The sequence below is a fragment of the Periplaneta americana genome, chromosome 8, assembly GCF_040183065.1.
Source record: "Periplaneta americana isolate PAMFEO1 chromosome 8, P.americana_PAMFEO1_priV1, whole genome shotgun sequence".
NCBI classification, from domain to species: Eukaryota; Metazoa; Arthropoda; class Insecta; order Blattodea; family Blattidae; genus Periplaneta; species Periplaneta americana.
The window spans coordinates 166,007,344-166,151,522 of NC_091124.1; the positions used below are offsets into that span (position 1 = coordinate 166,007,344).

The 144,179-nt window shown below is 35.7% G+C and overlaps 2 protein-coding genes and 1 long non-coding RNA gene across 3 annotated transcripts; all 3 read right to left on the reverse strand.

Moving 5' to 3' along the window:
* Positions 1-6,078: 6,078 nt before the first annotated feature.
* Positions 6,079-8,095, reverse strand: LOC138705219 (uncharacterized). The gene is made up of 2 exons (XR_011333665.1): positions 7,495-8,095; positions 6,079-7,329 (listed from the first exon to the last, which is right to left on the reverse strand). It is a non-coding gene; the product is annotated as an uncharacterized lncRNA (long non-coding RNA).
* Positions 8,096-8,108: 13 nt separating this feature from the next.
* On the reverse strand, positions 8,109-65,839 carry LOC138705217 (platelet binding protein GspB-like). Its single transcript, XM_069834025.1, has 5 exons — positions 65,765-65,839; positions 41,138-49,576; positions 32,850-32,998; positions 22,144-22,233; positions 8,109-8,177 (listed from the first exon to the last, which is right to left on the reverse strand). Exons 2-3 carry the CDS (start codon positions 49,571-49,573, stop codon positions 32,885-32,887), a joined length of 8,550 nt encoding a protein of 2,849 aa, XP_069690126.1. The 5' UTR covers positions 49,574-49,576; positions 65,765-65,839; the 3' UTR covers positions 8,109-8,177; positions 22,144-22,233; positions 32,850-32,884.
* Positions 65,831-116,648, reverse strand: DNaseII (deoxyribonuclease II). Its single transcript, XM_069834026.1, has 7 exons — positions 116,470-116,648; positions 110,855-111,047; positions 102,510-102,756; positions 89,484-89,681; positions 87,366-87,471; positions 85,462-85,603; positions 65,831-66,209 (listed from the first exon to the last, which is right to left on the reverse strand). The coding sequence occupies exons 1-7, from the start codon at positions 116,559-116,561 to the stop codon at positions 66,093-66,095; spliced, it is 1,095 nt and encodes a 364-aa protein (XP_069690127.1). The 5' UTR covers positions 116,562-116,648; the 3' UTR covers positions 65,831-66,092.
* Between the last annotated feature and the right edge of the window lie 27,531 nt (positions 116,649-144,179).

Genomic DNA, 144,179 nt, shown 5'->3' on the forward strand with positions numbered 1-144,179 from the left:
GAGGGAAGAATTGTGAGGGTGTCGTGTATAGTTCCTGGGATCGATACCCGGCCCCAGAACAATATTTCCCTTGAAATTCTTCAAGCCTGCTTCACAGGAAGCTTCTACCTGGAAGCCAGATTTGCATAGCTATTGTTAGGTTTCAGAGAATCGAAAATTTTATTAATATACATTACTTTTAAATCACAAGACTAAATATATGCACCTTGATTACACAAGTTCTTATTAATATCAAATTCTTAAATGAAATAAATATGTGATAATCAGTATAGGCCTGTTGTTAATTTCTAGAGAATCGAAAATTACATTACCAGGACTTTTATACCTCAGGACATAAGTAATGTGGCAAAATATAACGCCCAAAGGTAGCCAAATTACATTGTTTTTATAATTCATTCTTCAACTAATGTAGGGAATGCTATCAATAATTGATAATTTTGACTGTCATTATAAAAAGTACGGTACTAGTACCTAATACACTGCAAATAATAGGTAACATGAAGACATAAAAAGTAAACATAAGCACCTTATTCAAAATAAAATAACATACTTTTTTATGAATGGACTTTTTACATACTGTATTGTTTTAAATACATATATTATTATTATTATTATTATTATTATTATTATTATTATTATTGGAGAAAAAATGGGAGTATAAGGGTACAGTATATCAGTTATTCGTGGATTTCAAAAAGGCATATGACTCTTAAGAATGTTGTATACCATAGAAAACCAGCTACACTGGCAGCACTTCGGAAAGAAATTGAAATGGCAAGTGCTGCAATCGCTGAGGACACTTTTGCAAACATTGCTTGAAAAGTAGTTCAACGTACTCAGAAGTGTGTCGACACCCATGGTGGGCATTTTGAACAACTGTTGTAACTGTAAAAGTCTAAGATGATTAGTGCTCATTTTCTGTTTGTGTGAATTCAGTTTGTTATGTTAACATAGTTTTTTCTTTGCTTGAAGTGTGTATACATTTTTTTGGCACCCTCTGTGTATGTGTGTATATCAGTGGCTGCTCGTGAACTTGTGGATTGGGGGAGCTGCAGTAGATTTTGGTACATACAAATTTCGCTTCTTGATATCATTACTAATAAGTATAGGACAAAAATAAATGGATTACATATCGAAAAACCAAAACTGCCTGACTTAGTTGGGAGATGTCTGTGGCATCATTTGCCATAATCGCTAAAAAAAAAAAAAAACTAATACCATCGATTTCAGTCTGGATTTCAGATCGGCAGACACTCAACAAGCAATCTACCAGTTCATTCTGAATTGTTTTAGAATTACCTTTAAACAGTGGCATGTTCCAAATGATTTTGGAGAGGCTGGTTTAGATTACTCACGAACTATAGCAACACCAGGGTTCTTCGAATCGTTTTTTCATCATGTTCCCTAAGGGGAAGTTCATATTGGCCAAAAATTTGATAAATCAATACTTTTAAAAATAATTTCACGATTTTTTCTCACTTCTTGATTATGTCTGAGAATGTTTGTTCTGTTCGCTTCACATAATTGCGCAGAAATATTAGTTTTGCCTAACATAGCCAACGAAACAACATTTTTCAGGTGAGACTGTCACACCATTCCTAGTCTATGCAGTATCACCACCGAAGAGAAGGCAAGGAAAACAAAATACTGAATTTTTTTGTTCATATCCACGTAACCACAAATGCTTAGCGTAAATTTCATTGTTATTCTTCCTTACATAAATGCACTATTTCAGCTGGATAAAGCTTGAGTAAGATTTAAGTCGGGTAACAGACGACCCTTTAATTTCATTTCATTACATCAGTCTTCTCTGCAAAGGAAAGTTGAGAAAAATAAAATTAATATTCTGTAATTCACACACACTCATGCTTGCACATTTGCACTGATTAAGTTACGATACCAAGTTGTCACACCAAAGCAACACTCAGATATACTGATGGTCAACAATATTCTAAAACTGGAAAAGAAGTCTCTTTCATATTTTACGTGCTATATCAAAAGGATTCTACTCGTGCAATCATTTTGAGTTAAGGCAAATATTAGGTTCTGCTGGAGGCTGGATATATACATAATAATAAGGCAAAAGAGAATATTAATTTCATTATATTAACTCGATAAGATTCTACAAGAATAAGTATGTGAAGGGAAAATAAAAATGTTGTCATTAAGTTTCAAGCGAATAGAGAATCCATTTCATGCAGCATTACAATAGCGGTGTGGGAGGGGAGGAAAGATCTTCCCTTGTCACCCAGCTCTGCAAGCCACTGCAGCGAAATACAGGTTTTAAACAGCGGCCGTTTCCCTCTGCTTCCCTTCACCTCTCTACCTCCTGACCAAGCAAGACACACTCTCTATGAGCTGTCTCACCCTTCAGATCCCAGGACGACTTTGAATGCAGTGTCAATTCCAGTACAGTCTACGCGCAAAAAGATTATGCATAAGGTAATAGTACATTTTCCCGGCCAGATGAAATATAAAGCAATTTACCAATAAAGCTGTAACAATTCTTCTACAAGTTAAAATACATATTATTTTTATTTTCCTGTTAAAACAGGGAGTGCTGCAGCTCCGCAGCTCTTATGGACGAGCTGCCCCTGGTGTATAAGATACTATTTCCAAAATTAAATCCTTTGAATAAAATCCTGCCAAAAATGGTATACCACACAAAGCAAGATTAGAAATACATAAACAAGTTGAAGTTAAAGATATTTGAAAGGATAAATTACCTACCTGTATGTAGGTGTGTGTGTGTGTGTGTGTGTGTATATATATAATTCTATTTCGTTCTAATAAATATATTGTAATATTTTTCAAAATCCGTATAATTTTAGTGCATTAAAAAACTAACCTAAAAGCATAATGCCTTATCTGTAATTATTATACTTCCTTGGCAATCTCCAGTTGCATTGAGTGCAGAGAATTTGCAGGACTGAAGGAAGTCCTACTTGTTAAACACAATGTGACCTAACCTAAAAGCATAATGCCTTATCTGAAATTATACTTACATGGAAATCTCCAGTTGCATAAGATTTGAGTGCAGATAGATTTTACAGAATTGGAGGAAAAGGAAGGCCTCATTGTGCATAAACGGCAAATTAGCTTCAGTAACAGTATTCTTTGAGAATCTGTACCATTTAAAAGATTGGCCATCATAACATTCAAGTGGATTTTTCATGTCCCTTAAATATCTTCCTGGAAGCTATTTTTCACGTTCAATTTTTCCATCTCCTTCAATAAAGTCGAGAAACTCAATCAAATCGTTGTGCAGGAATGCGGCCATTATGAACGTAAATAGAATAAGGAGGCGAGAAGACACCTATCAGCCTTCCTCCTTTGGTCCTCTTTCTTGTCTTGTCACTGCTTCAAGGTTTTAACTCTGCACACGAAATTTCTGCGAAATGCTAAGGATACTTCAACTTTCCCTAAAGGCTACAACTGTACATATGGGCCTTAATATTGCAGTCAATCCATAATCACCAAAAGTAGGCAGTAGCAAATGGCTAAATGTCTATGCATTGCGTTATTAAACAAAATCTTCAAGAATTGTCACGAATTAGTAGTCTTCTCAACAGCTAGAACGAGTTCGTAAAGTTTGAGACAGAAGTACCCTGCAACGGTTAATTGAAATAGAATTATCTTGCAACAGGACAACGTGCCGTACGTCAGTGACTTGAGATAACAAAGCAAACAATATCTCGTTACCGCTCAAACAACCATGGAAATCCAGAAATTGGAATGGAATTGCTATCACACCCAGCATATAGCCCTGATCTTGCACCTTCTGATTACCATCTGTTTCGATCTTTGGCCCACTTCATGTGTTGTGCCATGGTATGAGTTATTATAGGACCGATTGCATTGCTTTTGAAGAAAATAGTTCTAAAGGATACATCCTCGACCCTACCATTAGATTTCAACATCACAAAGATCAGCCTGAGGAAGTGAACGACAAGAAGAGAAGCATTTATGAGCCTACATTGAACTACTATAAAGCAAAATACAAGCTAAGTGAGATACAGATGTTTAGATTGATGGTGGGAGCATGTGGCACTATACCATACTATTTTGTGGAAATTTGAAAAGTCTTGGACTACCCATTAACAAAATTAAAGGCATTGTTATAATTGTAATTACAGAGCCCTTGCATATATTACAAAATCATTTATATAATAATTTTTATATGTAACATTAGATGTTATTTTTTATCTCTTACTTCATTTTAATTTAGTATATTTTTCTTCGTTTATTATATATAAACTTACATCATAAGTCCTATTTTTGTTTACCTTGTCTTTTTTGGCAATCTGTAAATTCAGGTTGTTCTATAATAAACTATATATATGTAATGTGTCAATGTCATTGTGAATCCTGGGGAAATATACTGGGTGTTCATTTCAAAGTGTGTCATGACGTCACTGTTGTGAATCAGGGATTTGAAGCAAGTTTCAGCTTTTATGTCAGAGAAGTTGCCTATTAATCAAGGTGTTCAATCTGAACTTCAGAACGTGTATGGTATAAACTTGAACGTCGTAGTAACAGATGGCTGTCTGTAAAGTCTGTGTGCTACCATAACCTCTTTCGAACTGTGTTTTGCGCGGGCAAGTCGTACGCAGGGTATTTGTTATCATCGGTTGCGTACGGCAACATTCCGCAGTATAAATCAAATGCTCCGTGTCCATGTTGACTGTCGTAGTTAATGTCAACAAATACGTAAGTAATCGTCTTAACCCTCTACCCATATTCCGACAGTAAGAAAAACTCGCCTCACTACGTGTTTACAAACAGTTCACATTCCTGCCATTACCGGCATTACCGTATATATCGGTAAGTACTCTTCAGAATGAATGCCGTACTTGCTAGGCAACTTCTCTGCTAGGCTAGGTAGTACACCACTGCGGAAGTGTAGGAAGATTGAATTCTCTAGGCTCATCGACTAGCCACATGATGGCATACAGCGAGCCATGACACACTTTGAACTGAACACGCAGTAGATTAATTTCATAGTATATGTAATGCATTTAGAGAAACCACTAATCATAACTGATGACAATCATCACTCTAGTTTAGTTCTACTGATAGTGAGAGGCAGATGATACCTATATAATGTCTGTAGTCTCACCATGACAATAGTGAATAACGGTAATGCATTTGGCCATCGAAAGTGATTACACTCCAACTGGAAACTGATGGTAGCAGTTACAATCCCCTTCACGTTAGCTGTCGCAAATTATTATATTCCAACTGACAGTCCCAGCTTTCAACAACTCTTCTGTCCTCCACCACACCGAACCCTCAAGGGAAATCATTTCTGCATATTCCTACTTACATCCTGACACCCTATTTCCCTTAAGCTTACGCCATGAAGCAGTATTTCAACAAACTAATATTAAACCAATGCAGCTACCTAGCCACAAGCATAGCTCAGACAGTTGTGAATTGGACTCAAGATCTGAGGCTATGCTCATGTGGGATGGATGGAGTCATCTCAAATTCTGAAATTCTACTAGATTATCCAGGTTTAAGACATATCTGGCATCAATATCTTGGGAAAAGAAATTCAGCACCATGAAGCTGGTCACCCACTGCAGTCTCCTGGATGGATTTCTAGTCTATGGAGCACATTATGGGCTATTTGTGCCTAAATGCTCTAGTAGTTGTCTACACCCTTAATGAAGATGGGAGATGCTCTCATGTGGGTTCAAATCTGCTTGGATGTCTGATTTTTTAAATAGGTTTTACCCAACTGTAACGAGAATGTCAGGTAATCCCATGGCCAGTCCTCTGGCTCATGGTAAGGGAGCCAAGTCTCATCGCCAGTCACGAGTTTGGACATGAAGCCTTCTGGATCCTGGCTGTGGCATAGGAGATCACGACTCATGTCTTTGCGCTATTGTCAGTGTGCTGCAGTCAGGAACTTGGAGACCAGAGTGCTGCATTGGAGTTAAACGGTCGAGTGTCGCACTCTCGAGTGAGATACGATCGGTTGTGATACGCTCGTAATAAATAGAAGCACAGTAACAAGGTCATCTCACCGACGTCTTATCTTGTATGGAAGGCGACAGATAAAATACACATATGTTTTGCTCACACGGTAAAAATAAGGCTTTATTTTCTGCGTTTATGACAAACGTTTAATGGAACAGTCAATGGAATATACCAAAACTGGAACATGAATTTATAAATAAAATAGTATGAAAAACTTCGATATACAGTTATTATTGCTAATTAATAATTATTCAATATTTTATTTACCACATATATAATGATAAGTCCATACATAGTGTTCCGCCTATATACTGCGACAATGTAGAAACGTTTTACAAAATATTACTGATATAGCAGTAGATTAATAACAATATTAGTACAGAGATAACGTCACAGAAAATATAATAAAACGAATAATCATGCTCCACAACTGTTACAGACGCAAAGATTGATACACTAATTATTAGAGATTATTATTATTATTATTACTAGAAAACTTGCATTATCGTGATTGTGTTCTCCATTTATAATAATTACATTTACATCCAATAACATCTATCAGATGTGGCAAAAACAAAATCACTCCTGTGTGGGGGAAAAAAAAAAAACATTTACCTACAACATTTATATTACATTTTAAAGCAAGTTTTGTAGTTGTACTATGGAGAGGTTAGTTAAACACTGTAAAGTTTTGAAATGATAAACATCTATGATGTTACTACACAGTTCATCACTGTAACAAGAACGAATGTCTAACGCTCGGCTTATACCGTTCGAGGATTTATCGCTCGTGACAGTTTTACCCATCATGCATGTGCGCTACCTATCGGATTATGCTATGAACTACTTGGTGCTTGAGCGAAAACATCCAATGCAGACTTCTGTTGGAGACCCATCTGGCAAACACCTTCCTCATCTTAAGGTCATGGATAAATATATATTTATTTATATATTTATCCATGTTAAGGTGTTCATCCACTATGCAGTGCAGAGTGATTCTGGCAAGTCCTGTGGCCGCCTCCAGTTCCGAGAATGTAATGCACCTGTTCTCCAGAATATGCCGCTCCACTCTGAGATGTTGACTGACGTTGTCACAGTCACTTTCCTTCCAGAACTGGTTCCCTTCTCCGTTGATGTGCGGCCACATTTCCAGCCATACATTCAGTTGTACACAGTTTTTCGTGACAGTGCATGCTCAGCATACACTGCCACCAATCGCCTATGAATATGTGCAGTGTTTACACCCTCTTTCCACAGAAACCATGTCGTCCAGTGCTGTCCTTGATGATCACTCTCCATGCTGTCCACTCACGCAAACAGCAAACAATCATTTCCCCTCATCACCTTAGAGGGACACATGGCAGCCATGACTTGTTATGTTTGTATACATTGGTATATAAATTTACTATTTGCACAAAAAAAAAAAAAAAAAAAAAACCTACTGAAAATTGCAACTAAAATTTGAAGGTAATTTCAACTTGTATCACAGACAAACAACCTTGTTCATACCTTGGTAACAATGACTTCGTCCATCAGGAATCAACTCTGGCTGAACTCATTCCAGCAGAAGAAAGGTTGCTCAAAAACAAAGACGAAATGTTATGCCAACTAACAGGATAATAGAGGAATCTGTATGTGCATTTGTGAGGTAATATTTTAAATAATAACGAATTAAAAAAAACTAGTTGCAACATATTAATGCCCTCAATAGTGACATCTAATTTTATTGTAATCAAATTCTCTCTATTGAGAATATCACTTAGAATTTAATAATTTAGTGTACAACTTATAACATACAAACTAGAATCAATAAGTAACTACATCTGTATAGCAAAATTGTAGACACATTCATGCAACAGTCTGCCAAGTTTATATGACAAATGAAATAGCATTTGTACTATTTCACTGCATATAAAAGTAATAGCACTAGAAAATGAACAACGCAATTTTCTTCATAATAAAGCCATTATTTTCCATTTAAAACGTATTACAAATGTTTCGTGTAGACATCCCATGAGAAAAGAAAATTAATAAGATTTAAGTTGCAATGTGGGCATATATACAACTAACATACAGCTATAATTTTCAAAAATTATATTTCATAATTTTTAGCTAGTGGCAGGCTTCTTCTTAGGCTTCAAACTGAAGTATAAAATCAACAAACCAATGGAAGCGTATGTTGCTTTTGCCACCTAAAACAAAACAAAAAATGCCATTAGTTACAGGACACAAGAATTAAAAGAAATCATACTTAATCTGTACTGAATTAAATTCTTTACACATGCCCCTGGAATTCTCTCCCCCTTCACTAGTATTCCACTTCTGTTGGCTGCAGAATTAATGCATGTTAAGACAGGTTAGCATTGATTGGTGGACCAAATAAATGTAGCTGACGCGTAATATTAGCTCATCTCATAAGAGAAGTCGGTTTTTTAAGTTTGGTGTTTTGTAAGATTTTAATGACATTCTTTAGTTGAGCAATGCAATTTACAGGATGCTGCTATGGTTATTACTAAGCTGTGGATTTATGCCTATATGCCTATTTTAAGCCTTAATCTCAAGGCACAAGCTTTTAGGTAACATATCCATTTTAAGACATTGTGAGAATTATATGCGAATTCTATAGTGCCTGTAACTGCCTATTTCACTAGTAAATGCCTTACTTACTTACTGGCTTTTAAGGAACCCGGAGGTTCATTGCCGCCCTCACATAAGCCCCCCCATTGGTCTCTATCCTGAGCAAGATTAATCCAGTCTCTACTATCATATCCCACCTCCCTCAAATCCATTTTAATATTATCTTCCCACCTACGTCTCGGCCTCCCCAAAGGTCTTTTTCCCTCCGGCCTCCCAACTAACACTCTATATGCATTTCTGGATTCTCCCATACGTGCTACATGTCCTGCCCATCTCAAACGTCTGGATTTTATGTTCCTAATTATGTCAGGTGAAGAATACAATGCATGCAGCTCTCCGTTGTGTAACTTTCTCCATTCTCCTGTAACTTCATCCCTCTTAGCCCCAAATATTTTCCTAAGAACCTTATTCTCAAACACCCTTAATCTCTGTTCCTCTCTCAAAGTGAGAGTTCAAGTTTCACAACCATACAGAATGCCTATTTGGTTATAAATCCCTAAAAGTTGCCTAAATATCCGTATTTTATATTATACTTGAATTTATTGACCTTTCTATCGATATTTCTTGAATCTGTAATTTGTTTCTTTTTTATTCAGCAGAGGGCAGTGATATAGAACTATAGATAATTCTGTGTGTTACGTTTTACTGCTACCAGAGCGCAGAGAAACCAAATAATTTAAAATCAACCAATAAGAAAAAATGCATTTCGAAAGCCACGTGAATCATTTATCTATTTATTACTTTGCAAATGGCGTATACATGACCAATGGAGTCATTGATTACAAACAAACAAACAACAACAAAAAACTATAATAGGAAAGTTGTAGCTAACTAAAATACGGCATCTTCATCCTTTCTTCCCAGTAACGGTCAACTTCGGAGGAGGAGTGAAGGGTTGGACAGTTTCTCAGTTGATGACAATCCATCTCTTCATTAAGATTGCAGAGCATACAGTTCGGGGATTGCATTATTCCAATGCCGCGTGAATTATTGGTGGTAAATGGTGGTAGTTAACTGGGGTAGTTGTTTTAAACTGTGCATCCGGTTTGTGAGTTTGTTAGTTGTGTATGGAGTTAAGTTTTCTGCTGTAATACGTGAAATATACCGTGGAGATATGCCAAAGCAAAAGTCATCAGAAGCACTGATTGGAAAAGACATTCACATTACTGCGTTCCCACTGGTTTGGTCCCCAGCTGAGATTGGATCCCTGAAGTATTGCCCTATCACTTCATGTGAAGTGGAGAGGATTACTCAATTTAAGAACATTCTTAGACACCAGTTCTCATTACAAAATTTGGAAGAATATTTAGTTATTCACTGCCATAATGACATTCCTATAGAAACTAGTGTATGATGGTACACTTTGGTCGTGTTAGCCATTAAGAATTAGACATTTTTAGTGCCTTTTTAAAAGCCTATTTTAGAATTTTGAATGCCTATTTTGCCTGCCTATTTCAACTGTTTTTAGTGCCTAAAAATCCGCAGCTTGGTTATTACATATTGTGAGCACGTGACAGTCGTCAATTTATTAATACAAAGAAAATAAAATAGAGGTGTAATGTAAGATTAAAGTCCTTCTAAAGCACTAATGGAAACGAGATTATAGAAGTGCTGCCATGGCTCAAAGTCTCGAGGATGGAGAGGTCATTAGTGAGTGTGTAGCACAATAGTTTCAGCATTCCAATAATCGAAAAGGAGACATTAAAGTTTTACAACGTTCTGCAAGACCTGAGATATGGAATATGAGAATACACACAAAGTTAAAATCCACAAAAGAGTAGCTGTAGGTTGTCCAAAGAATTTGGTGCTTCAAAAGATACAATACAACACCATATTAAGATACTTAGAAAATCATAAAGTCATAGATCTATACCTCACGAACTGACACCTTAACAGGCTCAACACAGAATGGATATGTCTTCAGCCTACTATTGCTAGTACCATGGATGACATTTATCATGAGAATTGTCACATCTGATGAAAAATGGATATATTACCGCAACTCTGAGACCTCGAAACAGTGGCTGGATCTCCATCAGCCTGCCAAAGTCGTCATTTAACAAAATCAATTCAGCCCCAAAGTAATGTGTGTCTGGTGAAATTTTGAAGGTGTGCATCACTGGAAATTTGTTCCTAACAGATGTGCAGTCGATGAGGATCTTTATTCTCAACAGCTAAAACGAGTTCATAAGTTTTGGGACAGAAGTACCTGGCATTGGTTAATTGAAATAGAACTATCTTGCAACAGGACAATGTGAGGTCCCATACAGTTCAAACAACCATGAATCGAACTGCTATCACACCTGGCATATAGCCCTGATCTTGCACCTTCTGACTGCTATCTGTTTCAATCTATGGCCCACTTCCTGCATGGAAGAAATTTCCAAAATTTAGAAGCTGTTGAAATAGGTAACACTGAATTCTTTGCATCAAAACCCAAAAACTGATATCGTCACATGATAACAAATGTGATGAAAGGTAACTATAGAATTTCGTAGCCTTTATTTTGAAGATAAGATTAATTTCTACCCTAACACACCCCAACTAAAATTTTTTTCCAAAACATTACTTATGAGGCTATTGTGAAAAAGAAGTATTATCTTCAACAGCGAACATTTATGTGTGAAATATTCATCAAGCAATCTTAGTCAAGGGAAGAGTTCCTGAACAAACAACATTATTTATAAATGAGTGGCGAAATTTCATCTGAAGATGTCTGTGTTAGATAAAAAAAGGGGGGCGGGGAAGAGAATGACATGTTGTAACTCTGGATAATTCAGACGAAACTGGTGCTTAATTACAGAATAGTTCTTGAAAATCATGTGCTTTCCGGCAGAACAGGTGGAAATGTAAAGAAGTTAATCATATCAGCCTTGTATCAAAAATAAATTCTTAACCTTTCATGTACAGACCTACAGATGCCTCAAACTAGGAAGCTGCCTGGAAAGGGGAAGTAGTAGAGCTAACGGAGGGGACCCACCTAGGCTCCGATACCCAGGTATAGTCATATTATCTGAAAAGTTGACCTCTTGACAATGTATTCAAGATGTACCCTCCCTATGCAGCCTTCTCAACTGTTATTAGAACTGAGCTGTACCGTTCTAGTCCACAGTGCACAGCAGTAGGCGGACAGTGGTAGGGGAGAAGTGCTCTATGCGCGAACGAGACAGCTTGCTAGTTTGAGGTATCTGTACAATGGGGTTTGAGAAAATATGTTGCAGAGTTTCTCTCATTCAGTTCCTGCATCAAGTTGACTATGGTCGTGCAATTGCTAGTTATCTCCAGTTATTTTACTTAAATTTAGAGCTTGAGAGTAGAGTTATAAGTGTAACTTACTATTTTATTTATTGTTATGATATAAGTTTCACTTACGGGGAGAGGACACAATATTTTTTAAACTTTTTTCCTATTTGGTGTAAAAAATTATTTTTTTGTATGTAGAGAGCTCATTGTCATAGCAACTCAACCAAATACAAATATTTTGAAAATATTATTTGGGGGCCCAGATTTGAAAAATAAATGTACTCAATGCAGGATTTTGCTAAAACCGATATATCTAAACTACTATATTTTTAAAGATAAATTTAAACAGTTTTTTATATTTTACTTATAAAAATATGCTCAACAAACTGTCTGTAACAGAATTTTTATATTATTCTCCACATTTTTGTAAAATAAACAATTGAAGTTTAAAACAGACAGGCATATTTTTAAAATGAAATTAATCAGAAAAATTCTGTTACAGAGAAAAGATTCCTAATAGTCTAGAGAATGTGTGTTCTGAATTTCATGCGTGTATCTTTAATAGTTCAGAAATTATATCCATTTTTGTCTGACAATGTAGCAAAAAAATGAAGTTACCGAAAACAAAAATCAAAGTGGGCATGTGATTTAAAAACCCAGAGCGTAGGAACTTTAAAAATGGTGTCTCCACATCCGATAAGGGCACAAATACCCACAAACTGTTGTGCACACAGTATTTTAAAGAATTTTTTTTTTAATTCACTCAATTTTTATCATAAAATACCGTCCTCTCCCCTTAAGAATTTAGTTACAGTAACAACTTCCAGGTGTTAAAATAACTTAATTTCTAAGTGATACAAAGTGTTTTTTATATTATTCTCTACATTTTTGTAAAATAAACAATTAAAGTTTAAAACAGACAGGCATATTTTTAAAATGAAATTAATCAGAAAAATTCTGTTACAGAGAAAAGATTCCTAATAGTCTAGAGAATGTGTGTTCTGAATTTCATGCGTGTATCTTTAATAGTTCAGAAATTATATCCATTTTTGTCTGACAATGTAGCAAAAAAATGAAGTTACCGGAAACAAAAATCAAAGTGGGCATGTGATTTAAAAACCCAGAGCGTAGGAACTTTAAAAATGGTGTCTCCACATCCGATAAGGGCACAAATACCCACAAACTGTTGTGCACACAGTATTTTAAAGAATTTTTTTTTAATTCACTCAATTTTTATCATAAAATACCGTCCTCTCCCCTTAAGAATTTAGTTACAGTAACAACTTCCAGGTGTTAAAATAACTTAATTTCTAAGTGATACAAAGTGTTAAAAAAGTATGGAATCAAGATTTTTAAGTTTCGTTGCAGTGTTTGTGTGTAAATTAGTAGGCCCTATATTAACTTATAGTGTGCCTAAACATGTCACCTCTATTAAGAAAAATAAGTTACTCACTGCAAAGGGCGTGAATTAATAGCAAAAATAATAGAAATGTATGATGAAGAGGTAAAGAACAAGTGCCTTACATATAATTACTTAAGCCACTAAGCGAGCAGCATATTACACTGGTGTACAATGAAGCAGATAAGAGAAGATAAAATACAAGTAGAAAGAAATCGCCCTGATGGTGTGCTCTCAACTATTAGAAAACACGAACTCAGCAAACATCATACAGTTGTTTTTGTTGATGACTTCGATAAGAGTTATTAAAAACGTCAGCCATGATTTCTACATCTGTGAAAATAGTCACAACAGTGGGTAAACTTTTACCTGTTATCAGGAATAAAATTAATTTTCTGTGATGTGAATACATTGTTCAAAAGGATGGATTATATAAATCGGTGAAGTGCCAGTCTAAGAGGAAAGTGCTTGTTGATGTTACCTGCTGCCATCAATTTAACTTTTAAAAATATGCTGACCTGCAGATGAAGAGTTCGGCTTACACACAAATCACAGTGCAAGAAATAGGCTTATTGTCCTACACACAGGCAACAGAAATGGTACTTTCAGCAACATACAACTCATGTTCAGCGAGTGGAGATTCCATAGACAAATGAATCAAGTTAATTTTGAGAAATAGGTTAATGAGTAACTATTTCTAATCGTCCTCCTAGGTCAGACGTAATAATGGACAATGCACTCTATCACTCCATTCAAATGACAATTCTCCACATAAATATGTGCTGAATAAAGACATGAAAGAATGGCTCAGGAAAAAGATGGCTGAATTTAGTGAAAAACTCCACAAATTTTATCTTTATGCTTTAATCAAGAAGCACTAGCCTCAAAAAAAACTTTTAGGGTTCACAACAGACTGTCAGAGTTTGGAACACTGTGTTGAGACTGCCTACTTACATGTGTGATCTATAGGGACCGGATTTTTATGTAATATCAAGGTGTGAAATATGTACATATTTATGTAAGAAAAATAAGCTAAATATGTACCAAAATATGTAAAATCATGAAAATATTTAATATCAATATCTGGCAGCTATAGGATAGGTAAGATTCTCCAGTTGTGATTTCATAGAACACCCGACTTTTTTTTATTGCACACTTGACACATTACTATTTTTCCATCTTTAGTGAAAGCTTCGTCCATCACAATCCATGATTTTGTTTTTGTTACTAGGGTTGAAGATAAAGGGGCCATTTTAGTTAGTTAAAAGCAGTAGATAAACTCACTTGCACTTTATACTGTAAGTACTGAAACTAGAGAACTGAATCAAATGAATGATACAGCAGAACTGCAAGCACTGTTTCACTTTACTCGATTAGGAGAAAATAAGAGGAGATGTGGCACACATGCATTTTAGCTGCTCCCTGTAAGAAACAAAGTACCTACTAAAACCTCAAACTATAGGTATTTACAAACTGTTGTTTGAAAAGTGACATTCCTGTCTCATTCAAAAGGATAGGATTATTCCAACCGAGAACCATACTTTCTAATTGCTCGGAAAATCCCATTTCCATATAGGTCTACTAAATTTAAAGTAAACAGGTCAAGCAATAACCTGAAAAGCCATTTATTTTAATCTTTCAACATCTTTCCAGTTTGTTCCTTTACTCCAGGTTCTTTTCAAAAGTCGGCTACTTTATTGAGACTCATGTCAGACTTGACACGGGTTTTCCCTGGAAGGATTAGGAAGAGGGTGGATAAGGTTGCAAATTGCATGGGAACGTCTTGTTAAGATGTGTGCAGAACAATTATAGTTCGAGACAAATCATGTCATCCTTGTCCCACTCCACTGCATGAAGGCAACACTACTTTCTGAGTGATTTTTACAAAACAAGGTAGTTTTATGAGAAAGGTTGCCTTTTGTTCACTCATATTTACAGTGGATGGTATGGGGTGAGTGCCTCTACTACTTCCTGAAACTAAGGACGTTATGTTTCGTCCCGAAATATATATGCTTTCTTGGGTAGGTAAAAAGGCTTTTTCAATCTGTGTATTTCAAATTGTAAACTTCCCCAGCAGAAGTTTTTTTTTCTTTCCTTTTAGAGAAGTAAAAATGAATAAAACCTCTAAATATGTAGATTTATGTAATACCAAGCCATAATATGTAATGTGGGGTAAATATGTACAAATATGTAGTATCAAATTTTAATATATTAATGGTAATTACGAGATTCGCAAAGATTTGTTATTTATATATAATTAGGTTGAAAGGAATATAATATGTAATTAGATAAAAATCCGGTCCCTGGTGATCTATGTCCAATCGAATTGGCACGGTGGAAGAAAAAACAAAAAACCACAGTGAGCGAAAATAATGTGACAGAAGACTCGTCTTTGAAAAGATTCTCTCCTTTAATAATAATAATAATAATAATAATAATAATAATAATAATAATAATAATTTATTTATTTAATCTGGCAGAGCTAAGGCCAGTAGGCCTACTCTTCCACCCAGCCAGACTCTTTATAATGTGGCATGAAGTAGGTGAGTCAATGTTTTTATAATGTATGCTAGGTTTTACTTCTATCTTACTGATGAGCTGTGTGAATAACAATACTTTACTGTTGCTATTGTCTTTGTCTTCTTAGTACTGTAGACTACATAAATTTGCCTATCATCATGCTTAATACTGAATACAGTAAAACAGTAAAAAATCTTGGAATCTTTATGGATAATGATCTTAACTGGAACACTCAACATACAAGAAAATATTGTTGCTGCTCCACCCTTTGAAGCATGTAAAATACTTTCTACCACTTACATTAAAAAAGAATCTTATACAGATACTCGTGATGCCCCATCTCAATTGCTGTGATTCCTTGTTAACAAACTTAAATGATAGATTGCAACGTGTTCATAATGTATGTATAAGATTTGTCTATAATATTCGGAAATTTGACCATGTAACACCATCTCTTGAGCTGCTCCTGTGAGCTCGTCTAAAGGAACAAAGAATCATACACGCTCTTTCACTTCTATACAAAATTTTACATAACTCTTCTCCAAATGACTTGTCTTCACGTTTTCAGTTCCTAACTACTTCACGAAATCAGCATCAATCTTTCCTTTATATTCCTCATAACAGAACTTCCCTATACTCATCCTTCTATACTATATCACTGCCTCACCTCTGGAATATGTTACCTAGTGATGGTAGGGATTGCCGGCAGGGCCGCCGACAGAATTTATGGGTCCCTATGCAATACTGTACTTGGACCCCCATTGAAAAAAGTAACAATTACAAGTTACCAGTTATTCTAACCATAATAATTATTTGTAAAATAAATAAAAGATAACCTCATAAACAGATGCGAGCTTAAAAATATACACTTCCATTACGTTGAAAACTTTTAGCAAAACTTCACATTAGCACAATATATTATATTCATAAAACATTATTCTTAAACACCTGTATTTTCTAACTTGCAGTCCAACATCAAGAAACAACTCTACTTGACTTCAATGATACAAAATCATCAATTATGTCATCAAAATGTAAAGACTTAGCAAGTTCGCTCTCCAGATTAAGGAGCCAAGGTTACTCAGTCGTTCTTGACACACTGTTTATCTGAATACATTTTTTATTTCCTTCATTTTGCTGAAGGATTTTTCAGCATCAGCAACTGTCACAGGAATTGTATAGAATATTCTAATGGCTATACAAATATTTGAAAATAAAATATCCAGTTTTAATTCCCTCAGACTATTTAGGAGATTCATAGGTTTCAGTGAGGTTGGCCCTAAATTAGAGGCATGAGTTGATTTTACATATTTCGGCTCATCATTGCTCTCTTTGTTAATGTCTTCATAATATTTTTCACGCAGTCTATCACCCATATTAATATCTTACAATTTTTTCTGTCTCTCCTTGTGCTTCTCAGCCCCCGACTTATGCCTGTACTTGTCCATTGTGCAGTTAAACTATAACCAATAACACTAATGAACAGAATTTACTAGACAAACGACAACGAAAAGACGAAAGTTTTGACGTGAAACATACAATATACTAAAAAAGAAATGTATCCTGTGACTTCGGTTTGAGAGAGTCCACTAGCATATTGTGGTGGACCAGCAGGAGTTTGGTAGTTAAAAAGGTAAAGCCAATAAATAATCGAACGTGTTCAGTACAAGCGACAGGAACATAGATCAGGCAAATGCCGGGGCCCTCAATTGTTGTGTCGGTGAACGTTAATGCTGGAAACCGATATTCTATTATATAAAAGTCAAATATTTGCATATGAAGTGGTAATTTGTATTAATTCTACTATTGTTAAGTTAATATGTCAAATTTATGTAACGAATATTCTTACACAATTTTATAGTACCCACATGTATCTACAAATAATTATTCATGATAATAAAAAGTAATCAGACTCACTTAATCTGACGGGCCCTTATTGCTCATGGGCCCATATGCACTCGCCCTATTTGTCCCCCCTTCTCAGCAGCCCTGCCAGACACTGTCACAGTTTAAAAGTACTTAAATTATAAAAGTATGTTTTATCTCACGAAATCTGTTTCTGAGAAGTTGCTAGATTTATGCCGAAGTTTTTATCTTTAGTATTTTGGACATAACTTCCTTTTGTTAGATTAACCTTTTCTTTTGTCTTTGTGCCAGGATACTAGAACAACTTATTGTCCCTTAGTTAATAACAATGATGCTGAGTGTCTGTTATTTTGTGTCTGTATTTGTTGTATATGTTTTCACTTTTTGTTTGTTCTTTTTTTTTTTTTTGCATCATTTAATATCTTAGACGAATTGTTATTGTTTTCAATTTATATTTGTATGTTCAGTTGATATTTTTATGTCATATTCATTCTTCCACTCATTATTACTGTAGATTAATTGCATTTATGTATAATTTTTCTTGCAGTTATATTGTATTTCTGGTGGTGTGGAAGAGAAGGCCTGATTGCCTTAACTCCACCAGAGAAAATAAATAAATAAATAAATATTACGATTTGTAAATTGATTCATTATACTTGCGTCCAAAAAGTCATGGTGGGATTTCAGAGGCTTATATTTTTTTAATGAATAAAGTTAGAAATCTAATACTGGGTGTTCAGTTCAAAATGTGTCATGGCTCGCTGTATGCCGTCATGTGGCTAGCCGATGAGCCTAGAGAATTCAATCTTCCTACACTTCTGCAGAGGTGTATAACCTAAGAGGCAGAAAAGTTGCCTAACAAGTACGGCGTTCATTCTGAAGAGTAGTACCGATATGTATGGTAACGCCGGTAGTGGCAGGAATGTGAACTGTTTGGAAATATGTACTGTCGGGAAAAGGGGGAGAGGGTTAAGACGATTACTTACGTATTTGTTGACATTAACTTCGACGGTCAACATGGACACGGAGCATTTGATTTGTGTTGTGGAATGTTACCGTACGCAACCGATGATAACAAATACCCTGCGTACGATTTGCCGGCATAAAACACAGTTCGAAAGAGGTTATGGTAGCACACAGACCGTACAGACCGCCATCTGTTGCTACGACGTTCAAGTTATACCGTACACGTTCTCAAGTTCAGATTGAAGAACGCCTTAAATAATAGGCAACTTCTCTAACATATAAGCTGAAACTCGCTTCAAATCGTTGACCCAACAACAGTGACGTCATGACACACTTTGAAATGAACACCCAGTATTGGTGTCACATGAAAGTAAAACCCTAAGTTTTTCGTCTGTAAGTTTTAGGAACTGAAGGATACAAAAGACGGTAACAATCGAACAAATGCAATAATTTTCAATGTTACAATTAATTACATAAGATGAATGTCTAAAGAAAAATGCAAAAAGCAATATCCCGGTTTAATGGCAATGTGATCTTTCAGCAAGATTATGTTTCTCCACATCATGTCAACATTGTAATGGATGTTCTTAATGAAAGATATCCACACCTTTGTTTTTTTTTTACTCTGAACAAATGCTCTTTGGATGGCTTCTATCATTTTATCATAATATGTCGATGGTCTTCCAGTCTCAACTCTCTATCCCAACGACGAATGTTCTCGTGTAGTGGTTCTTCATTAAATGTGACGAAATTTACAGATTCAAATTTTGTCAGTCACAAAACACATTGCACTTTTCTTTGGGCATTCATCTTGTATAATTAATTGTAACAATGAAAATTATTGCATTTGTTCGATTGTTACCATCTTGTTTCCTTCGGTGCCTCAAACTTAGAGTTTTATTTTCATCTGGCACCAATATTACGTTTCTACTTCTATTCATTCAAAATATATCAGTGAAACCCAATCATAACTTTTGAGACATAGTATATTTACTAACAATTTCCGCAACCAAAAACCCCAGTTTCCCATGCGAGAGTGAAAGTTACTTATGTCCCAGGAACTTGATAAAATACCTTAAAAATGCTTTGGATTTATAGTATTGATTAGTAGAAATTGATGTGATCACTGGAGAGCTATAAGCCAACTCAACCCACCCTAAGGTCGTGTCTCAAAGTTCAAGTCCGTACTACACACTAGTGACTAGCAACTAGGTGACTTGTAAACTACACAATAGGGTGCTTTGGAAATGTATGCTTGAAACATGGCCTTCTTCATAGACTATTTTTCTAAAAACCATGACATCACGGTGCAGCACTGAATTAAGAAAGCAGTGTCCTAATGCAGTTTCATTACGAATTATGTGGAAAAGATAAGGGCTTAATATATTACAGTACCTAATGTTTAAAACATTGTGCAGAAGGTACTAACAATGTCAGTGTTCAAAGTTAACGTGTTATTCTACATTATATTTACATTATTTCACTTCCAAAGCATTTTCATAACCCCAATTGCTGATAAGGTATCCATGTTTGTTTAGTGAACACGTCAGCAATCAAGCAAGCATTTTCGTTTACTAGCTACTACGGACTTGATTGCTATGCACTATGTAGCTTTGGATCATAACTTCTGACGTCACATCCGGCTATTTAGTCAACAATCTAGTTCACTTCAGCTGAAAATGTAGCTTTGAGACACGGCCTAAATACGTACCTTACTTATATACGAAAATCGTCATGCGTGAATGAAGAATATGGCCATATTTCGTTGATGTAACAGTGGGTTTCAGTGTCGCCAACATAGTAATAATACTACACACCTAATCTAATCTAACCTAACCTGACCTCCCTCATAATGGTACACACCTAATCAAACCAAACCTAACCTAACCTGTCACATAATACTACACACCTGTAGTAACATTCCTCACATTTAGTATCATTTCGTTTGCATGTATTGCTGATCCTGCTACTCGTGTTGGTAGCTATCTAGTCGAAGTGGATCGTAATTCCAAGAAGAAAATATGGCAACTTTCATAATAATTACATTTAGTTCGTTCAATGTATGTTTTGTGATATATTAAATGTGTTAATGTAGTGATAATTTCACACACAGAGATATATATATATATATATATTGGCAACCGTATTGGAAAGTTCTCGCTGCCTCGAGAGTCGAGCACGCGTCCGGCAGAAGGGAGGGCGCGCGGTAAGGAAGGAGGCGCGAGAGACGAGGGGAGCTCCGTGGGGTGTGGAGGGGAAAAGGAAGAAACTATGAGTGCAAGTTGGCAGGCGCTGGGCTGTGGGAGGTGAAGGGGGGGGGGGAAAGAAGCAGCGAGAAACAGAAATCTCCAGAGGCGCAATCCTCGCTATATCCGTAGAAACTTCGAGGATCGAAGAGACGAGTAATGTAGTAATAAAAGCGCGAGCAGTTCAGAACACCAGTCAGTCAGTTTTTGTGAAGCAGCCATGAGCAAGCAAGGAAACCAGCCTTCGAGACCGGGGTTCGACGTGAAGCCAGTTTAGTTTGGACAGCGTGTTCAGTTTGTGAATCAGCAGTGCCCAGACGGAAGCAACGCGTCCAGGAGTCTTGGGTTCGACACGCGAGTGAACTTGAGTAACTCTAGCAGTGCCCAGGCAGAAGCAACGCTTCCAGGAGTCTTGAGTTCAACACACGAGTGAACTTGAGCAGCATCCAGGCGGAAGCAACGCGTCCGGGAGTTTTGGGTTCGGCGTGCAGTGAACTTTATCTGAGAGTCTTGAGTTCGAAGTTCAGTGGACTGTCTCTGGAAGTCTTGGGTTCGATATACTGTGAACTTGAGAATGAGCTAGGAGAACTAGCCAAGGCAAATGCACTGTGGACTGAGAACTGACAGTTTTGTTTTGTAAACAGTGCTTTATGAACATTAGTTGAGATTAGGAGTACATTGTTGTTCTGAATAATCCACGTGAATTGTCATTGTCGTCTATGGAGTGCAGTAACGAATACTATGTTGCTGTGTGGAGTGAAATACCCATTGTTGATAGGAGTGTTTAAATTCAGAAATAGAAAGCCATTATTGTTGTGAATAAAAGTAACATTATTGTTGAATTAAGTCACAATATATATATATATATATATATTAGTACAATAAGAATTTAAATGTGTTGTGGCTGTCATACAAGTATTGAAAATTGGTTTATAGTGCCACATTGGTAGTGATAAAAGTGTGCAATATTCGTTCAGTGGCCGGTGGCTACTCTACCTTGTCCAATATGGTTTCATGCGTCGATATCGCAATGTACACTACTCCCATATCCTGCCATCGCAAAGTAAAAGCTGTTGAATAATAAATTACAAGAATGTACATTTTTCATTTTAAATTTGAACTAGTGACACTACTGATAGCCTATGGGTCACGTATTCCCCAGTTATTTAGATCATTAATACCCAATATCCTATAAACAATAATTATTTCGGTTCTTTAAATAAAACCAGGCTTAGGCTATTTATCATGTTTTATGATCTACAAACATAGCCTAAGACTCACATTTGCTCGACCAGCAGTTGTACTTCCATTAAAATATTTAGAAAGACCCTTAAACTGGGATTCATCCACATGAGCATCTCCAGCCATGACCTAAAATGAAAACATATCGTCAACTTTTGTTCACTTAGACCTAATTTATTTATGACTAGGCAATTACAAATTTAATGGACTTGTGTGACAACACAGTAGTCTACCTATATTCTTCACTACAAACCTCCATGAATACACATATTCTACAAAATACAGTAAAACTTCAACATTGAAAGAGGTCCATTCTTTCTAATATTTTAAACTTTATCCAAATATATATTGTTCTCGCCAAACTCAGACGACCTCACTCACACCACTCTGCTGTCTGAGTTGGGGTCGTCTAAGTTTGGCGAGTGCAATATGTCCCTAATGTTACAATTTGGCCTACATAACTTAAATGTATGTTTTCGTAAGACTGTATGTAAATCATGTGCAAAACGTACGTATAAAACGAAAGCGAAAATTGATTTGAGGAATATTTCTCCCCTATGTTAATATTACCACACTCCTATATTAATATCATGAAAGTTATTCATTCGCCGGTTTTAACTTCCTTATAGTAGCATTTTTTCCATTGCAGTAGGATAACAAAATATTACATAAAAGACCAACTGTAAATGTTTATAATAATTAAGAAGTTTAATAATTTATTTAGAACTTATTCGAAATTAGGCAGACTTATAATTTCACAATTAGTAGATGAACACAGTATGCACTACAGTACAAATTTCTCAGCACTGTTCTCATTTATGCCGCTACCAATGAACTTGGTAACCTATTTTACGATATAATACGATACAATACAACTACAGAGTATACTCCATTAGATTGTTAATTAACATTCAACTGGGTTACCCTAAAAAATATAAAGAAATACATTAACCTTGGTACTGTAGACTACAGCTGCACCGAGCAGAAAACCTTGAACAGGAAGTTACGTCACCTTCCGTTTTGAAATACCGACAGTTGAAAATCGATATTTAAAAAAATCTTGGACGTAAATCTCGTTCTTCGCTCACACTTTTCAAGTGACTTGAGTTGATTTGTTTTACTTGGTTATTTAACCAACGACGCTGTATCAACTACAAGGTTATTTAGCGTCGATGGAATTGGTGATAGCGAGATGAGCCCGAGGATTCGCCATAGATTACCTGACATTTGTCTTACGGTTGGGGAAAACCTCGGAAAAAACCCAATCAGGTAATCAGCCCAAGCGGGAATCGAACCCGCGCCCGAGCGCAACTCCGTATCGGCAGGCAAGCGCCTTAACCGACCGAGCTATGCCGGTGGCACTTGTGTTGAAGTTACTTGAAAAGTATGTACGAGGCCCTATAAAAAAAATTAATGGGAGACATGTGGCTAGATTTATTTAACAAATGCATAAGCATAGAAATGATTCAAAACCTTGGAGAACATCAATATTGAAAATTCTATTTAAAGGGTAAGCAGTGGCGGCTCGTGGGTATTGAATTAAGGGGGGCTGCATATAAAAATAAATCAAGCAATTTATTTTAGTTAAAGATTAGTTCCATGCGCCTTGTCTTGTAGGTTGCAAACTTTTGAATCATCTTCTTATTAAAATCCGGTATGTCTTTAACATAATCTTTACAATGGAAAACATAACTAATGCGGTCACTTTTCTCATTGTATTTCTAAGATAGGATTTTACTCTCTTCAAACACGAAAAGCAATGTTCTGGTTCGGAAGTTGTCATTGGTATGGTGATAGCTATGCGTAGTAGTTTCACAACTTCTGAAAATGAGGCCTGCAAGTTCTCAGATAGAAGAAACTGCAAGAGCTTGACTGCGTCACTGATATTTCTGAATTCTTGTCTCTGATACAACACAGTGAGTTTCGTTTTTAGTTTGTCTTTATCGAACATTGGAAAAAGCTTCACACATACATTTAGGTCATTTTCAGGAAATGAGCTTTTGTAGCATTCAAATTTTTCTTGACACAGAAGAGAAGATAATATCAGATGATCTATGAACTGGAATCGGGTGTTAGCTTGTGTGATAATGAGGTTACACACTTCCTTGGTTGCCGCAACCCTTGTCTGAATCCCTTCGACCTTATGACACTTTTTAGAGTTTTCATTTTCACAGATCTTGCTGCTCAACTGTGCACTGTTTCTTGCTTGCCCCATTTATTGTGATGTTATTAGATGTTTCAGATTCCATTATGGTTTGAAAACATTCTAGCAATGGCTCCTTCTACTCATGAACAACATTTACTGTTCTTATTTTAAAACTCCATCTCGTTGCCCCAGCTGATGGAATTGTCTTTGAAACACATTAATCTAATACAGACTGTGAGGAGATCGAGAGAAGAAAGCAGGGATACTGGATAAATTAGCAAAAAATATGCGAGCCTTTCTATTTTGTTTAGAGGCTCTTTCCATTATGAGATTCAACTGATGGGCACTTAATTTCACATTTCTCCTGAATTGTTAAGATACTGAACTGAATAGACTGTAAATATTGTACAGAATTAAACACTGTTGCACTTGTAATACTCACAACGTTAAAGAAGATGTATTTAAAACTGCGTGCTACTGACAAACTGCTGCAAATTTTGCAGCTCCTGGAAACTCTGGATTCACAGCGAGGGGCAGCAGGGGGAGGGGTAAAACTAACGCGCAAAGCATCCGAGACGAAACTGGCAGCTCCAGGGGAGGAAGTGGCTTCACCAATGCGTCCTTGTCTCTGGTTTCGCTCTGGCAGCACCAGGGGAGGAAGTGACTTCACTAACGATTGTGTGCATGTCAATGAGAGCGAAATTTTATTAAAAAATTCGAGCCGCTAAATAGAGATTGTATAATAAATGTATTTCACAACATAAAACGAGACAAGAGCCACAAATGTCTGCGGGTGCTGCATCTCTGCAGCCCCCCTTCGAAAGCCGCCCCTGGGTAAGCCTAAGGCGAAACCAACAACCGAAATTTCTATGAAGGCATTGCACTCGAAAACACAGTATTCAAAACATTCACAAAAATCTTAACAACCTTGTAGCCGAAGTGGACAGCCATCCTGGAATTTCAGTTCGGGTTCAGAAAGGAGAATAGCACGCTCCATGTGGAGCACACTGTTAGACATGTCAGGAGGAAATACCATGTCTTCATTGACTACAGTAAAGCATTTGATTTTATAAACAGGGAAACGAATGCCAACATCTTTGAAATATGGACGAGGGGCAGGACTCTGTACAAAAGTCTGAGAAAATTTTAATAGCTCTTTCTAAAAAATTTCCTTACTGCAGTGGCGGTTCCTTGGGGGAGGGGAGGGAGGAACGTTCTCCTCACATTTTTCTTCTTTTGAAAGTAAATACCAAATGAAATATATGCCTTCAAATTTGAGGAAGATTCGATAATTTTTAAGTTCACAGCTGTAAGAAAACCTCGGTTGATCGAGTTTTAAACGACGCGCACTCATATGCTGCTAGAAAACTGTGAGAAGGATGAGAGATTGTTTGTATGGAGGAAAGTCAATCCATTCCTCCTGTAGTGCAGTTAACACACATAGACAACATCGCACTAGCGGCCAGAGAAAGAAGCAGAGTTTTAAAGCAAGTAAATTAACGGACAGGAAGGAGATTCTCCTCTGAATCAGCCCATGGGCGGGAAATAGAAACCGACTGGTCGTGCAGCAAAGCTCGCCACCGCTGCCATCTAACGATGCTGCATTCAACCAGACTATAACACATCTAGGAGGAGGCACAATAAAAATAGTTTTAACGTAAAGCTATGAAATACACCATATAAACTTGTTTTAAATTATAAATCAAAATATTTTATTCATTGCACTTTATATAGGCTACTATTCATGGTTTGAAACTTTCGAGTATATCTGAAAGTCGAAGTTGGATTTATATAAAACAAAGAGGAAGTAGTTCTATGTTAGTATCGCAGAGCTTTTTAGCCCCTGAAATTCACTTCCATTCATTGTCTACTAGACAGGACAACAGCCAAGTTGTCAGTTTTGTACAGATATATTTGAGATTGGAAGTACTCCAAACTACATTATTTTTAACATAAAAAATTAATCGGCCATTGGCAGCTTTGAACAATAATGGTAGTATGACTTTACAAGAACTGACATTCTTCAAAAGTATGTGATACGGAACTTGTAAAATGTACATGTGACAACACGGACCACGTGGGTGGGTGCAGTGTTCTTGCTTTCCTAACAGATTATTTCCCATTCTCACTTCAGTAAAACGGTTCCGGTTACGTGTTAGTAGCTAGTCACTTCCAACACGTGTGATGCTGTAGTGTGCGTGAAAAATGCTACGAGGTTGTGAATTTCCTTGTAATTGTTAATTTGTGCAGCTATTCAACAATGAATGGAAGTGAAAACATATTATATTTTGGACAATTTAGGAAATTCAGTTTACTAGAACAGATTATTGCTATACAAAAGGGAAGGCCAACCCTAACACTATGTGGTCTTACATGTATGCATGTAGGCAATTTGTAGCATGTTTCTCTCAAGAAGGTGTCATTTTGCACTGTTAACTTCTTTCCTCCTCTTAAGAAATATGCAGGAGCCGCCACTGCCTTACTGGTACATGTTTTACAGAAAATAACATAGTCTGACTTTTCATATATTACTTACAGACCTGTTACTAAATCTACGTATTACCGTACTCTGTGAAAAGATTTATTAAATCTACATACTTAGACTTCAACAAACAAAATTTGATAACACAATCTCAAGGGAAAAAATGGAACTCTCTGCATCAAAATCCACAGTTAATTCCCGATTTACCACGAAAATCGTCTGTAGCTGCATTTAGATTGGCAAGAGGCCATGATTGTTTGGCCAAACACCTGCATAGAATTGGAATATATCAGTCCCCTAACTGCCCATTGTGCAACTCAAACCAAGAAATGGATTCGGAACACCTCAAAGTCTCTGCTTCAGTGGCTGGCCATGATAATATCTTTGAAAAATATTGGAGTGCAAGAGGTCAAATGACTTTATTGTCAAACGCCTGGCATTAGAAAACAACAACAACAACTTTTCATATATCAGCCCATGGAAATTGCTTAACTCAAGATGGCTGAAAATTATGATCCTTATGCATTATCTTTTCCCCTTCACTGCTTTGTTAATCCTTTGTTAATTCTCACAGCTCTGATGAACATGATCTATTAGTTTTACTACCACTACTACAGTCTTATTTATAATTCTGTTCCCCTTCATTGCAGTTTTATTCTGGGCAATTTTCGTCATTAAAAATTGATCTATTATCAATTAGTTACATCACAATCACTTAACAAGTACACACCTGTGATGATGATCATCAAAGAAACGATCAGTAAAACTGAATGATGATAATGGTTACTTTTAAATTTCGTAACAAATTTAATTTATTCTGAAAACAAATGTTAAATATTAAGTTACCCTAATAATAATTTAACTGATATTAAGCAAAAATACAGTTGAATTCACTATTCATTAACTGTTGATTCTGTATTATTATTTCTACTTGGTAATATTTATGACCATTACTGTTTGATCGCAATAGTTGACAGATTTGCACTGAACTGAAAAAATGTGCATCACGGTCAAAGAAGTGTGGGGATTCACCAACAAATCTAAAATGTAGAAGGAAAGAAAGGAAGGGGGCATTGTGAGTTGCCTGACTAACATGTTCATTGTGGCAGCTGACCCTCTCTATGGATTTGAAATAACCATTTTTGACTTATATTCTAGTTCATCTTTCAAACAGATTAATTATTTTTTTTAATGAAGAATCTCTCTTTGAATTATTTGGAGAGGCGAATACCTTCTATTAATTTATTAGGGGAGAGACATTCCTGCCTGTGTAAGTTGAAGGGACAGAAAATGCCTTGCCCCCAAAGTCGACTCCTACGGGAAATGCTACTCAGAAAACTCAGTAGCATGCTCAGCAAATTGCACCCACTAACTGTAATAATAACAGATATTTTTAACCACAACCACATCCACAGATGAAGTCGTCTTATCTAAGAAATTCATAAAAACAAATGGGATATTGTAAGAAGAACCACTCAGCTCAGTTCTATTCAATATCATGACAGGAGGCATAACAAAAATCAACAGAAATATCTCAGCAACACTAATTATGTACACAGATGATTTGCCGATAAGATCAGCCCACACAAAAGAACTCCAGCAGCAGATCTTAAAGGAACTCGAGAAGTGGGCAGAAGAAAATAGCTCGCAGATTAATCACCAGAAAACAAAGCCAATGAACTTCAGAAAAGGAGGCAAACAAACAACAAAAGACATCCTGATACTACTTGACGAACCACTAGAAGATGTACAATATTTCAAGTACCTAGGAATTACACTCCAAACATTAACATTGTTCAGATTCCACATTACAAGAAAAAGCAGCTGCTGGAATACAGCATTAAAAATCTCCACCACTTGAAACAAAACCAGCTGTTTCGATCTGTTATATTAGAGATAAAATACCCGGGCAGTACCTAAGAAGTGTTTATTTTGCTTTTTTTCATAGCATATTGAAGTATGGAATCCTGTTGTGGGGAAACAGCAATAAACTTATTGAAGTCCTACTCATTCAGAAGAAAGCAATAAGAATTATCACAGAAGTACCAAGCAAATCACATTGTAAACCACTGTTCATACAGGAGTCCATCTTAACAGTTGTTAATGAATATATTCTGGAACTCCTTCTTTACATCAAGAAAAATCATTATGGCTTCACCAGTAGGATGGATAAACATGAATATAATACTCGTAATAAATAAAAACTGGACATACCATTTTGCAGACTATCCAAAGTTAAAAGTAGTCCTAACATGTTGGGCTGTAGGATGTTCAACATGTTACCATAGGAAGCACAGGAAGTGTCACTAGACATATTCAAAGTCAAAGTGAAAACGTGGCTTCTTAGAAACCCATTCTGTTCTCTGCAAGAATATTTTGAGTTTGAAAATCAAGCTGTAGATATTTTTTAGGTTTCTTTCTCTGAATGTTATTATTATTTTTTAATATATTAGGAAATTCTCATAAATTGTTAAGTTAATTCTTGTTTTATTGTATATAAACGGAGTATATCAAATAATATTTGATGTTGATAAAGCGTCGTAAAATAACCTACTAAAATAAAATAAAAAAAATAAATAAAAAATAAATAATATTTGTGATCAGTGTGTTACAATTTTCATCTAGATATTAGCCTATTTTTGATAATATTGACTCTCAATTGTAAACTCTAAGGAGTATTTGTGATCATTTTGTTTTATCTTTAGTGTTGTAATAGAATAATTTTCATTTTTGCACGATAATTTCACACGTGTAATTTGACAATGTCATTAGCTTTTGCTATAGCGACAGGTAATAAATACTATACTATACTATTCTATACTACTACTATCAATAGCTATGTATGGAATCAACATAATCTGGGACAAACTATCAACCAGAGACTTAGCAAAATAAATGAGTAAAGGTGTGCTACATGAAACGAATACTAGGAATGGGGAAGGCATCAACATCGAGACCAAATTGCGAACTAATGAAGGAATGCTTCTTCATCAAAGATATCAGAATGCAGCTGGTCCTGCCGAGTATTTTATTTTTTATTTGATTGGATTATTTTACGACGCTGTATCAACATCTAGGTTATTTAGCGTCTGAATGATATGAAGGTGATAATGCCGATGAAATGAGTCCGGGGTCCAACACCGAAAGTTACCCAGCATTTGCTCGTATTGGGTTGAGGGAAAACCCCGGAAAAAACCTCAACCAGATAACTTGCCCCAACCAGGATTCGAACCCGGGCCACCTGGTTTCGCGGCCAGACCCACTGACCGTTACTCCACAGGTGTGGACCCTGCCAAAAACCTATGTGTATGAGAACACTCTTCAAACATTATGCTGGAAGAAGAATGCCATCTGGACTGAGTTTTATGCAACAGTCGCATGATGACAAACGAGTGGATGAAATCAAATTATGAACTCAGACATATTATAACATGCTATGCAGTACATGGTTTCCACCAAAAAATATGTACTACTAAAAGATTCCACAAACCAAGTGGTGATTGCGTATCGAAGTGTGCAACAAAATCTGTCATCAGTATCATCTGAAAACTGCATTAAGAGGAAAGTATCACTACTTAACTAAATTTTTGCAGAGACTAATGCATATCCATCATTAATGCACATTGTGCGCATTTCATAATAATTATTATTATAATGCTGATAACTAGGGAACGGAATTTGGAGCAGTATAAACTAGTATTGGCATCTACACAGCCATTTGTTTACAACTCTTTATACCAAGTCCTCCCCTTCATGACACACTCGCAGATCTCTGCATGTCAACAACAGGTGAATGGTACAGTTGTCGCATAAGAACTTCAACATGCAGGTTTGCAGTTCAGTGTAGTGAAGTAGAAAAGTGCAGGTACAATGCCGAAAGTGAAACCAACTAACAATACAAAATTGAAAGACTATATTTGTAAAAGCTCCAGATCGAGTATCAAAATTCAGGAAACAATTCCCTAAATCTAAATTGTCGCTTCCCCCATGTCCAGTTCTTAAGAGATGAGGGTCATGGTTAGAAGCTTGCAATTATTACGCACATCACCTCCAATCTGTGAAGAAAGTGGTTCAATCGTTCGATCCCGATGATGCGGCTGTGATTCAAATATGTCACGAACTGCTAAATGATAGAACAACCGAAAAAGAAGTGACATATATTAAGTCAAATTTTTTATATTTACCGGATGCCATTATTCGATTAGAAAAGTCAGGAGTAGAACTAGTAGAGGACTATTGTAAATTAACTGAGTGCAGTAGAAGATGAAATAGGAAAATGTGTTGGTGAAAAAATGAACAGAGTTTTGATTAAATATGATGGGTACAGTATTCTTAGTCGGATTTCAGATGTACTAACAAGGACGTGTCCCAATGACGTCATTTAACATGTGAATTTAATTGACGTATCTTGTTTCAAGTACTCTCCAATTGTCTCTGGAGATTAGAGCGGAGTTTTTCCATGTTAAAAAATTTCCTTCCTTGCAACAGAGCAAAGTTGTATTTTGAAAATTTGAAAATAATATTTACAATTTATTATAACAAGGCACAGCAGGAATAATTGTTTCATCAACAAAACCTAGCACTAATTGAAAATGCCATTTAGTTTGGTTATACATTTTGTTCAACATTTAATGATACTGTATTAGGCTATATTGTAAAAATTTTAGTATATTGCATATATTATAAATACTGTAGTATACGTTGTATACATATTATCATATTTCATGATAATGTAAATAAAGGTTTTAATTTAACACGTTCCTGACAGAAAAACATACATATTCAGAGGCGAGTTCCATACAGAAGACAACTGTTTATCAACCATCAATATTTCCACTGACACGCGAGGACGCAGAGATTGATATTTAACTATGTATATTTGTAATGTTGTTTATTGGTGTCGTGTGCGTTGCCAAGAAAAGCGGATTATGTATATAGGCCACTATATGTCATTAAACTATTCCATATGTTTGTTCTGAAATACGTTTACAGCACGTTGCGTGTAAGTTTGTATGAAGTAGACTGTACTCGTCCATGCTCTGTGACGCAGCTCGCTTGAGAGTCACTGAGCTACAAATATCTATATTACGTTTCACCATTCTTTATAATACTCCAAATCCCTTTCCCTGCTGATAACATATTTGCAACAAGACCTCTTCAAGTGATATCTCTATCCAGTGCTTTTGCTTCAGTAAAGTCTCATTTTACAAACCTATGGATCAACAATTGGCTCTCTTCTGACAAAGGAAAAATTTTACAGTCTGTACAAAAGAAACCAAATGACCTGAAAATGTACAAAAACTTGCCCAGACATGTTCAAACATTTTTAACAAGCGCCAGAACAGGTCACATTGTCGCTCAATTGTACCTACACCGATTTCACATTTCTGATAATCCTACTTGTCTGTGATGTAATAATCATGATGAAGATCTGGAACACATTCTTCTATACTGTCCATCCATAAACCACAAAAGAAGTAAATTAAAATCATCAATACCAGTTGCAGAAGACACAGCTCTGCAGTATATATTGACTACACCCCAACTCTGGCTACTAGCAACAGGCATCTATAATGAACACCGATCAAAATACCACTCATTTTTCGTGAAAAACAACTGAATAGACTATAGTGGACTTTATGTTGTCAGCAAATAGCTGGATACATTAAGAAGATTGATTGATTATTATAATGCTGATGAGGAATTAAAATTGTAGTCTCTTATGAATTGCATTACAGATCTTTAAACATTTTCGTCCACTCAACAATTATGTCCCCCATCTGTGCATAATAATATTATAAATATTGAAGCACTAACGATTGTAATATTCATCATGATACATTGCATAATATACCCTCACTCTATTCATTTACTATAAACAAAGAAATTGTCATAAGTAAAAAGTGTTACCCATAATAATAGGTCGAAACATGTAAACCAGGTACGATAGAATTTAACACAAGAAAGTCATATAATACATATTCCGAAGTGATACAGTGTTAAAAGTTGTGTAATCAAGATGTATATAAAAATTTTATTTGGTTTGGTTTTCAATGTCTTCATTTCTGAATTATAACTATCTATGAAACAGAGTTCAGTCATCACTACTGTACTTACCTTTGGATGTAGTCCTGATGACAGTTTTATATATCCTAAATGTTTGCCTTTGCAGTTACATCTTTGTTTTCACATTCATTTGGTTTTGGCTTCATAGCAAAATAGAGCATACCTACTACACCCAGTAGAGCAAAAGTTGCCTTTGATACCTGTGGGATGAATATAACAACATTTAAGCAACAGGTAACGTCAGTTGGGATGATTTGGAACGGTTTTAAAGTATTTATTCCTATAACTTTGAACTTGCTAATTTTGTAAAGTGACATCAAAAACTTTTATCCATGACCATAACGAAAAACATGCCTTTACTAAAAACTTTTGCGTTTGTAAAGTAGGCTTTTATTCAACATTACTTTATTCCACTAGTGAGATAAAGACTTTATCTCACAGTTTGAACTTTATCTCACAGTTCATTAGTATTTTCCTAGTACCCGGGTACACACGTATACTTTTCCATTCAACTATTACTCAAGAAGTTAATATATTAGTTACTAGATGTCACTACCTCTACTTCTTTATTACCATTTCTTAAATATACATACACTCAATCTCCTTCTCTTTTCTCTATTTGCTACGTCGTAATTTGTACATTACATCCATATCTAATATGCATCTTTTTAAAATTATTTAATAATTTACCTTTTGGGATGCGAGGAGACTTGAACCTGCGAAGTTGGGTTTATAGGATTTTATAACAACACGCGTTAGCCAACTGAGCTAAACAGACACGATGATTAATTAAGTTTTAATATTCCTCTTAAGTTTACAGAAGTAAAATGTGAAATTATTTTAATCACATTAGTCCCGTGAACACTTCTAATTAATCCACGAAACTTCAAAAAGACGAAAATACACGTTTAAAGTGAAAAAGTATATATTAAAATTATATAATTAATTATAATTTTTTATTTATCCAACGGCTTAGATACCATTCTTTACTAATCATGGCCCCCTACATCATGACCTACCTAGTACACGTATCGATTCTAAAATCCATGCCATGATATGTGATTACATGAGGACTTATTTTCAACATATTTTCTTTTATAAAACAGAATTTTTCGTTATGGTCATGGATAAAATTACGTATGGTACTTGTGAGCGTGATCTTTATTGCACTCGTGTAATTTAAGCACTCGGCTGACGCCTCGTGCTTAAATCTTTCCACTCGTGCAATAAAGATGCACTTACCTCACAAGTACCATAAATAACTATTTTCTTGCATTTTTAACTATGATTGTACCTATGCAATGTAAAATGTTACCATGGCAACTACAACTTACCCCGGAAAACGTATTATTTGTCTTTCTTGTGTTAAATTTTAATACAAGAAAGACAAATAATACATTTTCCGAAGTGATATAGTGTTAAAAGTTGTGTAATTACGATGTATAAAACTAACCATTAAGCAAAGCCTGCATGGTATAGTAAAAAAACAAGATAGCCTACAATAAAAATATAAGGAAAAAGTTTTTGATGTCACTGTATCTTCAGTAAAGATTTATTTATTTGAAAGGTTTGGTCTTTTTTTTTTTACCAAATAACGGGCATTATTCCATTACAGTATTTAGCAGTTATTCTTTAAATGTAAAAATGCTACCAGTATGCAAAGTAAATTCTTTACATGTAAAGACACTATGCGAAGTAAATGATAATGTTATCGTCATACCAACTGAGGGAAGTGGGAAAAAACCAGAGGCAGTATGCTACCCCAAGATTTTCCTCTGGCATACCTCGATTTATAAAAGGCATACCCGCTCCCTTACAACATAGACATAAATGATGCATGCAATAAATTGTTTTGTGCAGTCAATAACGCGAATCTTTGAAGCTTACGCAACATATTAAATTTCGTAATAAAATAATTTCAATTTACTTCAGCTATTTACTAGATAATTTTACAGTGTCCTTTCAGACTTATCATTTAAAATAATGTTAAAGCTTCAAAGTGCCTTACTTAATTATTAATAAAAAGTGCAACAAAAAATGACACAGTCACTAAATTGGCAACAATGGTCACAGCCTTCTATACTTGAAATACAACCGTTGTAAACATTCCGAGAGTTGAGCTTATCAATTAAGCATGTCTAAATACACACTTTGGTCAGCATGCTGGCTTCCAGATCAGGAGGTCCCAGGTTCGATTCCCGGGCTCGGTTCTTGGTGAATTTTTCTTGAAGAAGAAAAATTCCCTGGGTGTCCAGAGTCTGGAAATTTGTATGAATGTGAATGTGATTGTGAGTGTGTCGGGTTAATATTAATTAACCAATCATCACAAATATAAAAATACATCAGGACTGTCGCTGGGCAGTAATCTGAACACATGTTTCAGCGTCACATTGTTGACAAGTAACTCCATCTGTTGTCACAACCATAAAGCATCTAATAGATGCTGTAGAGTTACCAACAACGAAAAAAAAAAAAAAATACACACTGAATACAGTTCCAGAAGGCTGTGGTTTAGATTTACGAAGCAAACAGGTAGTACTCTTTGCTGTGAAGAAATGTGTAAACAAATTTTTACAATCACATTTTTTCAGTGACAGTATGTCATTTTTCACTAAAGGTATGTTTTCTGGCCATAGAAACCAGTGGTGGTATTCCATACCGTCGCATACCATCTCACTTCCCTCACTGGTCATACCTAATTAATAACGAAGCAATGAAAATGTCAGAAGAGGAGGGGAAACTGAAGCATTTAAGGAAACTTGTTTTGTAGCTACCTTTTTCACATTATTTCAGACCGAAGAAAGGAGAGGAGGGAAGAAGGATTCCTTTCTCAACTCTCTGTATAATGTTTGATGTATAGAAATCTTGGGTGATCTAATAATTACATGTTTGCCATTGGATCCAAGGTTCATTGGTTCAAACCCAGTTGAGGACAGTGGGTTTCTAAGGGTAACAGAGATGTATAGTATGGCTTCCTTTGGAAGGAATGTAAGTTGTGGGGGGGGGGGGGGAGGTTCAGTGTTATAGATTTTAGAATGTATATCTGGAATGAGAGTAAGTTACCTACTCCAGGAAAAATTTACTGCAATTTCTCGTCCAATTCCAAAGCCCATATTAATATCCCAAATGCGCATAGACTTCTCCCACTCTTCTACAATCTATACAAATATTCACTGTCATGTTAAACGTATTTTTCATGATTAGGCCTATTTGAAGTAGTTCTTCTTAATACAGTAAAACCTCGATAAGACGCGCCTGCTTATTACACTATCCCGTGTAATACCCTTTTTTTTTGTCTGGTCCCTGCACATGCCATATATAACGCCTTTATAAAATACCCCGTTTGATGCACTTAAGTCCCGCATAATACGCTGTTCTTGTGGAATATTTTCGATGTAATTTCCAGCAATGTACTGTAACAGCAATGAAACATCTTGGTCATTGAACTCACTGGTGCCATTAATCTGAAAAGTATTGGTATTAGACCCTTTACCTGCACATTTAAACCTTCATACTTCATACCTTAGTATACCCCACCCTCTTGTTACACTCTCTTATTCGACTCTTTACCTGCGTGCTTAAAGCCTACATACAGTTACAATACCCCACCCTCTTGCTAACCCTCTCTCTCAAACAACATTCGTCACTCGGCCATAATAAAATTCTGGAAATTTTTGCTAGGCAGTTTGTTGTCCTTTAGTGTATTGAAGTGTCTGTGAATGTGATTACAATGAGTGTTAAACAAAAAGCGCTTTCTCTGTCGGAAAAACTGGAAATCTTACGAAAGTACGATGAGAACAGTACTCTTACGCAGAAACAACTCTCTGATGCATTAGGAATCCTATCATCGATATTAAGAACTATATTAAAAAAATCGCGACTCAATCACTACAGTTGTGACATCGTCGGGAGGATATAATCCCAGGAAACTGAAGTGTGGTAAACATGAGGACTTTGAGAATATGCACACGGCAAACAACTATAAATTACTTTTTTCCGAAAGAATTAAGGACAGTACATATTGTAAATGTCTTTGACGTACAGTACAGTAATTACATAATGGAGTAACTATATTACCTTTCATGACTCATGTATTTCAATAAAGAAAAATGCTAATAGATACTGTATATAAGTCAAAATTAGTATACCCGCCTAATGCGTGGTCCTGGTTAATACACAGTTTTCACCCTGTCCCTTGAAAAGCATCTTATTGGGGTTTTACTGTAGTCAGGGGCGTATTTTGCGGGCTACCGGCGGTAGCCCAAGGAAATTACAAAAGAAAAAGTTTATAATATAACATAATGTAATAATTTTGTATTATTAGTTTTACCATAGTAATTAAAATTAAAGTAATTGTTAGATATATTTTGTGTAATAATAGGGTCAGCGGTAGCCCAAACCCTTTAACCAGTATACGCCACTGACTGTAGTTATCCTTGGGCAATTGAAATTGTTTCTAAAAATTCAAACACAACAATTTTTACAAAATTATTAGTTTAAACTGAAATGTAATTTTATTTGTAATGATCAAACTTAATTTAGCATGTTTCAACAGGAATCTTATCATTTTAAATCCCACAAAAATCGTTCTCTTTATTTGATACAGATAAAAAATTACCAAAATGCACTTTCTAAAAATGAAGATATTTACACTGTATCAGCAATTAATTCATTTACCTCTGTTGAATATTCACACTTCGCTTTTTTTATTGCTGATATAGCATATCGGCTTATATTGACTCAATTTGATCATTATGCCCAAATAAAGTGAAACTTCAGTATAACGAAGATGTGTTGTTAAAAAAACAATAATCCGTTACTGTATAATAAAATAATTACAACTACTATAAAAATAAAATTACATAAATGATCCACATGTCTATTGAGTTAGAGATTATGAGGCCATCCAAAATCACTGGCTACAAAAACTTGATATTGAAACCATAGAAGGATCCCGAAAGTCTACTAAACAACTGAGTCTGTTACTTAGGCAAAGGGAATTCCACAAAAGGAAAGTGGGATATCTTTATTTATTGATTGTGAAATACAATTGACTATCTTCATCTTACGATGTTTTGGTGACGTATATACGTCCGTTGATGTGACATATTAATGAATTAAATACTATTATAGTCACAATCATGCCATGGTACGAAAGAAAAATTTCACAACCTCGAGCGGGAATCGAACCTGCGACTTCCTGGTCTCCGGACAGGCGCTCTACCACTGAGCTATCGAGTTCATCCCACGCCAAAGGCTCGGAATTATCCTTTCATACTGGCGACTCTGTTATAGAGTACTGTCCATAGCGTCTGATCTTAGTCAGCACTGCTTATGGCTGTAAAGAAACTTTACAAATGTATGTGACTATAATAGTATTTAATTCATTAATATGTCACATCAACGGACGTATATACGTCACCCAAACATCGTAAGATGAAGATTACATTTGTAAAGTTTCTTTCCAGCCATAAGCAGTGCTGACTAAGATCAGACACTATGGACAGTACTCTATAATAGAGTCGCCAGTATGAAAGGATAATTCCGAGCCTTTGGCGTGAGATGAACTCAAAAGCTCAGTGGTAGAGCGCCTGACTGGAGACCAGGAAGTCGCAGGTTCGATTCCCGCTCGAGGTTGTGAAATTTTTCTTTCATACCATGGCATGATTGTGACTATAATAGTATTTAATTCATGACTATCTTGCTCGGAATGGAAGGATAATGACAGCAATGATCATTCCTGTACTTCTGGGGTGCTCTACAGGCACAAGCCACTGCATGCATTGCAGCGAATATGAAACTTTACCTCAGGTGTTTGGCAGGTGCCCTCAGGAAGGATTGCTACTTATAAAACGCCCTAATAACATCAGGATCATTATAGCTAAGGCATTTAAATAGAAAAATCTTGAAGTCTACAAAGAAGTCCATTGTATAGATAGATGATGGCAGTAGTAATCGTAGAATATATGTTATTTATTACAATAATAGAAAAAAAGATGAAGCCAAGATCACTGACCCTATGATTAGTTTCGAGAAAACTACTTCTCAGCCATTTGATGTGGATAAAGAAAAAAAAAGAAGATTTATACACTCTAACAGTCCCCTTCTTTCAAAGTAAAGTAATATTCATAACATCACAGTTACAGGTTTCTTCATAAGTGCTAGAGGAACTACGAGTATATCAAATACTTTCCTTAAATGGCGTGAAAAATATAAAATGACTAAAGAAGTACAGGATGGAATCACGATGCCAGTGATAAAATTTTCTATTGCTATAGTAAGGAACCACTTAGGCCTGTATAGTGTCCATAGTGTTTAAATTTCATAAATGTAGAAAAAATGTATAAATAATGTTTATATTCAAAATTGCACTACTATTATTTTATTAGTTTGAAAAGAACTTGCATGGTGTTCGTAAGTTTTTCAAATAACAAAGAACATGGAATTATTTATACTGTTGTTTTTTTATATCAAAATTGCATTCTTCCTGAAATTCAATGTTTATATAAGTACCGGCAGGCCTATTCATTACATTCTTTGTTAAGCGGAAAAAAATGTATTTGTGTCAGATTAAAAAAATCCAGAAAATAAGTTTTTTTGCACAAGTACCGGTTATGGAAGTTTATAACATATTTAACCTTCAATATTTCATTATATTTAGTTAAAGTTAAGGGGTTAGGTACAGCTTAAAGGAGTAAAATTTTGGAAATATTCAACATTTTTTTCCTCCATTACTGTATTGTACAATAATGAAAATTAGTATGTGTAAAACACTGTCCTTCTGCTATACGATGAAAATATTTTTACGATTTAAAAAAATTATTTATATATTTTTTTTCAAAATTTAAAATTCACTGTGCAGTGAAAAGTATCCAACATTCTATGACGAAATTGTTTGTGTGTATTTATGCATGTCATATCTACAATATGAAACAAAAATCTCTTCTCTACCTTTGATAGATTGTCTGATAAAAAATAAATTCATAAAAAAATGGTCAAATATAAGTATTTTCTTTTAACACAAAAAAAAAATATTTATTAAGAAATGTAGTTGAAAGAGCATGGTATTGTAAATATGAGTTTCAGCGATAAAATAAAAGAGAGAGAATATGAAAAATTTAACAAGTTTATGAGTCATGAGGGAAACACTTCATCACTGCAAAGTGAACTGCCATCATTTTGAATTTTGAAAAAAAAAAAAAAAAAAAAAAAAAAATTAATCGTAAAATATATATATATATATATATATATATATATATATATATATATATATTGTATAGCAGAAGGACAGTGTTTTACACATACCAATTTTAACTATTGTACAAGATACAGTAATGGAGATAAAAAATGTTGAATATTTTCAAAAATTTTACTGCTATAAGCTGTACTTAACCCCTTAACCAAACAGTAGAGTAATGGCTTTCACGCTGAAGATTGGGTTCAAATCTTAGTAAGTTCAAGTGGAATAAAATATTATAGCAAAATAGGATATTCTCCTTTCCAAGAATTGCTCCATTAAACACCATACTTACTGGTGAAATGTACATTCACTACCCATGTGTTCATGGACAATTCTAAAGATTATAAGATGATCTATAGTTTGAAAAAGTTAGTCGAGAGAAAGACTTGACTTCAGTGACCAAAAATCAAAGCATTAGTTGTTAAAAAAGTTAAATACTATACTGGGTGTTCATTTCAAAGTGTGACATGACGTCACTGTTGTTGAGTCACCGATTTGAAGCGAGTTTCAGCTTAAATGTCAGAGAAGTTGCCTATTATTCAAGGCATTCTTCAATCTGAACTTGAGAACGTGTACGGTATAACTTGAACATCGTAGCAACAGATGGCGGTCTGTATGGTCTGTGTGCTATCATAACCTCTTTCGAACTGTTTTGCGCCGGCATGTCGTCCGCAGGGTATTTGTTATCATTGGTTGCGTACGGCAACATCCCACAACACAAATCAAATGCTCCGTGTCCATGTTGACCGTCGAAGTTAATGTCAACAAATATGTAAGTAATCATCTTAACCCTCTCCCCATATTTCAACAGTACATATTTCCAAACAGTTCACATTCCTGCCACTACCGGCGTTACCATACGTATCGGTATGTACTCTTCAGAATGAACGCCGTACTTGCTAGGCAACTTGTCTGCCTCATAGATGATACACCTCTGCGGAAGTGTAGGAAGATTGAATTCTCTAGGCTCATCGGCTAGCCACATGACGGCATACAGCAAGACATGGCACACTTTGAACTGAACACCCAGTATATGAAGCCATACAGTATGATGATAAAGAGCGAAATGGCTGATAAGTAATGTTTTACAGAAACTTACATTTGCTCTTCCTCTAATCGTCTCACTATTGAAATATTTGGCAAGGCCAGAGAATTCAGGTTCTGCGAAAGATGATGAGGATGCAGCTGCTTGGCTTTTGTTAATAATCTGAGCTGCATTAGAACTCGTCTCTTCTGTTTTTCTTGGTTTCCGCATAGATTTTAAAGCAGAATTTGAGGTTTCTTCTTGAGGTTCTTTATCTAATTTCTTACCAGGATCCGAACTTAGTACTTTTTTAGCACCAGATTGTTGTCCAGAAGTATAAAATTTGTCTGAATTTTTACTTCCAGACTCATCTGAACTTCGTGGTTCCTTACTTTCTGTTTTTTTCTGTTCAGATACATCCGAAAAATGTGATTCTCTTGTTTTTTTTAGAATCAATGGCTCTTTGATGGCAGACATTTTTTTTCTATATGGATCCCATGGTTCTTTAATGATAAGTTTTCTCTCTTGCATTACCGGTATATCTGTACCACATGGTTCCTTTACTGCTGGTCTTCCTGGTGTATCTGGATTAAATGGCTCTTTAATGGGTGGTTCACATGTATTTTTAATGCCTATTAATATAGGTGTTTTAGTGAACCCTTCTAGTGTTTTAATTTCTGATTCCATAATTTTTGGCTCAGATGTCTGTTCTCCGTTATTATGAAGTATTAATTTGTCTTTGCTATCTACCTGAGCATCTGACCTAAAAGCTGTTGGTTTAAAGAATTTGTTTAATCCTTTAGGATCAGTGTCGAATTTTCTCTGTGATTCAAAAGCTTCAGTAATCAAAGTTTTTACATCTTTACTTAAAGTTTCAGTTTTTAATTTTAATTTATTTGTTTCAGACGTTGTCTTATCTTCAGTACATTCAATGCTCTCTGCAATGGTTCTGTCAGCTCCTTTTTGTTTTCCAGTTACCGTTTTCTCTTTAGTATCATATTGTTTCTCCTTAGATTGCAGGTAATCACCCTTTCTTACTTCATCTGCGAGACTATACTCAACTCTTTCGGATCTCAATTTATCTTCTACAATATATTTCTGGCCGTCAGATTTTAAATTATCTTTTGTATAATATTTGTTTCCCTCTTCTCCTTGTTCTCTTTTTTTAATTTCTAATATATTCCTTGCAAATTGTTTTAGATATTCAGTTTTTTCATTTTCATTACCTGGTCTTTTGGTTCCTTTAATTAGAATCTCTTTCAGAGATTTCACAAAATTCTCCATCGTCAGTGACTCTTGTATTGCTTTTTGTGCAGCTTCTATTTTGTTATCCACGTTTCGTTGGTTTTTAATCTGTTGTACCCTCGACTCATAAAAAGAAATCAGTGCTTTTACGATTAGGTTTGTTGCACTAGTCTTACTTAATTCACGAGATGTAGTCAGTCTCTCTTTATCTTCTAGGGATGGTTCAACCCTAGTTTCATTCTTACTCTTAACATGTTGCTTGAGAACAATGCCACTTTTTCGTACTTCAGCGGTGATAGCATCCTTCAGGCCTTCTATTTTAGTATTTTGTCTTACTACTTCTGCTCTGACAGCCTCTCTCAATCTCCGAACTTCTTCTGCTTTAGTATTATCTGATTTTGTTGATGTTGTGTTCACGGTTTTTTTGTTCCCTTCGTTTTGTATAAAAGTTTCAGATGTGACTGTTTTGAGCTTCACTGTATCATGCATCGAGGGTACTCCTTGTATTGGAATTGAAGAAGCTTTGATAGTATCGGAAGTCTTTTTATTAATATCTGAAGTTGACAATGCACTTTGCGACTCATTAGATTTTTCAGAAGTTCGTGGTATTACGGCATCTGATTCAAGTTTTGTATTATCTTTGGGTGGCGAAGTTTTATATTCACTTGAAATTTGAGAGGGCTGTATAACACCTTGTGTAGGGTTCAATGCTTGTGGTGACGATTCATTTCCAACTGTTGACAATTTCTTTATATCGTATATCCCAGCGTGGTTTATTTCTTCAGAGCTATTTTCAGCTGATACTAGTTTAGAAGGGTACTTAGGATTGGGTCCTTTTGAGGAACGACTACTAAGTGATACATGTATGCTCTTTGAATTTGACATCGTCTTAGGCTCTATGTCTGCAAAACCTTTTTCTCTTATTGTTTGATTGGAAGAATGGTTTTGATCTGATACATTTGGCAAATTAGTTGTTTGTAAATTTGGTACAGTGTCAGACTTTTTATCTGCAGAACTCTGTCTTGATATTGAAGTTTCAGCGGAATGAACAAGGATTGGTTCACTTGGTTCAGGTGCATTTTCTGTGCGACATGTGGATTTTGGACTCATTTTATTATCACCATCTGTCTTATTTGGTTCGTGTACAATATTTTCTGATTGATTACTGGTATATTTGGGCGGCAAAGTTTTATATTCAGTTGAAACTTGAGAGGGCCGTATAACTCCTTGTGTAGGGTTTAATGCTTGTGGTGATAGTTCATTTCCAACTGTTGATAATTTCTTTGTATCGTATATCCCAGTGTGGTTTATTTCTTCAGAAGTATTTTCAGATGGTACTGGTTTAGAAGGGTACTTAGGATTGGATCCTTTTGAGGAATGGCTACTAAGTGATAAATGTATGCTCTTTGAATTTAACATCGTCTCAGGCTCTATGTCTCCAAAACCTTTTTTTCTTATTGTTTGATTGGAAGGATGGTTTTGATCCGGTTCACTTCGTGAATTAGTTGTTTGTAAATCTGGTACAGTGTCAGATTTTTTATCTGCAGAGCTCTGTCTTGATATTGAAGTTTCAGAGAGATGAACAAGGATTGGTTCATGTGGTTCAGATGTAATTTTTGTTAGGTGTGTGGATTTTGGACTCACTTTATTATCAGTATCTGCCTCATTCAGTTCGTGTACAATATTTTCTGACTGATTCGTCTGTGGAGTTGGAACTTCTCTTTTTGGTGGAAATGGAACATGACTGGGAATTTTCGAAATATGTAGATATTGTAATTCTGAAGTTAATGTCGCCGAGTGAGATGATTGTGGTGACTCTGATGTAGAGTATAGTGTCTGTGGAGATTGAGGGTAAGTTGAAGGTGGCGAATGCTGTTGATGTTGTGAAATTGCTTCATTCAGGGATGCATGTGGAGGTTGTGGAGGAGATGTGTATGGATACTGAGGGATTTGTACTTGTTGAGGAAATCCTTGTAAATGTGGTTGTTCAGAAACTGAGGAATATGCTGGATATACTGGATGTGGTAGAACTGAAGTATGTGGATAATGTGAAGAACCTGTGGTTTGAGTGGAGGAAGGTTGTTGTGATGGTGAATCGTATGTTTGATGTTGTGAAAAGCCAGAAGAATGTGAATAGCCTGCAGACACAGATGTATATGACAAATGTGAGGTTTTTTGAGGTATTGCAACATTATCTGAATGTTGTGGATGTACTGAAGCGTGAGATACTTGTGGATATGATGGAGATATTGAAAAATGCGCAGATTGTGGTGGTTTTGTACAGTATGTTTCATTTTGCCCTGACCTTGAAACGTATTGATTCTGTGAATTTTGGGGAGAATCTGGGATATGACCTACTGGATGCTGTGTAACAGTTGAAGTATTTGTCTCTTCTGGTTGAGAAATTGAGACAGGCTCTCCAGACGATTGAGCATGTGAAGGAGCTAAGGTATGTGAAGAAGACTGTATGTGTTGACATGGATGAGTATGATTTTGTATTGGTTGTGACTGCTGAGTGAAATCTGAGACATTCTGCAATGGAGCTGACGCATGCAATGATTGTGGATGTAAATGAGATTGAACTCGTGGTATCTGTGGCTGTTGGGATGTTGCTGATAGATTTGATAGCTGTGGATTTTGTAAAGGGGTTGATACATATGTTGCCTGGGGATGTTGTAAAGGACCTGATACATGCGAGTGTTGAGAATGTAAAGATGCTGTTGTATGTGATACTTGTGAATGCTGTAAAGGAGCTGACACATGTGATTGTTGTGAAGATAACGGTGTTGACTGTTGTGATGGTTGCAGATATAAAGAAGTTGAGGCATGTGACGGTTCTGAATGTGAAGGAGCAGAGACCTGTGATGGTTGTGGATGTTGTGAAGGATCTAACACATGTGACAGGTGTGGATGTTGTAAAGGAGCTGATACATTTGATGGTTGAGGATATAGAGGCGCTGAGATATTTGATGGTTGTGGATGATGTCTAGAAGCTGACATATATGGTGACTGTGGATGTGAAGGAGATGAAACTTGTGACGGGTCAGGATGTTTTAAAGAAGCCGATACATGTGATGGTTGTGGATGTAAAGGAGCTGACACAGGCGATGATTGTGAATGTAAATTAGTTGACACAGGCGATGGTTGTGAATGTAATGGAGATGACATAGGCAATGGTTGTGGATGTAATGGAGCTGACAAAGGCAATGGTTGTGGATGTAATGGAGCTAACACAGGCGATGTTTGTGGATGTAATGAAGCTGGTACAGGTGGTGGCTGTGGATGTAAAGGAGCTGACAGAGATGGTTGTGGATGTACAGGAGTTGACATGTGTGATGGGTTTGTACATGAAGAAGCTGAAACATCTGATGATTCTGACTGTAAAGGGTTTGACACTTGTGATGGTTGCGGATGTGAAGGAATTAGGGCTTGTGACTCTTGTGAATGTAAATGAACTGAAACATGTGGTGCAGCCGAGGCATATGATGATTGTGAATATTGTAAAGGAACTGAATCATGCAATGAGTGTGGGTATTGGAAAATAACTGGTGCAAAAGATGATTGTAGATTTTGTGGAGGAAATGGAGCATGTGACTCTGAAGTTTGAGGAGGAATTTGATCATTTGATTGTGGTGAATGGTGTGAATAGGCTGCCGCATGTGATGATTGTGGTTGTTGTAAGGAAGCTGGTGGAAGTGATGACTGTGATTGTTGTGGAGGAACAGAGGCATATTGTGGGTGATGTGAATATGATTTCGTAACAGTTTGCTGTATTATTTGTGGATATGCTGAGACATGTGATGAATGGGAACATAATGGTGGCATATCAGAGTTTGATGAATGTGAAAACAGCGAAGACTGTGGTGCATGTGTTGCATTTTGCAATGTTTGGAAAGCCTGTGGTTGATCTGGAGCATTTGGTGAATACGCACAAATTTGCGATGAATATGTATTAGTCTGTGGTGAGTTTGTTGATTGTGAAATTTTAGGTTGGAATATTGCTTTTTCAGGATCTTGATCTCGAGTTTCATACTGCATTTCACGTTCAGCTTTACTCAAGGGCACAAATACAGTTTCTGTTTTCTTAACATTAGGCTTAGGTTTATCTGACTGAACAAGAGCTTGTAATGAAGTATTATTTTTGTTTTCAAGATGATATGATGTTTGGCATGTCACATCTTGTAGCTTAGATTTAATTTTCAACTCCTCAGCTGACATCTCTATCAATTGCATATTTCCCTTGGCTTGTGTCGGTGTTATATAATTAGGTGTAGAGACTGATGAAGCGCTCTTCTTCTGTCTTGATTTTAGTAATTCATTTGCGTCATTCATTCTGGTATCCTCCTCTATGTTTTTTCCATCAGGTGGGTCTGTTGGTGCTGCCTGTTTTGTATACCTTGCTTTGCAAGTGTATCTAATTGTTTGTAATGATATTTTAGTATTTACCTTCTGCGTCCTGGTCATCATAGAATCGTGAGTTACTACTTTAAGACGTAGTTGATTACAGTTCACTTTATGATATGAATAATTTCTTGTTGTTTCAGATTTTATTTTAATTTTGTCTCTCTTCTCATTATTACTTTTCTTACTATTTGATGACTGTACAGAGCGTTTAGATTTCTGAAGATTTTTAATTGTTTTTTTAATAATTTCTTTTAATTTTTTTAGATCAATTGAATTTTTTACAGCTTGCTTAATCTTTTTTAAATCGATTCCTTTTTTAAAAGAATTCACTAATGTTCTAAAATTAAAAGAGTCTCTAAGTCCAATTAATAGCTCCTTTAATTTAAAACCTTTTTTCAAACCAGTTATTATTTCCTTGATGTTTATAGTATCGTTTAGAGTTTCCTTAATTTTTTTAATATCAATAGCATCTCTAATCCCTTTCTTCAACACTGGAATATTAATGGATTCTCTTATGCTTTTAATTAGTTTTCGTATTTTTACTGTGTCTCTGATGTCCTTCCAGGGAGACTCAGATTTAATTTTCAATTTAGTTTCTTCATCTTCGAAACTTTTCATGTAAGGCGGATCCCTTTTTGTCATGTTAGGATTTTCAGATTTATTTTGTACACGTAGTTCCTCTGTCTTCTTCAAGCATTCTCTTTTAGGTTTCGGGTTCTTTATTTGTTCCTCTGTCTTCTTCAAGCATTCTCTTTTAGGTTTCGGTTCCTTTATCTTACTTTCCTTAATAGCTTCTATATTTTTCGTGCCGTTTGTTCCATCCAATTCCTCTTCAGATTCTTTAATTTGTTTTAGTTTATTTACTATGAGCATGCATTTGTCTGCTTTTGTTTCTTTATCAGATTCTGAATGTTTAATTTTTCTTGCTTTTTCGGCTTCTTGTTTCAGTTGTTTACATTTTTCCATTAAGTCCCCAGCTATTCTCTGGTATTTGCTCGTTTTTCTTTCCCAGTTTTCATTCATTCGCTCCTTTGTTCCTCTAGTCATCAAATTCCTTGAACCTTTCACTTCTTTCCTTTTTAGATATTCATTCTGTGGTTTCTTTTGATTATTTCTATGTTCACTTTTATTATTCTGAGATATTACTGTTTTTGAATTTTCTATCGGTAATTGTAATTTTGAGACTTTTAAAATTTTTAAAGATCCTTCACATTTTAATGTGGTTGACTTCGGTCTATCACAGAGTTTAGGTACATCAGTCTGTAATTTTTTTAGACATTCGTGTTTGCTTTTCTCACACATCGGTTTACTTGATTGCTGTTTTTTATATGTTATTGCAGAATCTATATACTTGCTTACTTTTGGTCTTTCACAAAGTTTAGTTACTATATCAGTTTGTGATTTTTGTAGACACCCATTTTTAAACTTTCCACATTCTGGTTCTTTTGTTTCTTGATAGAAAAATTGGTTTGCTGTTATTCGTGAATATTTAATGTACACTTTGTTGCTCTTACAGTTATTAAGTTGTAATTGCTTTACATTGTTTCCTTCCAATATCAGATACGATTTTTCTGTAGGCCTATAATGTGGAAAGTGTGTCGGTAAGTATTGTGATTTTTTTGTGAATACGTTTTCTTTAGAAGGTTCAGATTTTGGCTTCTTAAATTCTTCAGGATCGATATTCAATTTCTGCTGATTTAATATAACCTTTTTTTTCTTTGGGGTTTGATATTTTATTCTTTTATTACAATTTACATTTGATGAAGAAATGATCAAGGATTTTCGTGAAGATGTTGCTACATGAGTTTCACTGGAAGACACTTCAAAATGAATTTCTTTCTTCAAATTGGGTAATTTTAAGTCGCCTATATTGATTTTATTCGACGAAACTTGTTTTCTCATGTCAGATCCTTTATGTTTTTGTAGTTCAGTTAATTCTTGATTGCATTTTGTTTTTTGTGTCCCATTATGAAATGAGAGAATTACTGGTTCAGTCATTTTATTGCCTACTTGTTTACTTGCAGGTGTCTTCTTGGAACGTACGTAATCTGCTGTTGCTTTCATATTCTTTTCTAACTGTACGGTACTCATCATTTGCAGTTCTGATGGTTCCAAACTGAAGCAAGTAGGCTGTGATGATTGGTTTTTCAGAGTTTCATTTTTTGATGTATGTGCCAGTGCTATGTTAGGAGGAGAGGGTCTGTGCATTGTTAATCTGCATATTTTTCGCGAGTCATTTGTCAGTAAATATGTTTCTTGAACTGTGGTTTTATGTTGAATAGGCTCTTTGCCATCAGGCTCTTTATTGTCTGATAAAGCATTATTCACGGTCACATCTTGTTTATTACGTAAACCTTCAGTTTTCGTTTGTGATATTTGAATGTTGCTTTTAAATGGACCAGCCTTATGTTTTTCTGACAGTATTTGGTTTGTCCGTATGAAAGCATGGTCAGATACTGACTCATTTCTATTTAAGTTCTCAACACTTCCGTCTTGACATACGAGCTCTGAGGAGCTAAACGAACTTGATGTTCGTCCATATGATTTTTTTTCCTTTTTAGTTTGATGTTCTGCATTGTGATAAGAAAGATTCCCTTTTAAACTACTGTCGTTAGATGTTTCAGGGCTATCTGTGTTGATAACCTCCTTTTTATTTGTGGAATTCAGCTTTGCCAATTCTGGTATTTGACCAGTTTTCTCTTGCTGTATTACTCCAATAGTACCAGTATTGCATTCTTTTTTATTGGGCTTAGCGTCTTCATGTAATTTTTTTTCTTGCCAATTAATTACGTGATTTTCCGTGCCATTTAAATTTTCATCTAAATCTTTCGATGTTTTCCCGTCATTAGAATCACCTATCATAATCTGAAATTAAAATCAATCAATTATATCAATATTACAATGCAGTCATATAAAAAATTTCATTTCATATCATATTAATATTTTCTGAAAAAAATACTCGGATTTCTAAGTACAAAAATAACTTGTTTGCCACTTTGTGTTCATTGTAAGAAATAATAGGCTACCGGTATGTTATGTATAACACACTCAAATTTAAATGTTTTTTTTTTTAAGACAACAATACTCAAGAACAGCGGTTCCCAGTGTGTGGTCTGTGAATTCCTTGGGGTAGGGAGTGGCTGAAAAGGGGTTCGCGAAATCAAGATGTGTTTTCAAACTTTATTTTAATTAAGTTTAACTCCATCATATTCTCTGATTTTCCTCGGTTTGTTGAAATATTCTTTTGTTTATCACCCCTGAGACACAGAGTTTAACATGAATAATATCGCCTAAAGGACTTCTCATGGCTAACTATGTTACATTTTTACCTTTTAAAATTCTATAAATTCCAGCCTTCATGGTCCAACTTTAACAGTTTTCAGATTGTGGATAAGATTGAACCGACAATAAAGAAATTGAAGTTATGATCTCGCCAAGTTGACAATCGAGAATTCTACTTATTTTCCACTTTCAGCGATTTTCTAGCAACAAATGTTAATGATCTCTCTCATCCATTATCGTTGGAAATGTAGGGGAACATTTTGAGTCATCGACATTAAAATTAATGCAAGACTGGGAAAATGAAACAGAGAAGAGACTGGATGGAACAGTGGAGACTGAAGATCGAGCTCATAGATTTAAGAATTTTTTTTGCATGACATTTAATATTAAGTTGTATTGTAATACATATTACCTTGTATAATCAATATTGTTTTTCACTTTCAATGTATAATTAAAGAAATTGGAGTTTTGCATGTGAATATTATTTATAATTATATAATATATTATATTGTACGTTATGTCATTTTTCTTGTGTACTGGCGATGCCATGAATGCTTGTAATTATTTCGGTTAATAAAGATCTAATGTAATCTAATGAAATACCGTAGGTAATTTGCTTTCTACAGTGAAATAAACAGTTAGATGAAAAACCCCTTCTTGGTGACAGAAAATGGTTTGACCATCAAAGAAAATGAACAGTTGTTAGAATGATTTTTTTATTCGAGCGTAACAGTCGTGTTTCCTACAATGACTCTGTTCCATTTTTGGTTGTATGCACGACCACGTATGTATCCTGATGTTTCCTTAATTCCAATACAACATCTAATGCCATTTAAATCAACATACTTGAGTGAGTGTACACTTTTTGCTCTAGTCTTCTTGACGAAAATACACAATAAACCTGAAGTTGAGCCAGATTTGTGACTTAAGAGTAGGCTATTTACAATTGAATCAGACTTCACAAAACTGAGAGCTGCAAGGTCATATCAACCATCCCATTAACAACCTTATGGCAAATCTAAAAAACTGGTCTTATTTTTCACAAAAATGACGTGATAAGCTTATACCGCTGATTTAAAATAATTATTTCGTAAATATGTATTTTCAGATTGTAATATTCAAAAGCTGTAACTAAAATTTGATACTGCTACCAAGTGATTAAGGATGATTAATTTACTACATTATGCAAATATTTTGAGTAGAACATGTTTACCAGCCTAAATTATGTAAAACATTTTAGGGCCTCTGGTAAGCTCGAATTTTAACTTAGCATGACAGAATTTGAATACGGTACGCATTTCAGTGTCCTAAACGTGATTACAAATGAATCTCATTCTTACTGATACAGTATCTACTCTTGTGAAATATTTTGCAAAAAAGGTAATTTTTTACAATACTTGGATAGAAGTTAATTTTTAGAATATGTACCAGTATCTGCAATAAAGTGGTAAGAATTCTAAAAAACTGTTTTCCATAAGACAGTTTCTGATGTAGTTAAGCACGTGTTTATGGAAAAGATACCATTATCTTCTGCAAATATAGAATGAGTATTTTCTACTTTTGTTCCAAATTAAGCCAAGCAAATTTTGATTTGAAAAGCTACAGTACATAATATATTTAGAGTTATTTACGTTTGTTTTTAAAATCTGAATGAATAATTTTCAGGGTAAATTCGAGGAACAGGCTACCTGTGAAAAAAAAGCATAAACATTGAAATATGCAAGCATTCCATTGTTACAAGTTTTGACAATACTGGGTGTTCATTTCAAAGTGTCTCATGACGTCACTGTTGTGAGTCAGCAATTTGAAGCGAGTTTCAGCTTTTATGTCAGAGAAGTTGCCTATTATTCAAGGTGTTCAATCTGAACTTGAGAACGCATATGGTATAACGTCGTAGCAACAGATGGAGGTCTGTAAAGTCTGTGTACTTACCATAACCTCTTTCGAACTGTTTTGCGCAGAGAAGTTGTACGCAAGGTATTTGTTATCATCGGTTGCATACCGCAACATTCCACAACACAAATCAAATGCTCTGTGTTCATGTTGACCGTCCAAGTTAATGTCATCAAATACGTAAGTAATCGTCTTAACCCTCTCGCCATATCCCGACAGTAAGAAAAAAACTCATCTCAGTACATGTTTCCAAACTGTTCACATTCCTCCACTACTGGCGTTACCGTACGTATCGGTACATACTCTTCAGAATGAACGTCGTACTTGCTAGGCAACTTCTCTGGCACATAGGTAATATGCCTTTGCGGAAGTGTAGGAAGATTGAATTCTCTAGGCTCATCAGCTAGCCACATGACAGCATACGGCGAGCCATGACACACTTTGAACTGAACACGCAATATTGTTTATTGTGATCAGGTTTTACAATTATATTTTTAATGATTTTTCTTACTCAGAAATGATAACTGATTGTTCATTTATGTAACATAATTTCCTCTTAAAATAAAATACTTAATTATAGTAAAAGGTCTAATTCAAGTTTTCAGAATCTTATCAAATAAAAAGCCCTGTGTTCAGGTTGATAACAGGTCATGATTGTTTGGGAAGTCATCTGCACAGGATAGGAATTTCTCATACATCAGCCCATGTATTGTGTGTTGTAAAATGAAGGTGGACATGGAATACATAAAAGCTGCAAAGCATTGCTACAAGAAGATGACATCGAGTATTGGAGTGCAAGACGACAAATGACTTCATTGTCAAGGCCTAGTCCAATCATTTCCAAGTGGCCAACCTGTGACATTGGAGTGCATTTCTCCTCTTGGAGCAGAAGTGGAACAGCACGTGAGGGAGGGTAATATTGTGTCTCTGTATTTAATCATGTCCATTCCTTCCACTGCCACTCTCCTACTTTGCACTTTTACTTGTGCTTCCCATCTCAAGGAGCTCGACAGCAGAGACATGTTACGTCACTGAACCAGCCGTTGGAAATGACTGGCCTAGGCATTAAACCAGCGGCAGTAGCAGCAAGTTTAACTCCAGCCTTGTGTTTGCAAGTTTCTGACTGACAAAGGATTCGCAGATATTAAGGAAAACTAAATACTATGATAAATATGAACAGTTGAAGCTATAATTAGAAAACTGTTTCCAGGCTCTCTTGGAGAAGGAAAGAAGTACCGGTATTGAAAATATGGAAAACATTGAATCAAACTGGAGAGCTGTTAGTTGTCAATTCCCCCATATTTCCTGGGATCTCCCATCATCATCATCATCATCATCATCATCATCATCATCATCATCATCTGTGGTCATACAGCCCTTTTAGTTTAGCCTTGACCTCCTTAAGAATTGCCGCCCAATCTTCCCTCTCTAGGGCTCTCCGTCTCCATCTCTTAATTCCTGCTTTAACTAGATCATCCTGAACATCATCCAACCATCGTAGTTTAGGTCTTCCTGCGCTTCTTTTACCACTTAGAGTGGCATCTAGTAATCTTTTAGGAATATTATTATTGTCCATTCTGATAATGTGGCCCAGCCACTCCAGCCGTCTAATTTTTATATCAGTGACAATACTTGGATCTTTATATAGTTTTTGTAGTTCAGAATTGGTCCTAATTCTCCACTCTCCCTTATCATAAATAGGGCCATAAATTTTTCTTAAAATTTTCCTTTCCCACGTATTTAAGATGGTTATTGCTCGTTCAGGTAGAGTCCAGGTTTCACTTCCAAAAGTCACCGTAGGTTTAATAATTGTTTTATAAATCCTCACCTTCATTTTTTTTTAGATATATCTGGTTCTTATAATTTTATCTAATGCTCTGAGCCGTCGATTACCAATGGCTATTTTATCCTTGATCTCAGTTAATATGTTGTTATCCTCGGTGACTATCGAGCCGAGATATCGGAACCTTGACACTTTCTCAAAAGTAACCTCATTTAAGACAACAGTTTTTACAGTATTGTCTCTCGTGGTTATGTTATTCATATACTTTGTCTTTGTTCTGTTAATATTTAAATTTGAAGCATTTGTCTCATTATGTATCTGTTTGAGGACATCATCTAAGGATGACACATTCCGTGCAAATACAGCTACATCATCAGCAAAAGCAAAGCATTGGGATCTCCCATAGGTGACTAAATTTTAACAGTCTCGTGATACCCGTATTTTTTTCTAAGAATACCAGATAAGTAATGTTCATATAGAGAGAACGTTTTCTCTCATGAACAATAAGTGGAGAGATGTTCGAAACAGGAGTGCAACACATCTACTGGTAATTACCGGTAGATAATCAAATCATAACTGCAAATCGCAGTAAACTTCAATTATTCAAGCAGGAAATTTTTACAGTTTATTAAAAATAGTGAAAAACTGTTATGCGGGGCAAAATTTGTCTCAAAATACTGTTATGCCTAACTACCAAAGTATAAAATAAAGTTGTTTTTTGGTACCGGAACTGAATAATTTGTCAATTTACTATGTGAAATTTGGTCGATTCCATAATTTTCCATATTACCTTAAAAAATAAAGTTGGCAACCCTAAGGGCTGCTGATGATATACGAGTTAGAGGAAAGATTCTTGATTACAGAGATAAAATGCAGAAAAAGTGAATGTCTGAAGACACCTGAGATGAAATAAAAGGTAGGAAAAAGAAAAATTAATAACAGCAAAACACATCGATAAAACGCAATAGCACAAGCGCAATTTGCAGTCAGACATTAGGATAAAAAAAGTGTGAGGAGATGTAAATGACGATGTCTGGAACAGGGACACCTGTACAAATTGTCTCCCCCTCCCCCCAACAAAGGTTTGTCAAGCTCTCTCCCCTCGCTAATATTTTAATGAATATTGAAATTCTGTAATTTAAATACAATACTGAGACAACAAACGAATGAAATTTTATTATAATATCCTCACAAAGAGCTTCTTCAATAGTAATCTACTTTAAAAAAATTTTTAAAACATAGTTACTATTTCAACAATAAGTGATTTAGTAGAATTTTTCATTCGTGTAAAAAAAAAAGTTTTAATATCTAAAAATTAAACCCGGCCCCCTGCATGAGTGGTGTCCATCCCCTCTGTGGGCAGCTCTAGGTGGAAGAACACTCACATGAAGCTGAAAAACCAGAAAGTAGAGACTTGAAAGAACTGTACAATTACAAACCTATTAAAAATAAGACAGGAGAAATGTTATCAACACGAGATTAACAAATAAATAATGGGGAAGAATATTTCGAGACAGTATTGAATACACATGTTAAATGAGGAAATTTTATCTGAAGTGTTAGAATGTGACTCAAAAATCAAAGTTTATCCTCCAACCTGTAAAGAAATTAAAGAAACAATAGAGCAGATGAAGCATGTGAATTGACAAAATCCTGACTGAAGACTTTAAGACAGACATTGATATTACTGAGAATATACAACTCTTATTAGATGAAATATAATACTGTAAATTTTTTTCAACTCAACAATAGGATTTTATTCTTCCAACAATAATTCCTTTCTACAATTCACTTTAAACGCTCTCGTCAACAATTGGATTTTCACTCAACACAGTATTCGTTATAGCACTCCACCGACGACAATGACAATTTACTTGGACTATTACGAACAATGAACTGTTAATCTTAACTAATATTTACAAAGCACTATTTACAAATCAGAACTATCAGTTCTCAGTTCACAGTTCTTCTAGCTCAGTCACTCGAGTTCACAGTATCTCGAACCACAGACCTTCAGAGACAGTTCACTGTACTCGAACTCAGGTCCCTCCAACTGCGGTTCACTGCACTCGAACTCAGGTCTTCGGATGCTGACGCAGTTGCGGACGCACACTCGAGTCGAACTCCGGTACACAAGACTGGCTTGCTCTGTTCACTGGCTTACTCACTGAACTAATCATGAATGAAAACTGCTGTCATTCCTTCGCGTCCGTAATTTATAACCACAGCGATGTAGCCTCGAAAGTTCCACGCGTCTCTAGAGATGGCACTCCAGAAAAATCCAGAGCCCTCTCCTCTCTACCAGCACCAGATGCGCGCGCACTCTCTCTCTCCACTCTCTCGCCGCGTAGGCCCTTTCCCCTTACTTCTCTCTGCCGCGCGCCGTCCCAGCGCGATCTGCTTTCTTGCGGGACGCTGGTCGTGAGTTCGAATCTCACGTCGCTGTCACATTGCTCCCTCCTGATCATTTCTATTTGGCCTATGTACATTTAGTAGTTGCGCAAAATAGTTTTTCCATCTGTTTAGGATTGATGGAGAGTCTGCAAGCAAGTCACCATTCTCATCCTTTATCACGTTTACCCTTGGCTGATATCCGTTCTTAAATTCCTTTATACCCTTATATAAATCTCGAATGTTTTTATTCTTACTATTTGTTTCTACCTCATTCAGTTTTTCCTTCAAGTAACCACTACTAATTGCGTGTAGGCTCTCTTTTCCAATAGTTGGTCTAAAAATATCCTCCCGTCCTACTTTATCATTGAAATCCCCCAATAAAATTTTCATGTGATATCTAGGGAACTGATCAAAAGTATGTTCCAATTCCTCATAGAAGCTATTCTTTATATGGTCGTCTTTCTCTTCTGTAGGGGCGTGAGCATTTATAACTATGATGTCGCACCATCTACCCTTAAGTACTAAATATGATAACCTGTCACTGATAAGTTCGACCTTTTTTACTAACGCAATGCAAATCAGACATCAGTTCCATATGTGATGTGAGAGGATATAGAAGTTTCAATTTTTTTTCGAAACAATAATTATAAAAAAAATTGAAACTTCTATATCCTCTCACATCACATATGGAACTGATGTCTGATTTGCATTGCGTTATTTCATGATCAAACATAAGTGAGAGATGAAATAACTTTATAGCTAAATATACACGCAGCACATATTAAGTATCAGTACTGGTATTAACTGTTCCATAAGGTAGGCCTACGCATTTTTATTAGGTATTGGTACTTGCATACATGTACTGCTACTTCTTAAAATAATGTTTGTGTAGGTTTGTATTTAGTTCCTTTACTTTGTACAAACAACTCCAAGCTGGCTTACCACAAGGTGCTGTCACCAGTTGCACACTCTTCAATCTATTCATCATTGATCTGATCTCTACCCTGACTAAAGACAGAAATGTCAAAGCTCTCCTCTATGCTGATGATCTTGTCATACGGAGCATAACACCAAAGAAGAGAGGTCAGCAAATCATTGAGAAATCTCTCAGGCAGTGCATTAGACACATTAAGCAAATTGTGTACAATATTGAAAATTCAATGACGGTCAAGGTATCAAAATCTGCATGTCAAACTTGCTCTCTATACCATAACCAATTGAAGCCAAAGTTCCCCTACAATAATATCAGTTTAGACAACGTAACAGAGTTTAAATCTCTGAGCTTCACATTTGACTACAAACCACAGTCTACTGGGTGTTCAGTTCAAAATATGTCATGGCTTGCTGTATGCCGTCATGTGGCTAGCCGATGAGCCTAGAGAATTTAATCTTCCTACACTTCCGCAGAGGTGTATAACCTGTGAGGCAGAGAAGTTGCCTAGCAAGTACGGCGTTCATTCTGAAGAGTATGTACCGATACGTACGGTAACGCCAGTAGTGGCAGGAATGTGAACTGTTTGGAAATACGTAGTGTCGGGATATGGGGAGAGGGTTCAGACGATTACTTACGTATTTGTTGACATTAACTTCGACGGTCAACATGGACACGGAGCATTTGATTTGTGTTGTGGAATGTTACCGTACGCAATCGATGATAACAAATACCCTGCGTACGACTTGGCCGCGCAAAACACAGTTCGAAAGAGGTTATGGTAGCACACAGACCGTACAGACCGCCATCTGTTGCTACGACGTTCAAGTTATACCGTACACGTTCTCAAGTTCAGATTGAAGAACGCCTTAAATAATAGGCAACTTCTCTGACATATAAGCTGAAACTCGCTTCAAATCGATTACCCAACAACAGTGACGTCATGACACACTTTGAAATGAACACCCAGTAGTATTTACAGTCGCAAAGCTCAATACGTAGTAAATATGCAAACATTAGATAGTTGCTCACCACTAGGATCCCTAATATCGCCTCATTACAGGCAATGCAAAATAGTACCGTCACAGTCTATTGTTTCTAGCACCCTCAAAACTCAAGCTTCGTGACTGTATATAGTAGACTGAGTACAAACTACAGTATTATGGAAAAACAACATAAATGATGTAACTGCTAAAAATGAAAAAAGACTCATCATCAAAGGGCAGGCGGGACGTAAGTGGGTTTTGAAATCCAAACACTGAACTGACTGAATATCAGCAATAAGATGTATATAAAAACCAACCATGAAGTATAGCTGTAATGCATTTATAACAGCCTTTCAATAGACGATCCAAAAATTAGGTAGTACAAAATCATGCTCTCAGATTAATGACTGGTGCTGTTAAAACTATTGCAATAAACTCTATTACTCCACACAAATAATCACACAATCAAGACAGGCATAGTTGAATCAGCATTGAAACTCTATGAGAAACTAATCTGTATACCAGGAACTGACTATCTCACCAGTATGCAACCACCCTGATGACGGAAGACACAAGAGAGCTTCCTGCATAAAGTACTACAAGGACAACAGAACTTAGAGATCTTCTTAAGGCCAAGCCCAGTAACACTGTCAGAAATTCCATTGGAGCAAGCCCATGTACACAACTCCCTAGATCTATCTGACAATTCCAATGAAAAGGATCTCCCTCCCGACATCCTAAGAGCCACTCACTCACGATATCCAGAAGAGGAGTGACTATATGTAGCCTATATAAACTGATGGATCCCAAACTAAAAGAGAAGGAAATAGCGGAACTGGCGTAAACTGCAGACTTTTTTCAACATACCTATCCCTAGGAAGAAACCATACTGCTTTAGATGGGGAAGTAAAAGTCATTCAAAGTGCTCTGAAACTATCATACCAGCTGTCAGCATTCTCGAAAGCTGTCATATTATGTGATTCTCAGGCTGCGATATCCGCTATCACCAACCTCTCAGGCACACCTACATTTCATAAAATATGAGAATGTAGGAAACCTCATTGCGCAGAACAAGACAGTAGTTCTCCAATGGATCTCATCTCATTGCGACATTGCTGGCAACGAGACGGCTGATATTCTTGCAAAGAAGGGAACTCAGATTCCACCCTAACACAGTGAAATTCCATATGCTCGAGTAGCATTCATCATACATTAGAAAACAGAAAAATCCCATTAAAAACTCCTATAAATTAAAACAACTAAATGTCAATGGATAGATCAAATACATTGGCCTAGACAAGAAGCAACTGAGGACCGTTTTTGCAAAACTTGCTAACTGAAAAAACAAAATTTTACAGGAGAGACAAAACACTGTAGTAAGCAAATTTTTACTGTATCTCTTACTTAGCAGAAAGCAAGTTTTGAAAAAAACGATCACACTTTGACACACTACAATGAAGAGAAATAATCCAATTTTACTAAGACGCCTTTAACATCATGTAGAGGCTTGCCTTGTATTAACGAATCCATCAAAATCTCAATTTTGCAGTTAGCAAGTTTTGCAAAAACGGTCCTCAATTGCAAAATTTCGCCAAACTACAAGACATGACTGTTTGGCTAAGCACTTGCACTGCATTGGTATTCAATAGAGCCCTAACTGTACACTCTACAACTAGGATAGTAGGTACCAGTACCATTACAGACTCCAACCACCTCAACAGTTGCCTCTCTTTGCCGAGTACCACACTCTCGGATAAATATTGGGAGGCAAGAGGGAAGATCATTGTCTTTCCACAGTGAAATTTGTTTAATTATTTATTTTGTATCTGTATATATTATTGTAATGGTGTCATAGTCGTGGCTAATGATATGCTAAAAGCCCTGTATTAAATAAATAAAAATAATAAAATGTTTATGTAGGCCTACCATGTTAATTTTCATTTGTTTTCATTTACCTAAACAATGATGCACAATGGGGGCCACACAACAAAACATCTTCGTACACAATTCACTACCGCATATTCACATTGATGACTGCAAAACAGTATTTGTCGAATACAGGGGGGAGAGCCATTAATCATTCCCATTGATGGCTTTAAGGAACAAACCTGGACAAATACCCAATGTCCCATCCCTACCTTCCCGTGGTGCAGCTGTTAGGCCTAATAAGCATAATTTTACAAACTGAACTAAAGGGAGGGGCTACTCATCAATTAGCACTGGTCAGCTTGATGAGTTATTGGCCGAATTTGGTATAATTTTTCTCTATTCAATACCTCATTCTCTCTTTACCCTTTCCTATCCAGTCCTCTGACTGAACTCTTACTTTCTTCGACCCCGACAGTATTAGAGCATTCGAGGCCTAGGGGTTCATTTCACTTTCCTTCCTACCCTTCCTACTTTTCTGTTCCTAGTGCTGACCTGCTATGGCACTAAAATCGTCCTCCAGTAGCTTAAGGGGAGTGGGTAGTGATGCTTGTGTGATTAAAAAATTTCTATACAAAAGTTTAATTCAATATTTCTAGGCTTTTAGTGTTCAGAGTGGAATAAAAATTTTCATGCTTATTCAATTAATCATTCTGAATTGAGTAGTATAAAAGACAACTAATTAGTTTCTTATCCAAGTGCAAAATAAAGGCCCTAACTGATAACCTGTTTTCCGACTTTGCTAAGTATACCTCATTCTTCAAGTCCACATTACTTGCCACAATCTTCACTCATATACTTTATATATTTTTAAGTTATCTAGTAATGTATATTGTAAATTCTAAAGCAAAATTTAGTTAAATATTTCATCTCTAGTGAAACAGAAAAAAATATTGAACATTGTTCAACATTTTTTGCAATTTCTTCAATTCATATATATTTTTTCTCGTGTTATGTGTGTGATATTCTTAAACCCTGTAGGTGTACTATGTAGAACACAGGCTGCAGAAAACAATGTAAAAGTTTCATGTAAATTGATTCAGTAGTTTCAGAGAAAAATGCACTTAAGTTTGAAGAATGTCAACTTATGAAAAACTTCATTAAAAAAAAAAAGGATAAATGAATTACATGCACCGTCAAATTTAAAGAGGTATTGATAGGGATTATCTGCAGAAATACCCCTTACAATATTTATATTGTTAGAGAGCAAGTTTTGTACTTTTTTTAACACAAAATAAAAAAATCGGATTTTTTAGCCCTAATCACTACCAGGTTCCCTTAAGGAGGGAAAGCTGGTGATCAACAAGATCTCCCAGCTAGGTCCAGAGGACCCTTCGACCAACAGCAGATGTGGTCCTCCAGACATTCTGCTGGCGGTTGTGTGTGAATGAAGTAGCCACCAAAACGTTAAAATATGGTGTTCACTTAAATCAGCTACAACTTGCCATTTTCACGTGGCTAACCATGACAATATCTTTGAAAAATATTGGAGTGCAAGAGGTCAAATGACTTTATTGTCAAATGCCTGGCATTAGGAAACAACAACAACATATTCACATTGATTTGAAATTAAAGACTAATTTATGAATATATTAAACGAATCATCCTTGCACCAAAACAGATGCTCCCTGAATCAAATGATCATATTTTACTTATTTACGCACAAAGCAATTATTAAGAAAAAGTGATACCAGTACTATTGTTAATTGTTTTTATTTATACCGTAACGCTTGACTGTTACCAGCCATTCATGGGATAGCCCTAAAGCACCGGACTCCCATACTCGACATATTACAAGAAAAAAATATTCCAAATTTGCTATTGCAAAATATAATAGAAATCTACACAGACAGCAAAATAAGTGTCAAAATAAATAACTGTATATCCGAAAGAAAATTAGTTAATAATGGAGTTCGACAAGGTTTCCACTATCACCAACTTTATTTAATATTTATATAAATGAAATTATTTTAAAATGGAACCAAACCTACACATCAGGAATCAAAATAACCAGTGCTCTAACATTAAATACCTTACTCTATGCCGATGATCAAGTCATAATTTCCAATTCAGAGGATAATTTACAAAGAGGATTGTATACATTAAATAAAATATTAAAAGATTTTGGGATGGAAATTTCAGCACAAAAATCAAAAGTAATGGCATTTTTAGGACAAGACCCAGTCAGAAGTAAGATAATACACAATAACCAATGCCTCGAACAAGTGCAAAATTTCAGTTATCTGGGTTGTGAAATATCTTATCAAAATGAAAAAGATGTGAACAAGAAAATTACCAAATTTACACAAATTCTAGGAATAATAAACAATGCATTAAAAGCTAAATTAGTACAAAAATCTACAAGAATAAAAATATATAATACACTAGCATTACACACCCTTTTATACGGAAGCGAGATTTGGTGATTAAAGAAAAAAGACATGAACAGAATCAAAGCAACGGAAATGAAATTTTTGAGGAGGACAGCAGGATATACTCTTTTAGACCGAAAATGGAATGAAGAAATTTTAGAACAATTAGAAGTAGAGTCAGTAGAAGACAGAGGCGGCTCCTCAGGGCAGGCAGGGTAGGCTAAGCCTACCTCAACACATTTAGAAAAACCTAAAAGTGGATATTTATTAACTACCCCAACACATTTGGAAAACCTTATATAATTATATACTCTTGTCTAGGTGCTTAGAAATTCTTCAATTAACTATGAATGGGATTTTTTGAGGGTTAGTTGGACGTTGCTTACTACTGGCAGTTCGATTTATGCGACAAGAATACACTGGACAGATCACGATGCGTCAGAAGGTAGGCAGAAGCGAAGTTAGCCGACCTTCCACGTAACTTCAAAGCTGGCCCTGGAGTAAGCATTAAAAGAGATCGCTATTCTAAATGCTTTCTTAGCGCATGCGTTCTATGCTGAAGCCAGCGCGCTAGAATTCTGCCTGCCCTAACGAGAACCCACGAGCATTATCGAACACCTACGATTTGCGAAATTTCTGTTTGAAAGTTTCACGAGTTGGAACGTAGATTGTTACGAGTAGTATAACAGTTTTTAAACAGTGTGTTTTAAAAGATGTTTTTTTTAACAGTGTATTTTAGAAAATGTGATTTTTGCAAGTACTTACTGTATATTAATGTTACGTATATTTGGTGATTTATAGTTAATGTAAGTGATAACAATAATATTATATTATGACTGATATAATAAGTAAACTGTTACGTTGTCCGTTTTCGCGTCGTAATGACATTGAAAAGAGAAGTATTTTAGACAATGGACGACCCACTCCTGCATTAAGCTCTATTGTTCATAAAGTCAGTGCTAAAGGTGCAAGAAAATTTAATCCTTCATGGTATGAAACACTATGAAATGGAAATATAAAAATTGGAGGTTTATCTTTCGATAAGGTGGAAAAATTTAAATATCTTGGAGCAACAGTAACAAATATAAATGATACTCGGGAGGAAATTAAACACAGAATAAATATGGGAAATGCCTGTTATTATTCGATTGAGAAGCTTTTGTCATCCAGTCGGCTGTCAAAAAATCTGAAAGTTAGAATTTATAAAACAGTTATATTACCGGTTGTTCTGTATGATAGTGAAACTTGGACTCTCACTTTGAGAGAGGAACATAGTTTAAGGGTGTTTGAGAATAAGGTTCTTAGGAAAATATTTGGGGCTAAGAGGGATGAAGTTACAGGAGAATGGAGAAAGTTACATAACACAGAACTGCACGCATTGTATTCTTCACCTGACATAATTAGGAACATTAAATCCAGACGTTTGAAATGGGCAGGGCATGTAGCACGTACGGGCGAATCCAGAAATGCATATAGTGTGTTAGTTGGGAGGCCGGAGGAAAAAAGACATTTGGGGAGGTCGAGACGTAGATGGGAGGATAATATTAAAATGGATTTTAGGGAGGTGGGATATGATGATAGAGACTGGATTAATCTTGCACAGTGTAGGGACCGATGGCGGGCTTACGTGAGGGCGGCAATGAACCTGTGGATTCTTTAAAAGCCATTTGTAAGTAAGTAAGTATGGTATGAAACACATAAATGGGTAACAGGAAGTGAAGTTAAAGCTAAGCTGTAGGTGGTCACGTTTGTTATTGTAATCTAAAGAAGGTACTTGGAATCAGATCATATTTGTAACTCGGTAAGTCTAAAGAGACTTGAAAAGAATTTGAATCCAATTTCGGAAATGTTGTCTGAACAACAAGGGTTGCAAGACAACAGTATTACAATAAACTAGAAAAAACCGACAAATTATGAGACGGCTCATTGATGTAACAGTATTGTTATATAAGCAAGAGTTAAATTTTCGGGGGGCATGATGAAAGCGAGTTGTCATTGAATCGCGGGAATTACATAAAAATGTTCTGTAAATTTTGCCTACCCTGGACATTTGACTACGAGCCGCCACTGGTAGAAGAAAAAATCAGCAGATACAAATTCAATTGGCTAGATCATGTAAGAAGAATGGAAAATTCAAGAATCCCAAAAATTATGATGCAATATAAACCTAGAGGACATCGTCGACCAGGAAGACCTTTAAGAAGACTGCTAGATGGGGCCGAAACAGGTCTACAGAGGCCTAATTCGTGAAGGATGATGATGATGATGATGATTTATACCGTAACAATAAGCCATGACTGACGAAGCTTATATAAGGATTTACACTCAGAGGGTAGAAATAGGGGTTTAGATGGCTCACAAGCCACAAGTCATGTTAAAGATGTTGCTTTGCTAATTAATTATCTAGTAGGCCTATGTACTCTATACTCTATTAAGTACCGTTTATAACTTTTGCAGTGATCACAGAGTGTCTCTAGAGTACAATGTTGAGGTTATTTTAAATTACTTGAATAAGTTTTTTCTCCCATGTGGAAGGATATCGAAGTTTTACCAGAAAATTATCACAAATGACATATATATATATATATATATATATATACATGAGATACAGTAAAACCTTGGTTTACGAGCATAATTCGTTTCGAAAATGTGCTCTTAATCCAAACCACTCGCATAGCAAACCGACTTTCTTCATAAAAAGCAATGCAAGCTCAGATTAATTCATTTCACAAGCTTTTATTCATATAAAATACAGTATAATTTAGATAAAATTCAATAAAATTGTGTAACACAAATTACTTTACTGTATTTTGTTTTTGAGTGTCTTTCACCTATTTTACTGCTTAGTAAACCTCTTGAACATTTAAAGAAAATATTTTCACTATCACTAACGGAATCATTTCTGACTACTTGACTGACTGGAAACTTTTGTTTTGACTAAGAACCTATTCAATGACACAAAACTTTGAACTGTTTCTCACTCTTTAATCTCATTTGAAGCGAGGAATTCGTCTGCTCTTTTCTCCTCTTCCTCCTCAGACGAAATCCTCTCCATTGCCTCTTGATGTTGCTTGCAAGCAAAGCAAGTTACGTATAAATCATGCTGCTTGTATTGCAAGAGATCGCTCGTTTATCAAACAAAAATGTTTTCTCATTGTTTGCTCGTTTTGCAAAACATTCGTAAACTAAGTTACAGTACTTGTAATGCAAGATTTTACTGTATTTATGAACTTGACTTGTCAGTAGGCCTGTTTTGAAATAAGTTACAGTAATAACATAATTTCAATCAGGACATAGCAAATGTATCATTATGAAATCCGTTTCTAAGTCTCATTTGATTTTTATCAAATATTATTATATAATTTACTCCATTATCTCCTGGTTTAGTTACCTCATGAGTGATGTCTTATTAGCGTCAGGAATGAGGTTCCAACCAGTTTTATACTGCTGACTAAACATTACAGTGCTAAGAACTTGAAAACTTACTTGTTTTTTTATGTCTTTATGGATTCCGACTGAAGTTTTGTCCAAAATAAAGAATAAGAGATGATCTATATAAATACTGACAATTTATTCATAATATTTAGGACGACTTCAAACAAATTCAAACTAAATAAGACTATAAAACCAGAATTATATTTTACATTGTTAAATTTAAACTAATTGAATAAAGTTGTCAACTTTCATTTATTTTTCTGTAATTCAGAAAACCCGAGAAATCAAAACAAGAGAATTACAGTTATTATGTAGGGTAATTGCTTTAAATATCTAGAAAGCAGTGATGTGTTTTCAGTTTATTCAAAAGCTATTTGGTTTATTGCTTCTGAGCAACTGGACAAGCTTCAATTCCGTTGATAAGTTGACGGTATGAAGGCCAGAGTTTAGGATGGTTGATGCAGACTGTTCCACCACCTCTGTTCTCTTGATTTTCCTGAAAAAAAAAAAAAAAATCCATAATTCTAATGCTTGTAACTTCTTGACTTATGAAATTAAATTGACTTAATGCATGAAAAATCATAAAGCTTTGAGATTTACAATACACAGAACAATATTGCAGTGACTAGTTCTTCAGTTTACATCACAATTAAAATAAAATAATAATCTATATCTGAACATTTCATTACATTATGCTTACAGTAGTGGCTGGTGATCGAAATCCTCGGTGAGGCCAGATGCAACTAGTTTAAGTGCCTCAGATAGGAAATGTTTATTAATGATATTAATTATTATTGTTATTATATTATTAATATCATTATTACTGTATTATTATTATTATTATTATTATTATTATTATTATTATTATTATTATTATTATTACTATTAATGAAAAATAATAATTTCACTCACCAAATAAGCTGTTATGCTGTGAGTTTCAGTGATTGTTTCAGTGTGATGAAGCATCCCATATTATTGTTGAAATTTCCCTTTCTTCCTTTTCTTTTTATTTTTTTCCTTTGACAGCAACAAACAAGGCCAACAGAGAAGTTTATTTTGCACCACATTACCACTTAACCATTTATCTTGCCCATACCAGAATGCAACAGAAACTCGTGTTTTAAGATTATCTGTCAGAAAAATTGTCAGCGATGTCGTAGGTATCTCGGTAGGCTCTCTATTTAAAATTTCCTTTCTTTCAATATTATTTCTTCTCGAAAAAGGACACTCTAACAATGAATTAACTACACCAGCATTATTTCTCGCATTTGTTTCTGTTTATATTTTCCCGAAACACGAGGGGGATCCAGGAAATAACGACCGTTCGTGCATACCCGCCACACAGATGACTCCCCTTCCTTGTTTGATGGTCAACTGGCATCCTTAACATGTGTTCTCATAATGTTGTGAGTACTGGTTGCAACAAGTCGCCATTGTGCATTTTGTGTTACTTCAAAATGAACGACGTGATTGATAATCCCGCCGACTGTGAGGTGAGGAGTGTGATTCGATTTTTGAATGCCCGACATTTGAAACCTGCAGAAATTTACCGGCAATTGAGAGAAGTGTATGGTGATACTGTAATGAATGAAAGAAATGTGAGAAAATGGTGCGAAATGTTCAACAATGGGCGAACAAATGTCCACGATGAAACTCGACCCGGACGCCCATCATTCATCACAGAAGACCTGAAGACTAAAGTGAACGACAGAATCTTGCAAGACAGGCGCACATCACTCGACGAATTGCATATTGCCTTTCCTGACATTTCTCGTTCTTTGCTTGGTGAAATTGTGTCGCAACATCTCGGCTACCACAAAATCTGTGCCCGCCCGCACACTGCTGCTCCAACTCGAGAATTGCTGGATCAATTCGGCTGGGAAATCTTTGATCATCCGCCCTATAGTCCAGACCTTGCTCCTAGCGATTTTCACCTTTTCACTAAGCTGAAAGACTTTCTGGGTGGTACGCGTTTTGGAAGTGATGAAGAGTTGAAGAAGACAGTGAACACCTGGCTTAATGAACTGGTGGCGGAAGAGTATAACACGGGAATTGTAAAGCTAGTGAACAGATACGACAAATGTTTAAATGTAGGTGGTGATTATGTAGAGAAGTAAAGGAAGCTTCAGTTATGTAACAGACTTTGTTTTTTAAAATAAATATATTTTTTTTAATTATTACAACAAAACGGTCGTTATTTCCTGGATCCCCCTCGTACATAACAACATTGGCTCAGATTCACTACTGTACTACGAAGTACAATAGTACAACACCCTCGCTTAAGTCATAAACTAAGACATAAGGGGAGGGAATAGTGTGGGTCTCTGCCTGCCAAAAAGCTGGAATTTTTGTTATTTATGGCCTATTTAGGAAGACAAGTCACCATTGCTATTCCCACCCCGTTCTACCCTTGAGGCCGGTCCATAGATGAGAGGAGTGAAACCTGACCAGGCCACGAGGCCAGACGAATTGTGCCTCAGCTACAATGTTTTAAGCGCAAACTCAAAGCCCGCGAAAAAACACGAAATGCAGAAGCCAGATCCGGCACAAGCGATCCTGGTCTCAGGAACAAATTTTACTACAAAACAGGTCTATATACACACAAAGTTTTCAAATGCTTCTACAGCGATATATGCTTCATTCAAATAACTAATACATTATATAAAAGCACAAAATTTGATTTCAGTTAAGCAAAGTGACTGAGGTCTGGCCTCACTTGCCTCAGTCAATCAGCCGCCACTACCATGTATTGGAAGATATGATTTATGTGTATTTTATTTGATTTGGCTTCTTTAACGTTTAATTTTAGAGAATTTAACTGAAATATTTTAATATAGGCCTAAGCATCAAGTATAAGTTGGCTGTTCATATGTCCCGGTGTCCCAGCCAGTTTGAAAATTGTTCCGGGAAAATATAATAAATGAATAATTAATCATGGACATAAGGAAGGAAATAACTACTACTGCAACTATAACTACAACTACTACTGCCACTGCCACTACTACTATTATTGTACATTATCATGAGTTGGAAGGAAGTAAAAATAAAAGTTTATAATAATGATGCTGCGCTACATACTATTTATAATCGATCTACATCACGACACTATGATTGTGGTTAAACCACTGACCAACGAATTAGAAAGACAGCCTTCTTTCTAGCTCGTTGCCACTGACAGATTCTCTACGAGTGGTTCTATGACATTGTATCATTATTTCTATACAACACTATTCGTCCATTGTAGTGAGTGAAGTGCTGTTCACGTGTGTCGACAGTTTTGCTTCAATTTGTTATAATTTTGCTTTTTTTCTCTTCCTGCTATGCCTAAAAGGAATTTACAATTCATTTTTATATTTCAATATGCCTAGTGAATTATTACCTAGGCCTCAGTTCTCTTAAAACCACCAACACATCAACACTAACACATACCGTAAAGTGGGGTGACTTTGAACGCCGAGGTGACTTTGAACAGTAATTTAGCGCCTTTGTAAATTAAATGCTGTGCCCTATTGCGAAAGAACTGAACTAGTTTATTGACAACTTAAACAGTTTTATCGCAATTGGGTACAGCATTTAATTTAGAAAGGCGCTAAATTACTGTTCAAAGTCACCTCGGCGTTCAAAGTTACCCCTCTTTACTGTACAAATGTAAGTATTCGAATGCCGTTAAATTCATTAAAACAATTACATCTTTTCCTTATATCAAATTTTAAAACAAATTAATAATTAATATTCTTATTTTCTAAGCACAATAGTTCTGTAAATATTAATTTTTCACTAAGTTCTTAACAGTTTTTATTTTACTGTTTCTTCATATATTAGCTCATGCGATAAGTATAACATTGTAAACTAATTTCATAATAATGGTCCATGGGCGTGAATTTGAACTGCCACTGGGGGAGACCCTGGTGTACCAGCATCATGCGGAAGTACTGCGTGAAGTCTGCAGCCAGGTAGTGCCACTCGAAACTTCTGTCCAGCAGCCAGATCTTGGGGTCCTCTCGCTTTAGATCGGATTCGCACTCGCACTCTTCATTTATATAATATTTTCATTTATATACTTCAAGAAATGTGATGACATGCAACAGCTATAATCAATAGGATGTCATCAAATCAGAGTAATCACCAACGTCAAACAACATTTCATAAGCGAACCATCTCTGTAAGTAATTTCATAATAATTATTATTGCTGCCTTAAATTACTTGCATATATTTTGGTATTATAGCTCATCTAATTATTACGATTTATAATGTTGATTTTCTCTACTTAACTTTCAGTGAATGATTGAAATTCATACTTAACTTACGATTTATCTACTACGAAAATCATTGTATACTCTACGTAGGGGCGTATACTGGTTAAAGGGTTTGGGCTACCGCTGACCCTATTATTACACAAAATATATCTAGCAATTACTTTAATTTTAATTACTATGGTAAAACTAATAATACAAAATTATTACAGTATGTTATATTATAAACTTTTTCTTTTGTAATTTCCTTGGGCTACCGCCGGTAGCCCGCAAAATACGCCCCTGACTCTACGACATCCATAACCAACGAGCATTCATTTCAAATAATATCTCAACAAATCTGATTACACGTAAGAGTAATTTATAATCAATAAGATGTCAACAAGTCAGATAATAAATTGAAACAGTATTCTCCGACATAAATAATATTTAGTTCATTAGCGAACGTTTTTCAGTAAGTAGTCTTATATTAATTATCTGTGTCTCTATATAATAACTTGCATATATTTTTGCACGTATTATTATTTCTCCATCTCAATTTTTCAGATGAAATACATACATAACACACGAACATCAGCTATGCAAATTATCGTATACCCTACGACAATCCTCAACTAATGATTATTCTTAAAATATCTATTTTATCAATCATCATCATAAATTTTGACATTATTGACAAATTTTAATCATAATTGTATATTTTATTTGTAACATGAGCTATATGTATAAAACATCCGTCCAATTCAATTTCAAATCTAAAGATTATATCAACAATTATCCTGTATTATTTCACATTTTACATAAAGCTCATGAATCTCATGTATTGCATACATACATTGTTCTTCATTCTTGTTATTTGCATAATTTATTATTATTATAGGTTCAGATTATATGTTTTTGTTATATCTGAAGATGCCCCAAACGGCGAAAACGTTCATATATCTTATTAAATAGCAAATAAACATTTGCAAGTTGATATGTCTTAAGACTGAAAATTTATTATATACTGTACTTATTTAATTACTAAAAGGAATTGCAAGTTCATCGAAGAACTACAAAGGGACTTTCCTTTTTTTTTTTAAATATTGTGGTGAAGTTGATCAGGTGTGATGCGATAATTGTGCCTAAATTTTCTCTGCAGCACATAGCGGGTGGTCAAACATTAAAGACCACTTTTTTTTTTAAATAATTAATTATATTTTATTCTACTCAACAGTGCTTGTAACAATAGCCGTCTACATCTTTTATTACATACTATTTTGAAGGAAAATATGCCTACGACATTAAGGTAGCTGTACACACTACCATATAAAAAACGGAGCGAGCGTCGAAAAATGTACGAATGTCTTAATAGCCATTATGTGAGAGTTACATAGTCTACAAGTGTTTTTCTATGACCGGTAGTAAGATTAGACAAAAATTATTAAACATTAAAGTGAATTTGAACTGCCACTGGGGGAGACCCTGGTGTACTAGCATCATGCGGAAGTACTGCGTGAAGTCTGCAGCCAGGTAGTGCCACTCGAAACTTCTGTCCAGCAGCCAGATCTTGGGGTCCTCTCGTTTTAGATCGGATTCGCACTCGCTCTTGTGAAGGTACACCAGACACACCTTTCCGATGCCTTGGCAAGCGTCCAGTTCGAAGATCTTGCACTTGACGCCGAAGTTGGGGCGCTGCCTGGGGTCGTCCTGCTCGCTGCAGATCTCGATGTCCAGCAGCGTGGGGCATTCCGCATCGCCCATGCTCTTGACGCCGGCCAGCCGTCGTAACTCAGACATAGAGTTGATCTTCATGTTGCCGATGGGGAGCACCTCGCCTTGTGGATATTCTCGACCATGGCTTCATTAAAGATCGGACATCCTCTCTCCTTTCTTCGTGGAAGTTTTGTTCTTGTGAACTTTCTACCCGTGCTCAAGCAGGTACGCTACACATTAAATGAGAAAGATCTCTTCTAACGAAATAGAGTTAGGAAATGATCCCAGGATGGAGGCAGCATTCCCTCGCTGAACCGCTATTCCAATGCGTTGACGAAGGAAATTGATACATCTAGGATCGCCGGTACGGGACAGTAGGCGTGTACCAATTTGGGTGAGTAGATCTTTAGCATCTCTACACCACGGACCAAAGGTCTCAACTGCAAAAGCGACGAAGATGTAATTGGATGTTAAATGTTCATATTTGCGTCGTTTAGCATGATAAGCGGATTCAGCAGCAGATCCGGCACAATTGACAGAAGATTTTAAATGGGAAAGTGCTAAGCATAAAGCTGGTTTGTCAGCAGCTCCAGGTTGTCCTTCATTAGCTAGGTATGTACTTCAAAAAACAGTGATCCTGTAAAAAAAGGACCTAGCAATCACAGCTAAAAAGCAACATTTGCATTCCATTCTGTTTCGCATGACGTAAGTTTCAGAAGCTCCGACTCTTGTTCTTCTAAACTGACTTCGAAACTTCTCGAACCAAAATTTGCACTTACCAGAACAAAATGTGAGGCTATCATCTTGAATGTAATAGGATTCATGGTAATTGATGAACTCCACGACGACTTAGAGCAGGGTTGCAGAACTGGGGAAGAAAAGGGTGGAAGCAAGGGGAAAAAGTTCATTCCCTCATCCACAAGGTCGGAGCCTTCAATGACGTTTCTGTGACGTTTGGGAGACACACTGTTCTCTCTTCTCTTCTTCATCTACCGTACAATGACGCGAGGATTGCAGGGGAAGGGTTGAGTTACGTGTTCCGGCTTATGACATGTGCTTCAATTGTAGCACAGTTTTGCATCCCTGACTTAGAGAAATGTAATATTGTCATAATTACAAGAGACGCATCAAACAGGAAATAAATTAAATTTATGCCAGTCGTTATGAGGTACTTTGTACCTGAAGATGGAATAAAGGTTAAACTTCTGGATATTGAAACACTTCTTGGTTAGACATCGGAAAAGTGACAGAATCACTTAATGCCATCATTAAGAAACACAAATTTACTACTAAAATTGTCGGATTCTGTGGATATAATTGCAACACTAACTTTGGAGGTGTAAAATGCCAAGATGAAAATAATATTTTTGCACGTTTGAAGAAAGTCTTGGGGAGAAAAATTGTTGGTGCTGGCTGTCGGGCACACATAGTCCACAATCTGCAGTAGACGTTTTTCCGATAGACATTGAAGCTTTGATCCTGAAAGTGTACAAGTTTTCTACATTTACTGTTCGCGTATCTCAGCTGAAAGATTTTTATGACTTTGTGGAAGTGAAATACAGTGAAAACTGTCCATAACGGAACCTGTACTAAACGGAAACCTTGCCTTAAGGAAAAAATTCCATGGTTCCGTGAAATTTACGTTCAAATACGTATAAAATAACCTGTATTAAGCGGAACCTGTCCAAAATGGAAACTCATACTGGGTGTGTTTAACGGAATATAGAGTACCAGTTTTATGTGTTTTTATTTTTGTGTGTTACCAATAACACTTTTTGCTTGTTAAATTTTCTGAGCATTGGAAGTAGGATTCGATATTGAGAAGCAATGGAAGTCGCAAGACAATTTTAATGGTATACAGAAGTGAATCACTCTAAGGTGCGAGACAATTATTACTGTAAAATGTTTACAGTGCTGAAAAGTGAATGACCCTGCATTTCATTCAACAAACCCTTTGCCTTGGAATTCTATCTGCACTGGACCGACAGAGCTTTGTGGCAAAATGGTACATACTTACGAACGTCTACTTTTACTAATCTCTACAAAAGTGTCTTTTGTGTATATGAAAGCGAAAATAAGAGGCAGTGACTAGGTACTAAATCATTGTCAATTAGGGAGAGTCCTCTTTTAAAATTGCAGTTGGTCTCTGTAAGGTCAGTTAGTGTATTCATAATCAACGACGGCTACAAAGAAGAGAGTTGTTCTCAATCTCAACACAAAAGTTAGTGATAGAGGCAAGTGAAAAAGATAAATTGAGTGTAAAGCAAATTGTAGATAAATTTAAAGTAGAAAAAACACAGGTATACGGAATTCTAAAATCAAAATTGGAAATAAAGAATGAGTGGCTGACCGGAAATGATTCTGTGAAGACCTAAAAACATTGAGAACAAAGACATAAATGAAATCGTGTGGAACTGGTGTTTAAGTTCTAGGAGGGGGAAAAAATCAGTATGTCTCGGCCCATTCTTCAACAGAAAGCTTGACAGGTAGCAAATAAATTAGGAATAACAAATTACGTTCAATTATTTCCATAATTGTCCTGTGATGTTGCGTCGCGGTCTAAGGCATCTTGCCTAGGACTCGCGTTACGGAATGCGCGCTTGTTCGAGTCCTCATGAAATTTCGGCCAGTGTATGGGACCGGTGCCCACCCAGCATCGTAATGCACTTGGGGAGCTATGATAGGTAGCCAAATCCGGTTGCGAATACCAGCTATAAGGGCTGGGGGGATCATCGTGCTAACCACACGATACCTCCTCTGCTTCGGCATGTGGGTGTGAGGCCAGCAGCCCGCTGGTCGGTCTAGGCCCTTCATGGGCTGTAGTGCCATGGAAATTTCCACAATTAAATTATGTTCAGAAAACAATCCTCAATATATGAAGAAACAGTAAAATAAAAACTGTTAAAAAAAAAAAAATCCTCAATTAATTATTTCCACAATTGAGTCCAGTACTTCTTTGGAAATAATGCATTCCCTTGTGAAGACGCAAAACAGTGAAAAGCTAATCGATAACCTTTTCTTTTGTGAAGTTTAATAAAGTGTAATAAGAATGTTATAGTGTAATATATTTTATTACGAGTGTATGGTTCATCAAAACAATGGGACAGCATCACACATTAGATGCTTTACAGTACACAATAGATATGTAAGATGGGACTTATTTTGCCTTAACCTGTACTCAACGGAAACCTGTGCACAATGGAAAAAAAATATGGTAGATACCATACGATTCTGTTATGGACAGGTTTCACTGTACAAGAAATTACTCAAATATGAAAATACAAGATTCTTGTCTCTCCTCCTCCCAGCGATTTCTGCATATGTATGAAGATTTGAAGCAGGGGCGGATGCAAAGGGGAGGATTAAGGGGATATATCCCCTCCCGAAATTTTGAGAAAAATACGAAACAAGAAACAAAAATAATATTAATTTCAATTCGTGAATATACATAGGAATTAGAGAGTTTTCCACGTAAATTCTCTTTGTTAAAATGTTGAATTCCAAGAACTGCAGGAAGACAAACACAGCATTCTTACTTCAAGACAGAGAGTCATGAATAGTATTTTAGGCTTTTAATTTTCCTTCTCTTCTTAGACTATTTCATTAGTCAGCTCAAGGACAAGTTTTTAAATCATAAGGGATTCCTAAAGTCCATACAAACTTTCCTGCCTAAAAACATAGTGCGAGCATCAGATGAAGATTTAGAAACTGCTGTTGAGGCTGTAGTAAATCAGTGGCCCAATGATGTTGATGCATCACCAGAGCCTTTCTTCAATGAATTGAAGATGTGGAGAAGAAATTTCCTTGATCAGAAAAATCTTCACCTAATACCTACTGATTTTATATCATCTTTGAACAGGTGCAATGAAATTATTTTTCCCTGCACTCGCAAGGCGCTGAACTTTTCTGCACGTTGCCTGTAACTACAGCAACACCAGAACGGTCGTTCTCAACATTGTGGTATTTGAAGACTTACTTGAGGAGCACGATGGGAGCAGACAGATTAAATGCACTGGCCTTGATGTATATACATAAAAATATAGAAGTAAAAGCTCATGAAGTACTGGATGAAATGTCTAAGAAGCCTCGTCGCCTTCTTCTGTAAATGTCATTCTGTCATTGTTTTTGTATTGCAGTCATTGTAAATGTTAAAATTAAAAAATTATGGTTTATTTAACAACGCTCGCAATTGCCGAGGTTATATCAGCGTCGCCGGTGTGCCGGAATTTTTTCCCCTCAGGACTTCTTTTACATACCAGTAAATCGACTGATATGAGGCCTGTCGCATTTAAACACACTTAAATGCCATCGAGCTGGGTTGGGGTAGAACCTGCAACTTCGAGCACAGAAGGCTACACCGACTACGCTACTCAGGCCAACTTGTAAATGTTTGTGACTCGGAAACAAATTGTGAGTATATAAACTTATTTCTCATTACTCCATTTTTACTATCTCCTCAAATCCCTCCCCGAAAAAAAATCCTGCGTCCGCCCCTGGTCTGAAGTCGCACTTTTGTTCACTAGAGCACTGTCCTGTGATTATAAGGAATCTTTTCGACAGTGTGTGGAGAAATGTACCTGTGGTTTGTGCATGAACAGCTTCATCCCTTCAATGAGACAATTCTGGCAATGGAGATAACGAAGGCAACTGCAACTGAAGTGACCATTGGGCTTGAAAAACTGAGAGAAAACATTCAGTAAATACTAGAAAGTAGATTTTTGCCACAGGGAGCCAAAAAATGATTAGTCACTTGAAGATAAGTTTTCATGCAAGAAGTTACTAACTTTTATGAAAGATGCATCTCTTACATTGAAATGTGGTAAAACAGCTTTGGTGAGGACACCAGATCCTTTGCTTGGAACAACAACAACAGCTTATCATGGCATTATGTAGAGAAGTCTTCAAAAAAAGTTAATGAGGCAGTTGAGTTTGAAGCTATACAACTTGATAATCTTTTTGATGAGGTGAAGATTGCTAAGAATTTTTTAAAAGAAAACAGGAGTCAAACAGAAGAAAATTTGACTAGTGAAGAAAAATAGATTGGATTATTTTCGCATTGCAAGAACCAAAAGATAAATTTATCTAACTTCTTTCGTCACCTAGAATACATATTCTGTCTTCCTGGTACTTCTGCCCCAGTTGAAAGAATATTTTCAGTGATGAACAGTGTGTGGTCAGAAGAAAAAAAGTAGAATATTAGAATCAAGTGTTACTACTGGGTGTTCATTTCAAAGTGTGTCATGACGTCACTGTTGTTGAGTTACCGATTTGAAGCGAGTTTCAGCTTATATGTCAGAGAAGTTGCCTATTATTCAAGGCGTTCTTCAATCTGAACTTGAGAACGTGTACGGTATAACTTGAACGTCGTAGCAACAGATGGCGGTCTGTACGGTCTGTGTGCTACCATAACCTCTTTCGAACTGTGTTTTGCGCCGGCAAGTCGTACGCAGGGTATTTGTTATCATCGGTTGCATACGGTAACATTCCACAACACAAATCAAATACTCCGTGTCCATTATTCTAAGCAATCGTCTTAACCCTCTCCCCCTATCCCGACAGTACGTATTTCCAAACAGTTCACATTCCTGCCACTACCAGTGTTATCGTACGCATCGGTACGTACTCTTCAGAATGAACGCCGTACTTGCTAGGCAACTTCTCTGCCTCCTAGGTAATACACCTTTGCGGAAATGTAGGAGGATTGAATTCTCTAGGCTCATCGGCTAGCCACATGACGGCATACAGCGAGCCATGACACACTTTGAACTGAACACCCAGTAGTTTGTTGTATTGTAAAATGAAAATTGATCTCACCTGCACACAGTTTTATGACAAAATCAAGAATAACATACAGTTGTTAAAGAAGGTTCATGCAAGTGAAAAATATGATTGGTATACCAGTACCAAACCAAAAAGGAATAAAAACAGTGTAGTGACATATTCTGAACATAATTTAAAGTAACTTTTAACCTTCATCAACTATCATAGAGACTATAAAAACTATTTTTAAAGTAGAACATTTTTATTCTAAAACCAAAAGAGGCATTCAAAAAGTAGGCCTACATAATTCATAAAATACTTTCAATTTTTTAAATTTACAGTAAACCTGTTTTGTTTGCTTTCCTTGCAAGAACCTGCTTAATGTACAATTGTTCTGATGCCAATTAATGAACTTGAACTTAAAAGTTAATATGAATATATTTTTCATAACAGTTGTCCCGTGTAGAATACAGTGGCAGTGTGCTCATAAGGGCTGCTGGGCTGCAGCCCTACCTAATAGTAAGCCATTCCTGGAAGATATGCCTATGTATTGAATATATTATTTATTTCTATTGTCTTCATCTTCAGCAAAATACCAGTAGATACTTTTGTCAAGCTATACATAGCGCACTGTTAGTAGATACTTTTGTCAAGCTATATGTAGGCACGTAGCGGATCGAGCTGTGCCCACATAACGCGTTTATAGACTGACTACTATTTGAGAGTAGTGAGGTGGGGGTATTAGTGCTGTGTATACCAACAGCTTCGGACTGCAGTGAATGCAGACCGCATGGCTCAGCAAAGTAAATAGGGATTTCACATTTTTCCGTGATGTATTGTGTTGTGTTCTTTGTATTGTGCCAAAAACATTATTTTTCAGTGAATGTGCTGTCATATTTGTGTTTTTAAGACTGTGCAATGTGTTTATTTAAACTGTTTCATTTTTAAGATGAATATGAATAGGTACCAGTACGAACAGTGTTAAATATCTGAAAAAATATCAGTTTTTCATCGTTGTCATTTGCAGAGAATGAGTGAAATAAAGAGTTTAGTTTATGAGACTCCTGACTTAGTTATTTCTCAGGCATCATCAAGTAGAAATCAGACTTACTCTAGGAAATTTAATTCTTCTATTTAAATAATTGATTAAATGACGATCTTACTCGTGTTAATTACGTAAGCATGTGCGGCTTACAGCTGTTTCGGTGTTACTTGACACCATCCTCAGAGCCTTCTGCATCTCGGAGCCATCTCAACTTCGCTGCCTGTTGTGTGGGTGCGTTCGTGTGATGAAGAGTTGTGTCAGTGTGTGTTCTGAAATTGATCTGTGTGTTGAGAATTTGATTAGGGTGTATTTTACTATGTCTGTATATTTCATATTGTTCTAGTGTGTTAAGTTTTTGGTTTTTGGGTTGTATGTGTAGGATTTCCATGTCTGTATTTATGTTATTGTATGTGTGGTTAGCATTAGTTATGTGTTCGGCATATGTAGATGTATTGTGTTCTCTGGTTATTGCTTTAATGTGTTCTTTGTATCGAGTTTGGAATGATCTGCCTGTCTGTCCAATGTAGAAACTGTCGCAACTATTGCATGTGAGTTTGTATACGCCTGTGTGGTTGTATTTATTTATTTGTATTGTTTGTGTGTTGAGATGTCTTTGTAGTGTGTTTTCTGTTCTGTATGCTATGTTGTATTTCTGTTTTCTGAATGAGGATGCGATCTTGTGTGTGTTTTTGTTTTCGTATGTTAGTGTGATGTATTTCTTGTGTTCTTGTTTTTGTATTGTGTTTTTGTGTTTGTTGAGTTTTTGTTTTGGCGCTGAGACACAGAAGGCTCTGAGGATGGTGTCAAGTAGCACCGAAACAGCTGTAAGCCGCACATGCTTACGTAATTAACACTAGTAAGATCGCCATTTAATCAATTATTTATATTCAAGTGTTAAAAGTAGTGTACGAAAGATTCAACATGGATCTTCTATTTATTATAAGCATAAATGGTTGTATGAATATCCTGAAAAAACGTGCTATTTTATTCATCTGAGATGATATGACTTGGACAAAAGCAAGGTTAATGATTTAAAACATTTTGCCGAGAAAGCTAAAAAACACGAAGATCCTGCAAAACATAATAAGTATGACATTGATTTGGCTATATTAGGGAAAGTAAACATCGCAAATCAGCTAAGTGACGCTTACAGACAGCAAACAAACGAGAAAGTGAGACAAAATCGAGAAATTCTCTCGAAAATTATAGACTGTATAAAGTTTTGCGGGAAATTTGAACTTCCATTACGTGACCATGACAAAACTTTACAGTCATCGAATCCTCGCGTGTTTCGACGATTACTGGAATTTACTGGAAAGTTAGATGAGTCTCGAAAACCATTTCTTGAGCTCAAAAGTGTTTACAGGAACTTCCAAGACAATCCAGAATTAATTTCTTAGCTGTAGCTGTATTCTGGAGGTGTGTCAAGATGAAATATCTGCTGAAATAAAACAATCTAAATTTTTGTCAGTTATGTCAGATGATATAACTGATGTACAGTATCAGGTCATATGCAGCAAGTTATTGTTTTCCGTTATGAATTGGAGGTGCTGTGCATGAAAGATTGTGAGGGTTGTTTAATTCAAAAGTCCATTATGCTGAAGTATTAGCGGAATGCATTTTAGAGCAGTTGAAAACAGTTCTGATTGTCGACTGTGACAAACTTATCACCCAGACCTACGATGGAGTGGCTGTAAAGAGTGGAGAGAAGGCAAATGTACAAACAACTTTAACACAACTCTATAAATATGCACATCAGCTGAATATAATCATAGAAAAGGCAGCATCACAGAATTCACAAGCTCGTATTTTTTTTCAATAGTCTTGCCTAAATTTTTTTTTCTATGTTGCCTTCACGATAAGCTGTGCTGTATAGTGTTTCTAGACGAATATCTGGAGGATCAAACACATGGCGGAATATTCATAGTCGATTAGTTAATACTGTTTCTGGAAATAAGGAGTGTTATAAGTAACTTCAAATTGAAAGAAATCATTTCATTGTACAAGGAGCTACAGGGATTCTTCGTACCGTTCGTTGAATGATCAGGACTTCAACTTTTGTCTAGAATTTTTTCATCATATCATCCCTCATGTGGCTATTTTGTATAACCAGCTGCAGCATCGTAATGCGGATCCCATCAGTATCTATAATGCAGTAAATTCATTCCTTGAGGCAATCATGAAAAAACAAAAACAAACTTCTTTCTGCAAATCAAGATTTCAGGTATAACTCCCTGTAAAGTTGATTTGAATAATTTCGAGGGAAAAATTGTTCCGGAGCCGGGTATCGAACCCGGGACCTTTGGAAATTATTCAAACTTCTTTCTGTTACTCATCAATAAGGAGAAACTCCTCCCATGAAGAAAAGAAAAAGTAAATCGCAAAATCTTATCTCTGCGAAAGAGGTGTGTGATATCGTTTCTTGTCAGGTAGGGGAGAGATTTGCTTTCAATAAGCATTTGTCGGTACTATCTGTTTTGTGCGAGAGGTAAAAATTCCGTAATATTTCTGAGTTATGAAAATATGCGAAATCATGTTGGATACAGGAATCGGCAATTCCTGCACAGAAGTGTTCACTCTCCTCAAAATAATTCTTACCGGTACTTCTCCCATGACTACTGCTCAACCTGAAGGGTATTTTTCTATGCTGAAAAGAGTGAAGACTTCTAAGAAGTACAATGATACCAGACTGTCTTGCTGCTTAGCAATGTTAAGCATAGAAAAAGTGATGATCGAAAATATTTCTAATTTCAATAATGAAGTGATTAATAAATTTTCTAGCCACAAAGAAAGAAGACTAGACTTCGTGTTGAAATAAAATTGTGAATAGAACAGTGAAACGTTATCTCCAATAATATTAATAACACAAACCACGGAACAACTGGATAATACCCACGGCAGACCAATATCGATAGTCGACGCTACTCACTGGCCACTAGTCACCGGACCGTACTGAGCCGCATCAAACAAAATATAATCGAAATGGTGGTAGTCAAATTCGCGACTATATTCTTAAATAATTCACTCATTAGTCAAGTTCAAGGTTTTATGTAGTACAACAGCGGTTTTTTGAATGCATTAAATGAAAATGAAGCTGTAGTAACATCATAAACTAGGTTATCAGAAGGAAAGTAAAAGGAAAAAAGGTGTGTTTCATGGAATCCATTAAAATGACGGAAAGTAAATTTCCGGTTAATGTTCGCCAAAGCGTAAAGTACGTAATTATGACGGCGTTGCTGTTTTATTTCTGGCTTAGAGAAAAACACCTAGCCTTTTACGAAAAAAAAATTTTAGGGACCATGATATTATTCACCGCTTTCATTATAGGCCTATTATTCTCTTATCAATATTACGAATCAAGAACTTTCATATTATATAATTTTAACTACTACATGAACGAATGAAATCAAATTTTATGTTACAATTAAAAAGTTTCGTCAAATACATGAAAATAATAACATTTATATTACATAATATATAAATGAACTTCATGTTAAAATCTCCAGTCACTTCCCTATCCCTAAACTAACCTAACCTAAGCTAAGCTAAGCTAACCTAACCTAAGCTAAGCTAACCAAAGCTAAGCTAAGCTAACCTAATCTAACCAAAGCTAACCTAACCTAACCAAAGCTAACCTAAGCTAAACTAACCTAACCTAAGCTAAGCTAAGCTAAGCTAACCTAACCAGAGCTAACCTAAGCTTGCCTAACCTAATCAAAGCTAACCTAACCTAACGTAACGTAACGTAACCTAACCTTTATAAATGCAAATGTTTCTGTCCCGAGCCTCTCATCTAAGGCACTCGTCATAATTTACTCGCAATATTTACGCAAATACACATTGTAACTAACACTGGTGCTATCTCTCAGAAATGTTCAGAACGAAGGAAGCAGAGAGAAAGAGAGAGAGAGAGAAATTTCTCCCGCCAACTACATCACACACCAACGTCATGTTCTTATGTTGGTGACATTGTGTGTGTATTTAGTTAAATTTGGTGGTAAACGTAACGGCACGGTTCAAAGCGACCGTGGTAATTCTCCAGTATAGCACAAACCAATATAGTATTCTTAAATTAAATGTTATATATATCTTGATTACATAACTTTTAACACTATATGTATTATATGACTTTCTCGTGTTAAATTCTATCGTACTTGGTTTACATATTTGGACCTATTATTGGTCTTCTTCAGAACTAGTTGTTGCTGGTCTTGTCACCTCTTGTTTTGTTTCCTGTAGGGGTGTGTTTGTGTAGTGTAATGTGGGTTCAAAGATTGTGTGTGTTCTGTATAGTGTTTCAAAGCTTTAATTATTAAAAAACATAAATATCAACAACAACAGCAGCGGAACCAAAGACTGGATCAGTGGTTGATTATGGCTTCAGCTTCAATACAGGTAAAATTTATTAATACAATTAATTTTTGCTGTGATACACAAGACATAATGCCGTATATTGAAAATTTTAATGTAGCTCTACCAAATTAAAATCTCACGAGCCGTCACTGGAAGAATTGTTGAATTTAGCAACCTGGACCCATGAATATTGAATATCGCCAGGAAGATAAATAATTATATACAGTCCGGGTTTGGGGAAATCAAAATATGGTCAGCCTAAATATAAGCAACAATTAGGTTTCAAAGTAATGTTACTAGATTATGAAATAAACTAACAACATTTTGAAATGCGACAGAATAGTTCCTATATGTAGTTCTTATGATCTACTCCTCAATTCGTTTACATAATGGTTGATGATGATGAGTAGATTATTTTACGACACTTTATCAACATCTCAGGTTATTTAGCGTCTGAATGAGATGAAAATGATAATGCTGGTGAAATGAGTCCGGGGTCCACCACCTAAAGTTACCCAGCATTTGCTCATATTGGGTTGAGGGAAAATCCCGGAAAAAACCTCAACCAAGTAACTTGCCCCGACCGGGAATTGAACCTGGGCCACCTGGTTTCGTGGCCAGACGTGCTAGCCGTTACTCCACAGGTGTGGACTAAGATGATGATGATGATGATGATGATACTAATCGTAAGTTGAATCTAAAATGTTACATTTTTCATACATGTGTAATTAGGTCAGCTTTGATGAATATAGCAGAAAATATTTTCCATTAAAATATTTATTATTTTCGTATGACCCATTTATCTATAAGTTAATTCTATTCCTTTGTCATGATTCAGATTTCAATGTGAAGGCCCACTCCCACTTAGCGGAATCGAATGGAACAGAATTTCTCTTCACAAGGTATTTAAATAAAAGTCAGTAGAAGCAGGACATCGAATCGAACTGAACCGAAATTAATAGAATTCATGAACTAGAATATTTATTCCACTGCTGGAACAGAATTTCTTGATTCAGGTATGATCGTATGTTCTCGTGATGCCTCTTGAAAAACAAATAAACAATATCCATTTTTGATATGGTAGTGTAATTTGTTTAGTATCTATTGAAGGTTACTGCTGAAATAATATGTATACAGAAAACTACAAAATATCAATGAAGAAAAAGTAATCAATCTTGTTCAGAATTGTCCGCTATTGTAAGACAAAACAAAAAAGTATGCTGTAATAATAATTATGCCGTTATAATGTTTGTAGCGAAATAAGTAGGTCTAAATTAATGAAAACATAAGATAAAAAATAAAATCCAAAGACGCACAACAGAACGAAATTTTGTTTCATCTCTCAGAATATAGTGAAATAAAGTGGAAAATTCTCCATGTGTAGCCTATATCTAGTTTAAAAAAATCCCATGGATCTAGTAGGCCTATTTCCTTTTCTTGTTTTGAATATTCGTTTTTTCTTTTACCCCCTCTTCATATAAATGTGCTAAAGCTCTTACTGGATCCATTTTAAACTGAAACACGAATCTGTTTGGTTTGATTTGATTCCACTAGATGTGAGCGGCTTCAGATGTCGTTTCAATTCGGTTCCATTCCACTAAGTGGGATCAGGGCTTGAGTAGGACACACACTGATCATTGTTATGAATGTAATTGCTGTGTTTAACCACAACAGGTTAAGAAAGACAAGTCAACATGTAAGCCTACTTAACAGCAAATATTTACAATTATTACAAGCAAATGTTTATCAAAATTGTGAAACGAAATAGAAATCTATGTCATTAATCCATTGAATTTACAGAATGTGAAACAAACATTTCGAAAATGTATTTTTTTAGAGACCTTGCAAGGAGGGTGTTATGAAAATACCTAATACATTTGTTCAAGGCTTTAATTAACTAAAAACTCTGCGTACATTTTATGTACAGTAGTAGATCCTATATACAAACTTTTTCACAGTAACTATATTTTAAATTTTAAATTGTTAACTACCTCCCATTGGAGGTAGCCCAGAAGGACTCAGTATACTCTCCTACATGAATTTTAAAATATTAAATATTTCCATAAATTTGTAGACAGAAAATTAAAATAAACATATATGAATTATAAAGTGAAGAAAGAGAAATTAAACAGCGTGAATATGATGACTCAGAATTTGGCAAGAGCATTTCAAAACTGAAGTTATGATGTCAGTAGTAAGTGTCAGTGGTAGTTCAAAAGTCTTCCTGAAGCGTTCAAAGAACTTGGGAATCATACCACGAGCTCCAATCAGAAGACCAATCACCTCAATGTTTTCAAGCTGGTATTTTGCTTTGAAGTAATCAACTGTTGGCAGATAAATGTTCATCTTTTCTTGATTGACATCCTCCGGCTGGCTACTCCCCATTTCAATCTTTATGGTAGGATCAATTATATAACCTTTCTTGGTAGTCTGGGAATATGCGATGATGTCAGTATGTCTAAAGGAGCCATTAGTAGCAAGGCAAAAACTTCCTCTTCTACTGTCCAAGACTTTTTTTTTTAAAGCAGTTGCAATTAAGGATCGATTAAGTAACAAAACAAGTGACTACATACAGGTTGCTAAGTAGGCTTACTTTATTTTCCCACAGAGTCAAAATTAGATTGTAATAGAAGATGCGTACCATTCTATTGATGTCTCCCACACAGACCCAGTCCTTAGTTGACGTACTATCTTTATCTGCCACAGCCCATTTAGAGTGATCGTCTGTAGATTTGAAAGCAGAGCTTGCAGCTTTCAATTTCACTGATGAAATATTTTCAACTCTGAAATTGTAGTACGGTACAATTAATTTGATTATGTAATAATTATACATCATCATAGATGTTTATTAAAATGCTGTGCATAACTTTGAAAATAATTTCCATTTAACAAATTTTACAGTATCACAAAATTTTTGTGTTGCATTTTAATTGCATTAGGCCTATTTCATAGTAAGCCTACTCACTCAATACTTTTCAGTATACAGTGAAACCTCTCCTTACAGACACCACCAAGATACGGACACTCCTCAAATACGGACAGATTTTCATTTCCCAACTGAAATAATATAGAAATAATGATAAATTTAACTCTCCATTACGGACCTCTCAGACACGGACACGGACAGCTGTTTCACAGTTCTAAAGCTTGCTTTACCTCCTGACTGCGGACAGAACTTGGTTTTCAAGACCTAATGTGTTACAAAAATGGAAAATTTAGTTTTGAGAACTGTACAGAAATTCTTTAACATGAAAGAAGACAATAAGGGTCTCGTAGGCTACCACTAGCCCAGCTGGCTACCCCTTGTTAGCTGGAAGCAGGTGGTTAAACAGAATCATAAAATTTAACCTGTCTGATGGGTCCAAGGTTCCCGCGATCATGAAATTGTATTCGACACATGATTGGATTGGTAGGACTATTCTTTTCTCTTCAATCAGTTGTTGTGTTTCGAGAGACATGGCACCTGAACGTAAAGGTTAAGTTGAAAACTGTAAATTACAGTACTGCATAACTGTAGACCTAGAATAAAATTGCATGGCACAGTACTGTATTTTCCTTTTTCGGTCTTATCTACTGTAGTTCAAAATTACTGTAGTATAGGCCTACTGTATTTAGGATTAAACTACAGTAATACATTTCATTTAAAACGTGAAGGGATACATAATGCATATTATAAATTTACTGTTAGAGTGGGGAGTTTCCCTCCCAATAAAGGACACTTTCCAGATGCGGACAGATTGTTACGTCCCTTCGATGTCTGTAAATGAGAGGTTTCACACTGTAATGAGAAATCGTTTATTACATTTTTCTTTTGTGTCCTGAATAAGATTCAGCTTTTGGAAAAGTTCTTTCAATGCATACTTTATGTTCAGTTCAATTATTATCCACATGAGCTAGTAACTTTGAATTGAGGACCGTTTTTGCAAAACTTGCTAACTGCAAAATTTACAAAATTGAGATTTTGATGGATTCGTTAACATGATGTTAAAGGCGTCTTAGTAAAATTTGATTATTTCTCTTCATTGTCGTGTGTCAAAGTGTGATCGTTTTTCCAAAACTTGCTTTCTGCTATGTGAGAGTTACAGCAAAATTTTGCTTACTACAGTGTTTTGTCTCTCATGTAAAATTTAGTTTTTTCAGTTAGAAAGTTTTGCAAAAACGGTCCTCAATTCTTAGTAGGTTAACATCTCTCTTTTGCTAAATTTCTGTAATACAATTTTTTGCATGCCTTTTCAATCGGCTATTTAACTGCACTGGATCAACCATGAAGTTATTTAGTGTCAGTGGAAGTATTCGCTCTATAGTTGAGAAACACCTAGGAAAAACACAACCAGATATCAACCAAGCAGAATTCAAATACCGGTATATGCTCGAGTGTAATCTTGAGATTATGCTGGTAGCCTCTTTGCATGTTCTGTTGAATAGTTAGTGGAAAGAATGGAATTTCAAAAATATAATTTCACAAACGTGGAGAACTGGAAAGTGCAAATCATTTGCAGAGAGATAGTAAAAAAAAAAATGCATACCTTTATATTGCCAACTTACATGAAAGTACTGTTACATCTGGATGTTAACTTTCCGCGTCCATTACGCCATGTCTCTACTAGAAGATTTGTCTGCAGTACTGGTGCCACCCAATCAGAATAAAGTTCTGTAAAAGATATCATTTTGTTAACTTTTATATATTCAAGATTCAATATGGATATTTATCCTGAGCATAGTGTGGGTGATTTATTTACCAAATCCAAATCTATACAGTGGTAAAGAGAGGGAGAATGGTCGAACACTGCATTGGAAGAGGGTCTCCCAATTCATCACTACGCTGTCAACTGACAAAAGTACCATATAGGCTGTAGATCTTTCTCAAAATAAAGAAAAGTTATGTCTGCACTCCACAAATAAGTGAAGGAACAAAATAAAAATATCACAAAAAAAATGACAAGCCATTTAAATCCTTTCCAAAACAAAAGCATATCACATCAGCAACTTAAAAAAAAAAAAACGAGCTTTACTGCTGACGACAACATGGGCAGCAATAACAGTAGCAGCAACCACCAGTGTAGCTCAGGCGGTAATGCTTTTGCTTGCTGATCCAGAGCTGCATTCGGGCGTGGGTTCGATTCCTACTTGGGCTGATTAGCTATAGTAGGATGCAGAGATATTGACAGATGGGACTACTCCCCTTCATGCTATTCCGCCCACCTTCCATCATTCATTAATCTCTAAACATTCTTCGAAGGGTGCATATTTCTACACAGATTACTGTGCATATTACTGTGGAATCCCGGCCACCAAGTTATTCAACTGAGTGCGCTCCTTGTATATAATGGCAGTTGGCTTAATATAAAATGTCAACATACATGCCCAACTTGGAGTCAGGCCACAAAGGGAAAAACACTGGAGGAAGGGGGTTCGATCCAGTGCTGTGGATTGGACTTCGGCATAGCTCAATGGTGAGAGTGCTTGGTACATAGAACCAAGTACCCAGGTTTGATCCCTGGCACCAGAGCAAATTTTTCTCCTCTAATATTAATTGTTACACAACAGATATTCCATAGGACCAAAAAATAATAATCTTTACGTACATTGTTTCTCTCAGGTTTTACGCGGAAAATATGCATTCTTCTTTTCTTTCTGTGTTCTGGTAATGTCATGGCATGATGGCACTACCTCTAAAGCTGCCCCTGATCGATAGTATTGGAAACAATTTGACTGTCGATAGTTTCGATAGTTGAAGTTTTAACTATTGATAGTACTATCGACTATCGCCCATCACTAATATTGTTTCTCGTACCCCAACCATTAAGCCAACAACGTTTATACTGTCTAACATGTATTTATTTTTATAGTACGTGACAATAGGCTTATATATACTCTTTCTCGGAGTCCACCTATTCTGGCTGTCCTTCATGAGATTCAAAGTAGGATCCAATATTAATCTGTATATCGTAGATAGTCTGAATCCATCTGCTACTGCCATCAGTGGCCAAATCAGAGACTTCTTCATAAACAGCGTAGTCACAATCCTGCATAGTTTGAGCCAACATGCTTCGAATGATATGATGTCTATTGTTTTGAAGGATCTCCCATATGAACAGAGTCCCAGGACATGTGCAAGAGTTTCGTGCTCTCTGCAGTAATGCCTGCAGAGGGTACTGTCCTGAAATGTGCCCAGTAGAGAACATATAGCACACACATTTTTTGTCATTTTTATAGCTTCTCTCCATTCGTAGCATGATAAGCCACAATGACCACAGAGCTTGATGAATGAACTTGCAAAACATAAATGAAAGGAAAAAAAAATTATGATAAAATGAAATTAATGAAGTTTCGAATTTTAATGTTGTTTTTTCTTGGAATTATTTGTTAATATGCTACAATTTTGTATTTCTATATATTATTTAGTGTTATTTTTTGGTAAAAATGGCAGTTCCTATCATATATTTCCTCATCAACTAATGCAACTCTACAAGAATTATAACCTAAAAATTAAGGAATTCTTTTGTATAAAATGACTAAATTATTGTCTCAATCTCATTTAGTAATAATGAATAAAAAACTATTTTTAATTAATGTTATTTCATGATGGAGATCTAGATATTGCTTAAAAATTCTTCATTATCGGTACTACAATCATTACCTGATACATTCTTTACTTCGTACCTTTGCTGAATCTTCGTGCCTTTGCAAAAGAGTAAAATGTTTGCCCTTGCCTAGAAGTAAGTTCTTGTTCATGATACCAGGGAGCTGTTTGTACTCGCACATTTCTTGCAGCTGCAGCGAGATGCGGGAAATTATCTTCTAAATCTGATGGTACAATTGAGTCATAAATCACTGGTTCATTGTATGTTAATTGAATACCTGGAAGGAAAGTAAAAAAACGAGAGGAAATAAAATTTAATACTTTTTTTTTTACTTTCTAAAAAGTCTATTAATGAGATAATATACAGTACAATTATTAGAAGAAAAAACTATTTTCACATTTGAAGCGGTTACTGAAAAAAGGGCCCAATTAGTAATTTAAAAAAAAAATCACTTTTTTCAATTTTATTGTACTTATTTAGAAGGCGCATCTGATCAGCATAAAAAGGGCCTAGACATAATATTATAATTCCAGCAGAAAATACGTAATGAGTATCTCGATTGGTAGAAGAAGGGCCTATTATTGCTTTTGGGACCTTATTGTAACAATACCTTATTTCAGTTTGTAGAAGAACGGTCCAGTCATTTACAATTGGGCCCTTCTTTTGCCAGCTTCGATTCATAAGACTATTATTTTCAAATGATTGATAAATTGGCAACTTACTAGCGTTAATTATATAAGCACGTGTGGTTTACAGCTGTTTCGGTGTACAGTATACACCGAAACAGCTGTAAGCCACACGTGCTTTTATATAATTAACACTAGTAAGTTGTCAATTTATCAATCATTTGTAATTAAGTGTTAAAAGTAGTGTATGCAAGATTCAAGATGGACTTTTATTTTATTTATCCAACTCAATTCACAATATGGTACATTTTGTAGTTTGGAGTCCCAGTTTTCTTAATATGATTTATCATTTGTTTGAATTTACTTAATGTAATAGCTTAGAATTTGATTTGTGTTCAAATTAGGTACCTATATTAATAGTAAGAATTAAAAGAAATTTTGTTTCTAAAATGGTAGTATTGTAGAAGAAAGTCCCAATTCTGTTCTTTTTCAATTAAAATTTAACTCTTTTCAAGCAGTCACAGAAAGAATAAAATTATATCATATCTTCATGAAAGTGCTTTAAATATAAGATGTTGAAGAATTAACTTTGTGCTGGTATTTGATACTGAAATATTACATTTTTTGTTCGTCCTGTAAAATTTTAAAATGACGAGTTTGGCCCTTCTTTGAATAACTGCTTAAAAAATAAAGTGTCAAATTAATTACCTGAACACGTGTTTCAACTATTTCATATTAATCTTGCGTGTGTATGAGAGAGAGAGAGGGAGGGAGGGAGAGGGAAGGAGGGGAGAGAGAGAGAGAGAGAGAGAGAGAGAGAGAGGCGCATGCAATTTTTTATGTGATACCCATAGACTGCTGTAATAATGAAAAATCAGTAATTATAAAAAAGAAATTCTCTTTCTATTTTAACCTGTATTAGCCTGTTTCCTGTGAACTATGATTAATTGGAAGAATTACATACTCAAGGACTTGAAGTTTGGAAGAGCATCATTTCAATACGGATGAATTATGTGTGTGGAGGCAGGAGGAGGGACACACACATATCGTCGGTGAAGAAACAATACCGCATAAGTAACAAAATGCAAATTTTACAGGGCAAAAAAAAAACGTAATTTAAAAAAAAACTAATCACTTCCGCAATGTGAAATTTGACATGGCATTAGTAAATAATGCTAGAAATGTGTACGGTATCCGAAAATGAAATTATATTCCAATTTTAAGTTATTTATGTTAGTTACGTGGTATTAGAAGGCTAGCTGTGAAGATTTATGTCAGTTACGTGGTATTGCACTAAATTAGTTTTCACTTAATTTTCAATGATAGAACATTTTTAAAGTGAAGAAGTGTTATAATTAAAAGAAGTAAGCAATGTTTTGGTACTCTTAATTTTATTTTTGATATTACTTAAGTTTTTTACAGATAAATATTGTAATTGTTAAACAATATTTGGAAAGGTTTCCTGTAAAACAATCACCTTGAAAAAGATCAATATGATGTAATTATAATTATGTTTATTATTTTGTGAGACGTGTTAATGAATTATAGTGTTGCTTTTAAGATTGTCATTTATGACATAAGGAAATACACCTTGCTTATAAACAAAATTATACATAACCAATGTTATCATAGAATGCATGGCAAAACACTTTTTAGTTGCTGCAAGTGATTTCACTTTGACTTTTTTTATTCTCAGTGGTTGAGAATATAATTTCTTGCAGTCACTTATGTACTTTGTTTTCTGGGACGCCTTGGCATTACTTGCTAGTAAAAAAAAAAAAAAAAAAAAAAAAAATGCACCATCAGGACGATATTGTATTGCCCTCGGATCAGTTACAGTGGGTTCATTAGTTCCTCTTCCTGGGCGAATTGAATAATAAATCCAAAATATTTTGTCAGCATAATTTCTGAAGAAAGAATAACCTAAATGCTTAACATAGTAAGGTGTGGGTTTCTTTCTTGCTTCTCTTGTTATTGAAACATTTTAACTGGCATTCAATTGCACTGTGAACGGAATCACACTCCATCTGAGTGCGACCCTTCTCTAGATATTTTTGGGTAATCAACACAGAAATTGCTAGACCAAGGAGGGCATTAAACATGACTGCATTTCTATTTTGGTATGTACATCCATCAGAGTACAAAATTACTGGCAGAGGATTTTCTTTTATGCAGTCAGTCAATGCATCTATGACACAACAGGCGAAAACCAATGCCACCAGTTCTGCCTGCGTTTCGTCGAACCAGTAACATACGACATCATGATTTTTCAAGTTGTAAATTGTAAAGTTATGCACACATAACTTTGTCTTATAATACACAGAACTTGCCTGTATGTATGGAACTATTTTGACTGCCTGGAGATCCATGGTGAATACATTGCCCAGTTCCATTTCAGCATCCTCTTTATCCTTTTCTTTTTCTTTTCGAGGTTCCTTCTTCTTTCCATCATGTTGCAGCCATACAGCTTCACTTTTTTTTTCCCCGGTTTTGTAACTACAACAGATGTCACATTGATCTTTCTTCGGGCTATAAATGCTGATGTTACTTTCCTGGAAAAGCAGGTTGAAATATCTCTGCTCAGAGGGTCAGTATTTTCATGTGCACATCTCTGTTTATACAAATTATGTACTGAATTTTGGAATGAACTGCAGGCTCTAAATAAAGTTCGCATGATGACTGTCGACAATAATGGGAAGGTAGTTTAGGGAGACTATCAAAAAATGTCCAGAGAAATTGTGTACCTTCTTCCTTTTTGTCCTTTTCGGCAGGAGTGTGGAAAACAGTAGAAGAAGAGGACATCCCATGCTTTGAATTTTCTAACCAATATACCTGATACTCCAATCTTTATTGCAAGAGTATTCAAGGAACAGTTTCTTGCACACTTGAAACTTTTCATTGCCCACATGGAAATGATACAACAAAGTACCTTTTCTTCTTGACTCACTAGTACTCTTTCCAGGATGTTTTGTCGGGATTACATCCACAAGACCATTCACGTATTGTTTTCTCTGATCCCAGGTCATTTTATTGCAAGATATATAAAAAAAAATCTCTTGTCTTTCAGCATTCCCAATTACATTGCATTGTCTGAATTTTTATTTTTGACACATTTTGGAATTACATGATGCCCCTATTTCCTTGCTTCCCTATATGTGTCATGCGTTACTTTTCCAGTTTTCAGCCTTTTATACCCAACGTAGGCTCTCCCTTTCTTGCAGTTTTCACAGACTATTGTGTACACTTATTACAACGAAACTCAGTAACTAATAGGTACAGAAGTATTGATGTATCAGATAAGTGCATACAGCTCGAATTGTTGGGGAAAACGATGCTTTGCGACACACAGATTGACGTGCGTGTTTCCGTAGCATTGTTGAGAAATATTAAATTCAGTCTTTTCCTTCGATGACCCATATTACATGAGCATGAATTACATTTCAATTTGTTACTGAAAGAAATGTAAAACTCCTTTAATTCAGTTTAGTTATATTAAACTATTTTCCACCGTACACATTACTGTAAGAAGATATCTAATTGGAGGTACACACCTCGCACACTTTGTCCATAAAATAGCCTACAGCATTATTTTATTCTTCCGTGTTGAAATTGTTCTTATTCAGTTACGCGGTATTTCCAACAAATGTACCCTGAATGCAGTTAGGTGGTATTGCATGTAGTGTAGTTACGCGGAATTTCAGTAATATTTTCAGGAATTCAGATATGCGGTATTGTTTCAACTCCTTTTTTTCACATTTACATGGTGAAATTACACTTTCCCGCGCTATCAAATGGTGCTCGCAGTGTCAGGGATGCCAACGCACCAAAAAACAAAAAATCGTCAAAAAGTCAGTTACGCGGTATTGTTTCTTCACCGACGATATGATCATTGCGTTTCCTCCATAAGGGAATTTTGACATTGGTAAGGTAGGGCAGGTAAATTTTTCCTGACATTCTCTAAGTCAGGCATAGAATTCTTTTAGTCTATGACATGGACATCTCAGCTTTACCTGCATGCAAAGAATTTCATTGTGATGTGAGATTTTTGGATATTTGCACCGTGTCACAGATGTAGAGACAGGCAACATTTTGGAGCTACATAGCCTATTATCTCCATCATCAGGAAAGACAAGAAAGAAGGGCCATAACCAGCAGACAGCACTTGGGGTTGCTCTGATTTCCCTTGGGGTTGCAACTGAACTAGATCTTGAGCTGAATTTTCTTCTTTTTTTTTTTACATTGACACAATTCAATAAACACCAGGTATAAAATTATTAACTTAATATTTATCTACTAATCATCATTAGTACAACTATAATGAAACCATGAAACACTATAGTACATTATGCAACGAGCCTATAATGGTAGTAATTAAGACGCGAGTATGTTTATGAAATGAGCGCAAGCGAGTTTCATAATTTTCATACGAGCATCTTAATTACCATTATAGTAAAGTTTCATACGACTATTTACGCTCGACCATATTTCTAACTTGAAATTATTCATAAGTATTCATGTTATTCTTATCTGACTGAGGAGCGGAACTGACCTTGTGCAATACCTCGTAAATTGTGAGATGTGCACAGACGCGAAAGTATTAATTTTTTTCCGAGAAACAAATGTCGACATTGACCTTGATATAATCTAGAGAGTAAAATAAACATTAATCTTGAAATAACCTTGAAATTGAATTAGACATTGAAAAACGAGATGACAAATTGAATTTATTTGAATATTATTTACAATTAACGCTAATTATTATAGTAACAGAACTAGTTGTCTTTCAATTGCATATCCAAGAATAATCAATACTTGCGCTTTCATATTGCTACAATGGTATTTTCTGATTAGTGGAACACCTGAACTTTAATGACTAGGTGTACTTTAATGAGGTCCATTAAAGAGCTGCTACCAGGTGTATAATTACTACATTTCGGCATGGTCGAGCATAAAATATTTTAAAGGTCACTTGAAAGGATTGAAGTGAAACTGTTTGTTTAGTCAACTGTCCAAAGACAGTTCTGAATCTCATAAGTGATACCAATAAGGAATCACTCATGAGGCAACTAGGCCAGGAGATAATAGGGTAGGGTGGCCAGTTACTTTCCCCCTCCATTCCATACATCGCCGATTAGCTACATGTTACACTAATCAGACTTCAGAGGCATACAGACAATTGTTCGTCCTCTGACACACATCGTCAAGTGAGATGTACTGCCTGATAATAGATGTATATATCAGCCAGAATCTCAATCAGAGGATATCTGAAATAGCTGTAATTTTCTTTTCGTCTCATTGTACTTACAGTACGATGTTTTAGTTGCTATAATCAACGATCATCCAATATGATGTGGTGTTTTGCACGTTAAGTTACGGTCTTTCAAGAAAGGAAAAACCTTCCTGTTCGATCCATTACCAACAGCTACTTTCCAACCCGAACTTGGATAAACGTTGGATGTCTATATTTACGACATGGTGCAAATACCCAAAAATCTCGTACCACATTTCTGTAGTGCTCGGGAAAAGTGGCACAAGTCAGAAATGTTAATTTTACAGGAGAAGGAAAAAACTGTCTTCACACTGGTTTATGTCGATTTGATTTTCTTCTGTATGAATTATTCTAATGGGAGAATTATGTCTTTTTTTCCCAAGCGAGCAGATGTTCTTTAAGTTGTCAATAAATTAATAAAAAATTTTTGTGGAAACTGACTTATGCCACTTTTCCCAAGCATTGCACATTTAATACAGTGAAAATCCCAAATCATATAGCCTAGTACATTCCAAATGATTCATTACGAGTCAAGCCATAGAGCAGCAGTTCGAGTTAAATTGGAACCTGTTGTATTGGAGCAAAAATGACTTCACACTCTTTCAGCTGTGTGTCTCTGTGCAGAATACATCGAATTTGGCGTCATCACGTCTCAGCTGTGTGAGGAAAACTTACTCCAGACCAGACCCTAACAGCCCAATGTGTAGTTATCTCTTAGACACTTCTTGTGCGGTTGTGTATAATTAATAATAGTGTAGTTTATACAGGATGTTCCGAAACTATTCGTTCAAATTAATACATAAGGTAGAGAACATGAAAACAAATATATTTCGATAAGGAATATATGGTCTCTGAAGTCAACTTGTAATGTTATGGCACTTTATGTTAGTGGTGCTGACGTAAGCTGTTGTGACGGTATCGCTGACTGGGAATGTGTACTGACATTCAAAACTGCTCTGTGTACAGTTGGTTGGCTCTGAGATCTGCTTGGAAACATACCGATTCATTCGAAAGCAGCACCGCCTAGTGACAACAATGGTGACTTCCTTGTAAACACACCGATTCAGTCGCAATCATTAACGTCTTGTGACAACAGCAGTGCACATGGAGTGGTTTACTCATGCCAGGTATCTTCGAGCAGACACGACAATCAATGGTCCGACGATGTACTGCGTGCATACAGGCTAATGGTCGTGCATTCGAGCAGTTCCTGTGAATGCCATTGATGTAATTAGCATGCTAAACTACCTTCTGTCTAAATCGTCCCTAGGATCAGAAATTGCCTTCAGGGACCATATGTACCATTACAAAATATATTTGTTTTGATGTTCTCTACCTCCTGCATTATTTTGAACGAATAGTTTCGGAACACCCTGTATAAATGTAGGGTTCCCAGACAATTGGAAAAAAATACGGGACATATCAGTTTTCAGTGAGTAAGTTTAGTATGTGCACCCATCAAAATGTCAATCTTTCAAAGTGTGTGTGTGTGTGTGTGTGTGTGTGTGTGTGTGTGTGTGTGTGTGTGTGTGTGTGTGTGTGTGTGTGTGTGTGTGTGTGTGTGTGTGTGTAGTAAAGTTTACTACACAAACTCTTTACTAACTAAGTAAGGGTAAGTAAACAAATAGTAAACAAAATTGTTAGAGAGAATCTCCAAGGATCGTGTCTTTGACAATTTTGCCTTCAAGAAAACTCGCCGTTTGGAACTATTTTACAAAAAAAATTAAGGTAAGACTTTCTCCTTATCCACTCTTTACATACTGGCTTCGCCACTAGTGAAGCCAATCTTCTGAAGCAATGCATGGAATGTGCAACAGTGGAGGGGAGTAATTTTCAACACCCCTTACAACCAAGGTACGTATGTAAAAAAAAAGTATAAAATTTTAATAGTTTATTATAATGTTTTTCAGAAATTAAAGAATTGTGTAATTTTTTATTCCGAGAGAGGGGTACCAAACTAAAATGCACTGCTTTGTCAACATGCCACATTATCTGCTGCACGGGCTCGTACTGCATCATTTGGAATGCCCTGTACTTGATCATAGTCCTTGCATGGCATTGAGTCCCTTTTAAGAAATAGAGTCATAAATGTAAGGTAGGCTATGTAAATGATCTGCCCTGGAATAAAAGAGTTTTAGCTAAAATTTACGAGCGGATTTTTGTTCTCATAAACATTTAAGTCTAATAATCACAGTTCCCTTGTCCTATCATAAAAATATGTTGTTGTTGTTGTTGTTGTTGTTGTTGTTGTCTAGTGCCTTGCATCTGGCAATGAAGCCATTAGCAGTCGTGCTTTCCAATACTTTTGAACTGTAGTTTCTTCTGATCTTAATGCTTCACAGGTCTTCAAGTGATCTTCATTCATTTCTGCTGGATCGTTACACAGGACACATATGGGCGAAGCTGAGATACCTATTCTGTAGAGATGACTTGCTAGACAGTCATGATTTGTCAATAGTCTGAAGGCTGCAACTGCTGTTTTCCTTGGTCTCTGGGGGATTATATCTGGGTTGGAAAGTAGTGTAATCCATTTTTTGTCTTTAGCATTTGATTCTATTTCTTGTAGGTATGAATGAGAAAATTTTGTAGTGATCAAGCGTTTTATTGAGGAATATGAGAAATTAAATTTAGGCTTTTGTTTTATTGTTGTGCCTTTCTTGGCAAGTGTGTCTGCAGTTTCATTCCCCATGACTCCACAATGTGCTGGAATCCATTGGAGATGGACAATCTTATTAATTATCATAAAAATATTTAATAATACAATTCATCAAATTGATCATTAATGTTGCCACTGAAAATTTGTTAAAAATTGTTAGATCTAGCTACCATAAATTAGCAACACTAACTGCAAGCAAGAGAAGGTTTGAATATTTCTTGTTGGTCATGACAGATTAAGTCACACGTAATACATTGGCTTCAATTATTGAAGGAGACCTGGGCCCTTCATGGTTTGTAGTGCCAGTTATGAATGATGGAATGAATCCACATAATTAAATTACCGGTACTTGTAGTAGTATAAGTGGCAACTTCTTTGAAATACTGGGGGGGGGGGGGGGGGCAAGACTCTGCACAAAAGTCTGAGAGTCCACCACTGTCTAGTAACAGTTAGTGTGTCTGATAGTGAAACAAGCGGACCCAGGTTCAAATCCTAGTTGGGACAAGTTAACTGTTGAGATTATTTCCGAGATTTCCCTTCAATTCAATCAAAGCAAATGCTGGGTAACTTTCGGCGCCGAACCATGGCTTCATTTCACTGGCACTATCACCTTCCATTCAGATGCTAGATAACCATCGCAGTTAATAAAGTGTCATAAAATAAACCAATTAAAAAAATCGGAGAAAACTTTAAATACTGGCACTCTTTCTAAAAATGTCACGCATTTTTCAGAAATTAATATCAACTGATATTTCATACAGCAAGTTACCCATGAAAAATGCTTAACTCTAGATCATACATTAGTACAATTTTCGGTTACGTGAGGCACTCGATTTGAAATAGTTTGTTTACTAGGAGAGGAGACTGCACAGTAGGATGGGAAATATAAACTGCTGTGACCTGCGTCACCTTATCGTAATCGCTAAGGCGGTCAGTGGCAAATTATTAGGAAAGCGTTTGGTTAACGTGAGAGACTCGAAAACTTTTATTCAATTTGGCAAATTCATTCGGCACCTTTAATCATAAACCTCTTTACTATTTCTCCATCATGGAATTGATTTAAATCACAGGCGAGAAATTGCGTAACTAGCCAATAATATTCCATCACGTTGTCTACGTTTATTTTCTTGAATATTCTGGCGTTTATCAAGATTACTTAATAGATTTGCACGTTCTCGACCTAAAATAATTTCAGAAAATCATATTTCGTTTTCTACGCACATTTGATATTTTTTTTTTATAAATTTCTTTTGGAAATAATACGTACAAACAACATTTAATTCCTCCTACCTTTTAATGCAGCGTGTTTAAGGTATAATGTCGTATTTAGTATACTATGCAAATGTTAAGATCATAAATTTTCTACAGAATAGTACGAAAAATAACATTTAATTTGTCTTACCTTCTAATTCAGCATGTTCTTTATGACATAAGGAGTAATATCGTTGTATATTAAATTTATTAATGCCTAATAGGATTTTCGAGCATAACATACATCGTATGTTCTCCCCTTCTAAACAGCAAAAAAATTCTTCCTCCCATTTCTCATGAAATAATCGTTTTCTAACGCGTACACACTGCTTTGATAATGCCATTATGCCACCACTGATATTGCTTATGAAACTGATATAGATCCTGCCCACGCCTAGGAGCTGCATGAGGGAGGAACAGGGACTGTGAAGATGATGTCACTCAGAGCGATAAGCTCTGTGAAGGTCAGTGAGGCATTATTTCTCAAGTGAGGCACGATGCCCATCTCTGCTCTAGATGGTTGAAAACTACTGTCCTTATACACTACATTTTCTCTTTCATTGCTTTGCTCACCCTTCATTGATCCTTGCAGTGATGATGAACATAAGCTATTAGTTTTACTGCCACTACTACAACCCAATTTATCATTTTGTTTCTGTTCATTGCAGTTTCATTTTGGACGTTTTCTTTATTAAGAATTTATCCATTATCAATAATAATAGTTACATTGCAATCACTGATCACTTAACAAGCCCACACCCGCAATGACGATCAACACAAAACCAATCACTGAAACTGCATGTTGATAACGGTTACTTTTAAATTTCAAAAGGTCAATTTATATTACTCTATTGCAACTTCCAACAGACTCCTAACGAATATTCACATGTTTATCACTGGGATTGTGGCGCTGGAAATCAATTTAGAACACTTTTATCTCAGCCACGACACATTTCAATTTTTATTATACAATATAAATGCAATTATCACTACAATGACACAATAATTCTTGCAGATAACACAGAAACAACTTCGGAAAACGTTATTAACAGAATAGCAGTTTCACTTCACTTCCACTAGATAACTCTTGAGTTCCAGCAGAGGCGTAGCAGGGATGCCAATATCGGCAAACGAAATGAAACTGTGAGGAATGTTACAACAGGTGTGCTAAACATTAGGAATGTTACAATAGATGTGTAGCACGTTAGGTTAGATTAGGTTTTGTTAGGTGTGTAAGATAATATGAATGGTTACCACAGTTGGCGACACTGCAATCATTCTCCCACTCCACCTCAAATAACGTCACAACGACGGAATATGGCCGCCTTCTTCCTTCAAGTACGATGATTGTCCTATATAAGTAAGGAACCTATTTAGGGCAGGTTGGGTGGGACCACAGCTCTCCCAGTGATCACATCGAGTTTCTACTACTCCACACTACAAAACTAAGGTATTTTCAGTGTTTGTTCTTAATTTCCTATAATGGCAGTAGAATAATAAAAATTCACCAAAAAATACAGTCGAATACCGGTACCTGTTAATTTTAACTGTTAATTTTGTATTATTTCTGCTTGATAATACTTATGACCATGACCATTACTGTTCGATCTCAATAGTAGAAAAATATGAACTGAACTGAAAAAATATGGATCACAGACAAAGAAGTGGCGTCACAGTTGCATCATGTGTTTCACCTATCTCAAATGCAGGGGGAAAGGAAGGAAGTGAGGTAGCATTGTGAGTTGCGTGACTAACATGTTCATTGCAGCAGCTGGTCATCTCTATGGATCTGAAATAACCATTTTTAGCTTATGTTCTAGTTCATCTTTCAAACAAATTAATTATTTTTAACACGAGGAATCTCTCTTTGAATTATGTGGAGCAGGCAAGACCCCCTATTAATTATATTGGGGGCGACACCCCTGGCTCTGTAAGTTGTGGGGACAGAAAATGCTTTGTCCCCGCCCCCTCCTCTCTGCGGAAGTTGGCGCCTATGTTTAGTAGTATTTAAATACAGGGTTATTCAAAAAGAAAGAGCAGATTTCAAGTATTTATTTTAAACAAACTATAAACAGTAGAAACAGTTGCCGCACACCATTGGATAGAGGAAGGTTCAAAGTTTTATAGTCCATGAGGTTGCAAGCACTCAACATGCACATCATGTGTTGCGCGACAAACATAAAAACGGTGGTCCATTTCTTGCCACACAAGAATCAACTGGTCCCTAGTTATGGAATTCACAGCTTCAACAATTCGATGTCTTAGATCTTGAAGAGTAGCAGGGAGATGTGGTACAAACACCCTGTCTTTTATGTACCCCACAGATAAAAATCACAGGGGTAAGGTCGGGGGTCTTGGGAGGCCACAGGCGATGAACACGATCTTCTCCACCTCTTCCAATCCAACATCCTGGAATGGTGTCGTTCGGATAATGCTCCACTAAAAAAGTTCATACACTTTCTTTACAGAAACGGCGTAAAAAACATTCACCTTCGGTGAGTTCTTGCATGTTCGACGACTATGCAAGGATTATTTATCAGTCCTTCAAATTCGAACTGGTGAGTAACTACGGCAGACAGGCCGTTGTTGTTTTCACTTTGCTTATGGCCCCGGACCGAGCATCACGTGTAACCGGACATTAAACAAAATTGAACCTTCCTCTATCCATTGGTGTGCAGTAAATGCTTCTAGTGTTTATAGTTAGATTAAAATAAATATTTGAAATCTGCTCTTTCTTTTCGAATAGCCCTGTAGTACAATAACAAGCTACAAAACTCTACATATACCATACTTCTCATTTTATTATAATTTAATTTCACTACCACAAGCTGAAGTAAGGAATTGCAAACGATCAATTCTCGAACAACTTACTTACTGACTTTCATACGAGTGCTGAGCTATGTGTACTGAAAGATCTTTACAAAGAGGGTTTGGAGAAAGGCGCCAACTATGAAACAGAGGAAATACCTCACTGAGAGCTCATAGCTTGATATCAATCTAACTTCTATCGCTAAATAGGAGTGTGAATTAACAGGGATGCTGATTGGCAACTGTTGCTTGAAAAGTTATACATGTTTCACTGATATGTCGTACTTCAATGACCTGAATTGGATGGGGCCACCGCAAACATTTTGGAAACTGCTCGTAGTATCCTGAAGATATTCATTCTGTAAAAGGGATCAGTCCAATCAACCTATGTATATTTACACTTGTTTGAATGGGCCAATTAATAGACCTACGTGCTTCAGACCGTCTTCAAGTCACCCTAATAAAGAAGAAGAAAGATGAATAGAATTAACTAACCTACAAGATCCATTTCACTGGCTTGCAGACTGATGCAAAGAAAACTCTGTCCATAGTGAAATGCTGTGTCGGGATAGCTGTATCCTCCAGCATCTCTGGGTGCAGGAGGGAAATGGGGAACGCTGTGAACCAGCCAGAGGCCTCCATCTTCTTGTGATATCACCACGCCTTTTGTATGGCCGAGTTCAGAGCTGTCACTTGAATTTGGGGGTTGGTCATTGTACATGATCCATAGTGTCGAGTTCACCTGCGATAAATATTGTATCCACTATAACTTGTATGTACCTATGTCTGTGTGTGTGTGTATACGCACACATTTACGTAGTAGTAGTCAGTGGCGTGTGGTGATAAATAATCCTGGTGGTGCACAAATATTTATTATGATTATGATTATCATATTATTACACCCTATTATTATTATTATTATTATTATTATTATTATTATTATTATTATTATTATTATTATTATTATTATTATAGATACTAACTACGATATAACTATTAACATATGTTATATACTGTAGGTATAGATTTACATAATTTTGCTAGTCAAGAAATTGCAGTTAATCAGTTTTCTATGTAGGTCCATTAATAGCAACATAAAGTGTTCAATTTCTATTGCAGCACACCGTAAATAATATAGTTTTCGCTACATTGCGTTTTATAACAAAGTTCACACGTTCACAAGCATTCAATACGTCTGTCGTCTCATCAGCCTTAACTGCTAAAAAGTCAGCAGTAACTTACTATTTATTTTTTGAAATCTCATCATGGCATACATCAAAATGGCTTGAAGGACTTCGTTCTGTATAGTGTTTGATGTGCTCTTAAACACTGTTCCTCTTTCCAAATCTTCCTTAAGAGTGCGTCTAATTCAGAACTAAAATTGATGAGGCCAAGAAAAATACTAGCGTTTAAAGATGAGTTTCCGTCTTCGTGCCCTCTTAAAGCCAACTCAAAAGCTCCACAAAATCGCACGCACATATTTGTTTTTGGTAACTTTATCATTGTGAAGTTCGACAGTCTAATTGAATCCAATTGTGTCTGTATGTTTGTTTGACCCAACACTGCTAATTTATTACTATTGTTGACGTGTGCAGCTGAAGTACCGTGTTTCTTAATTCTTTCATTCATATGCTTCAAATCAATCATACCTGCAGAACTGTAATCAAAATTATTTAGTTACTACGCAAAGTCCTAAATTCAAACAGAAAAATAAATAAAATTCATAAAACGTACTTGTTTTTGTCAGTGAATGTTCGCTGTCGAACAATAGGCAAGGAAAACAAAATACAGCGTCTTTTATATTGCAACCGCATATTGCATTTTTCTTAAGTCCGAAAGTTGAATTATTTTCTTGCCACTTCTCTATTACTGTTCTTAGTTATTACAATTTTAATTCCTGTGTACGTGTACTCATCTTCTTTATTTTTATCTTTTCGTGTAAAAGTCTTACAGAAAATTACACATTTAAAAGATTTTGGACACTATTCATTGCAATATTTATGACGGAACGAGCTAACAGCTACTGCAGACAGCTTGAGAACCAACGAGTTAGATACTATAGAGAGGCTGAAGACCTCTGACAAGCGCTCCCTGCGGAGGCCAACAGTACTATGGATCGTTCCCTAAAAAACATGGCGGTCTATAGCACCGCCAGCCTCCGCAAGGAGTGCTTATCAAAGGTACACTGCAACGAGTTTGTACATGTATTATATTCTTCAGATACATGAATATTTAACTTAAACATTTCGCTATAGGTTTTGTAAAAAGCTGATTTATAAATGAAAAAGTAATAATTAAGACTTTAAAATTTCCAAAAATGTCTCATTCCCTCGGATTTAAATGAAATGTACCGTAAATCATAATATTCGTTGCTGGATAATTAAACCCTCTCAATACAGGTACCATTGCCGCAGAGAATTATAAGATAAGACGGACTGAGCATAAGCGAAGTATCTGTATTAATAAGTTTGTACCATCAAGAGTTTAGTATTTATTGTGTTTATAGGGCCTACTCCAATTTTCTTTTATTAATGCGTAGGGCTCTTTTTGTTAACAAAGAGGAAAGTTAGCACTTGCATCACACACAATTTGTCATTATTGTTCAAAATAATGTAAGAACAGTTTTATTCTGCAAAAGCCTCTGCCTAGTTGCGAGACACGTGTGAGAACGTTTGTTTCAAATTATATTAGACTACACAATGTCTCCATCACGCGACAATATTTGTTTCAAATTATATTAGACTACATGATGTCTCCATCATGCGAAAAGAAGTGTACCTAGCTTTGGCTCCTGTTGTTTCTGATAACAATGTTAATCGTATCTTATCGTTTCAATAAATGTGGTGAGTTATGATCATGAGTAACTTTCTATTATTGTCATTCTTTAATTATTATGTTGCATGCTAAGAGGTTATTTGTAGTTTTAATAATTGCAGTGTTCAAAAGTTCTCTGTGTTAATTCCAATGTCAAATGAATTTTTTTCAATAACTTAATTACTGGATTTTTTTTTTAATTTTCGCCACTACCTTTCCTCTATTTTACTCCTACTAGTTACATACGTCGTCTCTCTTGAAATCACCTGGTGAGCACTGAAGTACATAATTTCATATTAGGTTAGAAGAGCTGTAAGGTAATTAAATTTGAGACGAAGTCAAAAAATTATTTATTTTTCTTCTGCCGATTAAATTCATCCGTCTTTAGGTGCTTTGCTTTGGTTGCATCGAGTATAGCTTGTCATTTAATATCTGGGCTATATTTAGTGAAACTAATAAACATAGGCCTACAGCTGTTATAAAACGTAAAGTTTTGTGTGTATTTTACTTTTTACTTATTAACATAGTCTTAATATGTAGCTCAGTTCACAGTCATTTCCTACAACATCCGAGCCACGCCCCTTTGTTTTGACTAACCGAAACATGGCGGACCAATGTTCAATTGTCTTCAACTTTCTGAGGTCTTTGTCCTCTCTATAGTATCTAGCTCGTTGTTGAGAACACATCTAAAAGTGCTCCTAACCCCTCCTACGCACACTGCACTGGCTCCCTACCATGCTCCAAAGCCTGCCAGTGAAACACTACTATTGTGCATGCTCCAATGGAACAGTGTGCCGCAAGTGTCGAGCGGTATACGTAAGTCCCAGGCATCAACAAGACCAGTACACGTGTAGCGTTATTTTTTACATAGTATTATAATAAAGAATTATGTCGCTCACATAGTCTACTGCAGCTCATTGATATAAATTTTAAAACATGTGTTTTTGAAGAGGTGGTGCACTGCTCCTGTGCTCCTTAAGAGAAATCGCTACTGGTAGTAGTAATAGCAGAATCAACAGGAGCAACAGAAGTAGTAGTTGTCACAGAAATACCAACAATATAACCAATACTGGTAATTAATAGCCAGATTTTTTAAGAAAATGTTATTACTGCACAAATGAGCACCAAAATGTTACTGGAATAATGATGATGATGATGATAATAATGATGATAATAATAATAATAATATTATTATTATTATCATTATCATTATTATTATTATTATTATTATTATTTCAAGTATTACATGGGTCTCATTAGATAAAACAGATTCTGAAAATAATAATAACCTAGTTAATGGAATAATAAAATTGTAGATTTGAAATGCACGGTATAACTGTTATTTAAAAATCAAGTGGCTAGCAAGGGCTTTAACAACAATGGTCAGGGCTGCCAACTTAGTGAGTTAGTAGGCCTATCTTTAAAGAGTTTAATTTTTAAAGTCTGCGATTGTAATTGAGTACCTATTTCACTGGTATATTAAGCCGTGCCCAGAAATGTCAAGAAGACAGCTCACAGAATGGTAAAAGCAAAGCAACAAAGAATAAGTTCTAACATACTGACAACTCTTACAAGATAATTTTTCACATTAATTCTACATGATTGAGGGGTCCACTGCAAGAAGTAACTATGTCACATCAGCCATAAAAGGGAGAAATAAGACTTTTACAGAAAGGGCCGTATAAGGAATATTTTAAAGATTAAGGTAATAATTTTATTTTTTTTAACTAATCATAACCAACTTATAAAATCTAAGAAAATATTTATTAAGCAAATTAAAGAATTCCATTTAGGTCAGGACCACTAATGAACTTCAACTATGTATAAATAGGCTATATGGAGATGGATGTATAAGTATTATTTTAATTTGCCTATGAATTAAAGATATTCTCCAGTTATTCAAATATCAACATTAGCAAGTGTTCAGAAACATGAAATGATCAATATTATGCAACATTATATTATTTTAATTTTATATAAAATTTAAGATAGTTTATCTTGACAAGTCTTGCAGGGCTTTAAATATCAATATCATCTGCATTGGATGCACTCTCTTTTGAAGAGCTTGACTAAGTTCTTATAAACACTGTGGTGCACTGGTGGAAACGATGTCATTCAATTTCTGAGGGGCTACAGTACGTCCCTCGGGAGTATGGAAATGTTTTGGAGACAGCATGCAAGAAATGGATGAGCCACTGTAGGTCTTTTCTTGTTCTTGGATTCACGTTCTGGCATCTTCTTGAAAATCTTAATCGTGTGTCAGTTTTTGAAGTCAGAATGTATTTGATGAAAAGTGTGCCAGGTGTTTTATTTACTTTAACAGCAGCAATGTCTCTGATTTCAAATTTATGTCCATCTTCAGCATATTTATTTTTGACAATTTGTTCAAATCTTCGAAGTCCTCGATGTCTGTTGCAATGATATTGAATGGCTATTTTAATCTGGACTTTCTGATTACTCGTAGCTTGGGCATCGATCTCAGGTAACAGCTGTTTACTTGTTGAACTATTCGCACTCTGCGTACATACAATGAGTTGCTGACGTTTGCGTCTCTCCTCGTAATCTTCTGATTTCCTCGCATTCTTTCCTCACGTGTTGTTTCTCTGCTCTGTACTGAAGTCATTGCTCTGCGTTTCTTCTGATCTTCTTGTCTTTAGTATCCAGTTATTATCTGACTTAAAGTTCTCTGACAGTAATCTAGATCATAGCTCTTTCCATTAATTATCAGTTTGACGAATGCTAACACTGCAAACTCTCCTCTTTTCCTGGCTTCTTTCAAATAAAGAATAAGCAGCTTTCGCTTCTTCTTTGTTTCCACCCTACAATAACTTTCTAGCCAAATTTTAGATCCTCTTAGGCTTCTCCTACGGTTTAAAATTGATTCTTTTGTAGCGACACTTACACGTTTTATTATCACAGGCCTTGTTTTCCCTCTCCCAATCCTATTTGCATCTTCAATATGACTTCCGTCTATGTTCAAACCGAATTTTTCAATGCACAGTCGGAATATAGAACTATAAGTTTCTAATCTATATTCTCTTCTTCCAGGACAAAGATAATTATATTCTTCTTCCGTTGTTGTATCTCTAGGTTATCGAGCTTCACTTGTAACTTATTATTATCATCACAGTCCAGTATATACCGTCACGAAGCTCAATACGTAGTAAATATGCAAACATTAGGTAGTTGCTCACCACTAGGATCGCTAATATCGCCTCATTACAGGCAATGCAAAATAGAACCGTCACAGTCTATTGTTTCTAGCACCCTCAAAACTCAAGCTTCGTGTGACTGTATATAGTAGACTGTGTTATTATCTTCGAAATCGCGTCGATGGATATACGAAATCCTTGCAATGGGGAAACTAAACCGTTGAGTGTCTGATTAATTTCATTAATTTCGTTCTTTAACTCATTTACGGTATTTCAGTTTTTACCAATTCGCTGTTTAACATCAGGCGCGGCTCCTTAAGGTTGTAGCAAGTTTGCGCTACACCTAAAAAAATTTACGGATATTTTGGTTTAAAATACAAGTTAAATTATTGTGGTCTAACAAGTAAGTACACGATTAGTATGATCAGCTGTAGTAAGTTTCTCATCCAACTATAATCGTTTGTAGGAGCCTCATCGTTGACTTGCCAAAGTAAACGACCGTACTTCTTATGGAGACTGGCTTGATCTTGGGTATCTCTTCGTGGCGAGGGGATGAGAGGGGTGTTGTCCAGCGTGGATTTTAAATTGTTGATAAACGAACAGGGAGGTAAACGAGCTTTGAAAATGGATACAGATGGCAGAGTTACTGATGATGATGGCGTATACTGGTTAAAGGGTTTGGGCTACCGCTGACCCTGTTATTACACAAAATATATCTAACAATTACTTTAATTTTAATTACTATGGTAAAACTAATAATACAAAATTATTACATTATGTTATATTATAAACTTTTTCTTTTGTAATTTCCTTGGGCTACCGCCGGTAGCCCCGGTAGCCCGCAAAATACGCCCCGAATGAGTCGGAGACAGAACATGCCCGCCCTGCGACTGCAGTTAGGCGCGAAAACAAGTTTTTTTTAGGGTAGAGGGTGAGCTTGTATTTTATTGGTGTTTTTGCTTTCCGGTTCAGTTTCACTGATGTTACTCGAGTCGAGTTGGTTGAGAGCACGTGGAGGCACGAAAGAAGCTGTTTTAATAAATTGTGTTGTTTGTGTTATTCTACTATATTAAATAGACCCTAGTTAAGATGAATACAATTCAATCTTTAATAGAATATTCATTTTCATCGCGCAGCTTAGAAGAGAAGTGTGAGATCACTTGGTAGGTCGACTCCGAACATTGAAATTTCGCAGTGCGTGAAAACCAAAACCAGGTCGTTTAACAGAAAATCCAATTCTGACGCGTACGAGAAGTTTCAGTGGTTATGTAACTGTGAAATAAGAAAATCTTAGTCCTGTTTTCCTTGTGTTCTGTTCGGAGGAGAGTACGAAAACACCTTTCAGTCTCTGAAGTCGTCATAGGGATTGTTAGTAAAATTTCTGCACTCGCCGAAAGTTGAGCATAAATTGTTGTCTCTGAAAAATTCTATTAGAGACACACAGCCTGAAATCTTTGTGAACTCGTCAGTGCCATAAATAACTGAAAGTTCAGTGCGAATATTCCTTTCATTTATGAACGGATACGCTCTAATGACACTACGAAGGGACTCTTCTGGGAAAACATTGTGGAAATAAATAGGTGAGTTTCTGCAAATTTTTACGACTGTAGCATGATAGGCCTAATATTTTGTAGTAAGAAAGCAAACGAACAAAATTTTGAAGCACCAGCCGCCACTGTTTAACATATGAAATGGTTTAACTGATTTTTTTGAAGGACTGGGGTTTAGTTCAACTCCGTCGATTATTAGAAGAATTGCCAATATAACTCCTAATCCCCATATTAATTCCTCGTCTCCTGCACACAGTATTTCTTCTATTTCTGTTGTAAGCTCCAATTCTTAATCTGTATACTTCAATGTCGATCTCCATGCTTCTAAGTTCTTCTCGCTAGTTCATCTCTCAGGTCGAGCACCGTACATTTCTCTTCTAGCTGTGTAATTATTTCTCACTACTTAGCACTGCTTTGTTACGATTGTTTCCTGCCGTTGGTGTTTAATGACTGATGAGTAATAGTATTAGTAACAGTGGCAGAAGCAGCAATAGAAATAGTAGCAATAAGAACAGTAGTAGTAATAGCAGCAGCCCACAGAAATTGTGGACCTCCCACAAACATTTGTCAAAATCCTCCCCCATCGCCAACAATTTAATGAATGTTGAAATTTTGTAATTTAAATAGAGTACTAAGACAACAAGCTAAAAAAATTTTATTACAATTTCCTCACAAAGAATAAAGAAACCCTTTAATAGTAACCTACTTCTTAAAACTTGTGGAAAACATAATTACTATTTCAATAAGAATATATGATTTAACAGAATTTTATTGTACGGAAATGTGCAGCAGAATGAAAATATTTTATAGGCCATTCGTTATCTCGTGATACCTATCTGCGCATGGGGAAAAAAAGAAAGTGGACTCAGAAGCTTTCCTCCCTCGCTAGACTCACTCGTAGCTAACTCACTTAACCCCACAATAAGATTCTTACTATAAGCTATGGCGCACGCAAGCATTTGGTTTCACGAGGTAGGCCTAACGAATGACCTATTCTCCTGAGTCCTGAGACATTTGTTGTTTTATTTTTAAAGTTCAATATAATACTACACTTAAAAAAGTCACCGACATGAGGAAAAATTCTACAGGTTAAAGTTAGGGCACTAACGCAGGTATATTATAAGCTTACTACACTTCAGGTCTGTGCACATAGGCCTACATATTATATCATAATCATGTATGAAGTATGGTGTAATATACTATACTCTTAGGACTTTAGAGGTTATATTCCTTACAAGAACACACGTGCATACATTACGGTGTGTAATTAAGAAATGCACTCCGTAAAGTGGAAAGAAGAAGAAAGATGAATATTTATAGTTACCTGGAATGAAAGTGACGTGTTGTAAAGAGGTTGAAGGAGACGTCCGGGCATCGAATAAGGATCCTTAATTGAGCGAGTTGACAGGCTCCATCCTTTGGGCACATCACGGGATGTAATGTATGCGTAGGCGACTCCTTTCCGAATCAGGCTGTTGGAACTGGCCTTGATTCGCGGCAATTTGTACAACACATACCTATAAATAATGTACGGTTCATAGAACAAGTTGTTGCTTCAAAGAAACATGAAAAAGCTGTTTGAATTTTTTTTATCTCTTAATCTGTTTTTAGTTCAAGTAACCATACCGAACGTCACAGTGCTGTCACACCCGGCACTTCCTCATGACGTGTTGATGCGGAATTGCTGAAATGTTTGCACAATGAACGGAAGTACTCTGAGAAAACCTGCCGCTCCACTATTTTTTCAACAAATTCCACTTCTACGACTTGCCAGAATTTGAACTTCGGTCTCCCGCAAGGAAGGCTTAGCTTTTTGTGCAACGGTTTACCAGCTTTGTCTTGTAACATAGCAACAATTATGTTTTCGACTATTTTTACAAGTCTACGAGATTTGTTACAGTTTGTTTTCCAATATTTAGATACTGTTGTTCGTTAAAATAATAATACAATTTAACAATATTACAAGTTGTCCGACCAAAGCAACAGTTTTGACATTTCAAAGCTTGTATCTACCTTCTTCGTGAGATGAAAACAGAGATTGATTTCTCATTTGGAGTTACCAGTGGTGTACGCAGAATTTTGTCAAAGGGGGAGGAGGGGTTATTGTTAAAATTGTTTGTAATTTATATTATCGGTATTTTACAATTGATTATTATTATTATTATTATTATTATTATTATTATTATTATTTTACGATATTTTTATTAATATTATACTATGTGCCAATAGAACGTATTCATGAATACTTACTTACAAATGACTTTTAAGGAACCCGGAAGTTCATTGCCATCCTCACATAAGCTTGCCATCGATCCCTGTCTTGAGCAAGATTAATCGAGTCCCTAGCATTATATCCCACCTCCTTCAAATCCATTTTAATATTATCCTCCCATATATGTCACGGTCTCTCCAAAGGTCTTTTTTCCTCCGGCCTCCCAACTAACACTATATGTATTTCTGGATTCGCCCATATGTGCTACATGCCCCGCCCATCTCAAACGTCTGAATTTAATATTCCTAATTAAATCAGGTGAAGAATAAATGCATGCAGTTCTATGTTGTGTAACTTTCTCCATTCTCCTGTAACTTCATCCCATTTAGCCCCAAATATTTTCCTAAGCACCTTATTCTTGAATAGCCTTAGCCTCTGTTCCTCTCTCAAAGTGAGAGTCCAAGTTTCACAACCATAAAGAACAGCTGGTAATATAACTGTTTCATAAATTATAACTTTCAGGTTTTTTGAGAGCAGACTGGATAACAAAAGCTTCTCAACCGAATAATAACAGGCATTTCCCATATTTAATCTGCATTTAATTCCCTCCCGAGTGTCATTTATATTCGTTACTGTTGCTCCAAGATATTTGAACTTTTCCACCTTTTCAAAGGCTAAATTTCTAATTTTTATATTTCCATTTCGTACTATGTTCTGGTCACGAGACAATCATATACAGTAAGTACTCTGTCTTTTAGGGATTTACTTCCAAACCTATCTGCTTACTTGCTTCAAGTAAGATTCCCGTGTTTTCCCTAATCGTTTGTGGATTTTCTCCTAACATATTCACATCATCCGCATAGACAAGCAGCTGATGTAACCCTGCCCCCCGTTCAATTCCAAACTCTCTCTGTTGTCCTGCACTTTCCTAATGAATATTCTAGAACAGAGTTAAAAAATAAAGATGATAGTGCATCTCCTTGCTTTAGCCCACAGTAAATTAGAAAAGCATCAGATAGAAACTGGCCTGTACGGACCCTGCTGTACGTTTCACTGAGACAGATTTTAATTAATCGATATCCTTATAAAATATTTGAAATATAATTTTTTCACAGCCATCCAATTTTTAACAAATCTTAACTTCTGTTTAATTTTGTATAATAAAAAATGATTGTGTCATTATTACACTTACACAATTTTATATATAGGCCTATATATATATATATATACATATATATATATATATATACATACATACATACATACATACATACATACATACATACAGGTAAGACACTTTACATAACAGAAAAATCCATGGAAATAATAAAATATATTGAAATAAATTTAATTAAAGACAATAATGGAACACAGAACTGGTATGATGAATATATGAAAGAAAGGGTAGGAGGACTATGCCGCATGTAGATATAGATTTTGTTACTCTGACAGTGAAAAATTAGAGAATGGAAAACAGTTATGGATAAAAAAATACTCAAATCTAAATATGTCATTTTTTTTTAAGTTCAAGAAAGAGGGTTCAAACCCAGTAACCCATCCCCCCTTGCGTATGCCCCTGGGAGTTATAATAATATTCTATTCCTGTTGACGTTTTATTTTTTCTTATACGAAGTACAAAGAGAAAGTGACTTAGGTTCCCACTTTAGGCCGAAAACTTCAGAATGCCTATTGTTAGGGCCTACATAATTAAACAAATACTACGAGTCTTATAAAATGAAAAAAAAAAATATAATAATAATAATAATAATAATAGTAATAATAATAATAATAATAATAATAATAATAATAATAATAATAATAATAATAATATTTCTGAATTGTAGGTGGAGATTAATTAGTATAGGGTATGTACAGTTTTATAGATTCAAGTTGTCATAGAGCATACAATGAAAAATATTTAAATACAGAAAATGTTATTATTATTATTATTATTATTATTATTATTATTATTATTAATATTATTTTATGATGAAGGTATTCTATGTTATTTAAAACTACTCTTAAAGCAATTGGAGAAACTTGTGACTAATAGGCCTACGCATATATTTCTGAACAATTAGAATTTAAAACATGATATCGCGAAAGGAGAAAAAACGTTAAGTTCAGTCATTCAAATGACAACATAAAATAATGGAAAACATAATTGCTTTATAACACTTCTATACTGTAACTTAATTTAGGTTTACACCTTTTCCAGTTGTTCCTCTTTCCCAATTAGATTTTAAAAATAAGAATCCGTCAATTTTTTTCTCTTTTTAAGCATAACAGGTATAAAAAAAGTAGCCTCGTTTAATTATTAGGCAGCGGCATTCCTTTTAAGATTTGTAGGTCTTTATTGCATACATCGATAATAAAATGAAAATGCGACGTTGCCACGTCTTGTTTGTTGCTGCTATATATTAATATAACATGGAATATTGGAGCGGCCTTCAAAAGACTTGACGACAATGGACAGCGCGACATAATTAAAATTATTGAAACAACAAAGCTTCCGTCCATACACTCCGCGTGGAGTATTGGAGCGGCCTTCAAAAGACTTGACGACAATGGACAGCGCGACATAATTAAAATTATTGAAACTACAAAGCTTCCGTCCATACACTCCGCGTGGAGTATTGGAGCGGCCTTCAAAAGACTTGACGACAATGGACAGCGCGACATAATTAAAATTATTGAAACTACAAAGCTTCCGTCCATACACTCCGCGTGGAGTATTGGAGCGGCCTTCAAAAGACTTGACGACAATGGACAGCGCGACATAATTAAAATTATTGAAACTACAAAGCTTCCGTCCTCTTTGACACCGCTAGCCTACGGGGCCACTTTATTATCGCCGCGGCCTCATAGTTATTTTTTATAACATGTCGGCATCATACAATAACGTGCGGTGTGCTTTTAAACAATTTTGCCGACCGATTGTTGCTCTGTAGGTTTCACTCTAAGCGTCACGTTGTCACGTCTACTTCCTCGATAAGAATAAGCACTAGTTTGTTATATTGTTAAATGGCTATTATTATTATTATTATTATTATTATTATTATTATTTCATATACGAGTACGTTGACATTCTTGACTCTTAATAATAACTCTTTAATAATAATTTTTAATCACATACCTTAATGTTCGTCCTCAGCACAAGACATTGCAAACTCGGTTTTAGTCCACGTGGATTAGACAAGTAGGTGTCATTTAATAATGGAAGCAGCTTATTGGTTGCAATATTGAAATTGGGGCGAGTGATTGATTGGAGCGGCGACATAAGAAATTGAAAACAATAATATAATTAAATTTCAAAGACCTGCCGAATGTTAACCATGAGAGCGCGGCGACAATACTGTAGTAGATTTTATGGATTTCAATTTCAAACTAGTCCATCTACATTGGCGCCTGTGACAAGTCATTTGTAAGTATGGAAAGATGTCTGATACTTTTTAAATTGAGAAAAGAAGTGAAAAGAGCTTGAAGAGACATCACTATTTGAGTCAGAATTATGCATTTAAAATGTTTCCACTGTTTTATCTTCAAAATCTAACCCAAAATTGCATTTACTTTTTACTAATAATGAAATTAGTAGTTAAAATACATTCATAAAACTAACGGTAATCATATTATTTGCTACTCTATGAAACACTTTACTAATATTATTATTTATTTTAGTAATATTATGAGCGCTTAAAGTAATAAATAATATTAATTAATATTTTTATGAAATAGAACAATAATAATATTATTTAATGTTATTACCTTTCTACTAATAGTATGAATTTATTACTTTTATGAAACAAGCTCCTGCTAGGAGTCTTCTAAACACACAAACTAACTAATTTAGGCCCAAGAATATATAACAAATTTATATTTAAATATCCTAATCTTGTCAATTCTAATAGTTCTAGTATTAAATTTAAAAAGTTATGTATGGATTTTATAAAAAAAGAAAAATTGTAAATTTAAATTTATTTTACTATAATTGCACAGTAGATATAAGACAAATTGTATTGTATAATTATTAATTTCAATTCAGGAATCCGCCCCTGAGCACGAGTTCTACTCTTTCAGGGGCGAGCTAAAGTTTTTCTGTATATATTATATTTTATGTTACAATTATTAGCAAAATAACAAATAAATAAACTGCACTAGGAGAATGCTATGAAATGGTAATGATACGGGGATCGTGAAGGAACGATGCAAATGTCAAACATTGAAAAACGGGAGAACTCTGAATAAAACCCCAACTATGACCTTGTCCGCCACAAGTGTAAAATCCCAGGCCTGACATGGATTCGAACCCGGAGTGCATGCATAACAGGACGGAGATGGTTTGAAGGTCACTCGTGTGCTATTTGTTTTAAATCGCTGTCCTAATGTATAGGCAAGCATCAATATTAATGCATTTCCACTTCTACAGAAACTTCTACCTTAAATTGCTCTGCGCATGGTAAGTGCATAAAGACGATTGTTTTGCGTACACTGTCATAGTACGTAACCAAGCAAATGGATCTATTATTACTAAATGTGTTAAAGTCTTGATCAGAAATCTTAATAATTATATTGTTTGACAAACACTGTTTAATTTAACATCTTTCGATCCACATCTGAATATGACATTGTATTAGTTACATCGGTTGCTTTTCAGACGGTCGTTCATCAACCTAATAGAGCACGATTAAGTTTATTCATATCATACACTACCATAATACAACACTCACCAGTCGACAGGAGTGCCATCTTCTTGCTCACACTGAAGGAAACCTTGCGCTAGACTAAAACCAAACAAAAACACAACGAACAGCGAAGACATGTCTGTGTTGTCTGTACTCTGTTCACAAAAGCTCTAATCGGCTGACAGGAGCAAGGTGCAGGGTCCGGCCGCCTGTAGCTTCCTATTGGCCGTCCCACAGCTGACTTCATTTCCGAAGGAATCTCTCCGCCGACAGTGGTGGATTTATCTGTCTGTCAGTTTATCAAATCTCGGTTAGCAAGGAACCAGAGCCACCGCTGAGAACTGATGACGTAGTAGGGCGCGTCATTAGCTAAATGACTAATGATTTGAAATACTACGCCAGAGATCCTGGTATACATTCCAGTCATTCGATTATTATTATTATTATTATTATTATTATTATTATTATTATTATGCTCATCCTACTACTATTACTACTATCATTATTATACGATCACTACTACTACTACTACTACTACTACTACTACTACTACTACTACTACTACTACTACTACTACTACTACTACTACTACTACCACCATCACTATTATAATATTACTACTACTACTACTACTATACTTCGCACGAAAACATGACGACCTTCCCTCATCCCCTTCACCAGTTAACTGCAGGCACGCGCAAGGGATAAACCCTTAGCCGAGTTGCCAATTCTTGAAGTCATTGTGATTTGCGAACGTTTTTCAAACTGTGTTCCGTGAAACCGCGATTTTCAGCGAGACTATATTATATTTGTAATATACCTTAATTTATGATTACTAAAACAAAATTGGTATAAAAATGAAAAACTTATTTTAAAAATACTTTATGTTTATATTTTCACTAACATGTTTTGCCTAAATAAACAAGGGAATGCAGAATTATATAAGTGTTAAATTCTCACGTTATTGAAGTTCCAGAATTTTATACTTAATTAAGGATGTTGCGCTGGTAAAATTTTCGGAAAATATAATCATTGAATAGAAATTTATAGTACAAGAGAGTAAAATTAGATTTTGGGCAATAATTTCCACGAGCGCATAAAATCCGTTTACTCTAGTATGCTATACAATATTTTATTCATTACTGGTATGTAAATTTAATTTTAAATTGTAAGTCTTTTCTTTGTAATGTGTTGTTGGAAAAGAAGTTCATATATATTCATTTTGTTATTGCGAATATGTTGGTTGTCATGTAGAGAGAGATTTAAAAACATTTAATTCACTGCTGTAAGTTAGAAAACTTTTAAGCACTGCTGTGAATAACGTCATTATTTAGGTTGCTAAGGACGGTGAAATAAAGACCAGTTTAGATACCAGTCATGGATAAATGTATTCATTATTTCATAACACGAAAATCATATTAAAGCACAAAAGAATATATTTGTTTCTCTGCCAGTTTAGTTGCCGATTCGATGCAAATTTTCTGTAGGCCTAAGGAACGTTATAAGATACGAAATACGATTGAATTAATTAAGGGAGCATGTACACTTCTTATACCTTAAAATTCTGTTATGTAATATATACGCCTAATATAAAATTTAAATTTCTAACCAGCTATTGAAGTTCATTCAGGTAAAACAACCTGTATTAGTTTTTTTTAGTTATTTAACGACACTGTATCAATTACTAGGTTATTTAATATCGATGGGATTGGTGATAGCAAAATGGTATTTGACGAGATAAGGCCGAGGATTCGCTATAGATTACCTGACATTCGCCTTACTGTTGAGAAAAACCTCGGAAAAAACCCAATCAGATAAATCAGACAAAGCGGGAACTGAACCCACGCCCGAGTGTAACTTCGGATCGGCAGTCAACTCAGCCAACTGAGCTACGCCAGTGGCTCTGTATTAGTTCTGAAATTATGATTTTTAATGTAAAGTGCGGCATTGGCTATAATAGCTGTTACGTGGAATACGGCATAGGGTAAACTAGGGTCTGTTGGAGTGGGGCTACTTCCGTCATTGACTTCTAGCTGAATGTGGTGCCTACAAGTGGCGTGGTAACACGTTAAAGTACGGAGTGTCCAACATGCCCGACTGTCCAACAGACCCTAGTTTACCCTAAGCTTTTTTTTCTTCTTCGCAAACTATATTCCTTAAAACCCTTTTCCTGGTAATTCCGAAAGTGCTGGATAGAATCGAATGAAATTTTTTCTGCATTCTTAAACATAATGTACAATTCAGGCCAGAATATTTTCGCAAATTTACTTGCTGTTGGCGATATCTCTTTCGAGTACTGTTCACATACTATTCGACGAAGTAAATCACGCATAAAATCGTCTATCTTACCGAATTCTGTTTTAATTTATTTTATCTTCAGTTGGTGAACCGTAATTCTTAATTTCTATGTCCCATATATATATTTTTTTACCAACTCCGCCGGGTGCGTCCGATGTTAAGTGATTAAGATTTGTACTTATCAAACTGCCTCAACTTTCGATTACTCTATGGATAGAATTTCTAACGTTAGCCGTATAAATTTAACACTTCGTTTTCTTAGCTACGCTCCTCTGCAAATAACATATTCTGTTTTCTTCGACGGTGTTATTTGTTCTTGTCATGATCTTCAGGTGAATCAGGAGGCCTGACTGCTCCAACACTCTTTAATCATGGCCAGAATAAATTAGACATATTGAAGCGCACAACGGTATAAAACAACACGTAGACAAATGTCTAAAAAGACACTGAGAACGGGTGAAACCGAACAGGTAGAGGCAATGACTGCTATATTCGGCAATGCTGGGATCTATTGTATTTCTGCCACGCGGCTAGGGTTTGAGTAGAGGATGGGGGTTTATGAGGGATTACCAATTCCAAGAAGAGAGGCCGTCATGTTTTCGAGCCAAGTATACTACTATACTTCGCACGAAAACATGACGACCTTCCCTCATCCCCTTCACCAGTTAACTGCAGGCACGCGCAAGGGATAAACCCTTAGCCGAGTTGCCAATTCTTGAAGTCATTGTGATTTGCGAACGTTTTTCAAACTGTGTTCCGTGAAACCGCGATTTTCAGAAAGACTATATTATCTTTGTAAATATACCTTAATTTATAATTACTAAAACAAAATTGGTATAAAAATGAACAAACTTATTTTAAAAACACTTTATATTTATATTTTCACTAACATGTTTTGCCTAAATAAACAAATAAATGCAGACTTCTATAATAAGTGTTAAATTATCATGTTATTGAAGTTTCAGAATTTTATACTTAATTAAGAATGTTGCGCTGGTAAAATTTTCTGAAACTGTGATCATTGAATAGTTATAGAATTTGTAGTACAATAGAGTAAAGTTAGATTTTATCAGCTTCGCCTTGGGTGATAATTTCCACGAACGCATAAAATCTGTTTACTCTAGTATGCTATACAATATTTTATTCATTACTGGTATGTAAATTTAATTTTAAATTGCAGGGCTTTTCTTTGTACTGTGTTGTTGGCGAAGAAGTTCATATATATTCATTTTACTATTGCTAATATGTTGGTTGTCATGTAGAGTGATTTAAAAACATTTAATTCACTGCTGTAAGTTAGAAAACTTTTAAGCACTGCTGTGAATAATGTCATTATTTAGGTTGCTAAGGACGGTGTTGCTGTTGGCGATATCTCTTTCACGTACTGTTCACGTACTGTTCGGCGAAGTAAATCACGTATAAAATCGTCTATCTTACCGAATTCTGTTTTAATTTGTTTATTTTCTCTTTAGTTGGTGAACCGTAAATCTTAATTTCTATGCCCATATATCCAACTCCGCCGGTTGCGTCCGATGTTAAGTGATTAAGATTTATACTTATTAAACTGCCTGAACTTTCGATTACTTTATGGATAGAATTTCTAACGTTAGACACGATTTTAACACTTTGTTTTCTTAGCTACGCTCCTCTGCAAATAAGATATTCTGTTTTCTTCGACGGTGTTATTTGTTCTTGTCGTGATCTTCAGGTGAATCAGGAGGCCTGACTGCGGATCATCTGCTCCAACACTCATTAATCATGGCCGGAATAAATTAGACATATTGAAGCGCACAACGGTATAAAACAACACGTCGACAAAGACACTGAGAACGGGTGAAACCCAACAGGTAGAGGCAATGACTGCTAGATTTGGCAATGCTGGGATCTGTTGTATTTCTGCCACGCGGCTAGGGTTTGAATAGAGGATGGGGGTTTATGAGGGATTACCAATTCCAAGAAGAGAGGCCGTCATGTTTCCGAGCCAAGTATACTACTACTACTACTACTACTACTACTACTACTACTACTACTACTACTACCTGCCCCATTATCTCCTGGCGTAGTTGCCTCATGAGTGATTCGTTATTGGTATCAGTTAGAGCAGTGGTCGTCAGCACTCGCTGAAATGTGCAATGGGTACGCGGTGCCGTCCCGTGTGCACTGTCGTGCAACAGGGAGAGATAGAGAGCATACCCGCTAGCAGCTACGAGAGCACTATAGTGCACTGCGTTTTCCGCGGATAAGAGAGCGTGCTCTGTGCTTACGACCCCTGACTTAGAGGTTCAGACCTAACTACTAACAGTACTAAACTACTACTAGTACTACTATAAATAATACTGTTACTACTATTACCACTACTAATATATAACTATGCTACAAGTACAGTAAAACTTCTTTTATATATTTCACACTTAGACATTTTTTCTGAAGTCCCGGCAAAATTTATTTCGATTATACGTTTCTCACATTTATATGACCATTAGGGCTAGGATTTTGATGAAATTGCATCTTTTTTCTAGTAAGCCAGAAACGTAGCCACTTTAGTATTTATATGTTATGTGATAAACTGAGTGTTTTAAGACATATTTGTTAGGGTATTTTTTTTTAATTTTTTGCCTGTTTCAACTCATAAGAACATCTTTTGTGTTATTCGGACATTTTTGAGGCATTTCCATTTAATTTTGGTCACAAATCCCCATTATTAATATAAAATAATGTTTATTTCCTTTAATATTTTGTCTACATATTTTGTCCATTAGTACCCTTTATTTTTTTACTTGGTTATTTAACGACGCTGTACCAACTACGAGGTTATTTAGCGTCGATGGAGTTGGTGATAGTGATATTTAGCGAGATGAGGCCGAGGATTCGCCATAGATTACCTGAAATTTGCCTTACGGTTGAGAAAAACCTCGGGAAAAACCCAACCAGATAATCAGCCCCAGCGGGAATCGAACCCGCATCCGAGCGCAACTCCGGATCGGCAGGCAAGCGCCTTGACCGACCGAGCTATGCCGGTGGCTAATACCCATTATTTTGTATAATATTTTAACCGTTTTTCTAAACAAATATTCCCCTTTTAACGTAGTGAACCCCATGTAATGGATCAATCCAACCATCCCTTCAATATAGACTCCTCTATACTTGGTAATTCCGTATAAGAGTGGCCTTGGAAACTACATCAGGCAAAACAATTAATTAAAATGTACCACTTAGAAAAAATTATGTAAAATTAAATAAACTAAACTGTTGGTACAAGAATTTAATTTAATTACTAGTCTAGCACAAAATTCCTTTTCCTACTAAGCCAATTTTAGAATGTAAGATCAATTTTTAGGTAATTTTTAAGGACATTTTTGAAAGATTTTTAGGTCATAAATGCATTGTTTTTAGGAAATTTTTTTATGATTTATAGGTCGTCAAAATCCTAGCCCTAATGATCATATTTTGAACCACAGGAGATATGAATGTCATTTGTACTGTATTATGTTCTAAATCAATTTTTCTCGAAATTGGGTTTGCCGTGAAAACGTAAGAACGCGAAAATACAGCACGTGTCCATTATTTAAGATGCTGTCTGCTTTGAAATTTATGGAAATTCGAAGCTATCCATGCTTGACCCGAACAATCTTGTGCCCTTTAATGACGGTATTACTGCTTCAGAAACAGTGAAATATTTTGTAACACACCATAATTTAACTGAACAAATTATTAAACAATTATTACAATTTCAGGGCATGGTTTATTCCTTAGGAGCAAACAGTCCAAAAGAACTGACTTTTTGTAAAGTAATCACTTGTTATTAAAAAGATCACACGCTTGGAACAAGGTAAGTCAATGTCGTAAGACAGCCGTGGCGAAAATGTAATCGTGCGCCACTGTGTAACCTGCAACGTGCGTAGCACCTATGGAGGGAGGCGGACACCCGAAGGGCAAGTGAAGCAACTGTCTAACTTAGTAACGGATTTTCATTTTCCATACGTCAAGCACTTAAATATAATTTTATACAGTACAAGGCTACAAACTAATGTTTTGTAGGCTACGTGAACAATAAATGAACAATATCACTACCTAAAATTAACTCTTCAGAATGTCTCTGCGACAGAGTTTCAAAATCAGGAATTATGTCACTTACTGCCAGTCGTAGTTGATCACGAAGGTATTTGTCTGTCAGACGTGATCTAAATTTGGTTTTTACTACTTTCATTGTTGAAAATAATTTTTCACAAACGTAATTTGTAGCGAACATGGCTTCAACAGAGCAAGCGAAATAACGAAGCTTCGGATATTTATTTTTTTGGCAAAGATTTGAAAGTTCAACATTATTTGTCAAGTCCTTACATCTAGCTTTTATTTAACATTACATTGTAAATCAGTGAGCGTAAATTGAAAAGCTAACCGCATTATTCGTACATCTTCTGAAAAAGGGTCGACGTACAGAGATGATGATGATGATGATAATAATAATAGTAATAATAATAACAACAACATTTATGGCCGGTTTCACCAAGCTTCTTTAAATCAGCACAAACGACTTGTCAACAAATGGATCGTTTAATTTTAACGGAATCTTTAAAAGTTTACTATTTCACCAAGCCTCGTATCTTTAAAATTAACAGGCGTTTACTAACGAGGGGATTTTGTACTTGTATCTTGCATGTTTTGTTTTTCATACGACCATGGCTTCGAAATCGCGAATTTCATTGGTTACATATGATCATGGCTGACTTTGTTTGGCATGAGGAAACAATCATAGGCAAACGGGTAAGAGGCAGTAATTTTAATAACATCTTCCTAAATACAGCATGTTGTCATACCGCAATTAAAAAAAAAAGACAGCTGCTTCCAAATGTAAATAATAGGAATATAGAGCAGTTAAATTGTAGCTTCTAAAGGAAATCTGAGAAAATTTAGCGGACTACAAGGTCGACAGCTTAAAAATTGATGCCACAATGAATTATATACAAAGCATTCTAAGCAGTTATATTAGGCCTAAATTTAGGACGGGAAATCGCCTCTTCCATAAATTGCATACTACTTTTCCACTGTATTTCATGCAGATTTATTAGTACCCTGTAACAATTTTGCCATACTTGTGTGGCAGGATTCAGGAGAGATGTCATTAAATTGGATTTTAAGGGGTATCCATTGTCTCCTAAAAGAAAATCTCTTTGCACCCTTTTCATTTAAAAGGCATCCTCCTTTGGAATGTTGTGCTATCCGTGTAGACCGTAACATTATCTTAAACCGAGAAGAATCTGTAGGAGAGGCGTTAAGTGGGTGATTCCTATCTGTCGTATTCTAACCTATTACAATTTCAATAAACTAGCGCTGAGGTAGTTCTGAGGTAGAAGTGAAAATCGTTGAACTTATAAGGGATTTTTTTGTGGTAATGCAGTTGATCGTATATGCAAGGCATAACAAAAAATTAAACTAATCAAACATAACCTGTCACAGATTCGTATGTGCAAGGTGTAGGCTATAAGCAAAGTACGAAGGAAACTACCTCAGCGCTAGTTTAGCCACAATTTTTCTATGCGGAGTGTTACATAGGCCTATGAAATTGTTTGAATATTGAAGGAAAAATAGGATCTTCTATTGCAGAATCTTTTGGCTATATTACTGCCAGGATATACGATTGGAACATGTACACAATCTATGTTGTCTATGACAACATAAAATTTAGCTATAAGCTTATTAGGCCTATAGAAATAATGACTATTGTAATGTTGGTAATACGTCTGATAATTTATTCACATATCTAGACAATACAGCTTTTGATACCCCGTTCATATCATCAATTACTATTTCAAAACTTCCCGCAACATTATTTTAAAACGAGAAGAATCTGTTGAAGAGGCGTTAAGTGGGTGATTTCTGTCGTATTCTAACCTATACAGTATAACTTACTGGTATTCAGTTTCTTCTAGAACATTCTTACTACTGATTTCCTTAATGTGTAGCTTTCGTGGAATTCTTTATCACTTAAATCTTCAAATGATTATTCCGAGTGTTATTACAACATATAAGTTCGTCGTTATGTTGAAGTTCTAAATAAAGAACTTCATCATCGAATAATTACGTCCGCCATGTTGTTGACTTCTTAACGCATCGTTACTGTTTTAACGCGACGAATAGGTTCTAATAAATTAACGATGAATTTAAAGATGCGTTAGCAATAATGATACTTGGTGAAACACAAAAACTGACTAACGTGTCATTAAATTATTTAACGAGACGTTATAATGATAACGAAGGTTGGTGAAACCGGCCATTAACCTTTTAATGTTTCATTAGTGACATGTAGTATAATGCCGTTTTATGTTATACAACCGTTTTCCTCGTAATACTAGTGAACAAATCATACATTTAATATTCTCATCATATTGGCAGCAAAAAAATGCGTCCTCCCATCCTACTTGAAACTTTCGTTTTTGTAGAGGTACATGGTTTCGAGAGAGACATATGCTACTCGCAGGTCAGAGACAAATAGAAATGGAACGGAGTTTGACTCCAGTGAGTGAGAGGGTGGGGGTTGAGGAAGGTTAGAAGCAAGAGAAATGCACAGCTATCATTGCGAGCCACAATGTGCTCGTGAGTCGCATTTTCGCCACGGCTGCCGTAAGATATTCTGTGTTAGAGTTTGAAATGTAATATAGGCCTATCAGCCAGCTTTGGCTCTAAGCAGCTAAGATTTTCTACAACTAATCTTAAATTCTTCAGGAATGAGTGCTATAAATTTGAGCACTGTATTACAGATGTAGGCCTACAGATGACTTAACTGTGAAGTTCAAAATTTCTAGAGTGCAAATTTTACTAAATTGACATAATATATTCTCCCCATATAGCCTACTCGTAGTTTTCAGATACTACTATAGGTATTTCAGATGTTATTAAATGTCGATTCAGTTATACGTTTTTCTTACTTATGCGTTTTTTCTTAAGCTCATCATAAAAACTTATAAATGAAGTACAATGAGGGACATAATGGTTGAGTGATTCGAGTATGTTATAAGACAAGAATGCCACACATATTACATATCTATGCTGGGAAGGAATTAAAATCATAGCCTCTTATGAACTGCGTTACAGATCATGAAACATTTTCGCCCGTTCAACAATTTATGTCCGTCACTGTACAGGCCTGCATAACCCGTAAGTAGAGGAAATATGACGTCAGCCTCACTCCACTTCTATTGGGGATGATTGACTTCTACGTAGAGTTGTTGACATTCTTTGCATGTGGGAAAGTCTATCAGTGACGGCACTGTAATTAAAAAAAAAAAAAAGATTGTAATAAAGTCATTGTATTTATAATGCGTTCTGTCGTTTCAAGGTTTACAATTATGCTGATTTTCTGTCGGTAGTTTCTTTGAATTTCTTTGCATCTAGCTTGCTTTACATTTTCCAAAACTTTTCTCCTTTCATAACTTACGGAAACATAAATTTGTAGCATTTAAGTAATGAACCTTGAAAGTTAATATAAATGCCACTATTCATTTCAATACAAAATGAACACAACGAGTGATGTCCTTAATTTAACAATATATAAATAAATAATCAATGTACAAGAGGTAGGTTTGGAAGTAAATCCCGAAAAAAATAAAGTATATGGTGATGTCTCATGACCAGAATATTGTACGACACGGAAAAATAAAAATTGGAAACTTATCTTTTGAAAAGGTGAAAAAATTCAAATATCTTGGAGCAACAGTAACAAATATAAACGATACTCGGGAGGAAATTAAACGCAGAATAAATGTGCCATAAGTAAGTAACCAATATAGCCTACAGTTCGTAATAATGAACTTACCCGAAAGTTTGTCTATTCCATAATTCTTAATATGAACTTTGTTTAAATGTCGTTTAATATTGAAATGACGACTAGAAATAAATTGGATGGGACACAGTAAACAAACAATTCTTTCGTATTCTTCACGAGTTTAGATTTTGCCATGTTTCAGTTCTCTTCAAACTGCAGTACGCGTATTGTGTACCTGCCGCCGGTAGGATGAATGTTGATATAGCCGAGCGCAACTAGAACGCCATGACCACACTGGTAGAAAAGGTGGGTGGGGTAGAAGTTGTAAGAAGCAGCGGCGGTTCCTCTATATGAGCACAGGAGCACGTGAACACTTTAAAAAACCAACAATAATCATACGTATTACTGTTTTAATATTATTACCAGTACATCTATTACTTTCCAATGCGCAATGACGTTCCTACATTTTTCGCCTCGAGAGAATGTCCCGTTCGTGTGTCTTTAAATCTCCATTGGACTGGTTGACAGCAGCTCGCACAATTTTCCTCTAGCAGGGTGGAATAGCCTGAGGCGAGAATATTTTCTGGTTTGTTATAATGGTTACAATAGCTCTGGCTCGCACAAGTCTTAACGTGCTAGTGACAGAGAAACAGAGATGCTCCATCTCTCTTGGGTCTGGTATCCTGTTCCTTTCTCCCTCTTTCCTCATTTTCTCTCTTTACTTTTTCTTTTCAAAATACCATTATGCGCGGGGGCTAATTCTGTTGTCTTTTGTTCAGCAAAGTAAGGAAAATACAAGCTGCATTGGTGCGTATTGAGAGTTGAAACAGTAACATTTCAAGTTTCGAAACGGACGTGTGTGAAATTGTGAGTGTGTTAAATTAAAAGAGGATTAAAACATTCCTCCGTAACACCATGACAGAAGACCGATTAAGTACATTGGCTATGTTGGCAGTGGAAAAAAAAAAAAAAAAAAACTTCGTAACAAGATTAGAGACTTCAATAATAAAGTTATTGATAAGTTTGCACCTCTCAAAACTAGGCGCATGGAGTTTCTCTACAAATAAATCCAGATCTTCAACACCATCTACAACAGCAGTGAAGATGAGTCCTATGAATTAATTTTACTCTACTCTTGTTTAATGGTTTTAATTTTGGTTTATATGCGTAGATTTGGTGCATGAATATTAGAACTCGTTTATCTCTGACGTGTGACTCAGCTATACGAGAATATATCAGTGTGTTCATTACTCATATTTTTTTGTGAACACCCATTCAAGAAAGGCACGAGCCGCCACTGGTAAGAAGGCAGTCGCTCTGAGGAGCTACAGTTCTGCAGGTCTGCTGACTGTACTATCACTACTACCACTACTACGAGTAACCAGTAGATTTCTTTTACAAAATGAATACATTCCTGAAACAATAATTTTAATTGAGAGAACAGAAGCGTAAACACCAAAATTTATTTCACATGAAACACACATTTTACGAAAACATTACGTAAATAAATATTTTGTCGATAATTACGTTATAAATAGCTACATCAGCACTTTTACATCAGTTTCTTAAAAATTTACAATTAAAATATTTTTCTGTAATAAGAATTCAATACAGAGAACAATTCGAAGAATTTTCTAACAAATTAAAATGCGGGAACCAATTTTAGTAAGGAGAATAACCTACATGTTTAGTAAATGTTGCATTATTTATATCGTTATCACTGGAGAATCACGTGCTAGCTTATAAGAGATTCGTCCGTTGCACCTTTATTATGGTTACACAATATTCACGTCAGCATCGGATTCAATTGTGATGTTAGTGGTTGTGTAAATTAAAACGATGTCGGAAGTCAAATCGAGTACATATCTATACGTGAGCGTTTGGAGCAATATATTGTGGAGTTTAGAAACACGGAAGATTATTGTTTTGTCAGGCTTGTAGAAGATCTGTAAGTGCAGATCAACGAACCCAGATAACACAACATTTATCAAGCAATAAGCTATCACAGTTGCTTCACATGTTTCATCGAGGCAGGTCTAATAGGAGAACCAACTCGATCATCTTCCATTATTTATAATAGTTAATTTTTTTATTTGGCTATTTAACGACGCTGTATCAACTACTGGGTTATTTAGAGTCAAATTAGTTATTTTTTAAAGTTATGTTTTATTTAACGACGCTCGCAACAGCCGAGGTTATATCAGCGTCGCCGGTGTGCCGGAATTTTGTCCCGCAGGAGTTCTTTTACATACCAGCAAATCTAGTGTGCCGGAATTTTGTCCTGCAGGAGTTCTCTTACATGCCAGTAAATCTACATGAGCCTGTCGAATTTAAGCACACTTAAATTCCATCGATCTGGGTAGCACTGACACTACTAGACTTCAGCAAAGCGTTTGACACTGTAAATATAGACTTACTGACGAGAAAATTACGATCACTCCAACTATCAGAAAGCACAGTTTCTTGGTTCTCCTCTTATCTCAGCGGACGTCAGCAGTGTGTTTGCATTGGAAGTCGAACTTCCTCATGGCGTATCGTTGATTCTGGAATCCCACAGGGATCTGTTCTATCATCACTACTATTCACTATTTAGGTAAATGACATCCCTCTCGACTCTACAGCGCTGTAAGCATCACTTTTACGCAGACGATTTACAAATCTATATCCATACAACCCCTGACTCACTCAATGACGCAATACACAATCTTAACGAGGACTTTGAATCTATATCTGCATGGGCCAGAAAGTTTGGTTTGACTCTCAATGCAAGAAAATCACAACCAATCCTAGTGGGACATCAACGTCTATTATGCAACATTACTCCTGCTCTTCCAGTCAAGTTAAACGACACAATAATCCCTTTTGCTTCCTGTGTTAAATTTTGATACGCATTTAAACTGGAATAACCAAGTAACTCATATTACCAAAAAAGTGCTTTCCATACTACATTCCTTAAACAGCATTCGAAAATTATTCCTTCCGCTGTCACTCAAGAAAATACTAGTGGAAACACTAGTAATGCCCCAATTCTATTATTGTGATTTTCTACTGACTGACCTCAATGTCAACCGGTCGCAAAAATTACACTGTGTTCATAATTCTTGTGTTCGCTTCGTCTGCGATGTCGGTTGCGCTGACCACATTACCCCATCCTTCCAAACTCTAAACTAGCTACGGCTTAATGAACATAGAAATTTTCATTCTCTTGTTCTCCTTTTCCAAGTCCTTCACACCTCTACACCTACCTACTTTGCCTCCCGTTTCAGTTACCTGTCATCATATAATCTCTTCACACGCACGCAAAATAGCCGCATACTAGCCATACCAACACATAAGACATCATCGTATTCATCATCATACACAATCTTGCTCTCGCGCTTGTGGAATACCCTACCCAGTGACATCAGAGACTGTCGGAATTTAGTAGCGTTCAAAAGCAAACTTATTAAGCATTTTCTTATTGCGTACAGTAGGTTTAAGTTTTACTTAATTAATAAAAAAAAATGTTTCTCTCTTCTTAACTTTTACAATAAACTGTCTAGCTTTTATTAATCAGTTAATCTTTTAGTACTTTGATTTTTATTGTATTTGTGAATTTAATATTAATTGTAATTATAATTGTAATTGTATTCTTAATATTGTAGTTATAATCCCCTGGTAGAGGGGAAGAGAAGGCCTGGTGGTTTTATCTCTACCAGGTTAAAAAAAATAAAAAATAAATAAATAAATAAATAAATAAATAAATAAATAAATAAATAAATAAATAACAAAATTAATTCCAACTGTACCACCCAGGCAGGCTTTAGCTGCGATGGAATTAATGATAGGGAGATAGAATTTGGCAAAATGAGGACGAGGATTCGCTGTAGATTGCCTGAAAAAAACCAACCAGGTAATCAGACCAAGCGGGAATCGAACCCACGCCCGAAAGCAACTCCGGATCAGCAGACAAATGCGCTACCGCCCGAACTACGCTGATGGTATAATAGTTAATTATAGGCCTAGTAATGTTATTCAGATTTATATAAGGAGTGTTTTCGCTGACATTCTACTTCTTCATAACGTTTATGATCCAGAGTTGAAGTTTATTACTAAATATAAGAATATAGATCCTCGTAACCAATCGGCTCTAAGGATTGTTATCTTCCAATATGCTACAAGGAAACATGAGGAGAAAGTCTACATTCTACCTATTATACTCATTGCACAGAGAAGGCCTACTCATTATACAGGGAAGGCCTACGTCAAACAGAGAGTTCTTGCTGTTTCCTACTTATACGCATTGCACAGGGAAGGCCTACTCATTATACAGGGAAGGCCTACGTCAAACAGAGAGTTCTTGCTGTTTCCTACTTATACTCATTGCACAGGGAAGGCCTACTCATTATACAGGGAAGGCCTACGTCAAACAGAGAGTTCTTGCTGTTTCCTACTTATACGCATTGCACAGGGAAGGCCTACTCATTATACAGGGAAGGCCTACTCATTATACAGGGAAGGCCTACGTCAAACAGAGAGTTCTTGCTGTTTCCTACTTATACGCATTGCATAGGGAAGGCCTACTCATTCATTATACAGAGAAGACTTACGTCAAAGAGAGAGTTCCTGTTGCTTTCTACCTACACTCATTGCACAGGGAAGGCCTATTCATACAGAGAAAGTCTACGTCAAAGAGAGAGTTCCTCCTGCTTTATTGCACAGGGAAGGCATACTCATTATACAGAGAAGGCCTGCGTCAAAGAGAGAGTTCCTACAGCTCTCTGCCTAGACTCCTTGCACTGCTAAGGCCTACTTTTTTCATTCCTGAAGAATTCGTCCTTCATTTAATTATTGCACTGAGAAGGCTTATGTTAAAAGTAGGTTTCCTACATCATTCTACCTATAATTATTGCATTGTGAAACTCTACGTTGAAGGGACAATTCCTACAACATTCTTTCTATACTTATTGCGCTGCTTATGTACTTTACGTTAAGGATAGTTTCTGCCGCGTTATACCTATATTCATTACGCTGTGCAGGCTTACATTGTAGAGAAAGTACTTATAGCACTCAACACATACTCATTGCTCTGTGTACTCTCTAAAGTTTTGCCCAGCTGATTGTCACTTGTCACTGTTAGTTGTTAATAACAAATTCCCTCTGATTTGAAGTGCATGGATATAATTTGAGAAGTATTTCTTTCTCATTTGAAGGCCAAATATTTAATATTTTAAAAAGACAATGAATTAATCCAGTATATCTAAACGAACAAATTTAATGATAGAATGAAACTTGCTGCCTTTTGATTGATTAGAACACTATTTTATATGATTGTACAAATCACAGTTTCATGCATACTAATAGATACTTTGTCGGTTATGTTAACGCATTATAATGCATATTTGTCTTGATCTTGACCATCTGAAGCACTGATCAATCTTGCTGTGCCATAACAAATCTGACAGATACTGTCAGAACACATCCATCTCACCTTATCTCCAGCTTGCCACTAGCACTTAGGAAATCAACAAGCAATTACTGATACACAATGGCCGGGAGAATTATATAGGGTGATTTGGGACCCCTGCACCAAACTCTGAGGGATGAGAGGTCTCGCATGAAGGATAATTTTTTGTCAGACAATCCATTTTCTCCGACGCTTCTTTTAAGAGCTACGCAATCTTAGGTTATGATCTGTGACACAATCCATTACTTAACTTACTTTCATACAGTTGACAATTCTACGTACCGTTTACAGCAGGTGTTCAAAGTGTCCACTTACAGCCATATTTCATTCATGACACCGTCGTAACATCGACCACCAAACTTTCTTCCACATACGGGGTTTCTGGTGAAGTTGGTCAAAGGCAACGTGTATCAGCACAATCATTTCCTCTGTGGTGTCAACTGGAGTGTTGTATATCACACTCTTCAGATGTTCCCAAAGAGAAAATCAAGGGGCGTTAAGTCGGGCGATCGCACCGGCCACGTAACGAGTCCCCCTCTCCTTATCCACCGTTCCCCGTAGGTCCTATTGAGATGTGCTCGCACAGCAAGAGTGAACTGCACTGGGGCTCCATCATGCTGGAACCACATATTGCATCACATTGCGAGGGGTATACATTCTCCATGAGGAGTGGCATTGTTCTGAAGGACCTGAAGGTAAGCTACTCCGTTCAGCTACTCAAGTATTCCATTGTACGTACACCAAGCTCAAACACAGGCTATGACCTCGGCACCAAGACACAGCAGGCACGGAAGCACGTTGAGGGCTGGGAATTGATGCTTTCATAACAAACAAATTACAGCTTTGCCAGCTTCAAAATTTTTCTTGTGAACTTAGTGTACATAGACTTACGATTAGGGACGAAGGTAAGGGGCGTGGCTCGACTGAACATTGTAAACATTGCCACTCAAACCAATGTACGTGTAGCGATGTGTTTTAAACAGGGGTGCATAGCTCCTAAACCACACCTCGGAGAAAATAGGCTGTCAGACAAAAATGGTGCTCCATGGAAAATTTATCATCCCTCCGAGTTTGGTGCAGAGGTACTGAATCATCCTGTATGTAATATGCATTTAGCATATGAGTTAAAGCTGATTCATTTTAAAGAATCCAACTCACAGAGACCACTGTATTATCGGTAATATAAATGTTTTATGAATTACAACTTTCAGCTTTTTTGAGAGCAGACTGGATGACAAAAGCTTCTCAACCGAATAATAACAGATATTTCCCATATTTATTCTACGTTTAATTTCCTCACGAGTGTTATTTATATTTGTTACCGTTGCTCCGAGTTATTTGAACTTTTCCAGCTTTTCAAAGGGTAAATTTACAATTTTTATATTTCCATTTCGTACTATGTTCTGGTCACGAGACAATCATATACAGTAAGTACTTTGTCTTTTAGGGATTTACTTCCAAACCTATCTGTTTACTTGCTTCAAGTAAAATTCCCGTATTTTCCCTAATCGTTTGTGGATTTTCTCCTAACATATCACGTCATCCGCATAGACAAGCAGCTGATGTAACCCAATCAAGTCCAAACCCTGTCTGTTAACCTGGATTTTCCTAATGGCATATTCTAGAGCAAAGTTAAAAAGTAAAGGTGATAGTGCATCTCCTTGCTTTAGCGCGCAGTAAATTGGAAAAGTATCAGAAAGAAACTGGCCTATACGGACTCTACTCGAACAGTTGACTAAACAAACAAAAACAAACAAAAAGCAAAAACAATAAACACTTAAAAATGTACCTACAGTTTGTCGCGTAAGTTACGAGTATTACTAATAAACATTTAAAAATAATCACTTAAAAAATCTACCTACAGTTTGTCACGTATGTTATTACTACTTAAAATAATAAACACTCTTACATTTTGTATCGAACTTCAACTTGGAACTTGGACACCAGGGAAACTCTCTTGAAATAATCTCGCTTCAGTACGAGCCGATTGTGTACGCACTTATGAATCATATAGGAATTCTCTTTGGGGAATAGGATACCTGAATTGAGCCATTTTAACTTAATTAACACACTGTATTACGTCACCTAAAGAACACGTGATTATCTTGCAAAAGTACAACTCACACTGACACCTGACGCGACATTCAGCGCGGTAGAGGCGGGAGGCTTAGCAGCTGGTTCCACCGACTAGCCGTAAGCTGTGAAAGCGCGGGCGCCCGAAGGATTGTTAACCCGTTTATGCCACATTGGTTCATACCGTAGAACAGTGATGAGACGATATTAGCTCTCTATATCGGTACAAGAGCTCGACCTTGATTACCGGCGCATAGCGCATGCACTATATAGGTTTCGAACGTAGACATCAGGGATGTACATGCACATGCATCGAATAAAGGCAGCAATTATTACAATAACTTGTGTTACTAAATTTCTGGCTATGTAATAATTGTTTAATATACATGTATATATATGAACAAAGCGCAAAGGAAAAGGGTTTTAAGAACAAAAAAAAAAAAAAAGAGAAAAAGTTAATTGTTTGTAAACCATTTTCTTGTTAAAAGCAGTTGCTTATTCTGTAAATACTTCACTTCATTAGTTAGGAGGATCTAATAGGGTCTATTTTTGAGCATTTGTTAAAATAATAATGACAATATGATTGAAATACAGTATATTGATTGTGTGATTGTGAAAATGTAGTCCATACTCTCCAATCATGATTATGTAATGAGTTTTCTTAGAGTGATTTGTAAGATGCACATAACACTGAAAAGCAAATTCATTAAATTATGTTATTGAAGGGGCATCGCAATTTTTGAAGGCAATCATTTACGGGGACACATACGAATTTTAAAACTACCACAATTTCCATCCAAAATTTGTGAAATTTAAACTACATAAACTGATCTAAAATACTATCATTTGTAAAAAATGTGGTGCTATTAGGTCTAATAGTTTTTAAATTATACTTTTTAAAATTTATTTTATATTGACGTCATTAAAAAGGCTCCTTGCGTCAAAGTTTTCTAAATTTTTACTTCATATTTGCCAAAATCTTGAAAATAGTTACGGGAATAAAAATGAGTTAGCTTTTTGAGCTCATTCTAAATAGAGAGACACAATAAATTTTAAACTTCATGAATTTACCATTACAGTATATTTAATCTAAGTGCAATATGAATATTCCCCGAAGGAACTTAATATTAATATTTCATACAGATGCGAATTAAATTTTATTTACCAACATTTAGTTGATCTCTGTGAGACGTTTCAGACCAATGTGACAACTGTTGTGCAAGCAGCTTTTTTATGCAATAAACTGCTTAAAATTTTAAGTCGAGAAAACAGCATTAAAATGATAAAAAAAAAAACATTTCTCTCAACCCACGAATCATATGTTTGGCCACACTTGATTACATGGTTAGATCATTTAAAACAGTCTCAAATATAATAACGATCATAATAGTACATTATGCAACGAGCCTATAATAATAGTAATTAAGACGCGAGTATGTTTGTTTATGAAACGAGCGCAAGCGAGTTTCATAATTTTCATATAAGCGTCTTAATTACCATTATAGGCAAGTTTCATACGACTTTTTATACTCGACCATATTTCTAACTTGAAATTATTCAGAAGTATTCATTTTATTCGCATGTGACTGAAGATCGGAAGTGACCTTGTACATAGTTCGTTAATTGTGAGATGTGCGCAGACGCGAAAGTATTGATTTTTTCCGAGGAACAATAATGTCATTGACCTTGATATAATTTAGAGAATAACGTGAACTAATTTTGATATATAACCTGGAAATTGATTTAGGATTGAAAAACGAGATGACAAATTGAATTTATTTGAATATTATTTACAATTAACGCTAATTATTATAGTAACAGAACATAACCTTCTGCGATAGTATTGGATTTCCAGCCTCCGTGACGTTTCCCTCGTTGTCTTTCGATTGCATATCCGAGAATAATCGAAAACCTGAACTTTAATGAATAGATGTACTTTAATGACATGCATTAAAGGACTGCTACCAGGTGTATAATTACTACATTTCGGCACGGTCGAGCATAAAAAACAAAAATTGTGAATTTTCATAACTTTTCAGCATTATTTCACCATAGTGTTGCACCTGTGATCTTTTGTCTGAAATAAATTCATTTCTTCTCCAGAATAATGTCTATATCCGTGTTGGTATCGACGTTTGACACTTTTTACTAATATATATATTTTTACTTATTAAATACTGTACTTCACCGCCATGTTCATAAAAACTGCACTTTCTACTTATCATTAAAATCTGTATTGTAATCTCGCTTGCGATCTGTACGGTCTGCAAAGTTATATGCAAAGCTCGGAACTTGGAGACTTCTGTCTTTGAACGTGGCTAAGCGAACGGACTTCAATGTCAACAAACTCCCGCTTCCAGCACGGAGGTACTGCCAGGTCTGCTATAAAGGTGGTTTCTGGTTTATAGCATATAGAGCCTAATAATAAAAACAAACATGAACAATATATCAACTTTATTGTTCTGCTCTGTACATTTTATTACAGTGTATATCTACGTACATTCGAAGATTTTCGAACCCGTAACTTCTTCGCCTGTTAGTTGAACATGATTCGAAACCAGAATTTTTTTTTTCAACGCCACATGAAGTGACGGGAGCAAACTTAAAATACTGAATGTTTTCACTGATACTTTTCTGTTCGATTTTCAGCAGTTCCTAGCTGATCTCGTATCTGAGACAGAAAAGTATATCCTAAATTTTTCTCGAAAAAGGTTTTCAATTTGTTTGTCACTACTAGAGTAGGTCCCTATACGTCTTAATTCATGGTTATGGATAAATTTTCCACCAATTTAAGGGACTTCAATATCTTTCTATGGATGCCCGTTTATAGCCTCTAATTTGTGTGTGGCACAACTTACAAAATATAAACTCTCCATTCGAAGAAAGTAATATATCTGTTCCGAATTCCTCCACGAAATTCTGTACCTAAAATTAAAAAAAAATGTATTTTCAAATTTCTATAATACCCATTCCTCAAACAGACCGTTTACCTGTAATTGTCTGAATGTAACTGGCTTCGAAATGACACAGTTTCTTCCTCCCTCTTCCTGCCATTCGATGTGACCACTTTCTTAGTACGTACGACTGTCCCTGAGCACCTGCAGGGTGAGCTTTGTGTACGTTGTACCTGTAACCTTACTCATGCGCACGACACATAAGTCCCCAAGTTCCGAGCTTTAGTTATATGTTTTGTACACTCTTTCTTACTGCTACAGTAGCAGCAGAAAAGCGCCGCGCTCGGAATTATTAGTAAGCATCGCATCCCTGCCGTAGAAGCTATGAAGCATGTACTGCTTCTAAAGAAGATTATTTCAAACATTTTGGTAAGTCGATATTTGAGGTAAATATCTCGAACAAGATAAATGTGTAGAACAGAGATCTATATGACCTTATTTCATCCTAAGAGTCTGTAGAATAGTCTACGAAAGGCAGACGACACTGAACGGAATACGATCCACGTACCTACAGTCCAAATACGTAGCAGGAGATACTCGTACGTCAATTAAACCGCAATGGGTTATCGATCTCATCCTCTGTGCAGAGCAGTTGGGCAGCTTAATGAAATTTGTAATTACGGATCGTTGCAGATGTAATTGTACATTGAATTACTCTGATTGATCCTATTAATTGAACGAATTGATTTGTTTTATGCGCTATGAAAATAACATGAGGTATACCGCAAGCCCTTTTAGCTATACGACCAAGTGAACTGAAATGATTCACAATGCTTTCAAATTATTAAATTCGTATCAGTTAATCGGTTGTGTTAAATATAATACGTATAACGAGGGCCTGGATTTCTAGGTTTTAATATAGGTTTTTACCTCTGATTGAGATTCTGGCTGATATGTACTCATACATCTATTATCAGGCAGTACATCTCACTTGACGATATGTGTCAGAGGAAGAACAAAATTGTTTGTATGCATCTGAAGTCTGATTAATGTGTTGTGCCACATCTGACACCAGAATTTTGTCGTGCCACTTGCCACAACAAGGGCGGGTGGTTTATCTTTGAGAACATCGCGAGTTATATCCAACTATCAAGACAACACAACGAATTAGACACTGCGTTATACTTCCTAACTCTCTGATAATTTATAAACTGTACTTGCTTATGGATAGGAGGGATTCCTATTTAGAATGTGATCTCAGGCTTTCGAAATAATCACAAGTGTAGATATTCACTATTACTAAGTTTATTAACAAAATATCAAATTAGAACAGATAAATATAGACTACTGAAATTGTACGATTTATGAAGTATCAATATGTCTATTAATTTTAAAGTATCAAAATGAACTAGTTAAATGTAAAGTACAAGAATTATTGATTTTACTTACAGTTGACTGTAGTGCGAACCCTGGTACTATTCACAGATGATGTCATTTTCTGCCTTCTTTCTGGACGTCGGGAAGTTACGACCGCTTCTGCATGACCGCTGTCTTGACCAATGACTAATGACCGCAATTTGGACGTTTCATGTCCATTTATAAGTTCTCGAACCGCGCCCTTTCTGACGTAACAGAGCGACGCTATTTTTCCCGCGAATCTTCTAAAAGACGGTATTGCATTCACTAAACACCACGCTTCTGATTCTTAACCATTATTTCGGATCGGCATTTTCTGTTGTCACTTGGAACAATACCGATTTAAGGAACTCTCACGACTGAATCTCTGTTTTTGATTAAACCAATAGAAAGTCAGACTTCAAACTAATATCCAATTAGAAGTCTCGCGAGAGACGCGATTTGTTAAAGATTCCTGCATAATCTATGTATTTTTCGTTTTATGTCAGCTGTTGCATAAGACTGCCTTTGCGCTAAAATGCATGCGTACACATTTCCTGTCTTGTTGAAGGACTGGACTATGACTTCTTGATGAGTTAGCTAAGCTGTACTCTGTAATCTGTTGCAACAGGAAGCGATCTCTGTCGCATGTCAAAGCATGTCTTCAACGATTAAACTGAATGTTTTAATAAGTACGATTTCATTACTTTCAAATAAAGTTAAAATATATTGCTTATGGTCATAAGTTATGATTGCTTATCATAATCCTTGGGCACAACAAGTGTAATATGCAGCTAGTCGACGATGTATGCAATAGAGGAGGAAAGGAACTGGCTACTCTACCCCATTATCTCCTGAGTTAGTTGCCTCATAATGGTGCCTTGTTAGTACCACTTTTGAGATTCAGACCTGTTTTCGATCAGTTGACTAAACACAACTATGTATGTTTTCTTATAATTTCTAAAATGCCAATATAGCTATTTATTTCATGTTCCCTGGACCCAGTATGCCAGTACTAATGAACCTACAAACGGCTCAATTGTTGGAAAAAAAAAAAAAAGCGAAAAGCAAATATTTTCGATGCTAGTAAAAACTTATTTTTCAATTAATTGATAGTCAAATACGAAAGTTGTCATAAGAATCATGAACGTTTATGAACAGAGCTGAGATTTCTATATAAATACTTATTTTATTCCTCGTACTTAGATGTTCAGAAAATATAAATACCAATGAATCGCTATATTGGGGTTGTTATAGCTGTTCTATTTTTCATTTTACACATTATTTTACATATTTCGACAATTTTACATATTCCACATGATTTCACAAAAAACTACATAGTTTATTGTTTTCTGCTGATTTATGTATTACTTGCAAAATTGTTGAATTATTGAACAGAGTTTGGATGGATATAAACGCCAAAAGGAATGTGCCAATAGATTAAAGCTAATGATAAAGTCCATTCGGATAGGTGAAGAGTTCCCCAAAGAGTAGGCCTTCAAGAAAACGCACATCTGTGTTGAAGATTAACTCTAGTATCTACATGCTCTCTTCGCCAGACCCCCACACTCACATTCGCTCATAATGAGCCTTGGAATGGATATTTCTAAGAATTTTGAAAACATAATAAGTAGGCCTACTGTTTTCTATAACTACTGTAAGTCTATAGGAAACAATCTTCTCCCTATCATGGCTGTCCAGTCAGGCTTACGACCTACATTGTTGTTCTGTAATATCATAATATCTTAAAATAATTTTGGTTTCAGCGTTTGAAAATGTAATGTGACAGGAAACTACCTTAAGACGTTTCTTTCTCTCTTTGTGACACCAGTCGCGTGTTCGTTGGCTACAGCATTAAAATCGTGGGCTATGATCAACAAATCCTTCACAACCAACGGTAAAGTTATTGTCAAGCTTGTAAGAAAAGCTAGGACATTTTATGAACTCACAAGTAGAGTAGGACGTATACCTACGGAGAGCACTTCATACGAAAAATAAATGAGTTCTTCGAAGAAGCAAGTACGTACTTACAACTCATGTGGAATCCTACCAGTTCATGAAAGCAATTTTGTAAGGACTTGTTTATTGGATTGGTCGTTGCGAATCCCAGAATACTCAACGTTTGTTCATTTTGTGCCACTTACTCATAGAAAATTCCTCTTTTAAAATACGCCCCAGTGATATCCTGTGTCGTCGAAAAGGGTATCTTCTGCCTACAAAGCATATTCTAACAAGCGACAAATAATAAACCTAAAAAACATTGAATTGTATATAGACATGTGGGAAAGTATAATATTAATCCATCAATTCTATGCCAGATCTGCAGAACTGTAGCTCCCAAGAGCGACTGCTTTACTCCCCTTTCTTACCCTACCCACCTTTTCTACCAGTGCGGTCATGACGTTCTAGTTACGGTCGGCTGCATCAACGCGGCGGCAGGTATATAATACGCTATCAAGAATTACAAATGAACAGATAATAAAATCCTTAATAACATACCTTTAGAAAGTAAGAGAAAAAAGAATGAGGGAAATAAATAGATTAAAAAACATGTAAAATAAGTTTTAAAATGTATATGTGCATATAATGTAAGAAGGTCTACCTATGTATATATCGTTCTATTACTAGTAAAGCCGATTAAATCCACTTTTTGTGTAAATAAGTTAAGTACAGTCCTCGACTTGTCTTTCCGTGGTCTGTATTCTACTAAAATGAAATTAGTCCGAAATGTTGCTTCCAGGCAACAAACCAATTACTTTATTTGAAGAATTGATTATGATTTTTCGTGCATTAATAAAGTTTTAATTCCTGTTTTTACAAAACTTGTATTATTGGTCTTAACTGGTTTTACTAGTAATAGAACGATAAATAAATTGTATGTTGATAAGTGATTCATAGCTATATGATCGGATGTCAATGCTGTCATTCAACATTGTAACGCATTCCAGCCAAATAAATAAAATAGGCAGGCAGGTAGATAGATAGATAGATAGATAGATAGATAGATAGATAGATAGATAGATAGATAGATAGATAGATAGATAGATAGATAGATAGATAGATAGATAGATAGATAGATAGATAGATAGATAGATAGATAGATAGATAGATAGATAGATGGATGGGTCGATAGATAGATAGATGGATGGATCGATGGATAGATAGATAGATGGATGGATCGATGGATAGATAGATAGATGGATGGATCGATGGATAGATAGATAGATGGATGGATCGATGGATAGATAGATAGATAGATGGATCAATGGATAGATAGATAGATGGATGGATCGATAGATAGATAGATGGATGGATCGATGGATGGATAGATAGATGGATGGATCGATGGATGGATAGATAGATGGATGGATCGATGGATGGATAGATAGATGGATGGATGGATAGATAGATGGATGGATAGATAGATAGATAGATAGATAGATAGATAGATAGATAGATAGATAGATAGATAGATAGATAGATAGATAGATAGATAGATAGATAGATAGAGAGATCGGTGGGTGGGTGGGTGAGTGGATGGATAAATAAGCGTACTGCAGTTTAAAGAGAACTGGAACATGGCAAAATCTAAACCCGTGAAGAAATACTACTTCCAAAGGAAATGGGAATATGATTATTTTGTTTTTGAAGACGAAAGAATTTCTTATTTACCGTGTCCCATCCAATTTATTTCTACTCGTCATTTCAATATTGAACCACATTTCAACAAAGCCCATATTAAGAATTATGGAATGCATTATTACGAACTGTATATTGATTATGTATTTATATACTGTTAAATTAAGGACGTCACTCGTTGTGTTCATTTTGAATTGAAATTAATAGTGACTTTCAAGGTTCACTACTTATATGCTATAAATTTATGTTTTCGTAGGTGATGGTAGGAGGAAAGTTTTCGAAAATCTAAAGCAGGTTAAGTGCAAAGAAATCTCAAAGAAACTACCGACAGGAAATCTAGCATAATTGTAAATCTTGAAACGAGATAACGCATTATAAAAAACATTGAATTTATTACAATCCTTTTTGAAAATTACATGCCGCCACTGATGGACCTTTGACGGCGAGAGAACTCTACGCGGAAGTCGATCATCCCCAATAGAAGTGGAGTGAGCCGACGTCATATTTCCTCTACTTATGAGTTCTGCAGGCCTGGTATATGCCGTCACATTGTAAAATATAAATAAAATATTTGGTTTACATATATAATATTGCAAATTTTTATGAATTCACATATTTGACTAAACATTTCACTGTATGGGGTGAAGAAGGGATAGTGACGCGAAACATACAGCCTCTCCTATCCAAATGCCATCCTCACCTTCCCGTGGTCCACCCTGTTTCTACCAACGAGGAAATGGCGACCGAGTCACAGCGGTATAACTGTTTCATCAAATGCAGAGGAAATGCTGCATTACAAGCCTGTCCAGAGGCTAAAAGTGGCAGCCCCACTACTGGACTACCTAACGATAAGGCTAGTAACCTATCTTAGGGAAAATTACATTACTTTCAAGCCTCAAACAAGCAGTATAAGGACAGATAATTTGATGACAACCCAGAGCAAGTCAACGGTTAAACGAAATTGGAAAAAACAAAATATGTTCACATACGCTACCTGGAATGTTAGAGGGATCAATCACAAAGAAGAAGAACTAGACGAAATATTGAATAACAAGCAGATTAAAATAGCAGCAATAACAGAAACAAAAAAGAAACTAAAAGGCACCAACTGAAACAAAAAACTACATAATCATATATAATGGTGTTAATAAGAAGACAAGAGCACAGGCCGGAGTAATGATTTGGTTTCATAAAACAATAAAAAACAAAATAAACAATTATACATATTGGAATGAAAGAATATTAGAAGTACAACTTCAGATAGGAAGAGGCAAACTAACTTTCTTTAGTCTTTATGCTCCAGAGGAAGGAAGAGTTGAAGAAACTGAATTGTTTTATGCCCAGTTGCAAGAAATTTTGAATGAAGTAAATAAAAATAATTACATATTATTAGCTGGAGATTTAAACGGTAGAATAGGCAACATCGAAATAAAAAAATACAATAGGAAAATTTGGAGAACCTACCATAAACAATAATGGAGAAAAAATAAGAGATTTTGTATTATACAATGAAATGAAAATCATGAATTCATTTTACAACCATAAGGATATTCATATGTATACATGGTCAGCACGTGGCTCAAAATCTATCATAGATTATTTTATAGCAAATAAAAAATTATCCGAATTGTTTTTAGATGTCAAGGTCTTCAGAGGAAGTGACATTGGATCAGATCATTACCTTGTATTAGCAAAAGTGAGATATACTCGTACACCAAGATGGCTACATTTAACGAAGATAAATTCCCCCAAAAAGAATTAATGCGTTACAAAATTAGATTAATCCAGGACGACAGTGTACGCTGGCTTTATCAAAAAAGACTTGAACAAAAAATGTTACAAACACCTGAAGATGAAGACATTCACAAAGAATGGGAAAATATTAAAACTCAAATATCACAGGCAGCCATGGAGAGCATCGGAAAATATAAGGCTTTCACACAAAAGAAAAAATTAAGATCATGGGATGATGAAATTAAGGAGATCATAAAAAATAAAAACATAGCTTATAGAAAATACCTTCAAACAAAATCCGTCAATGATGAAATAGATTATAAACATAAAAGGGCGATAGCTAACAGAGAAATTAGAAAACGACACAGGCAATCATGGAAAGAGTTTATATCTTTTTTAGAAACTGATATTTATAAAATGAAACCCAATACATATAAAATTTTAAAATACATGAACAGAGACATAAAGGAATCCGCCAAGATAAACCCTTGCCCCAAAATAGAAACATTCCTAG

What these genes read in the sequence shown, in the direction of transcription:
- LOC138705217 (XM_069834025.1), bottom strand. Translation starts at nt 49,573, where the DNA reads ATGATAGGTGATTCTAATGACGGGAAAACATCGAAAGATTTAGATGAA. An exon ending in CGATTAGAGGAAGAGCAAAT is followed by an intron (nt 32,999 to 41,137) that starts GTAAGTTTCTGT and finishes TTCATCCCACAG; the next exon opens with GTATCAAAGGCAACTTTTGC.
- DNaseII (XM_069834026.1), bottom strand. Translation starts at nt 116,561, where the DNA reads ATGTCTTCGCTGTTCGTTGTGTTTTTGTTTGGTTTTAGTCTAGCGCAA. An exon ending in ACACGTCACTTTCATTCCAG is followed by an intron (nt 102,757 to 110,854) that starts GTAACTATAAAT and finishes TATTTATCGCAG; the next exon opens with GTGAACTCGACACTATGGAT. An exon ending in GGCACGAAGATTCAGCAAAG is followed by an intron (nt 87,472 to 89,483) that starts GTACGAAGTAAA and finishes TATCTTTTACAG; the next exon opens with AACTTTATTCTGATTGGGTG.